The 144,179-nt window shown below is 35.8% G+C and overlaps 4 protein-coding genes across 5 annotated transcripts; 1 reads left to right on the forward strand and 3 right to left on the reverse strand.

The window, feature by feature from the left end:
- Positions 1 to 2,022: 2,022 nt before the first annotated feature.
- Positions 2,023 to 40,422, forward strand: LOC149806942 (RAB7A-interacting MON1-CCZ1 complex subunit 1-like). 2 transcript variants are annotated; one of them, XM_089959988.1, is made up of 7 exons: positions 2,023 to 2,230; positions 12,671 to 12,789; positions 16,725 to 16,818; positions 17,332 to 17,384; positions 21,038 to 21,169; positions 31,413 to 31,524; positions 34,650 to 40,422. In XM_089959988.1, exons 1-7 carry the CDS (start codon positions 2,131 to 2,133, stop codon positions 34,865 to 34,867), a joined length of 828 nt encoding a protein of 275 aa, XP_089816114.1. In that variant the 5' UTR covers positions 2,023 to 2,130; the 3' UTR covers positions 34,868 to 40,422. The 2 variants fall into 2 exon arrangements, with proteins under 2 accessions (XP_089816114.1, XP_089816124.1); XM_089959998.1 differs by lacking the exon at positions 2,023 to 2,230 and adding an exon at positions 2,257 to 2,411.
- A 3,067-nt stretch (positions 40,423 to 43,489) lies between these two features.
- On the reverse strand, positions 43,490 to 89,672 carry LOC149806943 (WD repeat-containing protein 18-like). Its single transcript, XM_089959976.1, has 11 exons — positions 89,632 to 89,672; positions 83,383 to 83,574; positions 72,826 to 72,936; positions 70,075 to 70,208; positions 62,596 to 62,743; positions 55,302 to 55,445; positions 49,375 to 49,439; positions 47,673 to 47,797; positions 46,186 to 46,358; positions 44,235 to 44,297; positions 43,490 to 43,640 (listed from the first exon to the last, which is right to left on the reverse strand). Exons 1-11 carry the CDS (start codon positions 89,647 to 89,649, stop codon positions 43,509 to 43,511), a joined length of 1,305 nt encoding a protein of 434 aa, XP_089816102.1. The 5' UTR covers positions 89,650 to 89,672; the 3' UTR covers positions 43,490 to 43,508.
- On the reverse strand, positions 78,273 to 80,203 carry LOC149806944 (uncharacterized). The gene is made up of 2 exons (XM_089932620.1): positions 79,768 to 80,203; positions 78,273 to 79,122 (listed from the first exon to the last, which is right to left on the reverse strand). Exons 1-2 carry the CDS (start codon positions 79,905 to 79,907, stop codon positions 78,330 to 78,332), a joined length of 933 nt encoding a protein of 310 aa, XP_089788746.1. The 5' UTR covers positions 79,908 to 80,203; the 3' UTR covers positions 78,273 to 78,329.
- Positions 89,673 to 107,020: 17,348 nt separating the features above from the next.
- Positions 107,021 to 124,612, reverse strand: LOC149806945 (cytochrome c oxidase subunit 5B, mitochondrial-like). Its single transcript, XM_089960014.1, has 4 exons — positions 124,448 to 124,612; positions 121,148 to 121,236; positions 114,616 to 114,718; positions 107,021 to 107,399 (listed from the first exon to the last, which is right to left on the reverse strand). Exons 1-4 carry the CDS (start codon positions 124,566 to 124,568, stop codon positions 107,278 to 107,280), a joined length of 435 nt encoding a protein of 144 aa, XP_089816140.1. The 5' UTR covers positions 124,569 to 124,612; the 3' UTR covers positions 107,021 to 107,277.
- Positions 124,613 to 144,179: the final 19,567 nt, after the last annotated feature.

Here is a 144,179-nt window from a genome sequence, read left to right on the forward strand (position 1 = left end):
GGTATCAGTCATTAATAAACCATCATCAACCACATGGATATAGGCATCAGTCATTAACAGTCTATCACCAACCACATGGATATAGGCATCAGTCATTAACAGTCTATCACCAACCACATGGATATAGGTATCAGTCATTAACAGTCTATCACCAACCACATGGATATAGGTATCAGGCATTAACAGTCTATCACCAACCACATGGATATAGGTATCAGTCATTAACAGCCCATCATCAGCCACATGGATATAGGTATCAGTCATTAACAGTCTAAAACCAACCACGTGGATATAGGTATCAGTCATTAACAGTCTATCACCAACCACATGGATATAGGTATCAGTCATTAACAGTCTATCACCAACCACATGGATATAGGTATCAGTCATTAACAGCCCATCATCAGCCACATGGATATAGGTATCAGTCATTAATAGTCTATCACTAACCACATGGATATAGGCATCAGTCATTAACAGTCTATCACCAACCACATGGATATAGGTATCAGGCATTAACAGTCTATCACCAACCACATGGATATAGGCATCAGTCATTAACAGCCCATCATCAGCCACATGGATATAGGTATCAGTCATTAACAGTCTATCACCAACCACATGGATATAGGTATCAGTCATTAACAGTCTATCACCAACCACATGGATATAGGTATCAGTCATTAACAGTCTATCACCAACCACATGGATATAGGTATCAGTCATTAACAGCCCATCATCAGCCACATGGATATAGGTATCAGTCATTAACAGTCTATCACCAACCAAATGGATAAACCCTACACTGTCAATCTAATGTACTTTGTTTGGGAAATATAAAAAGTATACTTTTATAGTTTATCAAACGAAATAGCACGTATTACTAATGATAGATCTTTCTTCTAATTGCGAATCATCGTAATATGCACACGTTTTCTACTGTTGCTTCGCTACTGAATAAATTGTTTGACCGCTTTACTGAATACTTTGTTAATCTTTGAATTTAGGCAGAATTTTCTGTTGTGGTTGTAGAAGTTCTCAATTTGAAATAACGTTTTATGCAGTCTGATATTGAAATGAGTAAAAACATATGAAAGTATTGAGAAAGAACATCGGCAATGAATTATACCTAAATAAAAATGTTATAGATTAAGAACAGTTTTTAAAGTGTTGAAAGCACATAGCAGGGACGTCATTTCAACGTTTTCGGAGGTGGGTGGTGGGTGGGCAAAACTTGATGGGGGGGGGGGGACTTGACAGGCTTGTTAGTTTTTTTTATATAGGCAACAGCAATTTTACATTTTACAGCACAGGCATATGCCAGCCCCCCTCCCGCCCCCCCCCCCCCCCCCCCGACGTCCGTGTAGTTGGACATCAGCAAAAGAGAACTGCTTGATAGTTTTAAAACAAAAAAACTGGAAACACTTGAAGACTGATTTAAATTAGTGTTGATTCGCAGCAAAAAGAATGATTAAATTAGTGTTGATTCTCAACAAAGACTAGTCAGTCTCGATTATCTTTGGAACATTTTCAGAACAGAACAAAGTAGATTGACAGACATTCAGATGCCGACTAGAGAAATGAAACATAGGACTAATCTCTCGCAGATAACTCCTGAGACTATTCGCTTGATCCAAGGCGGGATTGATTTGATAACAAAATGACATCTTTCAACAACTGTTAACAATTATATGCAGTAATAAAATTAAATGACTTAAAATAGGAATTAAGCAGAGGAAGAAATCGACCTTGATCCAAGAATCCATGCAACACTTTAACTCAGACTGCATTATCTATTTGTATTAAGATTATATTTTCATCTGTATCCCGACTTGCACGTCCTAGTATTATCACAAATTTTATTGTTATTATTATTATTATTATTATTATTATTATTTCAATCTTCTTCATTTTTTTAAATTATATATTCACCGACATCGCTTACTCGCTAATTGCAGTGTTGACTTCTACTTCGAGTAGACTATTATTATCTGTTTCATTTGAAATATCTCGGCATTTTCCCCTTATGGATCAGACACGGTTAACTTGACAAGAAAATATTCAAGTTATCGATAGTATTTGTAACCTTGAGATTAATCTAGTTCGGGCGAATGCAGTTTCATTCCTAAAATGACATGTCAAGATGAGATAAGCCTTGAAATATTGCACGAAGTTAAAGTTTTGCAGGAACAGAGTGATAACATTTTACAAGATTGCACGTCCCAAAGATGTAGGGTCCTATTACTTCGCCTCTCTCCAAACACTCTTGACTTGCTCTTTCCTTCCTAAATATGTACAGAGATCTCGCTAGGTTTTTAAAACTATGAGTCCAGGACTCCCATTTTTGGTAAAAATAGAAGTCCCACCATCAAAAGTTGCAGTCCCTTCTTGCCTACAGAATCAACACAGACGTGAGTGCATCTGTTTAAAGATGGAGAGGTTTTCGTAATGTAATCACTGACTTTAATATAGCTTCATTGCAACAGTCCCTTGACAGGATTGCACATTTATGGTTTATTTATTTGTCTACGTACTTGTAGTAATTTTAGGCAATGGATAAATAGTATGTGATTTGCTTTTTTTCTCAGTATTTTCGCAAATACGTTTCTTGTCAGAAAACAGCTTAGACCTTAAAGTGCATCTGGCGAATTCCACAACATGGCATTGTCCCATATGTTGCTGACCTACATAATTTACATTTTAAAGTTAAATCTTTAATACAATAAGACCAAGGCTTTGCTTTCAATGATTTGTATATTTTTCTGAATATATTTGCCCGATGATTTACGAAAACAGACAATCTAATAAATTGGTAAATCCCAGACTTAGCGAAGTCAGCCATTATTTCCCGTTAGGCCTACTGGTTCACTTACAGTTTCAAACTAATTTTGTGACGAAATAGTGTACAAGAGGCAGTTAATATATATCCAGATCACCGATTCTGATCTTAAAACACAAGTTTGTGTGTTATTATCATCAAAAGATATCATGCAGGAAATTGATAGTTGCTACCATACTCAGAAAAGGGTTAATGGTCAATCAGCTATCAAAACATATGCTTGTGAATAGGCAAGAGTTTGTTTTTCAATTTAATTGATATCAAAATTAGGCCTAGCTACTGATGTCTTCATGAATACATTTTGCTGCAACACTAGAACTAACTGTGCTAAGGCAAGGGGCATTTAAAAAAAGAGTATGGTCAGTCAAAGTACCTCTTAAATAATCACAGGGCGAAGTCGTTTTCGCTTTCCTAACAGAAGAAGGCGAAGTTTACATTTTTAGGTGACTTAGTCACCCACTTTGCCTGGTAGCATGACCCCTGGCCCTCCCCCAAAAACTAAAAAAATTAGAAGAACTATTGGTTGCCTTGAGTTTAATTTCTACATTTTTTATAACACAGACATAGCTTTTGTTCGTCCTTCAGAGTGAGACTGAATTTTGTCAATCATAGTAAGGACTTATTCCAAACACTAAGCTAGGCATCACATACTTTCTTACACTTAGCTACTTTCCCATCTGAACTATCAATACTAGTAGCTTTAGCACTCTTCTGAATCTCGTTACAATTTTCGTAAATTTGCCATTTAACCCGAAAATACATGTCCAAATTTACGAATGGCATTTTGTCTAAGTCTCAACATGTCTTGATGATGAGGTCATGTGCGCTGCTTATTCCGCTACATTCGGAAATGAACACAATAACGAAAGCTAAGGTTGTTTATTTGATGTACTTTTACAAATGACCACATGTACATCTCTGGGTCTTTCTGCCTCTGAATTCAATCACTGTAAATATCAGTACATTTTCCCACCCGGCCCACCAGTCAAAGCCTTTGAACTTGCCACCCAGCTATTGCATCATGTTCTTTTTGATGTACTCTTATAATGGCAACATGTATGTACATCAAGGGGTCTTTTCAGGGAGGGAAATATTCTGTTTACTCAAAGGACATCAGTAATCTTGTATTAAAATACATAATTAACGAAGTTCATAATCGTTTAAAAGAGGTGGAAAAGTTTAAATTATCAGAGCAGGTCACATTTTGTTTTCACCCACTTTTCCAGGACAAGTGGTTGTAAAAAAAAGTCTTGTGTCTTCTTGACAAGTGGTTGTAAAAAATTCTCTTCTCCCACCTAACTTTTCACTTATCCCAAAACTGTAGCCACTTGCCAAGATTTTATGAGATGCATGCACTTTAACTCATTCGGCCCCGATCCCGTCTGTAGGCGTGATCCGGTTTCTGCATTCATTGGCCGATCCCGCCTGTAGTCGTGAATTGTTTACTGCATTCAATGGCCGATCCCGTCTCCAGGCGTGATGAATGTGTGTTAGATACATTCTCCGATTGGTTAGAAATGGTTTATTCCAAGAACTAAACAACTATTAAACCAATCAGAAATGATTTTACTTCCATTTGTGGAAATTTGAATTGTTCTGAAGCAAAAGGCTTAAGTTTGAGAGCGGTTTAACTACACGTGTTCTGTTCATGAAAAATCGTAAATGATGGTGGACGGAAGAGTGATTTTTGATGAGAGCAAAAATGTGGAGTTTCTCGGGTTTGATCTCGAAAATATTGAGCAAGCTGAGGAAAGATATGTTCAGCAGTTGAATATTTTGTGAGGTTTAGATTTGGACGTAGAAGTTTCTGGGATTGAATCGTCCGAAAATGATGATGCTGACAACGATGATGACAGAGTTCTTGCGGATAAACGTTGCGCATAAGTTTGTAAATAATGGATAAATAAGTTGTGAAAAACTTCGACAAATAGGGAAAAATTACATCAATGTGTTGACAAATTCATTCGAAATAAATGGTGAAAAATTCGTGGATTTTGTTTGGATATAAGAAGAGAAATTAAGGTAAGAGTGAATGCATGTGCACGATGTTTTCAAATAGGTAAAAACTATGGGGCACAAGCAGCTAGACACGGCTTTGTGCTTCTGAGGCATATCAGCAGAGATACTGAAAACAGTGCTGGGGCCAAATGAGATAATCCATAGAAATAGCAAACAAAATTATTTTCAGTTTTCAAAAGTATTGGTTACTACTACACATTTGTCTACTTCAGGTATATGTTTGCTGAAATGTTTTATTAGAATTTGTAAAGTCTCTGGAATTAAAGAATTCCTTGATGAAATCTTGATTAAGTTCATTGAACCAAATCTGTCCACACTCAGCAGTGGATGGGTTTAGACTGTTTGCATAACAAAGAGAAGGTGGAACATTCACTAAGAGCGTTCCAAGTATTCCAACATGTGGATTTAGTGACTGCTTTTGATGCCCTCATCTTTGTTTTGAGCTTTAGTACTGCTCATGATTTTTGAAAGGTGATTGAGAAAAACCTGCAAATCTTCCTTTCATATTTCATCAGAACTGCCCTCTCATGAGGAAAGTGACACTAGTCACTGACAAATACTCTGGTTGAATTTCCAACTGGCGCCATTTTTGGATATTGTTTATAATAACAGCAGGACATTCTTCTAAGTCAATAAATTCAAGCCTTGCATAAAATCGGCCCATTGCAGCTGAACATTTCAGTTATAGTGATGTCATATTATTTTGACAATTTTTGCTGCCACAGATTCTGGTTTATGTCATTTTGGAGAAATAATTACCTGCCAGAGTTGCAGTCTTGCATATTATCCCATGACTTTTAAATGAAATTTTCTTTGAAGAATTTTCTTTATTACAATTATTGCGAAAATTATTTTACTAACTTATGATTTAGCAAACTCATTTAATCTACAGAGTAAATATCAAGCATGATTCATTAGTAGTTCTATAAACTACCTTGTGTTTACTCAAACCAGACACATCAGTGGATCATACTTTGATTTTAGTCCACTTGAGATAATGCAGTGAAATTACTGACAGGCACTTGACTGATGTGTTCATTTCCTTTATGAAATGAAGAAATGACAGTGATGAGTCTTTATTTTTTTAATTGATTGTACAGAGCAGTGCTGTCCAACCTTTTTGACACCATGGGTCACTGAAAAATGTTTTTCTTGAAGCCGAGGGCCATTGCAGAAAACTGAAAAGCAACAACTGTATAACTGCTCGGGCTCTGGCGGGCCATTTAAAATCAGGCCGTGAGCTGCCCCCAGGCTGCGGGTTAGACAGAGGATCAACTTCAGTGTGCAATATTATTTTTCAAGCCATGACGTTAATTAAGAAGGGGACTGTGTTTGCTTTTGAACAACATAATTATTATGATCACTTTATTTACGAAGTTGTCAAATAAGGAGATCTATTCCATTTTAGATAAAATGAGTTTTTTGAGTTATTTTCATAAAGATGGTCATAAAGAAAATAGATTGATAGTTAACGTAAAAGTAGAAGAATAAAACAAAAGGCTGCCACTTAGATTGAAGTAACTGTTTCTCCAAAGAGAACTGTGATAACAGATAATATAGAATATGACACAACTAAGGGACAAAAAAATTCTGGCACATTGGTTGATAAGCATCCATGGCTTAAAGTCACGGACTGAAGGAAATATGTTTTGCAGCTATAGCATACAATATCCCAAACTGGCATACGTTGGATATTCAACCAGTTATTTATAAATGTAACTAACAAATTCACGGCTTATTCAATCTACTCTTATGACAGTTTTGAATCTCATAAAGTTGTGCAACACAGTACAATGTGACCCCCACTATAACACGCTCCGTTATAACACGAATTAGGATATAAAACAGTTGTGGTGTGGCTCCCAAAATTTTATATACATGTATTTTTCTCGTACATGAAAAAAATAACTTTTTTAAAACTACGAAGAAGAACATGTAAAAAGTTTATTCTGGGATCACGTAGGGTTTTGCCAATGTCGCAAACTGCGATTTTATTTTCTTTATTGCTGGCAAAATATACCATCTGGCAATTGTTTTTATTGGCGACAGTGTTGCTGTTTAAACTTGTACATACAGCTATTGGTTTGGAATGGAGAAATTCAGAGGCACCATGAAAGGAGGCTGCAAACTTGATATAAAATGTACTGAAATTTATCTATTATTACATAAACAATTTCTTTGTCCATACTGACAAACCATCTTAACAGTGCATTGTTATATCATAATCTGCTTATGTTGACATCAAGCATGAGTACTGTATGTTGTTAGATATCTGCTTTTTCTGTTGTTGACATTTCTGGTAGCGGAGATCAACCGGGCGAGGCATTATCTCATAATCTATCTTTCATCGAATTTTCGGCCGCTCGCTGGTAATTAATATATTTACATAGACTGACATTTATATGTGGATGGTAAGTAAAATACCTCTTCTTTTCACTCAGAATTAAAACCTTCACATTTTCTGTACTAATCCTTTGATTCAGACTAGAACGTCTGCATCTCTATTGTCCCTAGACCCTTTGTTCAATTTCTGACACATGCATGGAAGGCAGCATCACTCCGCTACCACAAATGTAAAAAAACCCCAAAAACATCTTACTTGTTGGCCTATTCTAAGCAGGGAGGTACAGTAACTACAGTCAACCAAATGACAGCCAATTCCTTTTTTAAAAATGTACCCAAATAAAATAGTTTACTGAAATTTCAAAGAAAATAGATTACATTTGAAACATCGACTGTTATGAAAACATACTAAGCGAATGGAAAGAAAATCAGTCTCAATCATGCAATACAATTATTTGATATTGCTGCCACAATAAGAAATGGGCATTTGTTTGGTTCTCCAAGGCTTTCCTTTAGCGGTGACTTCAATAACGCATGCACCTTTCATCAAAGAAAGCCAACTATAATCTTCAAGAAAAACAAAGAACTTTTCTTCAAAGGAAGTCAATACCAAGCCTTTTAAAAGCAATGGAATCATGAATTTTTTCATTTTCCAACGTGACTGGAACACATTTTATGATTTAATGTGCTGTGAAATTTTCCTTTTTGAAGGGAAAAAGTTTATACTTATGAATGCTACCAATGGCAGCTTAAAACGCAAACTAACTTTTACAGACTTGGGACATACTGAAAAGTAAATGTGCTTCATCATTCATTACGTGATTGTGCTATGTTTATCCCCTGAATTCAGACCTATATGACCTGTGACAAAATTATTGAATATTTTAAATCTTTGTGTGCATATTTTTGATGGAATTACTTGTATTGTGGATTCAATGTATGTGATGAGATTCACGGGCGAGTACTTGGTGTAGATACTCTAATCATTCTATACATTAGACATGTATATATAAACAGTATACATGTATATGTACCAATCCGTGGTCTCTAAATAAACAAAATATTTTATATACCTTCTCTGTTTTCACTACAGGTGTATTTCAAATTTAATATGCATCAATTTAAGATGGTAACTGTGCCAATGAAGCATGTACTTTACCACCCGCATTTATTACCTAGCCCCCCCCCGCACACATTTTTTTTGGGTACATGCATCATTTTCTTCAGTTAACTCACCTGGCTGCTTATAACACTGTTTGGTCTATAACATGGTCGGATTCTGTGGCTTCCAGCTACCATGTTATATTAGGGTCACACTATATGCCAGCATGTGGAGAAAATTTTTGAAGTCCGTGTTGGTAACTTTCGAGCATGAATGGACATTTGAAATAAAATGAGATTAAATGTAAATAAGAGAGCTTTCTTTAGTACAGAATGCACCCTAGCCCAGTATGGCAAACTGGGAAATGCTGTACATTCTCCAGAAGAAGAACGGTGGTAAACTTGGTGCTAATTATCAGAGCAGACTCTGGGTAAGAGACTTTGCTCTCTCAATTTATAAAGTCTCGAGAGAAGAAGTTAGGATAGTCTCAGTTCCTGTAAATTAATTTCTATTCATGTAGTTGGAAGTACCAATCCCACTGTATTGCAGCAAAAAATAATGATAGTTAAAAGTTAAGAACTTTGAAGAAATAAATTTGGCATATACTACATGTATTTCTTTCTTTTTTCTGTGTATTAAAGTGTATATATCTCATAAAATCTTGGCAAAACAGTGAAATTTTGTGACAAGTGAAATGTTGTTGGGAATGGTGAATTTTCTCAAACCACTTGACCTTGACAAGAAGGAAGAAAAAAATTTATCAGCCCTGCAGATGAAGAAACTTACTGTAGGGGCCCTGTTCTTATTCAAGTTTTGGTAAGTTAGTAATTATGTCTCAGTAAAATAAGGAAATGAGCTGCTTGGAAAATATTTTTATATATATCTGTATAGAGATCTACATCATAATCTCATAACAACTTTGAACCGCAGAGTGTATCTGGGATATAATGAGAAATATAATATTTTTAGCAGATGTAATGTCACATTTATGTCTAATACAAAACCTGATATTTCACATGGTCTTTATCAGCCCATAGCAAGCCTTGTCTGAATCAGACAGCTCCCATCATATGTGGCCCCCGATAATATTATTTGAGTTTAAAAACCTTTTAATTCTAGTCAGAATTTTATGGATAGTAGGTTGCTAGACTTTATAAACTTCAGACTTACCCCTCCTGATCAATTAGGAAGGATGGAGGATATGTAATGGAACAGGAGAAAATTAATACCAAAGCTTCACATATAACAATCTGAACAAATCTACAGATTAAATTATGGCATCAGTGGTTTAATACAAGACTATATAATATGAATAGATAACTATTGTCAGCAGAGATTTCTCACAAAATAGTATTATTGACTAACAATAACATCTTCACATAAATTTTTTTATTATTTATTATATCAACACAAACAAGCATATGCCAGGCAACTAATTTTTGTAGGTTCAAAACATAACATCATCAGTAAGACAAAAAAGGAAAAGCTATTTCCATTACATCGGTGTATCTTTAGGAGAGCATATAAACCCTATTTCTACAAAGGAAAAAATAAACTACTAAATTATTAATAACCACCAAACGGTTCTGTTTATTTTCTGTGCAAGGAAGGAAGTTTTATGTGTATATTTGTGTGTGTGTGTATGTATGTATATATGACCCTTACCCATTAGTATCAGTAACCAGATTTGATGACAGATCAAGCATTAAATTTATGATTTATGTTTGGATCAGGACTTTTAAAAACACTGTACCCCGAAAGGAAATTTATGATTGTCATGGGAGGTAATCCAATATTAAGAGATTTAACTTGTCAAACTGTTGTTTACTGATGCCAATGAGAGAGAGAGATGGGAGAGAAGATAGGTTTCTTATAGAAGAGAAGAAAGAACACAAAGTTTCAGAAAAGATACATTCATCTAACTCAAATAAAATGTGCCTTTTTCATCAGCTTATACTACTTCTGTTGAATCATGATGACCCTTTGAATATGTTCTCTGATCGTATTAGCATTATGAAGGAAGCCTCACCACCTCTCGAATCCAGCAATTACATCCAGATGAAATGGGGTTGTCTTTCCCATTTAAATACCATTTAGACAAAGAGAAGAAACTCTTACATCCATTGTCTTTACTCCAGAATTTTCACTTAGTAGATATGGTCATTTATTCAGCTTTTGCTGAATATAGCATACATTGTATCCTGTGCCTTGTAAAATCCAAGTTGTACATTGTAGATTATTCCCATTTCTAGGATGCCCAGCAGGCATAAGATCCCCTGAATGTCTCTGAGCTTATCCCTCAGGCAGTTAAGTCCAGGCCTTGTGCTTGAGCCCTCAGGCCAGTAAGTCCAAGCCTTGTACATGAGCCCTCAGACCAATAAGTCCAGGCCTTGTGCATGAGGTATTTATCAGATGTTGAGGATCTGTTTTGCCACCATTGTGGCTGTCAACTAGTGGTCCATCTGGCTGTACTTGATAATCAGTGACTGGGAATCTGTCACTTCAGTGAGCCATGCTATATACTGGATGGTTGCACTGGTATGCAAAATTATACTTGGACTGGTTGGCTGACCTGTCCATTTTGCCACACATACCAAGCAGATGGCTACTGAGCCACCAATCTGGCCATTTGTTAATTCAATCAATCAGCTGACACTTGTGCTATCATACAGCCAATTTAGCTGAGCCAGTAAACCAGCACACTTACTAGCAGTTTATACTGGAAGGACAAACTGTGGCACCTGCCTTGAAATAATTCTGCTGGAAATAGACATGCTGCACATATACATTTTCAGTGATATATCACTTTTTTTTTCAATCATAAAATATACAAAACATGATCTGGATATTAATTAACCTAAGCTCATATGTTGCCAAGAGACCAAACTTTTCATATATAAAAAACACTCAGAGAAACTACAACTCAAATGGAATGCATCATTCATAGCTAGCTCTCTTGTTTATTTCTGATTACGGTGTACCTTACACCTTAAGGTCCACCCAGCTGTTGTTCTACAGTTGGTACTGTAATTCCTATAAAGATACAACCAGGCTTTGTAGCAAAGAACAGGTTGTTGGCATTCAATCTAGCAAAGAGTGGTCATCTCCATTGATCAATCTCGAGAGGTGGTGATGCAAGACAAATGCTACCAGATAATGCACCAAAAATTACAGTGGGGCTCATTGATGCATTTTTCTTTTGGGGAAGCAAAAGAAATAGGATATATCCATTCAAACCCAGGTGTTGTGGCAGAAGTGTGTAATATGCTTGGTGTGGTCCAAGGTCACAGAAGATCAATTATGCTTCAGAAAAATCTCAGTTCCTATGATCAGAACAAACTCGGCAGCTCTCATGTTCGAACAGAATGTGGTAGCCTGAGACAGGAGATGGTGTTGACTGGCATACACAGTCAACCTTCTCAAGCTTTTATCAACATGAACTAGCTTTGCGGAGGGAAGAGTTGAATAAAGTAGGTCCAGTGGATACAGCCTTGGCTGTCACCAGACCAATTTGAAGTTAGCAAAACTTTGCCATGGCGTTGAACAGTGGTTTGAATGGATTTACCTGGAAATTTTACATGGTACATAAAAGTTGTTTGGTTTCTTTTCTTATATCTGGGTACTGTAGTCATGGCTCACATGACTGACAGCTGTGTTAGGTGTATTGTGTATTCACATATAGCAAAAATGTCTTTATATCCTTGAAGAGTAAGCATGGTAGAGGTAACATACTCAGCAGTGCATTGTATTGTTTACCAATCCTCCATATGTTAATATCATCAGGGAACATGTAGAAAAGAGAACATTATGTTTTTGTAAATTATGTTTCTCTGAGAATACATATCCAGTTACATTACTGTTAAAGCCTTCCACACTTCCCTGCAAATACAGTCATCCTCAGTGAGGTATTGCTAAAGCTAAGACAGCAAACAACCGCAGCCATCTAGCATTGGTAAGGGGAGGTAATGGGAGGTTTGGTTGTTGTTGTGGGGTTTTAACGCCATTTTTCAGCACACGATTGGCTACACATGGAGGCCAGTATTAATGGTGGAGGAAGAACCTGGGAAAACCCTGGAAAGAACCACTGACCCACGAGAAACTACCGGCAAGCTTTCTCACATACCCACACTGGCTGAATTTGAGACTTGAATCGGCGAAGACAGAGGTGAGATGGCAGTGATCCGTAATGGAGAGCGCTTTAGACCACTCGGCCACTCAGGGCCCCCGGCTGGTTTGGAAAGAGCCATTCCCAATTGCATACATGGTAGAGATGACAGATATTTATTTCTATGTTTGCTGTATTTGAGAGGTAGCAGAGTTTATTTCCTAATTGAGTACCTCTACAACATTTTCTCCCATCTTTTCAGTTGACCCAACATTTGTAGAAAGAAGCAAGAAGACGTGTGATGGAATTTTGAACTCAGAAACAGTTGAAAGCCTTAGAGAAAGACAGAGATGCATTGATTGTCTCCAGGAATTAGCTCATGTAAATTTTGCAGCTTCTTTTGAAATTGTTTAATTTTTGTTAAAATGATATAACATAGATGTACATCAGGGTCTTGGTTAACTTAATCTCAGTTACATTAAATATTGGTTCATCCACATGAGTACTATATCCCAAAACATTTTTAACTCTGTACAATTTTGATAACTTGAACACCCAAGTTATGTAATAATTCACTTTGAAGGATCCATAGTTTTTGGTACTGAGGATTATTATGACAATACATTATTCTTTTGGATCTATACTCAAGTGATGTAACAAATCACTTTGAGGGATCCATAGCTTTAGGTACCAAGGATTATTATAAGAATAAAATATTCTGTTCTTTCTTTAAATAAGATCTGAGTAAAACAAGATGTTCAAGCCAACTCAGTCATCCATATTCTACTGTATGTAAAATGTTCACAGTTCTCCAAATTCATAGTTTCTGCTTTAAACAGAGTTTTCTCTTACTGCATAGAGAGAATCTCTGACTCCAAGAAATACATTAAAATTTGCTTGGGGCTATCCATTTACTTCAGAAGTACTATGATGGGACTCCCTGTTCTGAATTCCAGAAATAAGGGCATCAAGTTATATATCCTTGACTCACAGTGTTCAACATTTTCTTTACAGTTGTTCATGTATTAAACTGAAAATATTGGGAAATGTGGCACTGAACTTCCATTTTCACAATCATACAGTTCAGATTATTTTTGACCGCTCTGGTGGCCTAGTGGTTAGAGCGTCCGCCTCAGAAGTGGGAGGTCGTGGGTTTGAACCCTGACCAAGTCATACTAAAGACTTACAAAAATGGTACTAACAGCTGCCTTGCTAGGCGTTCAGCATTAAGAGGTTAGTGTTAGGACTGGTCGGCCTGATATGAAGATAATGTGACTGAGTGAGACATCATGCTACATGTCTGCGGCACGATGCCCAAGTGCTAGACATCACTATAAACTGCCACACTGCAGACATTGTAGCAATATGACTGCAAAATTGTTAAAGTTACGTTAAAAATCCTAATCACACAGAGATTATTTTCACTATTCTTATGTCATTCTAGCCAAAGATGCCATAGTGCTAAATATCAACATTTTACATTCTGTTTTTGTTTGTTCAGTGTTGGCCCTAAGGTCAGTGACATTACACAATTTCATAAGATTCCAAATAACACAGATCTGGAAAATTCCAGCAAGATAGAATTATTAAAATAAACTATAAATCCATGTTCTCAACCATATTTTAGTATATCTCTGGTATAAAGAGATGGTTGGGTAGAGTTATTGCCCTTGCAAAAATGTCGACACTACACAGAAATCTGAAAACAGAATTCATCGAGGTTAACAACCATGATAAACTTGTGGGTTTAATTGCTTAAAATAAAAATAAGTACAAAATCTTGATGTGCTTACACCATGGCATTTAAATGTACATGTAGTTGGAAAACAACACTGAAGTTCCTTGGAAGTGCATCTTCTGAATGATATGGAATCCTGTACAATTTGGTAATGTCGTGAACCACACTACTGTACAGTTTGGTAATGTCATGAACCACACTGCTGTACAATTTGGTAATGTCATGAACCACATGACTGTTGAGTGTCCAACAGCAAAAGGTGTTCTCAATTAATGCCATTTCACTCCCATATGAGATAGAATGATCAAGGCTCTGCTGTATTTCTTGACAGAAGTTGTGGTTTTATGATATTATTAAGGTTTATAAAATTGTAAAATTAAATTCTTATCTTGAAAATTTACTTTCTGGAGTGTAATAAATGATGAAAAATATTTCATAATTTTACAGTATTATTCAAAATTGATCTTCAAAAAAGAAGTCTGTGATGTATGCATGAGGCATTTAGCTTAAAATCATTGCTTTGTCAATTTTTTTACATTGCAGCAAGTACATATTATACTAAATTTTAAACAAAAGATGTGTTAAACCAAAATTAAATGGCTGTGTTATTTTAGTATTAGTCAAAGCTAATTTTCATGGAAATGTTTTTAAGAAATCATCTTTAGATGACACAAAAGAGAGCTTGAAAAATAATTTCTTTGTGCTTTGTTTAGCAATTTAACATTGTGAAAGTGATTATTCTAAACAATCAGAGAAACATTACTTTTAATTATGTTATAAATATAAAAGAGAAATTTAAGTTCGTTTGTGTACATCCTGTATTGGTCAAAGACCAGATGAGCTTATGCAATAGGTCTGTGTCCATTGGTCAATATTGCAATAGGTCTGTGTCCATTGGTCAATATTGCAATAGGTCTGTGTCCATTGGTCAATATTGCAATAGGTCTGTGTCCTTTGGTCAGTATTGCAAAAGGTCTGTGTCTATTGGTCAATATTGCAATTGGTCTGTGTCCATTGGTCAATATTGCAATAGGTCTGTGTCCATTGGTCAGTTATGTTATGTTATGTTATTGTGGGGTTTAACGCCATTTTTCAGCACACGATAGGCTATACATGGCGGCCAGTATTAATGGTGGAGGAAGAACTCGGGAAAACCCCGGAAAGAACCACCGACCCTCGAGAAGCTACTGGCAAGCTTTCTCACATACCCACATTGGCTGAATCTTAGACTCGAACCGCCGCAGACAGAGGTGAGATGGCAGTGATCCGTAACGAAGAGCGCTATAGACCACTCGGCCACTCGGGGCCCCTCCATTGGTCAGTATTGCAGTAGGTCTGTGTCCATTGGTCACTATTGCAATAGGTCTGTGTCCATTGGTCAGTATTGCAAATCTTAAACTACTTGGAAGAAAGTCATGAAATTTGGCAGTTTAATCCTAAGGATTTGTTGGTTCCAAAAGAAAAAGGGCCTCTCAAACAAAATGAAATTCATGTTACTACTCCTTCTGAATGGATGGTCATATTGACATGTGATTTCACTGAATGATTTCGATAAACATATAAATGATCCAAAAACAAAATGGTGCTGATCTGACATCTACCTCAAAATGGATGGTTGTATTGACATGAGCTTTTTACTAGAAGACTTTTATATTATGTAGCTTGTCCTAATTAAATATGGCGCAAATTTACCATAATCCCAATATGGCCGCAACATCATTTATCAAGAATATGTTGCTATGACTTCTCTCCCTTAACAGATGGTCATTGATTTGTGGGGTTTTCACTAAAACTTTGTGCTTTATGCAGATGGTCCTTTTTAATAATGATTTTATAACCTCCAGAAAGGATGCTTTAGCAACCATCTTCAAAATTGTCTTGTAGCTAATCTCCCGAATGTTTGTATTATGTTGTGTTGACATGGACTTGTAGAAAAATGGTACAGGTCTGACCAGCAACATGGCAAGCATCGTGGTCATATTGAAAGAATGGTGACATTGACATCAGAATTTCATAAACGTACCTGTTGCAATATATAATTGGTCCTGAATGAATATAATGCAGATTTGACCACCAGCATATCCATGGTATCATGAACAAGTTTGAAAATGAGACCTGCTTATGTTGGGGTAAAGTCAGTGGTCATTCTTTGCATTTTGTTTAGTATTTTTATCATTGCTGACTTTATGAACACTGCAACATTTACATTATATTCATTCAGGACCAATTATATATTGCAACAGGTACGTTGAAAAACAACAAAATATAAACTGTTTAAACAGTTTATATTTTGTTGTTTTTCAATTTGATAATCAGCACTTTGGCACTGATTTCAGAGTCAAAAGGTTTTCTTTACTCTGCATGTTATTGTTGATGACTTCTGCATATGAAAACAAAAACAGGCGTACATAAATTGTTATCAGTCCCAGTTTGTGAATATGCCCCAGTTCCCAATCTTTCCATGTGAAATTCTGTGCTGGAGCACTGTCTTGGATTCCTGGCAAATTTCAGTCAGTAGAGCGTCTCTCCCATCGAGTGACTTTTGTTTCAATCAAGAATAAGATATATTCCCCCTCAGGCTGTCCTTGATTACACGTACCATCATGAAACGGTGCTGGCAAGTGAAGACTTTCCTGAGTTGCATTCCAGAGAAATGATAGCCAAAATCTTACGTGAGTATTTCATATCACAGCAGGCCTCGGGATTGGAGTATTTCATATAATAGCAGGCCTCAGGATGTGACTATTTCATATAGCAGGCCTTGGGATGGGAGTATTTAATATAATAGAAGGCCTTGGGATGGCAGTATTTGATATCATATGCCTATGGATTATGCATTATCATTCATCTTGAATATTTACATATTTGTTTAGGCAAAATCTGCATCACACTAATGACGGAAGATTTTTAAAATTGCTTTCTGAGATATGATAAACTTTCAAATGAGAATTTAATTTGAGTTTTGTGGCCAAATTCACTTTTAGTAAACATTTTTGGGACGAATTTGCTGAAAAATATTTTTAACTTGAACGAAAATGACTTCTTAGATATGCTAGACATAAATAGAAGTTGAATTGGCCCCAGATATTTTGCTTGTTCGTATTGTGTAACTGTAGGCTGACTTACATTTTGAGTCTACACCCAGCTGTGAATTTAATTTGTTGAAACATGTTTTTACTTCACAGGTTATTTTGACAAGGTTGAGGAACTATGCAGAAAAGCCTTTACAGGAGTTGAGGTGAACAAACTTTATCTGACATTTATTCAAATAATACACCATTGTTCAGTACACGCTGCCCTGCATTTAAGTGTACCCTGATAATTATGGAATCTTCTTTGGCTTGAAGTCTGGCGTGGATCCTGTTTTATTTTCATATTGAAAGGGGGGAAGGCTATTTGCTTGAAATTTTAAACTTCATGATCAAAATTGGTAAATGGAAGCCCTTTATATTCTGCATTGTATTTTTTACACAGCGGTTAGTGTGCATTAATTTGGAATCAGCATCATGAATTCACACATTTTAATAAGAAATCATATATTGTGTAAAGTTATTTCAAACAATATACTTTATAAATCATACAATATATGATGAAAACTGGATCAGTAAAAATATTGGGAAAATGACTATTGAATAAATCTTATCAGGTGAAATTCATGTTTTCATTTTCTTGTCTAATTTGGTTTCACTGTAATGTTCATAAATCAGACATGCATAGTTTTATTAAAATGTGAAATGGGTCACTTATCCAGTTATCTGTCTATTAACCATAATTATTAAAATCCATTACATTCATATTTGACTAAGAGATTATAGTTCTATGGATCAACAAAACTTGTGGGCACCCAAGCGCACTTTTCACCCATCTGTTAACCTGTTTTTGAGCCTCCCTTGCCATCTCCAGCCATCATCTAAGCCATGGTTAATGCTTATTAACTCCATTATTTGCAAGTTATCAAGGACAAGGTCTATCAGGAGTAAATACTTATGTTGTACATCAGTCCATTCATCAACCACACGTTTGTCCCAAAAATGATTGAATTACACCAAAGTCAGTAGTACACATGACCACATAGTGAAAAGGTATAAATAGATATAATATTGTGTTCTTCAGGGATAATGTAAATCTGTACATCCTTGACTATAAAGCTCTTTAACTCCATTGAGATGTGTTCATGTCTCCAGTGAATACCAAAAAATGAATCTTTGACATCCTACAGCTCAAATAGAAGAACATTTGCATGTTTGTTGGCCTTCTGTTATAACTTTGATACAATGAAACCCTGCTATAACACGATGGTTGGAGTCAACAGTGTCATCATGCAATGTAACGTTATGTGCAGTAACTGGAGAAAATAACATATGTATCTCCTTCTCTCTACAAATTGGCATTGGGAGGTGGGTAGGGAAAATAGGCATGGGAACAAAGCCTGTGCTTCAGTTATCACAAACTTAAATAAGTGCATATTAAAGAAGAAATATTGAAATCAAAGTGATTGCATATTTAATGTTTGATTTTAAGTAGAGAACCATGTATTGGTACATACATGTATAGCACAAATGGTTCAGGTATCAATACATGTACACAGTGTCGAGTGTAATTGCATGCATAACAATAATTCAAACATTTGCACATTTAGTAATTTCAGCATTGATTATGATGTTCTTTAATTCAGTGCAAAAACTAAATCCCAGAATAACATTAATGAAAGATGAAGAACATTTAAAGTTCCATGTTTTTACACATGTCAAGGTCATCTAGGAATGTCTGGATACATTTAAAACTGCTTGAATTTTCTCTGCTTTATTTCTCTTGCATCTTGTACATAATTCCCTGACAATAGCATGAATAAATTATGCTTATGACTTATTGATTTGGGGAATGGTTGACATCTAGTTGATTGATTGTATGATGATTATCTGACAACATGGCTAAGTCACATGTGCATGGTGGTAGGTTTTTTATGATTATGTGAAGCAGTGTTCATTAATTTCAAAACCCATAAGCTGTTAGATTGCTGCTGCTGCTGAGCAATTACTATATTAAGTAGGTAAATTTACTGATAAATTCAGGTGAGTAACTTGGTATCACATTGTTGTTGCTTGGTTGTGAATGCCGGTTAACTGAGCAAACATCTGTTAGCTAATATTAATCATGATTAAGAAATATTTATACACAGCACACATTGAAGACTATAAAGAGGACTAAATGCCTTTATTGTTAATTATTAGATAATATTTAGATGCACAAGATATCAGCTTGTTAAAGATCTGACATTAAAATAAATTAGCTAAGATCGATGTGCAGTTGGTGACTATGATAAAGTTCAAAAGAAAATTTACACTTGGAAACTTAAAACATCTTTATTCATATAAAGAAAGAAACATTGCCAAGACAGATATTTCTTTAAGAATGCAGCTCATCTAACAAATTATTAAATTCTGCTGTTGTTTATTTTGGCACTAAAACTATAGAACTTTGAGAAAGTAGTGAAATTATTGTTCACTTTTATGAGTGACATTTCATGTTATAGTGAATCATGTTGTAGCAGGGTTTCATTGTAGTTGGATCAATTTAGAATACCTGTATGATGTATAGGAGAGGTAGTGTACTACCTCTGGTCTTGGCATGTGCACATAGAGAAGTATGTACATATGTACTGCCTTGCTACATTTGTTACTCTTTTTACCTTGGTCATAGGCAATGGTTTAGAGTGTGTATTGTGGCACCTGCTCCCTGGGGAGGAGCTAAAGTTGGCTAACTCAGTATGTGTATTCATCTTGTACATTTTTTTGTTCATTTTTTTGCCATTTTATTATTTTCTTCACATACATATTGTTATACCTGGAATCACGAAACTTGGTCACTGCAGAGTTTGTCTTACCATTCGAAATGGTCAGTGACAGAGTTTGTCCTACCATTCAAAATGGTCATTGACAGAGTTGAAATTGGCAAGGACATGTCATGGAAGATGCTGTAGGATAGTTTTGTCACTTACAGCAGTAACATGTTTAGAAAGCATCATCTATTTCACCTTTCTGACGCTTACATTCATTTGTTTTGACACTTAACATTCATTTGCTCTGATTCTTACTTCTGTTCAGAGACATTTTAACTGTGATTACAAGAAAACAAAAAGAATTAGCTGTTAATAGACAATGTTTCTTTCACTTACATATATTCATTTATACATTGATTATATCATTAAAAAAAAATATGCTAACTCTTACAGAGTTTTCACTGTTATTGGAATTGGCACACAGTTACATGTACCTTTCCATTATTCTGCACAGTCATGTGAAAAGAGTTTATATTCTTATATGTAATGCTGTATTGACACAAAAAATAGTTTATATTGTAATGCTGTATTAACACAGTTGCATTTAAAATCATTATTTTAAGATCTACATTCTCTTTTATTTCAATGTATGTATTTCATGAAAGAGTATCATCATCAGCATATCATCATATGATAATCATAGAATTACTATTTATAAAGGAGAAATGAAATTATTAATTAGTAAGCAGTAGAAGGAATCTATTGGTAATTAATTTTTTGTTGTAAATATTTTGGGGGATTTAGTCAAAAATAACGTTGCATTATGTGCCAAGCCGCATTATAGTATGTATCATATTGGGATATATTGGATATATTTAGAACATGCATTATGTAAATTACCTTGATATAAAGTGACTTCACCTGTAAGACTCCACTTGTATTGCTTCCTTAAAGAGCGTTTTTGTCCAGGATTGGTGTATCACGGGGGGAACAGTCATATATTTTTCACATCATTTCTGGGGGGAGGGGCACATAGGACTCTGGTTTTGCAAAAACCAAACAGTGAACAAAATTTAGCATTACACCACTAACACTATGGTATTTTCCTTCAGGTCACTGCAGTGCTTGGATTGGAGATAGTGGAATGCTTGTTATGGAGGCGAGGGGCCTTGTTGTACATGTTCTGTAGTACTGTTCAGGCAGATAAGGAGAGGCTAGCCAAAATTCCAGCAGCCCTTAAACAGGTAGTACATCAGGTTCCTTGGAAATGTCTATAGACCAGTTTTTATTCACATGCAAAATTGGCAATTGCCAAAGTCCTCAATCTTATGCCTATTCAAATTTTCGGAAGGTGATTCACTTCTTCAGATATGTTGTCTGATCATAATACTATATGAGTGTGACCAGTATCTTGCAAATCCAGCCCTTCTAGGTTCCCTTTAGCCAACAGTTGTCTGGCCACATAGGTGGGAGTCAGGTGAGAATGATCTCTTTATGGAGATATGGATTGGCACCAAATCCTGTCTATACTCAAGCTTCTGCTTGTACTCAGCTAGAAGACACTCTTTTAGAGACTTCACAAAGTCCTGTATCAAGTGGCATTTTCCACACTGCTTAATGATTTGAAGGAGAATCTTAGAAATAGAAAGTGTATTTATATTTCTAATTATTTATCACTGTTTTCTGTTGGAGACAAATTTACAAAGTTAATTAGAACACAGTTTAGTCCTGTAATACAGTGGAACCCTGCTATAACGCGCCCCGCCATAACGCGAATTCGGATATAACGCGGTCGTAGCATGGCTCCTGAAATTTCGTATATTCATTCACACATGGAGAAAAAAGATTTGGAGAAAAGTAAAAAAAACAAAAGAAGAAATTAACTTCATTTTGGGCATGAGATTAGTTGTGACTTTTAAAATAATATGATCGTGGCATGGTTCCTGAAATTTGAAATTCATTTACATGTATTTTTATCGGACCGTGAAAATATTTGTTTAACGTACGAGAAATAGTGTGTAAAACTTTTATTATAATTTGGTGGAAGAATTCGCGTATGACTTTTAATAATAAACGATCGGAACTTAACAATTTATCCAGGTTCTTTAAGTGATTTTGGAGAAGTGATCGTGTATGAATTCTAAAATAATACGATATATATAACGTACGAGAAATAGTGTGTACAACGCTTGGCTTCTGAAATTTATCAATTTGAACAGGTTGTGGTGAAGCTCCGTATTCTACTCTAGAAGAGAAAACTGGTTTCATTAGGTTTTTGAATTGTTAAGCCGAAGTAAACATTATCGGAAGTGTTACTTATTACGGATCCATGAGTAAAGCCAGTAAATCGTCTTTGTGATTGTCTTCCATGAATTCTGTATACAGTCGTTGCTCAAACAATAGCCGACATGGGCTTCTTATTTAACTGCAATCACAGCCAAGCAGCAGACAAAGCTGTGGTTGATATAAGAGTCGCACAATTTAATAAACATCAAAGGACGAAAGCCGCCAACATGTATGCTGTGCTTGGCGGTGTGATCAAACAACAAACAGTTGAAAGTAAATAATATCCACTTTATTATCTGTAAATTAAAAGGGTATGAAATTGTACATCCGTTCAGCTTAATTTTGTTTTATATAAAAAGTGATTCGTAACCATTGCAGGCCTTCATTACTTAGTTATCGAGCTTTATCTGTGTACGTTGTTTGCTTATATAAAAAAATATTTTACTGTTATGGAAAAGCAAGTTCAAAAATGCAAGTCATTTTCTGCTAAAGAGAAACTGTATGCCCTAGATCAACTAAAGAAGGGCAAACAACAAACTCAGCTTGCCAGAGATCTAGGAATCAGTGAGTCCACTTTGCGAGGGTGGAAAACAGATGAAGGAAAGCTCCGTAGTCTACCCAACATTCTTGAAGAGGAAACTGGTTTACAGCGTAAAAGGGTTAAGTTAGCTAATGACAATGTCCTAGATTCAGCTTTGTACCAATGGTTTGTACAAGCTCGCTGAGAAGGTGTTCCAATTTCTGGCCCAATTCTGAAAGCCCAAGCAGAGAAATTTGATCGCCGTATCAATGGAGATGATTCCAAATTTAAGGCGAGTAATGGCTGGCTAGACAGATTCAAGAAAAGGCACGCTATCAGCCAAGTTCTTGTGTCTGGGGAAATCCGCTCCGCTGACAAAGAGGCTGCCAATTCCTACCCGATTGGGCTTAAAAAGTTGCTGGAGGACGGTTGCTACACAGCCGACCAAGTTTACAGCTGCAATGAGACTGGTTTATGTTATAAAATGTTACCCGATCGCACCCTTGCAACCAAGACTGACAGTCACAAACGAGAAGGTTTCAAGAAGAGGAAGGACAGAGTGACTCTCTTATTTTGTGTTAACAAGTCTGGCAGCCACAAAGTCAGACCTCTGATGATTGGAAAATCGAAAGCTCCCAGATGTTTTCATCATGTAAATATGAAGGCACTTCCATTTCAGTACACTAACAGCAAGAATGCTTGGATGAATAGCTCCATATTTGACGACTGGTTTCACAAAACATTCGTTCCAGATGTTCGGGCTCATTTACAAAAACTCAAGCTGGAGGAAAAAGCTCTCCTCCTGCTGGATAATTGCCCTGCCCACCCCTCAGCGGAAAATCTTGTCAGCAGTGATGGCAAGATCAAAGTTTCATACCTCCCGAAAAACACTACGTCAGAAATCCAGCCACTTGACCAAGGCATAATTTCCGTATTTAAACAAAATTATCGCCGTGAAATGATAAAGGGAATGGTAGCAGATAATAACGCATCCGTCGACACATCATTGGCATTACTCAACTTAAAAGAAGTATGTCACCTTGGAGGTAAAGCCTGGGATGCTATCACTGCATGCTGCATTGAACGATGCTGGATAAAGGGTCTTGGGCCAGCTTTTACGCCCTCGACACAAAATGATAGTGACGATGAGCTTGAATTTACAGGATTCACTGAAGACGACGTACGTTTAGCAGAAGAAGCACTCAAAAAATACGAGCACAGTTATCATGATATCCTTAACTGGTATTCAGTAGATGACATCTGCCCTATATACGAACACATATCAGATGACGAAATTGTTACAGATGTCAGCAGGAAGAATGAAGCTGCACAATCAGAACCTGAAACCAGTGACGATAATGATAACGATGACGATGGCACCCCAACTCCCCCACCAAAAGTGTCTGAAGCAGTAGTACATTTAGAAGCAAGTTTAAGGTGGCTGGAAACACAAGATGTTGACAGCGTCAAAGTCCTTCAATTAAGAAACATTCTTGACTTTGCTAGAACCCAACAGTTCGCGGCAAAGAAGCAAATGTCATTGGATATATTTTTCAAGAAATGATGAAATTTAAATTTGGAACCACACTGACTTTGCACTTTGCGCAACGATTAATTTAGCAGTTTTCACATGTTTCTTTTGATGTTCACAAAATCTGAAATAAAAGTTATTTGCACGCTGAAATCATGCGTTGATTGTTAATTATTCTTGCAGTTGTCGCATATGATAAAATTTTAGCGGTATGAAATTTGTACAGACACCGTATGTAGACCCGGGAATAGCTGCATGCAATGACCGTACGATATCAGACGGCAAGTAAATGGTTTCAATATTTTGTTCATCCTATATTTTACACGACAAATTCAGACTATTACAAAATTATTGAATATTTTAAATCTGTACGATTTTCAATGAAATTACATCCATTATGGATGAACTGCATGCCACGACGGCACGGTAGCATACGGTGTTGATACACTTTTCATAATATAGCGATAGTCTGGTATTATCGGTCAATCTGTATTATCGTTCAAACAAATAAAAATTAGTAAATGTTTTTAATGCACAGTAATAACCTATAAATATATTAGCCATCGATTATTTTGAATATATCTTAATTAATGCATTCCAGTTAATATTCATCTGATGATAAGCCGACTTTTGATCATTGTACATGTATACACGTATATGTTCTTGGAAAAAAAAGTTAATTATTGTAAAACCCCGCATTAACGCGACCCCGCTTTTAATGCAATCCGATTTTATGGACCCCGATCATCGCGTTATAGCGGGGTTCCACTGTATACATTTATACACCATTTTGTTATACCTGTACTGGTTGTTGGTATGTTTATTTAATATTGTGTACTGGACCCGTTGTATACTCTGACTGTATTTGTTAAAGAACATAATGGTAATGTAGCTAATTTCTGTCAACAATTATATTGTTCATTAGAATCTGCTTCATTCTAAATTAATGCGATGCTTGATTAATTTCACCTGTATATTCAATCACGGGCATCAACACAGTGGCAGGATAAAGTGTGCATATTGCAAGTATTTTAGACTGGTGGAGGATTCACATGTGACATGCCTGGATTATGTGGGGTGTCATTATAACCATGTGAAAACTGCACATGCCGGATTGAAAGACTATGGGCTTCAGTCCAGGGTTCCCATGCTACCAGGAAATTGGAAAAAAAGTCAGGAGAAATAATAATTTTTTCCCAGCTCTGAGAAGTCCTCGAAGTTTGCAAATATTGATGAAAGTCTGGAAAAATCCGGGAATTTTCCGCCAACACTTAACGCCAGAAACAATTACGTAATTGTGTTGTAATGAACTGATCATGAGTTAGTTTTTTTAAGTTCTGACCAGAATATTCGGAGGCAGCAGTATGGATCATTTGGGTGCTTGCCTTCAACATATTTGTTGAGCCAATCCAACTGATCAGTGGATTAGATTCAGCTAGTTGACTTTTTTTTTCATAGTTCGATATTGACATCCTTTCTTATATAGAAGTTTGAAAACCAGTCTATCATCACTAGAAGCCAACATGGTGGCAGCAAAGTGTAGCCACTCACTAAATGTCCTAGGAAACTTAAATGCTGTTACATTGAGTCATACATGCATGAGATTGATATGGAAATTATTTATCGTCTCAGATTTTATAAGTTTTACATAGTTATGTCTTTAATCTGCTAAAGGACAAGATGAAACTATGAAGTTGATGATATTTTGCCTGAAACTCGTGAAAAAATAAAATTAGATGAAAGTTGTATACTGTTTATAATAAAAAGAACAAAACTGAAATAAGACAAAATTCTCTATATATTTATTTGGAGAACAACTACACAGTTTTGTTGTATCACGTGACTAACATGCTGACATGAGCTCTGTGCTTGATGAATCCGACTGTCTGTATGGCTGCTACAGTGACAGGTTTCTGGTTGATCTTCTCAAAATAAATATTTTGAGAATTATGTTCTTTCTGGTCTTTACAAACGGTATGTGACTTTCATTTAATATATTTTAATTTTTGTACAAGAACATTAGGAGTTTGCTGTCAATATCACTTGACTATTGGACTTCTGATGTTGTAGTATGAGATTTGTGTAGTCATGTGACTAGTAAGGCAAACAGTGAGTACTGGGTCAGGTTTCATCTATGAGCAAAGCACTGATTACACATAGGGATCACTTTTCTGACAGTCTTCTTGTTCTTGTCATTGTTGGTGCCAAGTTTAAATTTTTCATTTAACTAACTTAAATTTAATGCATATACAGTCATGAAACATGGTGGGAGTATTCAGTTTAGAGGACACTATTTACCAAGGGGAAAAGTAGATTACAGTAACTTAATTTTCAAGCTCCTGAGAATATGTTGGTTTTTTTTTAGCATTTAGCTCACTTAATCTGAAACTGGGTGTTTTTGTACACTCATGAAACTTAAGGGTGTATTCATCTTAGAGGCTATTGGCCACTGTAGCAAGTGTTAGGCACTGTAATCAGCTGTATTTTTTTAATTTAGCTCATTTTGTGAGTGTACTTCTAAAAACTGATGGATACATTTTTAGCTCTACTGGTCATCAACCAGAAGAGCTTGTGGTATGGTCTGTTGTCTGTTGTCCATCCGTTAGTACCCCTCCTAACTTACTTGGAGGATTGCTGAGAAACACTTCACACACATCAAAATGGAAACGGAAATGATACTGTACTTGCTTCCGAATTGGCCACAACAGTGGCCATCTTGAAAATCGTGTTATTGCTACTCCTTTTGAATCTAAAGTCATTTTTGCATGGGATTTCATCAGAAGACTTCTGGTGATGTTTAGTTGGTCCTTGATGAAAATGGTGCCAGTCTGATGTCCTGTATGGTCATCACATCAGCTGTCTTGAAAATCTTGTTGTCACTGCTGCTCCTGAACAAATGTAATATTGCCATGTGTAACAGGACAAACCTTCATGGATGCTTGGATCAAATGAGAACACAATACATTGTGATGAAAGATGGAAGTTTATGATATGAATTAATAAATACATATATATATATATACTACAAATACAGTGATTCTTGCATGCTCAAAACATACATCTTATTACTTTATCCAAACATTCACAAATAGGAAAACAAAAGATGATTCATATATTCCAATGTATGATGGTAAGATTCATATAATCTCACTTAATGATTATAAGATTAAAAAATAATCTTATGTAATCTCATGTAATGAAAGTGAGATTCAAATAATCTCATGGAATGAAAATAATATTCAAATAATCTCCTGGAATGTAAATAAGAATCAAATAATCTCATGTACCGTATTTTTGCGCATTTAAGACGCACCTAATTATAAGACGCACCCATATATAAGACGCGGGTTTTGACGATTTGTGTAAAAAATATTTTACATAAGACGCCCACAAATATAAGACGCATGCGGCCTAGCCATCTGCCGCACTGAGCAATTTATCTCCAGTGGTTTCCTTTCCTTTATCATAAATGAAAATTTGTCCAATGTTTCATCACCCGTCGGATGTAAACAAGGCTTCATTACCATTTTTAGTCGAGATCAAAGAATTGTCTGAGGCAGGACCGCAACAGTTATCATTTATTCTTATCTCCCGCTGGGCCAATAGCGGATGGGTTGAGTACCTGGTATCTAGATTCTAGAACAATAAACGCCAGATGTAAAGGCGGCTTCATTGATCTGCTAGGCCAAGTCTTCAGCGGGTGGGATTAGTACTGTACATAGACCAATAAATGCCCGATGTATATGGTTAGCATATATACTGGTAAACGTGGGAACAGTCTCTTATTACCGGTATATATAAATGAGTGATCAATTTGCTTAGCATTTTTAAAATTTATAAAATTGTCACGATGCCGAAGCGAAAATCATATACGGCCGACTTTAAATTAGACGTCATCAAGTTTGCCAAGGAGCGTGGCAACAGAGCTGCTGGAAGAGAATTTAGCTGCAGCGAGAAGAATGTACGTGATTGGAGGTTGGAGGAAGAGGAGATTAAGAAGATGAATCCAAGGAAACGAGCTCGTAGAGGTAGAAAGGCAAGATGGCCGAACTTGGAAGAAAATCTAGCCAACTGGGTGCGTTCGCAACGTGACAGTAACCGTGCTGTTTCAACGATAGCGATCAAACTGAAGGCTTGAATTATTGCTACAGAAATGAAGATCACAGACTTTCATGGTGGCAGTGTCAGCTGGGTGTACAAGTTCATGAAACGGAACAATCTTGCAGTACATGTGGTAATTACTGAACACTTACCCAATTGTTTTTACAACTAGGAATGAAAATCGTGAAACGTGAATATCGACCGCAATAATCGTCCTTCAGTATCACACACTGCACCGTTCGTTCGTGTTAAAAAATACTTAGATAAGACGCCCCCTGGGTGTGGGGTAAGTAAAATTTTGTATAAGACGCATCTTATATATGCGAAAATACGGTAATCAAAATGACCCAATTCTACTCAATTGAAACAACAGTCAACTGAAACAAACATGTGACTCTGTCATTTGTACTGCCATATGATTCATAAATATTTATAAAAACTGTGTCCACTGACAAACCACACAGTTCTCCCGAATTCTTGGATTGGCCCACACTTATGTCAGCCGCACATACCCTTCATGGATCCACCATGCACACAAGTTTACAAATTAGAGGTTTCGTCTTTGTATGGCCTTGATGGTTACATCATCTTACATATCCATATAAACAGCCTGATATACCCGCACACACATACTCCCCAACAGCACAGTTATCCTAATTTGGGTTGGCACACTTGTAATGGCCTTTCCCACCCTTCATGGATCCACCTTGTGCACAGACATACATACAGACAGGTACAATAAAACCAAACTGGTCATAATAACAGGTACAGAATTAAAATCTATAGATATGTGCTACTAAATTAAACTCCTAATAGCAATTTGTAACAATTCAAAAGTTCACAACGTTTCAAATCTGCGTAGGAGTAGAGGCATCATTTCATGATGCAACATTAAGAAATGAATATGCTTCACATATCATATAAAATACAAATGTAACATTTACCCCAATGGCTGGAGAACAGAAATGGAGAACATTAACTCCTTGACAAGATCCAAAGACCAGTGTGTCAGTTAGAAAACAAACTTGCCGTAAATCTACAGGAGAGTGAGTATTGGTAAGGGTAGAATACCCTTGCTTACCGGGCTTTTAATGTCTCTTGACGCAAGGGATATATTCTGAGATACACGCTAGTTCAGTTGCTTACCTAGAAAAACAGTTATCCACCCTAGGTAACATTGTATGTAGGTACGACAAAAATGGTCATATCATTCTAAGGCAAAACCAAGTTATTTCTTGCCTTATTCTGTGAAACCATGGTGTTTTACTTCTTATAGTGCTGATCTGATGCAAAATATGGCTGTGACAGTGATCATCTTGAAAATCTTGTTATTGCAAATCATGTCATTTTCACTAGCAGACTTCTTATGATGCATATCTGGTCCATAATGAAAATGAATTTGATCTGATGTCCATTGTGTCCCAGCAGTGGCCATCTTTAAAATATTGTTATCACTACTCCATCTGAATGGAAATGCTTTATTAACAAGAGTTTTACTAAGATAACTTCATATGATATCTAGTTGGTCCTAATGGTGTCTTTCAGATATTCAATATGCCTGCAGCTTAGGACATCTTGAAAATCTTATGACTATTTTTTCCTGAATGAATGATCGTATCTGCATGGGGTTTTCACTGAAATTTTTTAGGTTTAGGTTTTTTTGGGGTTCAACGCCATCGTTCAGTACAAGACAGGCTATACATGGCAGCCAGTATACTTTGTGGAAGAAGAACCACCAACCCATGGGAAGGTACTGGCAAGGTTTCTCACCTACCCACATTGGTCAAGAAGAGACTCAAGTTTGTGAAGACAGAGGTGAGATGTTTGAGTGCTCTGTAAGGGTGAGCACTTTAGACCACCAGCCATCCACGGCCTCTGTTAGTGAAAGGCTTATGATGTTGGTCATAAATGAAAATGGTGCCAATATTGCCTCTAGGATGATTGCTACAATGGCCATCTTAAAAATCATGTCACTACTTCTTCTAGGTGGCTGGTCATATTGACACAGAGCTTTCGCCAAAAGACTAATTATGATGTCTGATGGTACTAAATAGAAATAGTGCAATTTTAAAAATAAAATTAATATGGCCACCATAGCATCCATCTTGAAAATCTTGTTACGACTACTTATCCTAGACAGCTGGTTATATCAACATTGAGTTTTCATTGAAAATGTTGTCTGGATGGTACTAAATAGAAATGGTGCCAATCTGAAATTGAATATGGCCACCATAGCATCCATCTTGAAAATCTTGTTATTGTTGCTTGAACTGGAAAGTCATATCAATATGGGGGTTTCCACCATAAAACTTGTTATGATGTTTTGTGGTCTTAAATTAAATTGGTGCTATTTGATGTCAAATATGTTCACCAGAGAAGCTAATTTGACAATATTGATCTTGTATAAGAATATGAAAGATGGTTTTAACACACTCGGTTACAAATGTTTGATTATCTTGGTATTTCTGTATAACAAAATGCATACTACCATAGCAGCATGCACTTGGTAACAATTGGGTGTAATAATAAACTTTTGTCTCTCACATGATCCTCTACCCTATACCTTTCTTTGACTTTAAAAAGATAATGGAGTTCTTTATAATATCATTGTAATAATTTACTCTTTTCAATATTGGTATCATGATGGGCAAATTAATTTCCTTTATAGATACCTGTACTTTTATGGAGGACACAGTTGTAGACAATACGAGGAAAGAATCTGGATAATTGATATTTTACTCTATTCATCATGGAGGGTTCTGTTCATCACAGGCAAGCGGTCATCAAAGTGATCTATTTTTCAAGCTGCAATAATTATATTTAAATTTTGCATATAGCTTGGTTTCTTTGGCACAGTGGCATGAACAATTATGAAACTTGATGGATGCTTTTATTTTGTGGGATACTTCTCATTAAAGGCAGATCACAGTAACCGACCATGTACTTTTTGTGTGCTCTGATGACTGTGCAGGGTTTGTGGATGTTGCTATGGTGGAGCAATTGTGATTATTCCATGGAATTCTTTTCATTTATACCTTTTACTTTGCAGGACATCATATTGGGGGTTAACTACCTGCAGAACCTACTGAGGGTAAGGGATGGTCACCCTCATAAGGAAGAAGATGAGGAGGAGCTTGAGGACAACAAATTACATGCCATGGGTGAGTATTTATTGGAGATGGTTTTTTTTCCTAGAGTCTGGTTCACTTAGTCTATATTGGGAATTAAAACTGAACATTACTTGAGCAACTGGGCAAAATATTCAAATAAGTTGACTTTTTAAATCAAGTGCTTTGATTTTAAGTCCTTCACCTTTGATTGTTGGAATAGAAGTATTATTTCAGGGTACCCTTACACCTTTTATTGTTGTAATAGAAGCATTATTTAAGGATACCCTAACACCTTTGATTGTTGGAATAGAAGCATTATTTCAGGGTACCCTTACACCTTTGATTGTTGGAATAGAAGCATTATTTCAGGGTACCCTAACAATCTGCTTGCTCTCCAGTTTTCGTGTGATTAAATTTTATTACATGATAACCGTTGATTTTTTTAAGTTGATGGAATTTGATTATTTTTTCACAGCAAATGGAGGTAAAATGAACACCAAAAAGAATTTCTGTATTTTAATTTACTGAACTTTTATTTTGGCACTGATTTATTTTTACATTAAAAAATTTTCAGTTGAAAAAAAATGTATGACTTTCTACAGAATGGCTTGTTTCTTTATTGTGGTAGATTACTGAAACATTATTTAAAAACTTGTCCTGTGAAGCCAGAATGACCAACATCACTATATTCTCATGCTGATACAACAGTGACTGAAACAAATTCCGTTTCAATGCAGCTGTCTGACTGTATGAAATAGTTGAAAAATGTGGAAATTTTGTGTGTTATATTCATAAACAACAGTAGACACTGATCATTTCGGATTTTGAATCAGCATTCAGAGCATTAAGTTCACTTTATTATAGCATTGTGTGTAATTGCTTTCACCTGAAAAAAGATATAAACAATGTTCTTCTGCAAAACAGAATTTCATCTAAAAAATACTTATTGTTTCTAATGAGCATCACAATTTGTGTTGTTCAGTTACAGTACAAGGTAGTAATTGTCGTAGCTAATTACTGTTTGGTAATAGAATGACCACTGACTTTATTTCCACCCGAAATATTGTGTGCTTTATTTTTTCAGGTATATTCTGCTGGCAATGGCAAAATATAACTCAGGGTAATAAATAGTTAAACCATGAATATTATAAAATGTAAAATTGTACTAATATGGGGTATAAGTGACTCTATTGTTGGCAAGATAATGCATACCAACCACCCAAAAAATACAAGCCAGTGTGATATAAAACGAAATAGTAGTTGCTTTGTGAGTATTAATTATGCTAGGATTTCCAGTTGTGAATCACTATCACAATAAGACTATGAAGCTTAAGGCAGGAAAGAATGAGTATTTCTGGAAACATTCTTTTGTCAAAAGGCATACTACAGATGTCTCACTATAGTATTTACATGCATGTATTAGAGATGCTGATCATTCTGGATTTTGAGAAATTATTTTATATTTTCAATAAAATTCCACTTTCAAAATTTCGGTGATGAAATTCCGCGGAGTCATCCTTCTCGTGGATAAAACTGAGTTGGAGAGGTTCATGCATATGTACAAGAATATACAAGTACTGGAGAACCATGACTTAAAATGGAATTACCTCTGCCCTTATCATCCAAACTATTGAATTAAACTGATAAACTGGTACTCAGACTTCATTATAAAAGTAGGAAAAACAATGCAATATACAGTGAACCAAACTGAATAGGAAGTCTGCAGTCAAAGATTAAATATCATTCTGGTGTTTATATCACTTCTGTTTAGACATTATAGAAAACTGCATGCAAGATTTACTTACTCCATAGTTGAATAGCTTTGAAGTTGAAGATTGTCAGCTGAAGTGGTCCAGTAAGCATGAGCTATATTTTTTTGTTTCACTGTGTATTTTACGAAAAATTTAAAATTACAATGAAGATGCGTTAGATTGACCATAGCAGGTAATGAAAATAAGGAGTGTGTATGTGTGATTTGGATTTTTAATGCAGCTTTAACAATTGTTCAGTCATATCATATGTTTGTGATCATTTTGCATTTCTCCTAACGACACCTGGTGGTTCCAAGAGGTGGTAAGGGGCAAGAGTTACTGCCCTTTCCCTTTGGCTACTAGAAATAGAATAAGATGATTTTTATCTTTAGTAGGGCTGGATTTGTGAGGTAGCAGGCCAATATTCTTAACATATTATGATTGTGTAAGTATTCTTGGAGAAACATAATTGACTAAAAAATTTGCTTTTTAATTACATTGACTAAATTCTGAAAAATCAAAATTTAAATAATAGTTTTCTGTATGGCTGCAGGTAGGGACAAAAGTACTTAGCGCAGGCATGATAAAAAGGTTCATAAAATGTGGTTTCTTAATGTAAAAAACAGTATATCCTTAAAAAGAAATCAGTCGCTTAGTTTGTAATCTGGTAACTAATTGCAGCAGAGCTGAAGAGAAAAGAAAGATGTAGATAGTTCATGAAGACTAATGTTTATGGTTTAAGGAATTGAAGGTTCTGGAATTGGAGAAATGAATTTACTGTTTATTATTATTGGACCTTCATTGTTTCCAACTATGTAAAGGATTGTACAAGCTTTTATGAACATGTAATATGATTGTGTAAGTTTTTTACTTTAAGCAAGTTATGTTACTTTTAGCATGCCATCAGTTTTTGATGGGCTGCCTAGATTCTATATAAAATTGATGCCAAGCTTCCAGTAAGCATGTTCAGGTCATTATTTATATATATATATATATATATATATATATATATATATATATATATATATATATATATATAAAACAGAGGGGCGAATTGGTGCTTCAGTTTTATAAAGGTTAGGATGGTAGTAGTGCATCAATATTTTTTGTCTTGAATTTTTTATGTTCCGAGGCTTTTTCTTAACTATGTATTGCTGTAAATAAAATCATATGTAAAATCCATTTTACTTACGATTATAAATACTGATTCAACTTATGGAACTAATCCTTGCTTTTCTTTTGCCCTTGTTTTTGCCTGGTTAATAAGTGACCCTCTGCTGGTATATGAAGGGTACCCTTCGATGAGAGGCCAGTACCCCCTTATACACATGGTTGACTATTTTGAACAAATTAAAGATACATTGTTTAAATGTTTAACTCTTCTATATGTTATCTGTTTATCTAACTTCTTGATTAATATTGCAGGAATTTATAGTAGTACCCATCTTCTGTCTTTGGTTTATGGTGGAGAGATGTGTTATTGGTTCGTTCAGCTTAAGTACCAGGATGAAAACTTTAAAGCCAAAGAGATTGGCATAGAGATGTTGATCAAGTACCTAAAAGCAGTGCGGAATTCACAGGATTTGTATGGTTGGGACATCAAAAGACCTGAAGAATGTCTTCACTACTTACAGAGCCAATAAATGTGTCAGTAGTAATAGTAGATTATTTAACCTTGTATATTTTTGGCTGAGAACTAAAAATGTGTTGTTTCAAGAGTATTCTTATGTACAGATTTTGGTTATAAGTAAGCTCTTACATACAAAATTGCAGAATCATGATAATTATCAGATTTTTTTGAAATGATGATGTTGTACAACTTTTGGATACAAGAAATTTGTGTCACATAGTCAAGAATTTAGTCCGTTATTATGACATTATCTAGTAAATATATTTTGATGCATATGTTTGAACAGATCTCAAGAAGCTGATTAAAAATTATACCATACTCTTTCCAAATTGCTCCATGATAGGTATTTACATCATTTCATTGTCCATATTTTGGACTGCCTTCTCCAAAATTTCTCATTAAATATGCAGCAAATGTGTAACTACAAGACTATACATACAAAATAGAAATCAACCTTTATGTTAAATGGGAACCGATTACAATTTACTTACTTGATAGTTCAAATAATTGTTAAAGTGAAAACTTACTAATAGCCAACAAGAGAAAGCATAAAATGATGAGTATTGTCTCGTTGAAATGTGATGTACATTTTACTTTTTTTAAAGTCAATCTGTACAAGAATGCATATGATTAATATGACATGCATTGTTGAAAGTCATTGCCCCGATAAAATACACCATTCTCCTTCAGAGATCTGTAACTATTGGTCATGCACACAGAAAAGCATACAACTGGGTGGTGACAAATGTGATTACTGTAAAAATGGCAAATTTTCAGTAACCAGTAGTTACACTTATTGGACATAGTAATATACTGTGTCAGATATCATGCAGTTCAAGAAAAAAGATCTGATCAGCAGGTGTCTCATCTTGAAACCAGTTAAGAGTGGGGACCACTGATATCCTGTGTCATTGATGCAAAACTAGGGCAATTAATCTTTGATCATACTTCATGGTACAAAATGGAGAGAGATCCTTTGCTGAGTACTATAATTGAAGTACAGTGGATGAGCATTAATGGGAATGCAGAGGTTTTCATCGGTCAAACTATTTATGTATCCTATAAAAGCAGTTCCATATGTTTACACAGGCTGAAAGTGTTCAGTATTTATGCTTAGTGGATATCTAGTAATACTGGACTTGCATAGTGAAATGCACATGTTGCAATCAATAACAGTAAACTCTTGAAGAGGGCTATTGATTATCTGTTTCAGATTTCACAACAGATTATATTTGTATACATGGTACAGATTATACTAGTATACATGGTACAGATTATACTAGTAGACATGGTACAGATTTTATTAGTATACATGGTACAGATTATACTAGTATACATGGTACAGATTATACTAGTAGACATGGTACAGATTATACTAGTAGACATGGTACAGATTATACTAGTAGACATGGTACAGATTATACTAGTATACATGGTACAGATTATACTAGTAGACATGGTACAGATTTTATTAGTATACATGGTACAGATTTTATTAGTCTACATGGTACAGATTATACTAGTATACATGGTACAGATTTTATTAGTATACATGGTACAGATTATACTAGTATACATGGTACAGATTATACTAGTATACATGGTAGTGTTTGTTAAGCTTTGAATTTATGATACTCATGCAGTATAAAAATACTCCAATGCCTTTAAAGAAGATTTTCAGGGCCACAGTACGTCTATTATAAATATATTACAGTAGTATTAAAGGGTATGAACTATTTATTTTGACATGTAGCTTAAATGGTTTAACTAAGTGAATGGAAATGTATATCCACATTTTAAAGTTGTAAAAAGTATGGATAATTAATTTTATAATTCTTTGAGTTATTTAAAATTCATTCGAGTCACTTTCAGTTTGCTGTCCTCTTGTCATATAACAAACTAAACAGTGTCACAGTCATGGACAATTACAGTTTTCACAGGTAAAGTACTTACAGTTATTGCAACGTCCTGTGAATTAAGAAAATTGTGATTGCAGAAAGAAATTGAAAAATACTTTTTACAGAAGTGCAAAATTGCATCACCTTTACTATAAGTTTTACTTCAGTAAATGCCTAATCTACACATTTTACTTTATTAAAATTGGTTTGCTGCCTACAGCTTTTCTTATTAAAATTTACTGATCTCACACTTTTCCATTAAAATTTACTGATCTCACACATTTCCATTAAAATTTACTAATCTCACACTTTTCCATTAAAATTTAAAAGGATTACACACATATTCCAATGTGCTCATTTGTTTTAATGTTTGTTAAATCTTACATTTTAGAATGGTTTCTGAATAGGATTTTAACATTTTAAAAGTTCAAATACTGTGGTAAAGGTCAGTAGTTGTTTTTTACAGAAAAATATCTTTGTATTTGTTATTATTATGAAAGTACAGTGAAATGAGATGTGTATGTTTCAGTGTTGCACCCTGGATCAAGGGTCAGGGTACATTGTGTTCACCTGTCCTTCAAATCTGAGTGGCACCAAACACTTCAAATGGACAACTAAAATTTACTAGTATTGAATGCACTAGTAGTGGTAAAATAGGATAGCTTTATTTGCTTTGACAGTAGACTAATTTACTTTTACAGTTGTATCACCTTTTGTCATATGAACTGCGCTGTCATCATTTCCTTGGACACTTATGTTTTTATTGTTATAAATGTTTTATCAAGTTCTCAAGTAACCCAGAAAACCATTTGAATATTTGGTTTACCTGAAAAGAGCTGCACCATGGACTTTTCTGTCCTGAGATCTTGCTCTATTTAACCTAAGTGTTAATGCATTATCTACCAGCATTTATTAAAATATTTCTGTTGTTTTCCGAATTATTTTTTTATTTAACCGTGTTTTCTTCAAATATTTCACCCCAGAAATTTAGTCCCTTTCGTTATCAACTTGGCCTCAAAAATAAGTGACCCTTTGCATTGCACTGCAATTTGGCAAACTACTACATACCTTGAATTGTTAAAATTTGCAGTCACTGGCAGATATGTTGCTGTAAAATGGAACTGACTACCAGTCTTAAAAGTTTTTATTGTCTTTAGTGACTTGTCCATTGCTAGACCAACAAAGATGTGGACAGATGTATACTTAAGAAAAATAGGCAGATCTTTCATTTCTTCTGATGACAAAGCACACCAGTTAGATGTACAGGAGTACAGGAGACAAGATTTGGAATGCATAGAGCAACAAAAATGGGGGAAGGTTCAGAAGATTAGGAAAAAGGTATGAAGACGTGAAAGGAAAGTTTTTGTTCATAGAAAAGGGTTAAACTGAATTTGGGTTCAAATTTGTTAAAGGAAGCTTCCTCTGATGAGGTGCATATTATAAATTATGTTGCACACAATCTTTCCAAATGCACTGATACTTTTGGATTTTGCTTTTCAGAAGTTACAAGTATGATTGAAGAAGCGAGAATACACTTTCTCATCCCCATCACAAATGCATAGCTGCCAACCCTCACGAATTTGGTGTGAATTTCACGACTTTTTCAGCGATTCACTGATTCACGCCATAAGACAAAAATTCACAACTTTTCCGATCCTCAATTATTTTAAATCTTTAATAAAATAACCGATTTCCCGTTAAACGCTAGTCGTGATATTCGCAGTTGCCGAAACGGTCTGGTACCGCTGGTCACGATATTAGTAGATCTACAGCCGATTAGTACAGTTGGCCCGGTCACAAGCATTTAACCTATTTTAATCTATATGTATAAGAGTAGTTTTACAAGTGCTTTTGAAAGAAACTTGGGCCTAACCGGAAATTTGCTCCGTGCATGCATAAAAACACTGATTCGAGTTACCGTTCAGCATCGCATGTAAGATTTTGAAAATGTCTTCACCACCAACGAAAAAGAAATGTATTACTCAAAAAGTGAAGTTTAATTTGGAATATATCAAATATTGGCCATGCATTCTGCCATTAAACATTGATTTCATGCTTTTTGCACTCAGTGTGCCATCGCAGAGATGATGTGAGGAAGAATGTCGGTTGCAAAAAACAAGTAGAAGTTGGGAAAATTAAGAATTCGCAGATTTCAGCTCTGGAATATTTTAAACCATAGGCGGAAGACCCGCAGGCTACCAACACTTAAGCATTATTTGTGAGTTTTCTTGTGTCGAATGCAATCTACCTTTATCAGCTGGAGACCATGCTAAACAATTGTTCTGACATATGTTCCCGGACTCGAAAATCGCTTCCAAATTTTCCTGTGGAAGAACCAAAAATGCTGCAGCTCCTGTGCATTCCTCACAGCAACAGTGACAGCGAAAGAGTATTTTCTTTAGTGAGGAAAAAAAAGACAGAATTTTAGTCCCCAAGATCAACCAGCAGGCAAGAAGTCGGAACTGTTTAGAAAACAAATTTACGATCAAGCAGTTGAGGAAGTTCAAGTCTGCCACAGTATCATGTCTTGATAAATAAATATTTCTGCATATATGTAGTATTTTATTTTTATTTTGCAAACTTGATATAGTGTAGTAATGACGGTCGGAGTAGTCAGAGTGGATGGAGTTATTGTCATGGTATTTTTCACGAATTCATGGCCAAATTCACGACTTTTTATCCCTGTTTTCACTAATTGTGAGTCTGGAAGGTTGGCAGCTATGCATATGAGTGATGGAAGAAGTATGTAAATTATGTTTAGTGTTTCCTCAAAGTCCAGGTTTATTCCATTAAAATTAATAAAATTTCAGGCAACATCTTTAAAATGGAAAGCAACAGAAATTTGACAAGCATTTTGCCAGTTCTTTTAATTAAGATAATCTAAATAAGAATTTTAGAATTAAACATATACCTTGGTTACATTCAGATAAAATGCTTTTATTGCTGGCTTTTGTGTTTGTTAGTTTTATGAAACAGGTAAACTCCATTGAATGGGCCATTTTTGTGTTGTACATTAAGTATTGTTGGTCTACTGAGACACTGCATTGTTTATTTTATGGCATTTTTGTCCACTAAATGGCATAAATTGGTCTATTTTGGTAAACAGTAGCTTGTGATAAAACCACTGGACAAGGAATGTGCAATTTCCATGTAGAAATCCACACTAAGTGGTTCACTAGAACATTTGCATGATACAAGTCGAGTCCAACTGCAAACTGCACAGACCAGATCTGCTGTCGCATTATGCTTTGGCAGATCTGGGTATAGGCAGCTTGTAATCAGTACAACAAATAGCATAGATCCTGATATGCCAGTGCATTGTGTGATGGTAAACAAGGGTCAGTGTTGTTTGTGGTTGGTCTTGACTGACAAGCAACCATATATGGTAAACCATTTTAAATGTTGAAAAAAAAGCTTACTGAAGGTAATTTGTAATTCCTTGTGAACAAGCAAAATTTATCTGTTAGGATCAGCAATCCTTTCAGAAATCTTTTCCATTTTTGGCATGTACAAGTGATTTTGTTTTACATGTATCAATTTTGCTACACTTTTTTATTTGATTGATTGGGAAGTGTCAACATTGTTTCAGGAAGCATGTGTTATATACATTTTACACTTATGTATTGAGATAATTGAATATAACTTGTATTAAAAAAGTTTTATGATATAATGTTGCCTTCTATTTACCCTCTACCCCACCCCACCTCTCTGCAATTAAATGCTTGTTTGCTCCATCATGATGGTGGTATGGCATATAATATCACCAATGAATGTCTGACCATCTGTCATACCATGGCAAAGTTTAGAATTTAGGTCAGTTTTCAGGCAGTCTGGTAGGGCATCTAGTTCTCTGCTGCAATTTTCTGTAAATTAGTAGGTGTTTGCGTGTTTGTCTTGAGAATTACCTGAATTGCTAATGTTATCCACAAAACTTGTGTCCCACATTTAATGGCAATTCATGATTGAAGAATTTACAAGGAGTCTCAAATGTACATTCAGGTCTTTCTTGATATATATATAACTGATGGAACATTTCTCATACTTTCCTTTCTATTATTCTTGGACACTGTATTAATGATTTTGATGAATCTGTTGATTGATATGCATAAAGTAACCATCTGGATTGTATAATTAAGATCTTCTGAATTTGCGATTGAAGTCACTGAAAGCTTTCTACCCATTTGGTAATAGCTGTTTGGTTCTGGATGTAATAGCACTTTGAACAAAAGGGTTGTTTTGCTGCCATACAAACTCTGATGATGACCCTTACAAGTCAATTTTAGTGTATTGTATCATCAGCATACAAGTACTGACAGGGCACAGTGAGATGAATGCAGTTTGATGGCAACAGAGAGCATGATGGGATGGCTGCAGCTGGATGGGTGCTGGATAGAACTAACTCTTACCTTTAGTAGGATAAAGTTTATATTTGTATTGAACAACAAATTCATTTTATCAAACAGTTTATTCTGTGGAGACGGCTCTGCCTAAACTCATGCTTGTAAATTATGGAAGGATTCATTACTCTGTAAAGTACAAGTCTGCTGGCACTAAGTAAAGATAATCAATTCTTTATAATTATCATTGAATATTTTAACAATGGTTTTAGAAAACAAATTATTTTGAAATCTGCTAACATCTGATTTGGTAATATAATTTAATAGATGGTTACCACTAATGCCAAAGTCTTAAGCTGCCATATGAAATAATCCTAAAGAAAGGTTTATCATGTAGCCTGTCTGAGGAAAAAGATTTTGAGACATGGCAAACTATGTATGGATGGTATTATTGCCCACCAAATATCATGTATAAATAGTATTATTGCCCACCAAATATCGTGTATAGATTGTATTATTTCTCACCAAACATGTATAGATGTTATTATTGCCTAACAATATCATGTATAGATGGTATCATTGCCCACCAAATATCATGTATAGATGGTATTATTGCCCACCAAATATGTATAGATATTATTATTGCCTAACTGTATCATGTATAGATGGTATCATTGCCCACCAAATACAATGTACAGATGGTATTACTGCCCACCAAATATCATGTATAGATGGTATTATTGCCCACCAAATATCATGTATAGATGGTATTATTGCCCACCAGATATCATGTATAGATGGTATTAATGCATACCATATATAAAAGTAATCTGTTGTGCACACCAGATATAAACAAGATTTCATTACTGATCCAAGTTAAAAAAATTACTCGTTTTACCAAATGCAAAGTGAATATAATTTTGCAATGGTCTTGTCCAGTGACCTTTCCTTGGATGTAATGCAACCATGAAATTGATCATAACTAGGTGCTGATAACTTGTGGAAAGTAGAGAAGTAAAAAAATGACAACATTAGCTTGTGTGACCTTAACCTTTGACCTCTGGACATGAAAATCAAAGGAATGTGCCTCTACGCATGAAATCTGATGAAAAGTGGATCCAAGAAACAACACAGTGGAAACCTCAAATTTTTTACAAATCAGTAAAGACCCTGAACTTTGACCTCAGAAGCAATAGGGACCTGCCCCTTCCCAAGCGTAGACTATCTTTGAAGCTTGATTAAAATAAGGCCAAGGAAACTTGTCATGCAAAAAAGAAAACTACATTTTCAGCTCCCATTACTTTAACCTTGGACCAAACAGGACCAAAATTGTTAGGCTTCTGCCTCTAATGATGTGTAATCCACAAATTGAGGGGGAAAAGACCAAAACAGCACACTATTATTGCAGAAACTATCTTGTCGATGGACAGACGGACATAACTATTGGCAGACCACTCAATATTCAGTTGAGGTGATAAGGAAACAGAACCTCACTGTGGAATTGTATGCCCATCATGTAAAGGCTTAAACCCATTTCAAACATGTAAAAGAATATTCTGTAATCTGCTCACAGAAGATATAATACACTGCATTACTGTTCTGTTGCATTAGCATTCTAGGTCTAAAAATGGGACATAATTTTCATACAAATCAGGGCCTCAGTGGTGAATAACACTGCATCCTCATGAAACTGGAAACAAACCTACCAGATATCAAACTGATACACCAAAAACTATGAGACTAGTTGCCATCACCAAAGTCCAGTACTGTGCTTAGTAAATAAAGGGATGCAACTCCTGCTAAAACCATCAGACTGATGCTATGATTTAGATGTGATGGTTATAAGCCAACAAAATGAAAAGAAAAATTATTTGCCAGAAACTGATAACCTGACCATGGGACTGAATGACACATCAAAGTTTATAAGGCAACTGGAGCACAGTGCCTCATTCAGAGACCCCACTGTGGTTTGAACTGAATTTGAACCTGCACTCTTCTGGTCACAAGTTCAGCACACTAACCTCTGAGCCAATGTGGCATCCAAAAACTGAACTGAGAGTGAGGAATGGATCAAAGTGTATTGTAGGCCATGCTACCAAGTCAGAAGAAAAACTATTTCACACTTCATATAAACTTAAATTATGGCATAAATATTTTGAAAGTTAAACTTTAAACAGTGAACTAGTCAAACCTGTCTAAAACAGATAAATCTGGGAAATAAGAAAATGGTCTCCTAAGGTAGGCAGCTGATAAAAAGATGTTAATTTCTGCAAATAATTTGGTGCAAAGGACCTTAAACAATTAAACAAATGGCTGTTTAAGATAAGTGACGGGTTAATACTGTATCCTTTAAAGCATGTTAGATTATAAGAATTAACAAAAATTGAAAAAAAGTAAGCATATTGTTAACATTTTATTCCTAAGAAATTTTATCAGAACCCTGTAATATTTCATTTACTGCAAACTGATACAATTCCCTGTTGACAGATTTAAGTTTCATCACCTCCTGTTTTGTTTGTGCCAATTCTGATCCAATATTAAGCTGTGGTTCCTGAAACAAAGGGATAAAATTCTTCAGTCCATGTAGAATACTTTAACTATCAAGTCAAAAAAAGAATGATTAAAAAAAGTTGAAACCACATTCTCTCAAAGAAAAATCACAGTCTTATGGATTTATAATGATATGATTTCATTCCATGGTTCTATTTACATTTCAAAATTGTACTATTTGAGAACAATATTAAAAATGCATGAAATAACAATTCTTTTTATACATGTGTTTGTAATTTACAAGTATATTCAGTCATGTGCCTGTAAGTGACAAAAGCATAATAAACTAGGCCCATGCCATCACATGAAAATTATCACAACAACAACTAATACTGTGAGTTTGCTAGTTTTGTTGGCTACCCATTTTACCAGAAAGAAGTGGGATAAGAGTTTTTCTTTAATAAACTATGATTTTTACATAAGAAAAGACAATGAAAGTAAAACAATTAAATGTTTATAAATAAGAAAGTCTTTTCCATTTTGTTTTATAACTGAGACACTTTGTGTCACATTACAATGTTTTGGAAATGTATTGAAAGTGAAAACTATAGTAAATATAGATGAATTATGTGACCGCCAAGGATATAATTAGTACCTCAACATCTTCACGTAACATTTCTATTGCACTGCTGTCTGGACAATTACAAATGTTCTCCATCTGTAAGAAATAAAGCCTTTACTTAAATAAATGCCTTCAAAAGTACAAGAAATCTAGCAATCATAAACAAGATGCCCAAGTGGGCCTGATATCACTTACCTGGCTGACACCTGCCTAATATCCCTCTTCAAGAGTAGATGGTCAAGAAATCTGGTTCAATAGGTGGTTTTCTTATAATTTGCTTACAATGCTGTTGATTACATATGCTATGAAAACAATTGTTTCAAGGTTTCTCTATTTTCTGTATTTAATCTGTATTTGATAGCACATTTCAAAATTTTTCCTTTATTGAAAGGTCTTTATACCCAGATGACTTCTGTCAAAGTTGGTCCAATTCTGTTTAGTGGACTTGTGAGATAAAGTCTTTTAAATGCTTTCTATTTCTCATGATTTTTTTTGGGATTTAGTTTGCCAGAGGAATTTCTGAACATTTGTTTTTTTTGGAGTGGTTTTTAAAGAGAAATTGCTTAAAGGATTTTTTGTTTTTACTATTGGTGGCCATATATGCTGATGAATGTTAAGTATTTTCTGAGAACTCATTTAACGGTTTTTCATATTTTTTTTTTATGGGAACCAAACTGAATCAGCATAACCTGCAGTAACTTCAAGCACATCATGTCACAATTCTTTCTGTCAAACTTTCTTCAAATCATGTTTGGAAGTATTTAGAAAAAGTTAATATAGGTTATATTTTTAATAAGAATGGCCTTATTTCATTGCTGATTTGCATCATTTGTTATAAATTTAAAAAAAAACAATCATGCCAAACTGTTATGTGGTTTTTGAAAAGAAGTTGTGGGTTTTCTATTTTTAATAACATTGGTAAAATCAGTCAGTTTGCACCATTTGTACAAAATTGAGATATTTTCTGACAATTTGGGCAAATTATGTTGAAAACCCATTGAAAGAATTTTCTGTTTTTAGTGATGGTTGCCATACTTGATTAGGGTCAGGTGAGCTGAAAATCTTATGAGACGTTTAAAAGACACAGTAGCTGTGTTTGTAAAATATATACAACAAAATTACTTGTATGATCTACGGGATGGAGGGTACAATCAATGTACCATGCATTTATCTGTTTTTGTTGTCAAGGGAAGATTTTGCTGAGTACACATTAAAATATCAACAAGTTCACAAAGAAATGCATACAGATAAGATTAATTACAGTTGCTACAAAAAAAAATAATTAAAAAATAGTATTCCTTCTATAAGCACAGTATAGTCATAGTAAAAGCTATCATAAGACCCAATAATGGTGAGGGTCAATGGTCATTTTTGAATAATGGTGAGGGTCAATGGTCATTTTAGAAATGGACCACTGAATAAAAGAAGTAATTTAAATTTGTCAAAAGTAGAAATCATTTTAATCCTTATAGTTTGCTCATACTGGGTTAGATTTTTAATATTCAGCAATAAACATACTACATCCAGTATATTATAATCTTGGACATCTCAACAAAGTATGTGTCTTTATGTATTATTCAAGTGAAGGGAATATGAATAAATGAGTAAAATATTCAAGCCTTTCTTTTGTAAGATATGAAGATAGCAAAATTGCACAAGCAAACTGATTAATCAATATGCAGAACTTCAGGCCATGACCATAATATTTACCAAGTTTAATGGCAATCCATGAAAAAACTGGAGGACTAGATGCATTCGCAACATTTTGTGATGGATGGATGGACAGAAAAAGATAAATAAATGGACAGATGGACACAAGGATTCCATAAACACCTGCCTTTACAAGGTAGGGGTATAAAAGATGTTTAAAAAACAAGCATTTCTCCTATTATCTGAATTTCCTTATTATAAGAAATGCATTATACAAGTGACATCTATTTCTCTAAGTCCGTCAATAAATTTGGGCTATGGTATAGTCTCTTACCAATGAAGTGTTCTTTATTCTCCATTCTAGCATGTCCCCCTCAGAATTATTTCCCCTATCCTCTTGGGTCGAGTGCAGATGGCGTTGAAAAGGCTTAACTGAAATTGTTGGCTTTTGGTCAGGATTGGCAATACTTGGTGGAGTTGGAACTAGAAGAATGTTGCTAACTGCACCTGTAGAATGTTTTAAATATATATGCATAATGATGTAGTCATTAACTTTAAATGAAGATGGTGAAAGAAATTTTGCTGACCCAAAGTGGGTTTCAATTATGTCAATTTGATTCCTCACCATGATATTTAGCCCTACATTGTTCATTCAAGAAATAAATATATACAGTGTAAATAATATGCTTAATATCAATATAATAATTTGACATCTACACTATGTGCAAAAGATGCTTCAGGTTTTATTTGGATTTTAGTCCTGAAAATCCCATCAAGAGTTCCTATATTAAGAATACAGCACTTTCCTGATGCTACAAGTCCAAAACAGTTTTTCATATATATGTCTGATAGTCACAGACTCTCCAAGTGGGATCGAAGGACATCTGAATGCATTCAATGAAACACCCATATTCTGAATGGACAAGGTCCTAATCAGTGTTCCACTTTCAGGTAATTTGTTCCACAAATAGAAACGGTCAACAAATTATTAATGAATTTATGAATAATCAACAGACATATAGCTGCAAGACAGTAGACACTAACACTCTGAGAAACTGCTTGTACTCAACTGAAGATTGCCTACTGAAACAGGGAAGAATTTAGGACTAATTTCAAATAGGTCTTTTCTGTGTGTGAACAAAATAAATGACTATGTCCCTTTCTAAACCAACATAACTGAAAAAGGCTGTTTTGACATTGTAAAACACTGAAAAATGATGGTATTGTTGTTGTCGTTGTTGGGTTTAACACCATTTTTCAGCACACGATAGGCTATACATGGCGGCCAGTATTAACGGTGGAGGAAGAACCTGGAAAACCCCGGAAAGAACCACTGACCCACGAGAGGCTACTGACAAGCTTTCTCACATACCCACATTGGTCAAATTCGAGATTCCAACCCACGCAGACAGAATGATGGTATTAAGTATTTCCATGTCTTCCAAATAGATAAATGCAAGACACCATGTTTTTAGGCTTTCTTTGTTCAACTCTTCCAAATTAACTAAAGTTTAATAACAACTAAATAAATTTTAAAATTTAACTGAATTTTAAATCAATAAACCAAATTTAAGATTGAACAACAATGTGAAGACTAAAAAATTCTCCTGAACACGTAAGTCAAGTCAAACTGCAAATTGCACAGACCCAGATCTGCTGTAACATAATGTGCCAGCAGATCTGAGTCTGTACAGTTCGTTAGCCATAATCAATATAAAACACAACATAGACCCAGATCTGCTGTCACATTATGCAATGTCAGATCAGGATCTATACAGTTTGCAGTTGGACTTGAGTATATATGGTATTCAGTGTTTTTACCTTTGTGGTTGAGAGTTCTAATACACTGTCCACTAAAGACATCCCAGATTTTAACACTGCAGTCATGTGATCCAGATGCCAATCTTGTGCCATCCAATGATACTGACAGGCAGCATACCTGTTTGCTGCAAGGAGTTAATAAAAATGAAATAAAATTATATCATAACACTTTAAACTCGTCAAATGTTTCTGCATTGGGTAAATAATGTATATTCTTAACATAAAAAGCATTTTTGGTTAGTAAATTAATGAAAAAATATTATAGTGTTAAAGATATGTTCAAATATTAAGTTTCTTTATTAATTTTGCATGAAGATTATGGTTGTGAAAATTGTATAACTGCCAGAGCTTTCAGAAAAGTTCACATTTCAAATCTATATGATTATGTTACAGATTTAATTACGAAAAGAAGACATGGAACAGCCTCCCCTAAAAATGTCTCCAAAGTCGGACAGATTTGGCAAATATGTCTCCTTCAACTGTTCACTTTGTACATCACAACCAAAATTTAACAAGAATCAAGAGCAGTACATTTTACGACTTCCCTGTGTTTTCTAGTCCTCTTTGTTGGTACATATTTGACTTTGGAGATTACTGACAAATGATTTTCAAGAAACTTGACCATTGCATGTTTAATTACACATTAACTCAGCTTTATGACTTCCAACATTTATATCCCAAAAACCTAAGGGTTTCTTAAATTTGACTTAAATTTTAATAATGAATTTAATCCAGAACAAATGTTATTACAGAAAACAATATTTTTCTTATGTCACAATGACCTTTTACCTTTTGACCCCAAAACCAATAGGCCTCTTACTATTTTGTGTGTGAAACCTCCAAAATCTTTTCCATGGTACTTGGTCTAGAATTAATTATTATGCATAACCCATTTTTCTTCTTTATTCAGTCACCTTGACCTCTGGCCTTCTGATGCAAAAATTAACAGATCTCATTCTTACCTAAAATTTAAGCAATCCACAAACTTTCATGAAGTGTACAAGGTCAAGAATTAACATTTTTCTGCAGAAACCATTTTTAATTTTTCAGTTACACCAACCTTGACATGTGACCCATAAATAAATAGGTTTCTTCTTTACACAAAATGCAAGCCTTCCATAAAGTTTAGTCAAAGTGTGTGATGAGAACTAAAATTATAATCCATATTTTATCTCTCAGTTGCAATGACTCTGACTTTAACTGTTTGAATAAAAAATATACAGGCTTTCCACTTTCCCATATGCAAACCATACATTAAGTTTGGTCCAGATCTGTGATGTAGAACTAAGTAACTGCATAAAACTATCTTTTTTCTCTCACAATGACCTTGTCCTGTGACCTTTAAGCCATCAGATCAAAATGGTTTTCCTTACCCCAAGAGTACACCATCTACAAAGTTTGGTAAAGGTAGATGATTCTGCAATACTAAAGTTATTGTGCAGACATGAAGAAAACTTGCTCTTCTGTTCAGACACTCCAACATAAACTTATGTATGAATTAACACTATTTTTTATATTCCTAAGAACTTTACAATGAATTATAAAAACAAAGCTGGACACAGAAATATAAATTTCATGATCTAAGTAAAATAGATGTTCTAACCAAATGAAGCGATTCTATGTCCTTGTACAACAATGTAACAAACCTTATTCAACATTCAGTTGTAAATTTTCAATGTTAACAGTTCAAATGTTTTCTAACCTGTGGCCTTTGAAGCATGTAACACTAGTGTCTGTGCCTTGAATATGTCTTTCTCTTTGTAGTGGCTGTAAAAGAACAAATTCACACAAACACATCAAATCATATTAACTAAAACATAATACGAGAATGATAAGAAATATGTGCATCATACATGACTTATTTCAGGTATCATAACATTATCACTATTCCCTACTGTCTCAACTAATCACCATTCATTGCTGATTTACCTCAAAATTTTTATGTAAATGGGGCTTGTAATTTAAGTTGTTCATACATTTTATTGCACTTAAACTTTACCTTATGTGCAATTTCATAATCTTCAGTTGTCATGTTTGTGGCATGTAATGAGAGACTGTTGTTACAGCTTTCCAAGTACAAAATTCAAGAACTTTCAAAGACTCATTAATTTTCAAGGGCCTTTTTAATGACAAGTCAAGTAGTGATAACAAGATTTTCAAAAATGACTGCTGCGGTGGTCATATTTATCAACAGATTAGCACCATTTTCATTTTGGACCAACAAGACATTATAAGAAGTCTTTAGGTGAAGCCCCATGTTGACATGACCATTCAGAAGTAATAATAACAGGATTTTAAATATGGCTGCTGTGGTGGCCATATTAGACACTCAATTGAAAACAAGCAATACAAAGACATTTTTTTCATACACCCCTATTGATATAACCATCCAATCAGAAGGAGTAGCAATAACAAGATTTTCAACATGACTGATGTAGTGGCCATACTGAATGTCCAAGCAGCACCATTTTGATTTGGGTGCAACTACATGTGTGTGTGTGTGTATGCATGTGTGTGAAATTTCAGGGCTACCCTCCAAGCTGTTTAAGAGGAGTAGCAATAACAAACCTGGTCACACTAACTGATCCCATACTGAACATATTTACTATATCCCATCCATTAGATTACAAACAAATTATTTTATACTTTTTGTTTGTGATACAAGGGGAATTTCATACTCAGTACACAAAAGTTATCAATTTACCATCCACCAATACTCCTACCATTACATCAAAACTCAGTGCATACTTGACATTTAATGAATTAGATATAACAAAGACCTTCACCACTGGATCTGTCAATGTGATGATTGTTCTTGGTAAAATTGTCATATTTTCTGACAGAAACCTGTACCTATTTTCTTAAATGTATCGAGTGGTATATTGACCCTCACTTGCAAGTTTGGATACTGTTAAAACAGCATCAGAGATAGGCTACAATGTGAACATCTATATCTTTCTTCACGTCTACCATGAGAGGTCCCTTACTCATCTCTCCACAGTCATTCTGACAAACAAGTACCAATGTCCCCATGCTGACCCCTTCCCCAAGAAGTTCACCAAGTACAAAGGCTGTATATGGAAGACGACTTAGAGAAAGTTTGATGATCTGCTGTGTCTATAGCTGGTGTATTGATTGAGCAGATGGATGGAGACATTACTGTGTCTATAGCTGGTGTATTGATTGAGCAGATGGATGGAGACATTATTGTGTCGATAGTTGGTGAATTGATTGAGCAGATGGACATTATGGCAAATTCACAGAAACATAGCATGGCATCATACAAATTCATGTTTCTTCTGCTCTACCTTCATGTCATCTTTGTAAGACTTAACACCATAAGCAAGTGTTTTCAGAAAAGAGATTTAAGGTACCTTACCATGATGCAACATCTTGACAGATTTGTTTACAATGATATTGGGTGACTACCTCTTAGACACATCTTATTCTGGTCCCTTCAAATTTTTCTCAAAGCCATGTGTAACAGTAGCCACTTCACAGAGATAAAACTGTGAAGTGTTCTTATAATAATAATAATAATAATAATAATAATAATAATAATAATAATATTAATGTAGAATTAGTACAGTGCCTAATCTTTAGAAGCTCTAAGTGCTTTTACAATATTAGACAACACATAAAAACATATACAATGAAACACCTCAGAACTGAAAACCCTTGGGACCCACAATTTTTGTTCAGTTTTGAAAGGTTTTTGGATTAATGAGGTTTTTGCAGATTTGAAAAAAGTCTCCAATCACTTATGTGACAAGAGAAAAAGAATGCAGTTATAACAGCATTGATAACAGTGTGACTGTATGACAGCACTGGTAATAGTGTGACTTTATGACAGCATTGGTAACACTGACTGTATGACAGTACTGGTAACACTGTGACTGTATGACAGCATTGGTAACACTGTGACTGTAAACATTTTTGGGTTTAATGCCATTTATCAGCACAAGATAGGCCACATATGGTGGCCAGTATAACTGGTCGAGGAAGAACCCATAAAAACATTGAGATGAACCACTAACCCATGGGAAGCTAATGACAAGCTTCCTCATGTGCCCACAATGGCCAAGCCCAAGAATTAAATCCACACATTGGCCAGACAGAAGTCAGATGGCAGTGATCCATAATGATAAGTGCTTTAGACAACCCAGGGCCTCTTTGTGTAAAAGTGCACAAAATTATTTTATTTTAAATACATGCATTTAATGAAGAATTATCTGAACAATACACATTCCTGCTGAAAATCATTTTCTGTCACACGAATAAATACAGTTGCTCCACATAGAAATACTGTCCTTGTCACAAAAAACATCAGAAAAATGAGATATGGTACCCTTATACCTTTACTGTAAGTCCACTGGAATTATGAATGACAATCCACAATGTTTAAATACTCTGTATAATTCATAATTCATAATGTTTACAGTTCAAGAGCCTAGGTTGAATAAGGCAAGGAGCATTGTCTATTTTTCTTACATCATTCTTTAACTAATGTGGCTTTTGTTAATGACTCCATTTCTTGTACCATAGCTAAATAGCGGTCAGCTGTATCAATCACAAGGTCTTAAATCTTTTATACCCTCTAAAATTACAGGGTATGTCAGACAGGTCGCTCAGAACATACATTTTCATCATCATATTTATCACTTTCATCATCAGCCTGATTGCTTTCACAAAACTGTGATAGAAGTACAAAGTCACATGACTTGAATGTAGATCACATCTGTGTGATGATTTATTTATTTGTTTACATTACTTAACCATTTTATCAATATATGTGTAGTCATCCACGATTTCCTGTTAACTGTTGCCGATTACAAGTGGTTGCAATTTCTCACCTATAGTACATCATACAAAACATCACCGTTGTGAGTGAAGACTAACGACAGTCATGGCTACTTAAATACAGGTATGTTACAATTTTTCTTCATTTGGAAATCATTTGAGAAAAAATCTGACTTTTAGAATACTGCTTTGTCAGTCTCCATCGGCAAAGCATCCAAAGCAAGGCCACATGCCTGGTTAATATAACCCTGATATTTAATTTAAAAAGCAGCAAACAATGTTCTATTAGTCATGTATGAAAAGCATCAATCACAATTAGATAATCAGCAGTTATTAATACATGTAATTAACCTTGTCAGCTGGCTCATTTGTAGGATGCAAAGTCTTCAGATTAGCCTACTGTCAGCTCTAATCTTTGTCGGCGCACCTGTGAAGTGTTGCTCCAGATATGCAGCCTAGCGTATGTTTATCTCATATTGGTGTAATGAGGAAGGAGGATGATTGGACCATGTGATATTTGTTAGCCATTCATTGTGTATGAGATGTTGTTAGACATTCAGCATGTCTGAGCTTAACAGTTTTCCTAAAAACGTAAGTGACATGCCACAGTTTTGCAGAGATCAAAATGACACAATGACATCTCGTCAGAGTAACCAAAAGAGAATGATGCTGTGGTCATCAGTGCCAACAAAGTAAAGAAGGAGTTTGGCATTCTCAGGTATGTGTACCAGTACAACCCTGCTATAACATGATGGTCAGGGTTCACAAAGTGCAATCATTTATGCAACATGTCATGCATTATAGAGACAAGTTGAGCAAGAAACTTTGCATGTGTATCCTCTTAGCTATGCAAGAAAGCAGTGGGGATGCGGGGTGCAAAACTATGAACTTCAGTGGCACATTAACCAACATTAAAATAACACATATTAAAAGACAAGGACTCAAAACAGTTCTTACACATTTGATATTGAATTTTTTGCAAAGAACCATGCATTGATACATGCATATGTGAGAACCTGACAAATGTATCGTGTAAATAAAGTACATGTGAACTCAACAAACAATCTCATTGTATTCTTAAAAGTAATTCCATTGCAAATGTACACCTAGAAGCATAACTTTACTCGAATTTGAATACTTAATTTTTTCTTGCAAAATAAACTCACCCTGACTTTAACTGAAACACTATATAGTCTATTTTCATAAATATTTGGATATGCTGGACAATAGACATGTCTGACAAAGCTGATTATTCACCAATAAAAAGTCTACATTGGTTCTTTTAAATAAGAAACCTGAAATTGGACATTGGGAGGTTTAATAGGAAACTTGACACTGGACATTGGGAGCTTTTAATGAGAAACTTGTATTTGGGAGTGAAATTTACTTAAACTGAAACTCATATATGAGTATTAACCTCATAATATACTTAGGATGAATAAACAGATATGAAACTGCCTGTGGGATTCTTTGTAGATAGTACACTGTGACTTCTGCATCCAAGTCTCAAACAAGTTTGGAAGTAAACCAATTGATTTCAAGGGTAAAGATCCAGTCTCTCAAAGTACATAGGGTTACAAGTGACATAAAACGTGATCAAGTCCCTCCCGAGTACATAGGGTTACAAGTGACATAGACTTTTGATCCAGTCTATCCAGAGTTCATAGGGTTACAAGTGACACAGACTTTGATCCATTTTCTCCAGAGTGCATAGGGTTAAATGTAACATAGACTTTGATACAGTTTCTCCAGAGTTCATAGGCTTACAAGTGACACAGACTTTGATCCAGTCTCTCCAGAGGTCATAGGGTTACAATTGACTTGGTTGATACAGTCTGTATTGGCTTTAAAGGAATACATGTGATATGGACATTGATCCAGTCTCTATTGACTTCAAGGGATTACAAGTGAGATGGATTCTGCTCCAGTCTCTTCAGAACTTTTAAGATTATAAGTTACATAGACTTTTAACCAGTCTCTCTAGACTTCAAAAGATAACAAGTGTCATATATACTGATTCAGTCTCTATGGACTTCAAAGAATTACAAGTGATATGGGCATTGATTCAGTCTCTACATACATCAAGGGATAACAAGTGAACTGGACTCTAATCCAGTCTCTCCAGTGTTCACAGGACTACATGTGACCTAGACTTTGATCCAGTCTCTCCAGTGTTCATAGGACTACATGTGACCAGTCTCTACAGAGTCTGAAGGATTACAAGTGACACTGACTTTAATGAAGTTTCTACCAACTTCAAAGAAATACAAGTGACACTGACTTTAATCTATTATCTCCAGAGTTCATAGGGTAGTGTTATAAGTAATGTAGACTTTAATTCAGTCTCTCCGGAGTTCATAGGGTAGTGTTACAAGTAACATGGACTTTAATCCAGTCTCTCCAGAGTTCATAGGGTTACAAGTAACATGAGCTTTAATCCAGTCTCTCCATAGTTCATAGGGTAGTGTTACAAGTAACATGGACTTTAATCCAGTCTCTCCAGAGTTCATAGGGTAACAAGTAACATTGACTTCATAGGGTAGTGTTACAAGTAACATCGACTTTAATCCTGTCTCTCCAGAGTTCATGGGATTAGAAGTGACACTATGGCAATGCATAGTAATTTAATGGTAATGCCATTTTGAGCAGTATAATTAAAAATGCTAATTTGTCACTTGCAACACATTTGTAAATAAATACTGATAACAAAATTTACCACTGAAGCCTCAAACATTTATACCAGTGTTTTTAGTTTTCAGTCCAAAAACTATGATGAATCACTGCAGCACTAGTTGTAGGTAATATTATGTTAATGTGTGTATAACTTACCACACCATACAGGTTAACCAAATATATGTTGCCATCATTGCCTCCAGCAAACAGCCTGAATTCTGTGGGATCCATGGAGATGGACATGATGCTGACATCAAAGACAAAGGAACACAACAACTGCCCTGATACAAGGTCAAAAACCTGAAATAAGTGAAGCATTAGTTTAGGTAATATATTCACTGGGCATATCTCAAGTATTATAATGCTACGGTCTTAACTAAGTAAAATAAAAGAGCAAAACCCAACAAGTTTTGAAAAAATAAACAAATATTTATTTCCTTAGAAAACAAGGTGAAAATTTTAAAACAAATTTCATAATGTCAATTTAACCCCACAGTCCTAAAAGATTTATCACAAGTCCCAATGTACAAAGTTCCTACTGAATTCCAGCAGTAATCCAAATGAATTCAAATACTGAATGTGTCAACATGCCTGTAGTCTTGAATATGCTAATATACCAGTAGCCTGTAGGGTGGAGATGTGCTAAGTTTTTGATATATCACAATAACATAATCCCAGAAATTTCTTGTCTGAATTCACCATAATTCCAAAGTAATGTTCCAGTCCAAGAATATTATAGACGGGCACTTTGCATATTATCCAGTTAATAAAACCCTGATAACATAATTTCACCCAAATTAAATGCTGAACATAACAATAAGACTGATTCTGCCTCAGATGTTAAATGTTAGAATGAGTAATTTCTCAAGTAGACAACATTATATAAAAAGCTAAGACACAATAGTAGAACCTGGATGACGGTCAAAGGTCCATTTCTAGAATATTCTACGTTGTCAACAAAATAAAATCTGTTCTTAAATTATAATAAAGTTAATGGGATACTTTGGTACAACAGGTTCTTCATGGAGAAATTCCAATGTCCTAAACCCCAGACGAAAATAAACATATTTACCTCCACTGATAATGATCCTAATAATTAACCCATAATCATAAAAAAAAATATTAACTATGTATTATTTGTTTACAAAAACACACAAAAATTATATTTGTTTTGTAAACCATTTTATAAGGCAACAACTGGTAAAATAAAATATTTCAGTGATACAAATATTGTGAAGATAAACAGATTAAACTTACTTGGCTAAGTTGTTGTTGTTGTTGTTGTTGTAGGGTTTAATGCCATTTTTCAGGCCAAGATAGGCTATACATGGCGGCTGATATAAATGGTGGAAGAAGAACGCAGAAAAACCCTGAAAAGTAACCCACGAGAAGCTACTGGGATGCTTTCTCACATACTCACATTGGCCGAGCCTGAGACTCGAACCCACACAGAAGTGAGATGGTAGTGATCTGTAACGGTGAGTGCTTTAGACCACTCAGCCACTCAAGGCCCCACTTGGCTAAGTCAAGTGGTTACTCTATCATTATTCTACATCGCAACAAGGTTTCTACCAAATACAGTCCTGCCCAAAGTTTAATTGTTTTGGAAAAGAAGATTTTATTGTATGCATGAAGCCATATTTCGTGTGTCCAATTTTATTGATTTTTGCAGTGACACTAATAAAGTTTTCAGAAAGAAGTCTTAATCCAAAAAGTGACAAAGGTAAAAATAAATTTAAAAATAATTTTAAATAGCATTAAATGTTAACAAGATCATCTTCACATGATGGAAACAGCCTTTCAAATGTTACTTGTTTGTTTCAAGTGTTTCTGCTTAATTGTGCTACCAAACTTCCAGCAAGAGCATAAAGATGTGAATAATAAACAACTGTGACTGACACTCTACTGGCCAAAGAGAATTGTCAGGAATCCAGCATAAAAGACCATTTCTTTCTATTAACTGCTCAGTGTCAAAACCCATCTCTCATATTCTTAAGTGTTATCAAGATTTTCAAGATGTGGCCATACTGAATGTAAAGCTAGAACCATTTTTATTTAGGGCCAAGTAGACATCAAAATAAGTCTTTTGGTGACAATTCTGTCAATATGACCATCTATTCAGGAAAAGCGGAGATAAGATTTTCAAGATGGTTGTCATGGTGACCATATTGGTTGTCAGATTGGCACCAATTTCATACAGAACCAACCAGACATATAAAAGTCTCTTGGTGAAAAACCCATGTTTATTTGACCATGAATCAAGAACAAGCAATAACAAAATATTCAATGGTGACCAAACAGAATGTAAAACCAGAGCCATTTTCATCTAGGAAAAGCTAGAGATCATAAGAAGTCTTTTAGTGAAAACCCATGTTTGAGTGGCACCTTTTCATTTAGATCTAAAACGACTTGGGATTAATGTGCATGTATAGTTTCATGGCATTCTTCTCAGTGGTTTTGGAGTAACAATAACAAATGTTTGGTAACAGATGGACAGATGATGGATGACAGGCAACAGGTGAACAATAGATAACTTACTACTCGATAAGCTCTTCTGGTCAATGACCACTAGATTCTGGTCAATGACCACTAGAGGTAGTAGTAATAATAAATATACCAGCCTGCAAAATCATTTGAATTGATGTTTATTTACATAATAAGAATACTATTGAAGATTATGCAGAAAGAAATGGGATGCAAATCAAGACTTGATTCTCACAGGTGAAGTTTAACATTTACATGAACAAAATCAAGAAACAAGTAACCAAAGAATGCCGTTCAGACAATAGTGATAACAAACCACCATATTCAAGGATATACAATGTAATGGAATCAAGTTACCAGGCATTATTAAGGAACATTAAATAGTTTAATTTACATGAATATATAATTTTCTCAGATGTTTTGGGATTGTTAGCAAAATATCATTCAATGACATTATTAAAATCAACATGCAAACATGTAATTTTTTAATGATGCATTAGTATTGCATATATTTCTATGTACACAAGAAGCGCACTAAACTTACTAATTAAGTAGATATTGCTTTAGAGTTTCATGAAAAACTCTAACCTGGCATATTTTGTATTGCATGCTCTACAACAGATGGCACATGCAATGGTTCTATTCAACAGCTGGCACATGCAATGGTTCTATTCAACAGCTGGCACATGAAATGGTTCTATTCAGTAGATGTCAATGAAATGGTCATATTCAGTAGATGGCAATGAAATGGTTCTATTCAGCTGAGGGCACATTAAATAGTTATATTCAGCAGATGGCAATGAAATTGTTCTATTCAGTAGATGGCAATGAAATGGTTCTATTCAGCAGAAGACACATTAAATAGTTCTATTCAGTAGATGGCAATGAAATGGTTCTATTCAGCAGATGACACATGAAATGGTTCTATTCGGTAGATGGCAATGAAATGGTTCTATTCAGTAGATGGCAATGAAATGGTTCTATTCAGCAGAAGACACATTAAATAGTTCTATTCAGTAGATGGCAATGAATGGTTCTATTCAGTAGATGGCACATGAAATAGTTCTATTCAGCAGAAGGCACATTAAATAGTTCTATTCTATTCTATGGACTGTTTATTTGAACCCAGGGAAGGCAGTTTTAAATAAAATATTTGCCAGAGTACTTTGATTTCACAGAGTTCATATTAATATGATAAGAAATTTCTAAATTGCATTTATGGGTGAGTACCCCACTTTGAAAGTGCCTTCCTGGGTCCCATGTATGTTTTACTGTAATAGCCCTAAGGAGGATAAAGCATTAAAATTATCAAATTTATTGAAATCCAAAATTTATCTATGAACTATTCCTCTGTATATTACTTAAAACATATAAAAAATATATTTTTCTTGTCAGAAATACCTAACAATCTGTAATGAACTGCTTTTTCTGTCTTAGGTGCATTATTGGAACTACTGGTTACTTCAGGTAATAATGTGTGTCAAAAATTTCAGACCTTTAAATATCTTGGCTTTTTTATACAGCTAGAAAACAACATAGCATCATGTTGCCTGAAGTTTTGGTGTGGCATCACTCAAATTCATTTCAGGTAGAGTGTCTCCACAAAAGCAGTATTACACATAAAGACTGGATTATTTTGACCTTGATGGTAACCATTTTGGATATTAACCTTGCATCACCTTTCCTATAACTCAAAGAAACAGTGGGATTTTACAAATTACCAATCTACAGCTGATAACAAATGTCCATCATCTGAAAACACTATAGTTGCTAATTATCACTAAAAATAAACTGGTGGTTCCTTTTATTATGGCTGACAAGAGTGACAAACAGTTTACTATCAGTAGAATACAAATCAGAATGTAAGCTGAAATATCTAGACTGAAAACACAAGTCTTGACAGTGTTCTAAAAATAAATGTCACACTAGGGTCTGAATATCAGTTGAAGTTCTATGGATCAAAATCAAATACCAACAAATTCACAGATAGTACAGTACCACAAGCTGTAACAAAATCATTCTTCCTGACAACTAAGAACAAAATATGTACTATGTAGGTTTGTCTTCTTAATTAAACATGTACTTTCAAGGACATACGTGTACATGCGGCTTGGATAAAAGACGTTTAAGTAAACAAAGACTGACTGTAGCAGTTTGTTATAGCTTATTATGAATGTTCACTATCTAATATTTACTACTGATATGTTCAAGCACAAAACAAGTTTTGTATTAATGTGCAATTCATTCAGCGATTTTTTTTAACAGAAAAAGCTGTTTAAAGATTTTTCTAAGTTTAGTAACAAGGACTATATCTGGTGGCTGGTTTACATCACTGAATAAATCTTTCAACCTTGATACATTCTGGCACATCTGGTCTAATAAGTTTTCTAATTTTAGTAACAGAAGCCATATTCAAAGGTGAATTTACATCATCTGTGAAAACTTGAGAGCCCTTAATACAACCTTGCTTTATGTAAAATAGTCAAATTTTCTTTTGTGTCTTACGAGAAGGATTTTTTTCTTTGTTTTTTTAGTAATGGGAGTCATATTTCATGGTAGATCAATGTCATTTGTACAAATTTGAAAGATTTCAATGTGAGGATTTTTCATGTTAAGTGATTTTAGGAAATTCATGCAAAGGTTTCTCTATATTTGGAAAATGTGGCCATATTGGCAAGCAGATCAGCACCAATTCCACAAACTTGAAAGCCTTTTATGCCATGATGTTCTCTACCAAATTTGGCTGAAATTGGTCCCGTCATTTTTGAGAAGTTGAAAATACAAATCACCAGATGCAGTGTCATACCATAAGTTCAACTGGTCTTTTGGCCAGGCAAGCTAAAATGTAAGTGGTTTATTAAGAAATGTGTCAGTTTAAATTCCTGTATTTCTTTATTTTTTCTTGAACATCATACTAGAGAACAAACTCCCCCAAAATATAGCTGTTCTGCCTGAACTGGCTTCCTATAAACCAGCAATTTGTGCAGTTTATTGTATTATGTCATAAAAGCATCATTAGTTTCTTATCTCTAATCATCTGACACTATTGTGCTTTTCATCTAGTTTCACTCTTCCTTCTCTAATTAGTATGTACAAATGCCCAGCTGCACAAAATCCTTGTGAGAGTTAGCTGCATTTTCAAATGACAGATTACTAGCCAGAATTTGCAATTAAAAATTGTGTCAAAGTCTAATTTATAGATTTTATATAACATGTATGACTCAGTTTGTTATTTATCCTTTGTAGACATGTATGAAAATTTTAAAGAAAACTATCTAATCATTTTTTATGAGAATGACTTTGGAGACAATCTGCTATTATTATGTAATGTTACAAATTAGAACAAACTGAAGTCAACAAACTAAAGACATTTAGTAAATGGTAACCTACTTCTCAACTTGCAAAAACACTGCTTCTTAAGAAGATAAGCTATTACCAATGAATGCATCACAATTGATCTGCTCAGTACAATATGCTCTGTAAGGCCTGAAACAGAAGAACTTCTGTATGTGTGTGTGTGTGTGCATGCATATGCATGCATGTGTATGCAATTTTGCCAAGTGAGATTCAAATCAGCTTAGCTCTGCCTGTTTCTTGTTAAACTGGCCAACAGATGAGCTGGAAACAGGTTTAAATAAAATTTCAAAGATGAATTATGTTGTGTGAACGTTCTTTGATCTTGTTTTTCTTGTCACTGTCAATTTTTTCAATAATATATTTCTTTATCATGACAAAGATTTCTTTAAATTTGTAATTGTTTGGACAGCCAGAGAGGCTATTAAACTACCATATCTTCTTATTTCCCCTGAAAGAAGAGCCCAAACGCAAACAGCCTTGCCCAAGACTGCAGCTTGTTCATAGAGTTTTCATTTCACATATTTGGACAAGCATGTAGAACATGCCAATTTATATAATATAATTAGACACAATAAGGAATCTTCCATTAAGAAACTGGTAACTTCTGAGAAGCTTTGCCTACCGTATCTGCTCTTTTATTTCCCTTAATGTGAAATGAATGTGACATGACCGGCCAATAGTAAAGTATGGGCAAATCATGCTCCTGTAAAGTATTGGAAATTAAAGGATTGTTAGAATGACAAGAAAAATTGGGCATTCAAGGGCTATAACTCCTCTAAATGAGGAAGCAGAATGCCTGAAATCCATTTCCTACAAATACTCCTCAAGACAAGCAATGTCCCATGTATAATGATCTTGTTCAAATCCAAGTATATGATACAAACCTATAAATGGCACATCAGGTCTATGAAACAATGTTCCTATCAAACTGGATTAGAATATGCTGCGTGGTTTTACAGCTATGCTTAAGATAATTGAAGATGCAAAGTTAATTGTCAAGGGCCATAACTTTATCCAAAATAAAACTGACAAGACAAAAGCCACTATACGCACATCTATGACTGAAAGACAATGTATACACCAAACTGCATTAGAATAGGTTTACCGATTTCTGAGCTATGCTGGTTACAAGGGTCTGCTTTTACAGTAGCTGACATATAATCAAAAGGAAAAAGGGGCAATAACTCCATGAAAATTGGACCCAACAAGATAAAACCAATAAAGGGCACACTGCTAGAAATCTGCATGGTCAGATGGACTGAACAATGGTCAGAAAAGATGACTGCTACAGAGCTCAAATATCTATATGTGGACTCCTAATAATGAATAAATAGATGTAATATGCATAAGTTCCCCCCAAAACTCAAATCTTCATGAAAATATGTGAAAAGATATTTTGCTGATTTAATTAATATTTTTAACTTTTGCATATAGCATTTCTTTGTAACAAACTGACTGTAAAAAATGTCAGTCTAATCATCCATGATAAAATACATTTACAAACGAGTGACAACATTTTATGCATATAATTATGCATAAAAACTTTGAAGAGAGATTTTTAAAAAAAAATTCAGTATAAGAAATCATGACTTTTAAAATGATTCCTCACCTTACATGTCTGGTCCAGTGAAGATGAGACAACTCTTGCTCTAGGCCCGCCATATCCCACATACAGATCTGTTATGGGCAAGGAGTGTTGTGACCATATGTATTCTGGTTCTGGACGCTGGGAAGCACCTTCTGTATCACTCAATACTCTAAAATAAAAGATAAATGAATAAGAAGCTAAGAAATGGTGATTCTATATATTTTTATATTCAAAAAGAAATTAATAGAATTTTTCTTATGTCAACACGTTTTGATGTTTTCAAATTCACATGATGGCTTTCACAAACATTTTAAAAAGATCAATGAAATTGTATCTTATTAAGTAGTGGTTCTAGTGCAATAGCCACCACAACGTTTGGAAACAAAATATTTGAGGACTCAAGTAACCACCCTTCTGCTTTCATCACCGCTAATAAAAGAAAATGTGTTCAATGTCTTTCGATTTAATAGTAGAATGAACACAACAGAGAAAACAAGATCTGTTTTACCAACACAGAGTTCTGGAAGTGTAACAATTCTACTTGGTAATGTGGTTAACACTTTATGACCAATTCATATTTATTGTGGATAATGTGGTTAATGCTTTTTGACCAATTGATATTTATTGTTGATAATACAAAAATGATTTGTGTCCTCTGAAAGCAAGTAAAAATGTTGACCTTAGGTTGACAAGAAAGAGGATTATAAAACTCAAACTTGATAAAGCAAACAATTAAGCAAAACTGTAATCTCATACTTTCACTTTAAATTATAAATAAAAAGCAAAAATTGTATAAAAACACACATAAAGCTCAGAAAGATGCTCATCAATACAAAATAGTAAAACATTGAATTGCATCTGTTCCTGCATATACGTATAACCAAAATCATAACGTGCTCTTTACAGATATATTAACCTTAAAAATGAACTTGAAACTCAACCTTTCCTCATACCTGTAACAGAAATCAGTAATACAGTATTAAGGTCAGGCAGGCATATTCTAATTAACACAACAAGTCAAATTTAAATCCATCATTCCATTCTATCACCAATAAACAAATCCTTAAACAGAAACTTTAACATGATGTGCACAAACAGGGTAAACCAATATGCCAAATTGTAAACCAAATTGCCTATACCCAGATCAAACCTTAAACACAAACTTTAACCAGCTTTCTATAAACAAAGAGAACCTTAAATGCAAACTTCAGCTGGTTTTCTATAGATAGAAAAAACCTTAAACACAAGCTTTATCCTGCTCTATATAAACAAAGAAAACCTTAAACGCAAACTTTAACCTGCTGTCAATATATAAAGAAGACCTTAAAAACACAATTTTGCTTGTTATCTTTACATAGAACACACCTCAAATACAAACTTTAATCTCTAACTTTTCACCAAAAGTTGGAAGAAAGACAAGTAATAATACTGGGTACAAGTGTATAAATTAAGGTACAGCACATCATAGACTTAGATGCATGTAACACATGTAATAACACATCAAGTTATCAATACTTCCATCAAAGTAAAAGAATAACTACCAAGGCCTCTGAATGTATTTCAAAGTCATTTCACTGCCATATTATTCTCAGTTTGGTCATATAAAATCAGTATTCAATTTTTTAATGAGATAAACAGAATCTTCCATTTGAACCCATTGCCAAGGTTACATCTAGGATTTACTATATTTTGCAACTGTCACATCTTAATATTGAGAAAGCAAATTTTTCATTTAATTAAGTTTCTCTGAGAATACTTACCCAATGACATTAAAGTAGGAATATTATCCTGTTACCTTGTGAATCCAGTCCTACCAGAAGACCAAAATAGTATTCTCCTGTATATTTCCAATAGACAAAGGGAAATAAATCTTGCCCATTACCTCCACTTGACATCACAAAGTGTAGCTAGATTTTAGCTGAGAGAGATGCTAATGAGGATGCTCACATGGTGGAGTGGCTGGGAGGATTTTAAGTAATGTAATTGGGTACGTATTCTTGGAAAAACATAATCTACTTAAAAATTTGTTTTCTCCTTTAAATATGTTCCCCATTCACATTAACTTAGGAGAATAAGTAATAAGAGGAGGGGATATTGAGTATCCAACCTCTACCTCAGGTATCATTCTAAGGAAAAATAGCTGGATTCCCCATGTGAACAATTACCTGTTCTCCTAATTACATAAGCAACAAAGACTGGTGTCACTTGATCTGTGACCCTTATCTATGGTTAAAAAGATGAAGACTGAAATATTTTTACTTACAAAATTTCAATGGCAAATCCAGCAAAGCTAACAGGCTGTGTTGACTGATTTAGATTGGTCTGGTGGCCATCTGTGCTGGTGCCACAATATCTACTTGAATCAAGGTTTGCATCTGTGATGCTAAATCTCTGAGATCAAAGCTCGATAAGGTTGACTCTGCATGCCAGCCAACAGATTCATTATATCTCGGATTGACACATTATGTTCCAACGTGAGGCTCACAGAGATGGCTTGAAGCTTCTGAGCAGTAACTTTCATGAGGCAAGTCTTATCTAGTGAGATGTCAGAGTATGGTGAGTGTACAACCCAAACACCAGAATGAAGAGGTGTTTGTACCTGACACAACTTGTCTATGTGCATTTCAAGAAGTGCTTGAGAGCATGAACAGGATCTTGAATGGCTGCTGTTCTTGACTTGTCTATCAAAGACAGCAAGTGAGTGACGATTTTTGTTACTGACAGATGGTAACTTATTTTGGGCTACAAAGCCTGGTTGTGTCCAAAAACCACTGAACCCTCCAATAGGAAGAGAGTTCAGGTTGACATAAATGGCATGTAGCTCACTCACCCTGCAAGTAGAAGCTAAAGCTATCAGGAAACATGACTTGTATAATAGTGACCTAAGTGAAGTGTGGGCTAGAGGTCTGAATTGAGTCATGTTAAAACCCAGAATTGATTCCATTTGGAAACAGAGTGAGGGATTTGGCTTGATTGAAACCAAAAAAGGGCTAAAATATCAGGTTGATGTCATGTCAAAATCATTTATGCCATGATACAAGAATGTGTCCAATATCATAGGACAGTAACCTTTGATAGAGATTGGGGCCAACTGTTTCTCCTCAATGAACTAGAAAGATAAAACCACCAGATGAGGGATTAAGGCACACTGAGGGATGATGTTGTTGGTATGGTACCAGTCCTGAAAACATGCCACTTTCCCTCATAAGACTTCAGAGTGAAGGGCCTTCTTGCTCTCAAAATTCTCTCCACAATCGAAGGTTTGAATTGTTTGTCTCACAAGAATATCCTGATAAGAGCCGAGTGTGTAGAAGAAGAGGACTGTCTGAGCAGGGAAGGACCAACCATGGCTGCTGGAGAAGATTTGGGTTGGCCAGAATCTTCCTGGCAGATCTATCACTAAATTGAGAAGATCAATGACCCAGGATTTGTCCGATTTGAGAGGGGCTATCAGAATCATTTTCGTATTCTTACCCTGTAACGTCTGGATTATTTTCAGTATCAGCACCGTTGGGGGGAAGCAAATGCCCACAACCCCCCTCAAATGATTGACAGTGCATTAACAATCCAAACTTTTGGGTCTGGAACTGGAGAGACAAAGGTGTTTAAGTTGCGATTCCACCAATCATAGGAAACCCCCAAAAGTGTACAAATCCGAGTGAAGACTGATTGAAAGAGAGATCATTCCAAGTGAAGGACTCAGCTTCTCCTGAATAGAGTGTCAGCCAAGACATCGACTCTGCTGAGAATGTCTGATTTGTACTTTGATATGGAGACTGTCGCATCCACGTAGAAACTGCCAAATCAGAAAAAACAGGTCAAGTAATGTGGTGCCTCACTTTTTCTGGAAATAGGTCACCTTCACAAAGTTGTCAGCTGTGAAAGGTACTGATGACAGCCTTCATTTATAGGATGTTGATGTCTAAAGGTTGTTCCCCTGACTCTCATGTACTGCTGATAGTAATGAAGGCTGGCAACAGGTAGGCACCCCAACTGTGCACACTGGCATCAGAACATACTGTTATTTCCACTTGGGGGTTCTCCAGCAGGATTCCCATGATCAGCCAACCTGGGCTGCACCACTGATGCAGGAATGACTGAATCTTGGGTGTGACTATGACTATCTGATTGAGGGGACTTGAAAAGGGGCATGATTGTGCTTGCAATGTCCACATAAAAAAGATGGCTGAGCAGGATAAGTCCTCTGCCACACTGAATAAACCAAGGAGTTCCAAAAACTCTCTCTCTGAAATTTAAGTCCTGTTGGAAATAAACTCGATTATTCATTTTATGTGAACAGAAAGAACTTGCACCAGATTCCAGTTGGTTAAAAATTCCATATGCAGCTGGACAAAATTCTGGGATGGACAGAGGTCCGACTTTCACCAGTTCACTAGAAAGGCTGGATGATCTAAACGAGAGGAAATTGTTTCTGCCTTGGGACAGAATAGAATTTACCATATGTTTCTGGAGGATAACATCCAGGTACACTGCCATTGCTGAAGATGATGCTGATCGGAATAGGATAATAAGGTAATCTATAAACTAGGTAAAAGCCCAAGGGCTGATGTTGAGGCCCAAGGGAGAATCTGAACTGATAAAATGTGTCTCAGTAAGCACAACAGAGAAAATAATTGTGACACAGGGTGAATAGGGATGTGAAAATATGCATTGGTCGGATCAAGATTGACAGATACTTGTGCATCAAATTGAGCGGGGGATTATTGAACTTGCCGTCTCCATACAAAGGCCATGCTTGGATATGCAGGGAGAATTACGCATACTGAGTGCCTAAAATTGGGGAATACCCTAAATTAATCGGTGTCACCAACAATAAACCATAGATCGTCTTCCTTGACTTATTCCATCTTTGCACCTGTTCAATACCGCATGGACTATTACTTTGAATGTGCTTTTCATGCATTTAGTTAAAAAAAATTCCTGAAACATCACAAGAGAAAACAAAGCAAATCAGTAAGTGCCTAATTAGCTAATAGCTCAGTTTAGCAAATCAGCATGTGACTAATTAGTCAATGTGGTAGCCCAGACTTCCTCTGACCCTGTATTACAAACATTGCATATCACAGATGGTGTAAACTTAGTAATAATAAAACAAGAGTCATAGTGGACTTCCATACTCTGAAGTTGCATATATAGCATTTAAATGACATTCTGCTGAAATGACACAAAAAGAGAAAGCATAAATTATTAATTCATCAACTTGCTAAATCTCTAACATAAATACATTCCCCGTTACTAATGAAGGAATTGAAAAAAAGCCAGTGTCTTATTCTAAACTTATAGACTATGCTTTGCACTTACGCATTTCAAGTATTTAGTTCTACTGAAACTATACAAGGGTAAAACAAAGCATACATTAGCAATGCAGCATGTTAATAACTTGCTAAAACCAACTATGTTACAAATGGAGCAAGTAAAACATGTCAAAGTCATGCTAACTCAGGAAAAAGACAATTTTCGTCTTTTAGCAGGGTTAGATTCATAAGGTAGCAGGCTAATATTCCTAACATAATGTGATTGGAGAACTTATTCAAAGGAGAAAAGGGGAAGCCAATCTGGTCCTAGGTGGGGACTTAAAAGAGTAACTAAAAATGAAATCTGAATAAGAGTAATGTTATAATGTATTCCTTTTGTATCTCCTATCTTAACTCGTGTTTTGGTTTAATGAAGAAACTGTGCATCAAAATACTGCTGAACTGTTGCACCAGTATTGTTATCATTAGTGTCAACCATTCAAATTCATCAACAGAATCAAACTGCGTGGATCAAGATCTGCTGGGGAATGATATGATGAGAGTCTTACAATGCAAGGTGACCCCGATATGTATAACTGGGAAATCTGTCTTAAAGCCATTACAATGTAAGAAGGTGACCCTGATATGTATAACTGGGAAATTTGTCTTAGAGCTATTACAATGCAAGAAGGTGACCCTGATATGTATAACTGGGAAATCTGTCGTAGAGCTATTACAATGTAAGAAGCTGATCCTGACATGTATGATAGTGGAATATATGCCTTACGGCCCTTACAGTGTAAGGAGCTGACCTTGATATATATGATAAAAAGGTCTATGCCTTACGGCCTTTACAATGTAAGAAGCTGACCTTGAATAGTATGATAGTGGAATATATGCCTTACGGCCTTTACAATGTAAGAATCTGACCTTGAATAGCATGATAGTGGAATCTATGCCTTACAGTCATTACAATGTAAGAATCTGACCTTGATATGCATAATAGGAGAGTCTATGTCTTATGGCCTTAACAATATGTGTTGTATAACTCTGTTCTGACAACATTAACGGGGGCAAGAATATCTTACATAACTGGCAGCCAATTAGTTGCATAGTTTAGAATCTGACTGTCTTACTTACTCTGGTTGCATTTTTCAAACTGTTGATTGCCATTTCAGTTGTTAAAGAGCCATTGTTGTAGCCACTGAATGTCAATATCAGCTGAACTAGGGGTACATTGTATTTAATGAAATGAATGCATCTAATCACATTCAGTCAAATTTGATGAGACCTTCATTTCATTCAAGAAACTTAAGCATTCATTAGCTTCACCACTCCTCATCCAACTGAACTGGTGGTTGACAATAGCATGTCTGTACAGTACCAAAACAGGTCATTTCTACATTTACTGGAAATAAAGTGCAAATGATTCATGAAAATTTGCACCCATCTCATATTATTTGTAAGATTAAACCTACACATATGAAAAAATTCTATGTATGTGGGTGTGTTATTAGGATTTTTAACATAGCTTTAAAAACATTTCAGTCATATCGCTATGATGTCTGCAGTGTGACAGTTTTTTTTATGTCAAGAACTGGGGCATCATGTCGTTGACATGTAGCATCATGTCCCATCCTAGCCATATTATACTGACACCAGGACAACCAGTCCTTGCACTAACCTGTTAATGCTTAGCATCAATCAAGGCAGCTGCTAGTACCATTTTTATAAGTCTTTGGCATGACTTGGCCAGTGTTCGAACCCATGACCTTCCATATCCGAGGCAGACACTCTAACAACTAGGCCACCGCAGCAGTAAGAAATACATTTTGTGCAAAATGTCAGCCAAGGCTCATAAATTATTTAACTCAATTAATAAATTTCAGTGCAATGAGCACTAATGTAAGATCAAAAAAAAATCTGTAACGAGTCAAAAGCCACAGCAGTGAGATAAATATTAGTAAGTGTTATTCAGTATGAATATTAATAAGTGTAATTTGGTATATCCATAATAACATGCCATATTTCATCAGCTGAGGTATCAACAAGCAGATTAGGTCGACAAAGAAGTGGGGTGCATTTTAGACAAGTCTGTAGGGCAACTCATACAGAAAACTGAAGGACCACAATCTAAATTTGAATGGGGTTTGCTTTGTCAGGACATCAAATATTTGGAGTACTGACCATCTTCTAGTATGAAGGGAGTTTTATTTTTCAGTTTTGAATAGAACTAAACTAGTACCTTATAAGTGACCAAGCAATGACCAGGTTGTCATCACCACCTGTCACAAAATGGCTACCATTATCTGTGAACTTGATCGTGCTGATATTTTGATAGTGTCTTGACAGAACAGCCAGAAGTCTCCCAGAACAAACCTAATAAACGAATTTTATATACATATATATATATATATATATATATATGAAAAAATGAATAGGTCATTGATGTGCCACTTCATATGTAGAAATAAATTTGTAAATTCAACATCATATATAATTTATATTCATCATTTATTATTTCAAACACTTTTATATCATCATCATGATCATAGATGCTCTTCAGGTAGATACAATATACTTTCAATATATATATATATATAGCGTGATTTGAAGAGATGTAAACAGAACTTCATTTTGCTTGTGCTAAAACTTGTTGAAAACTGCAACCTGTCTGTGATTTGCATTAGAAAAAATGACCTGTAACAATGTTTTACATGTGTTTGTTCAGAAAAACTTTTTTTAAACATACACAAGAGACCTACATCATTATGCTGCAATTTGAGTTTGTCTAAACTCTTGAGGTTTAATTCAGTACTGTATAAAATGCATAACTCAGTACTGTATTAAAAGCCTAATGCAGTACTGTATTAAAAGCATAACTCAGTACCGTATTAAAAGCATAACTCAGTACCGTATTAAATGCATAACTCAGTACTGTATTAAATGCATAACTCAGTACTGTATTAAATGCATAACGCTGTACTATATTAAATACATAACTCAGTACTGTATTAAATGTATAACTCAGTACTGTATTAAATGCATAACTCAGTATTGTATTAAATGCATAATTCAGTACTGTATTAAATGCATAACTCAGTACAGTATTAAATGCATAACTAAGTACTGTATTAAATGCATAACTAAGTACTGTATTAAAAGCCTAACGCAGTACTGTATTAAAAGCCTAATGCAGTACTGTATTAAATGCATACCTCAGTACTGTATTAAATGTATAACTCAGTACTGTATTAAATGCATAACTCAGTACTGTATTAAATGCATAATTCAGTACTGTATTAAATGCATAACTCAGTACTGTATTAAATGCATACCTCAGTACTGTATTAAATGTATAACTCAGTACTGTATTAAATGCATAACTCAGTACTGTATTAAATGCATAACTCAGTACTGTATTAAATGCATAACTCAGTACAGTATTAAATGCATAACTAAGTACTGTATTAAAAGCCTAATGCAGTACTGTATTAAATGCATAACTCTGTACTGTATTATATGCTTAACTCAGTACTGTATTAAAAGTCTAACTCAGTACTGTATTAAATGCATAACTCAGTACTGTATTAAATGCATAACTCAGTACTGTATTAAATACATAATTCAGTGCTATATTAAATGCATAACTCAGTAGAGTATTAAATGCATAACTCAGTACAGTATCAAAAGCCTAACTCAGTACTGTATTAAATGCATAACTCAGTACTGTGTTATATGCATAACTCAGTACTGTATTAAATGCATAACTCAGTACTGTATTAAAAGCCTAATGCAGTACTGTATTAAATGCATAACTCAGTACTGCATTAAATGCATAACTCAGTACTGTATTAAATGCATAACTCAGTACTGTATTAAAATCATAACTCATTGATTTTGTTTTGCAGAAGTGTTACTGTGATTATTAGAATTGTACAAGACTTCATTTTTCATTATTTCCAAAGAGAAAGAAATTACGATCAGATCATCGTAAATCCAAATGCTCCAAAAATTCATAGCAATATAATTCACCAAAGTAAAAAGGTATGTAATACTGATGACATCATACTGATAATAATCTTATCTTTTCATGCACCAAAGTAAGCATTGATTTATATTAAAAAGCAGACTGCATTAAATTACAAACATATCCATCAGAGCATTACCTACTGCTTAGATTAAATGAACAAAGATGAAGCTGAGCTTTTGCGTAAAAGATGAGCTGTATGTACCTCTGACAAATAAAAGACAATTCCTGAATAACTATAAACCTTAATTATACTCAAATTAATAGCAAAGCTTGAAATAAAATTATCCTATAAGCAAACAAATATCAAACATAATAATTTGTCTTTATTACAGCTGCTAATTTTGACCTTCACTATTTTTAAAATGGATACCTAGATATTTTTAAAACCAACGGAGTGCTTTCTTACAAAGTCTAACGACAATCATATTACAATATATATAAACACTTATCAGTCAAATCCAACTTCAAAATGCACAGACCTAGATTTCAGTAATGCTTGATCCAATCAAGTCGCCTGCTCATGACCATGATAAATCATGTAATATTTCATGGCTCCAAGTTTAACAGTTTTCAGTGATTTCCACTTTAGGACAGATGTATAGGTGGATAACAGCAAAAGAACATTCCTCCTTTCTACTATCCCAGGAACAAAAAAATTCTAAGTGGTAAGTTTGTATCTATTTTAAAAAGCCTTTCTGTAAAGATTACTCAATGTAGTACAAAGGCTATACATATGTGGATAAAAAGTACCATATGACATACTAAATATTTATATTTCAGTGAAAATGAACATGGGGACATCTGCATCACAAGGTTATAATACACTTTAACAAGTTTATACCTTTACTTTTGTCATTAGAGACTAAAATTAAATGCTCATTAATCCCATTCCTCTTCAATAACATAGTATTGTTTACCTAAACTTGCCATATTTTTTGAGAGTTCTTTCCATACTGACATTACCTGCCAAACATGAATCTTCTCTGCAACTGCGGCAACACAATACAATCCATCTGGAGAAACAGCAAGGCTGGTAACCTTTCCTGGGCATACCAATTTAATTTGTTGCTGATCCTGAAATATATTTAAGTAAATACATAAATAAGAGTAAAGCAATACCAAACACATCAATAAAAGTTTTTTTCAGAATCATAAATTTGAAAAGATTCAACTTTTGCATAAGGTATACAAAGTTTATCTCAAATTTTCTTGAATGCAAAAAAGATGCCAGCTGCACTGATAAGCATGAAAAGATACACAATCAAAATATCTAAAGAAAAGATTTGGGGTGAAAGTTTACAGTGGTTCATCAATGCAACACAGTGAAGCTATAATATGAAGATGGTGTAGTTACATCATACTGTGGAAGATTATATGCAAAAACATAATTCAACCAGTATGATGGAATCCATGATCATACCTATGTTACACTTGAGAGCTGTACAGCAAGAACCACAATCATACCCAAGTCATATCAGGGACCATGCTATACTGAAATGCTATATAGCAAGTTCAATGATCATACCCATGCTATATCAGTGACCATGTTATACTGAGGTGCTATACACCAAGATCCATGATCATACCTATGTTACACTTGAGAGCTGTACAGCAAGAACCACAATCATACCCAAGTCATAACTGGGACCATGCTATACTTAAGTGCTATATTGTTCTTGTTGTTGTTCTAGGGTTTAATGCCATTTTTCAGCTCAAGATAGGCTATACATGGCGGCCAGAATAACTGGTGGAGGAAGAACACTGGAATACCCAGGAAAGAACCACCAACCCACGAGAGGCTACTGGCAGGCTTTCCCACGTACCCATGCTAGCCAAAGTGCTATATAGCAAGTTCAATGATCATACCCATGTATTATCAGGGACCATTGTTACAAGTCTATGCTCATAAAATAAATAACAGAAAAGAGTGAAAAAGCATCAAGCTTTGTAAACTTCAAAAATAATTTATTTCCCTTGAATACGAAAATGAAAATGAGAAAAAAGAACTTACAATATTGCAAAAATGATCCAAGAATTACAGGCACAAATCCTAATAATTTATTGTTCTGAATAAAATTCAGCAGAAATTCTGAATAAATTCAAAAAACTGAAGGTGATGATGTGTCTGTGGTAGCTTATAGAGTGTTGATGTGTCAACAGTCTTTTGTTGAATCATGGTAATATAATTCTCGGCTTGAATTCACTATAAATTCCAGTGAATGTCTCTGTCCAATAATTTTATCAGAGTACTTTTGTATTTCCAGCAAAAGCAATCACTTGAATTCAATAATTAAAAGAAATACAATTTCCAGCCCAAACATGAAATACTGGACACAACATATAATACAACATAAAAGTGCTAGGCCTTAAAGCACAACTGAAAAAATCCTCTCAGTTCTCTACTTGACCTCAGGTCACAATTAGCATTTTCTAAAAAAGAAACTACCTTATTGAACATAACCTTCTAGAATGATCCTGTTGCTAACAAAATAAAAACAATAACCTGGATTATGTAAAATACACTAAGGAAATTCCAAAACCTAGACCAAGACCCAAATAAACATATTTACTTCTATTAATAATACCAGTAATACTGATTGGAATCTCATATACAAAAAGAATAATTCAGCTATGTATTCGTTGTTCACACAGAATAAAATTAAAAAAATCAGTTCAGGTCAAACAGAAATTAACTCAATTTTGGACAATGTCAAAAATAATATACAATGTTACTTTATAATAACATGTAATGACGTTTTTAAAAATTAAAAATTGACATAAAACTAACAAACAAAGCAAATTAAATATAAATAACGCCTTGTCATACTGAATTGCTTTATGGTGAATTGCTTTATGGTGAAATCCATTATGATATCTATGTTGCAAACCTGCAAACCCTAGAAAGACATTCCCAGTAAGGATACAATTTTTTTCTCTCCATAAGTTAGAGAAATTTTCTGTAAGGAGTAATTGAATCTCATGTATTGATAATTGTTGGTTTGGAAAAATTAAATTTAAAATGCTCACTAGTGTGATCAGCGAATGATGCAGCAATGGCAAACATCATGTTCAAGTAAAAGTTTGTCAAAGATACCTCAACCTAAATAACCTCCAGTACATTTTAATAACAGTTAATGCAGTTCCAAATATCATGGGGCTCCAAGACTTCTTGTTGGATCTCTCATCCTGATGCTTTTTATTTCTTCACAAATTTATCTCTCGCACCAAGACACATTTCCCATGCAACACATGCTGCCTATAATTTTTGTCTTTTCTACTTTTCTGATGCAGATTGTTTAAATTTTCATACTGGCTTATCAAACCCTTTTATCTTCAAGTGTTTCTGCTTGCTGGATGCCATTTCAATAAAATGATAAACAACAGCTTGATTATTCAGGTGTTTGCATGAAAAAAGTATATGGGCAGTCTGACGTATCTGAGTTACTCTTGTAAAATTAGACTGGTTCCTTGACCATCTCTACTGAATCTAATGTGAATCCCAGAAAGAAAACTCAGTATCTGAGTAAGTAGATCTTACAAAAACAATTGTATTTTCATATTTCCAAGTGGACAAAAAGAGTACTCCAAGCAGAAAAAGAGTAATCCACACATATAACATGATAAAATTTAAATGAGCATATGCACAAAATGATTTATTTATCCCTCTGGACTTTTAACATCAATTACTGCTTCGAGTTTTCGTATATAATACTTTGAGCTTTAAAAAGCAATAGACTCTCCTATTGCATTTCAAAACACTTTGTACCAGCTGAGACTATTAATGTTTTGCACACCAGTAGAGCACTAAGTATTGGGTTACAGAGCCTGGATCTGAATTCAGTTTTATTTTTGTTAACAATACTGAACAATCTATCACAGTCAGCATTAGAATGGTAAAGAACCAATATTCCTTTCATAACCTGACAAAGAGGAGGAAATTTATATCTCACAGTTTTGGGGTCCTTTAGCTGGGAAAAAAGATGAAAAAATCAACTCTGTCCATATGAAGTACATTGTCAGGTAGAGTGCCAACTTGATACTTCAGGAGTTCTCCTAATTTATCAGCAGCCTTTCCTGCAGCATGAAGCATCATATGACAGTTGTTGTTGTTGTTGTTGTTGTTGTGGGGTTTAACGCCATTTTTCAGCACAAGATAGGCTATACATGGCGGCCAGTATTAATGGTGGAGGAAGAACCCGGAAAAACCCCGGAAAGAACCACCAACCCACGAGAAGCTACTGGCAAGCTTTCTCACATACCCACATTGGCTGAATCCTAGACTCGAACCCACGCAGACAGAGGTGAGATGGCAGTGATCTGTAACGGAGAGCGCTTTAGACCACTCGGCGCCCCATCATATGACAGAGACAACCTGATATGTACATTGACAGAGACATTTTTCAAATACTGAATGCAACTCCTTTATGAATTCCAATCACTGATGCAGTATCAGATAAAAACCCCATACAGTTCTGCTAACTTATGTTTATTGAAAGCACTGTCAAGCAAATGTTTTCTCCAGTGGAATCTACTGTTAATTCTGGTAATGAAAGAAGAGCACTCTAACTTTGCCCTTTTCATTGTCAAAGTCTCTTACACAAACTGTGTACAATTTTTTTACATAATCATTACTCCTGTCTGTTGCAATACTAAACGGCCCAATTTTCATGGCTTCTGCAATTTTAAATAAAGTATCTTCTGCTAAACACCTAACAATATTTCATGATTTTGTTCTTGCACATGCATATTTTCTGCAATTTTGGAATCAGGAAACATCCATTTGAACAAAGGACCGATGTAGTCTTCTACTGCTAGGGGTAGTCCGTGTTCTATTAAGAACTCGGTGGTTAATGCTTCTGCATTTATTAAATTCGTATCCCCAATTTAGTTCTGTTGTAAAAAAGAAATTACCTTAGAATTGGAGTTAGTAAAACGACCTAATTCAAGGTTTCTTTGTTTTACCACCATGACCAATATTAAAATACTTTCCAAGCAGCCTGCAAGGGGCATGAAGCTGCCCTAGAATGGAACACTGTACAGTGTAATTCATGTATTTATCTCTGAATTGGTTTTTCGTCTTTTCCTAATCCATCTGTGAAATTATTTGAAAAATAGTTTTGCTCTATCACATGTATTGACTAGAATAAATCTGACTTGACTTTTAGTACCAAATACCTACAGACTGGTTCTGAACCAGATACGAATTAGAACAAAGAATCTGCACGCAAAGAGGAAGTTAGAAAACCAGTCTGTTCTCTCCTAACTCAGCAATACATTTGCTATAAACAGAAACTGAGGTCACAAGTTGAAAGTAGAAACCAGCATGTTTCTTGGAATAGGGCAAATGCTATAAATAGAACATAATACTGTTAGCAAAGTGCATGCAAGTCTTCAGACAAGCGTACTCTTATGTCATAGTTACGTGTTTTCTAGAATACGGTCTGTGGGATTAATGGGATGTTAATCAAAATGAGAAAAATTATTAATTTTTTTGGAGGGGATATACTGAAAACGCGTAATCCAAGATCTATTATCATACCCATGTTATATCATGGACCATGTTATATTAAGTGCTTCATAGTGAAATCGAATATCATACTCATTTTATCAGGGATCGTGTTATACTGAGGTGATTTACAATGAGATCCATGATCCTACCCCAAAAGTGTCAGGCCCCTGCCCAGAACACTGAATTGTTGATCCCTGATATAATCACTGTATATTCATAAATATCATGGTACAAATTTTTTCATGGTACCTAATTCTAACTGCTATGTACAAGTTGATAAAGACTAAATTCCCATTCAAATAGCTAATTGGAGACAAAACTGTTTTTACATCGTATCTAAAATACTCAATATACTCACAGCAGTTCTGGCTCTATGCTGTTTGTTGGGAGCAATCAGTAGAACAAACAACACAGACCCTTATCTGACAGCACATTATATAACGGCAGAACAGGGTCTATGATGTCTGCAGTTTGACTCCACGTATAAGCAGGTATATATGGTATATACAGTGTCCTTTGATGTATTTTCATACACTAAGCAACCCATACACATGTAGCGTAAAGTTTAATTGGCTGGGTGGTTTTAATGGCATTCTGAAAATATTATTTGCTGTATCATGCCAAGGAAGCTAAGTGTCTTTACCAAGACCACACCAAGGCAACCAGTCTGGGCTGGCCTAGACTAGACTGTATCATGCCAAGGAAGCTAAGTGCCTTTACCAAGGCCACACCAAAGCAACCAGCCTGGGCAGGCCTAGCCTAGACAGGGTTCATACTGAACTATGAATGATAAATTCAAAGACTTTTCCCAAACTTTCAAAGACCACAAATAGAGATTTCCAAGACCTATTTTTGCTAACATTGTGTATACAGGTTATATGAGAAAACAACGAATGCCAAATACTACAATATTGTTTACTGATTAAAGTCAAACTATAATTAATTTCCTAAAATAGCATTATAATGATCTGGAAGATAGGTTAACATTTGTTATTTTTTCAGAAATATGTAACATATGTGTCAGATTTAATACAAAATAAATTGTTCTCTTAACAGACACCAGCACTGCTTTAAATGCATTATTATATTTGCTTTTTTTCTCTTCAATCATTTTGGAAAGAGATGCCACCACTGTCATCTTTTCCTCTGCTCTTCTCCTAAGAGCATTTGACTCTGTGACAAGCACAATGAGTCCTTTTAACTCTGCCTCTTCTGCTTTCTGTACAGAGGAAGCATGTAGGCTGGCAATGTCAGCTTCAAGACACAGCTTTTTGGCTTTAAGTTCTTCTACTTCATCCAAGGCTAACTCCCGTTTCTTTCCTTTTTGGTTTTTCTTCTCATCCTTCTCCTCTGCTTTCTTCTTATCCAGATAGACATGGTACTTATGTCTTGCAGAGGAGGCATATGTCATCATTTCATTGCTAATGACGATTTCCAAAGGTCCACCTGCTTTTCTCATTGTGTCAATGATTAGCCTGTGAGCTCTGAGGCTTTCTCTGCCGAGGTTCTCAACACATACCTGTTTGTTGACAGAAAATCCTCTCTCCAATGTTGCCTGCCCATGTGACAACAACAACATTTTCTGGAGAACATTCCAAAGTTCAACATATTCCTTTCTTTTAGAAATGACAGAATAAAACACTTCATCAAGGCTGTCATCTGTTCTATTGAAGCATTTCAAGGGATGATTGTCCGATTGGATAACTTCATCCACGCTATTTAGACACAAATTACCATTTAAAAAATGGCTTCTGAAAAAGTGAAATAAAATATAGGGGTACAAACAAATGGGGATGTACAGTCAGACTATAGATACACAAATCAATTTCGGCACTGTGATTTTAAAATTATTTTTTTTTATACCACTGGGGAAAAAGGTCGAGGGTCGGCAATGAGAAACGGGGACATTCCGTCAACTGGAAACACATTTTTTCATTCTTTTTTTTTATTTGCCTAATCAAATGACTTGACTTCCTACAGTTAAAGCTTCACAGCACACGTTATTGCCCTTTTTTTTTTTACTCGCAATTCAAGAACAACAACTCTTGCTTAACTATACTATAGTGTACGCATGCGCACTTTCAAACTGTTTATCCGTGAATTGAATTTATTACAATGGATGTTTCTATATTAAACCAAGGAACATTATTATGTAGAACAAAATTTTCGAAAATGATTTTTGTCCCTCAAACATGTTAAATAAACCGACGGTATAAGTAAAATTTAAACGGGCCCTCTTTTGCCATTACTCCCAAATCATCAAACTAAACAATATGTTATTTTATACCTGAAAAGTAATGAGTTACCATTATTTTGCCCAAAACTACCAATAGCTTATACTTCTGCATCTTTGTTCCACTAAATGAACAGTATGTAGTTACTAATTTGCAACTTACCTTTGGCATGACTTGTAGGACTCCTCCCATTGAAGCCAAGTTGATCGTCTTTTTACACAATGTACAAAACACCTTTCGTTTACATAATTTATCCTTTTGCAGCCATTCCTTTTATTTCTCTTGTTCAAGCCAGATATCATTGAAAGAGCAAAGACCTGTCATTTTTAAACACTGAAGATGTAAATTGACTGAACAAATTTTGAATCCTCGAGCGTAATACTTTCGCGCACTTTCTACGTAGAGTGAATTAGTGTAATGAACATTTTGATTGGCCAAAGCTGATGGACTCGTCCAATCAAATTGAATGATTCGTCAAAAGAACGAAGCCAGGAAAACCAGCTACATCCGAAGCTAAAGACCTCAGGCAATTTTATTTGTGACTTCCTTTGACGAAGTGTGGAGCCGTCTTGCTTTGATGAAGAGTGCATGTGTTATTGAAGTCACCGCCGAGGCCAACTTTGGATGGCCAAACAAAGCCTCGTTTGTTATTGCGGCGGCAATGAAACTGAACGGGTCGTCAAAAGAACGAAACCAGGATAACTAGATTACATCCGAATCTAACAACCTCGGATAATTTTATTTGTGATTCTGGAAAGAAATTACAATTGTTTTTGGTTTATTTCAATTTTCAAAGACTTTTAAAGACCTCAGGGTAATATACTCGATTTTCCCAAACTTTCAAGGCCTTGAAAATGCTACCTCATTTTTCCCAAACTCTCAAAGACCTTCAAAGACCGTACAAACCCTGCTAGACTGTATCATGCCAAGGAAGCAAAGTGCCTTACCAAGGCCACACCAAAGCAACCATCCTGGGCAGGCCTAGCCTAGACTGTACCATGCCAAGGAAGCAAAGTGCCTTACCAAGGCCACACCAAGGCAACCAGCCTGGGCCAGCCTAGACAGTTACCACATCCATGACCCTTGGATTTGGAGTCTTAATCCAACTGAGCTATTGCACTCCATTTGTAGATGATACATCCAAGACTGACTTCTTCCAAGTCATGTATCCATTTCATCATTGTACCTAATCAAACCATTGTTACTCAAAAGACCATGTGAATCTAGTTTTCACCACTGAATAGAAAAAGTAATGATAATTCTCTTCCAAGAAGGGCACGTTAGACATGTGATCTTGTGATCAAAACAGTACTTTTCACTGTCATGCCTTTTCCCCATGATGTAAGGGAGCTCTCCACATATATTACTGAGTTCGAAGAGTGGCTGGTATGAGGTGAAGTTGTTTGCATTTGCAATATGCACAATGGAAAAAATGTTCACATGCCTCTGTCCTACTTTCATTTACAGTGCCTGTAATTTCTTTACATATTGTACTTGTACAAATCATACATCACCGAAACAGACAGCTAATCAAAATGGCTGTTATAATATGTTAATAAAATCATCCTGAATTAGTATAAAATACACAAACTTTAGTAGTTATTAAAATAGGGAAAGTGAATTTTGCCAGAATAGGCAATACTACTGTCTGAAAGTGCAATGAATGAATAACAATAAAAAAAAGTAAATACATCTATTGGTGAAAACCTACTATAAAATATGTCCCATAGTACATCTATAGTACATCTATTGGGGAAATATCGGTAATTATATAAAACAGGTCACAAGCAAATGGATCCAATGAGTATAAATTAAATACCTTACAAAGTGGTTGCTGACTATCATTTTACTTTAATTTTCAACAATGTTTAATTGATTAAAATGATGATGTCATAGCCTATATCGTCCTTTAGCCCATTACATCTTGAATCCGATAGTCCAGGTGCATTTCTTGGGACAACTCATGATGACGATACAAACTTTGAATTACTTTAGTATATATCATTCAAGATGGTTGTGTTCCAGCTGAAAAGTTTTTTCTGGGTGAAAAGGATCATCTGGCATCTATAGTGACAGAAGAACTTTGTTGCAGGATTGAGCACAGGGACTATTTTTTTTCCAATAAAAGTGGGTGGGGACTATTTTGGTGAAAAAAATCTTTGATGTCCAAGGTGAAATTTAGAGTTTCATCTTTTTGGAACTAAAAACAGACAAAATCACATTTATATATGTATCCTGCATTAAATAAAAGTACAATATCGGGAATAAATACAAAATAACATGATTTCAACTGGGTGTTTCAATGATCTTAACCAAGGCTCAGGGAAGGGTTCTAGAAGCGAGAGAGGACAGTCACATGGTGGGAAATAGCTCATTAACAGTAAATGGACTATGACATATTTTATTTTCAATAATGTCGACAGCAACAAAAAAAAAATTATTTTCCAAAAACATAAACATCACTGGAAAAATCGATTACCCAGACACCTCAGAAATTTGAAAACCCTGCTGGGCATGTACACTTCACCATAGCACTCCAAACTGGACAAGCTTTTACAAGGTTAAAATATTTGTAAGTACTTTTTAAAGACACATGTCACCATAAGTATTCAGACCTTTCATATGATCAATTATTACAATCAGCAAGACTGTGTTCATTACACAAGTACAAGTTGAAAGAAAGTAGGTGTACAAACAATTTCATTTGGTGTCATGCTAATAACACTGAGAAGAAAAGAAAAAAATATATATATTTGTTTAAAGTACAATGGGCAGTCTGGGAGAACATTCATAGCCCTAGTGATGATCTATACTTGACACTGAATGAGACACTGAATGAATATTAAAAAAATGGATGGTTGAATGAGCATTCAATTAAAGCTGAGATTATTCTTTGCATTAGTTTTCATAGTCAATAAAATAGGTATTCTGATAATAATTTAGGTCAACAGAGACATCTTTCCAATATGTTTTTAACTGTTTTAGGAACAAAAACAAAATGCATAGTATTGCTTACACTAATTAGAATAGAATTTACTTACACTAATTAGAGGAAAATGTTCAGTCCATTTTTTTTATTACTCAGACAATCAGACTTTTTTAATATTTTACATCAAAGCCATGAGTTATTACTTTCTCAAACTTAAACCTTGAACAATTTACTGTATAAAAATGTTCTAAATCTGTGACTGATTTATCAGAAAATGGATGCAATATAAATATAATTACACATGTGTGGTAAAGGAAAGTTCTCATAAGCAATGAGACATTTTTGGCTTGATCTTATTGCTGGTGATTTAAAATTATTACATGTAAACTGGGCAAGTGATAAAAATAAAAAATTGTCCAGCCCTGAAAAAACTGCTTTTTACACAAATTGTACTGAACATTTAATCAAGTGAATAAAGGCCCACCCTTCTCTGAAGTGTCCAGTCCTTACATACGGAAAAAAACCGTCTCTACACAAACTGTACTGAATATGTAATCAAGTGAATAAATGCCTACCCTTCTCTGAAGTGTCCAGTTCTTATATATGGAAAAAACCTTCTCTACACTAATTGTACTGAATATGTAATCAAGTGAATAAAGGCTTACCCTTCTATGAAGTGCCCAGTCCTTACATATGGAAAAAAAACTTCTCTACACAAATTGTATTTAACATTTAATTAAGTGAATAAAGGCTTACCCTTCTCTGAAGTGTCCAGCCATTACATATGGGAAAAAACTGTACTCTACACAAATTGTACTGAATATTCAATCAAGTGAATATAAGCCTACCCTTCTCTGAAGTGCCCAGACATGAATGAGAGGTTTTCCATTAACAGCTCCAATTAAGTACTGGTTACCAAGGAGACAGAGTCCCCGAGGACTTGTGCTACCACCTTTGTAGTTAATGAGACTGGTTCCTGACTCTAAGTCCCATACACAGGAGTTCCACATCTGACCTGAAGCATCACTGCTTATTACAACCTGCAGTAAAAACAAAACATATTACAAATAATACATCCAAAAAGTAAACCTCTGCAGCATCTCCAGGTTATCAATTTTTTAAAATAAGTTTCATAAAATATCTCCAAACACTTTTGACTTGCACACTTGTAATGATCTTTCTTTGCTCACTGTGCATCTTCTTTCCATAGCAACACAAAAAAATATTACAATTATTAAAATCAATGCATCTTCATTTCATACAAAAGGCAACTCTCATTACTAGTTTGATATGTGTACTGTGTATAATATCAGTCTTTTAGTTATACTCCAGAAACAATCACACTATTTTCTCAAGTGCCTCTTGCATTAAATAATAAAGATATTATGCTGCATGATCTACAATACAATCTTGTTTGGTTTGGTGCTATACATCAAAACAAGTGGAGTTATTTAGTGTCTAAGCAAACGGAATCATGCATCTTGCCCAATGACAGAGTGTGCTAGATGACCCTGGCTGGTCCAAAAAGTAGGATTCAAACCTGCACCCTTTAGGTTGTGAGTTTCCCCATCCCATCAGGCATTTTCTTGTTACATATCATTTTCTTTGCCACTATATATACTATCATACCATTTTCTCTTCTTTAACAAATTTCTGCAGACATTAAGGGAACAGGAGGGGCAATTATTTAAATATCTTCTTTTTGAATGTAAAAATCCATAAATGTTTGATAGGAAATAAGAATTTTTAAAATGTTACAAACAAACTGGATTCACAAATATACTGGATTCACCATTTACATACTGGCAGAACTTTCTAAAAGTTCTAAGATTATTAACAATCTTCATTAATTTATAAATTCATAATATTTAATAAATATGAAAATATACAGATTTATTGAGAAATAAAACTATCTCTTTTTCTTCATATATAAACAAACTATTAAGAAAGTAAAGGAGTTATTAATTCCTTTTCTTTACAATTTACCAGTGAAGTCCAGGAAGTAAAAATGATCCTGCAGAGCTAGCAGTTGTGCACATCTGAAGTAAGGCCCATCAATATACTTTATAAACTCAAATTACACCCATAAATTATTTTAAAAAAATTAAGGGAATAAAATGTTCTTGAACAAATACCCAAGTTAAACAAGCTCTTTCTTATATACCCAGGATAACCAGTGAGAAAACCTGTGAATTGTTTTTCTTTAACAATCCAACAGTGCATGAGACAATAATGGTCACTTTTTCTTATAAATGGTATTACCATATTTATTTATGAAATTGTTTGACAAAGTACACGAGATTAAAAAGAAAATTATCTTCTTCTACCTTTTCATATAAACTGTTCAGTAAAAAAATTATTAAGAGAGCAATATTGATTCAAATCAGCACTGTTTTTAACAAAATATGGTCTTATGTTACGTGTTTAGGCTCAAATAAAAAGTAACACAAGAAAGAATGAAAACAACAAGCTTTGAAAAATACAAAAATATATTTCCCTGGAAAAATTCTGCAAAAATGAAAAAATATGAACTAATGGGTTTTAAGAATCAAATCCAAAAATAATCCAAGAATATTCCACAAATAAAATTTGAGTAGTCTAATAATAAAATGTTCTAATGATATCAAGTTGGAGTCCAAACAAAGAATCCAAGAAGGAAGATGATGACGTATGCTGTAACCTGTAGTGTTGAAGTCTACAGTTCCTTGTAGAAACAAGAAATATCACTTGTTTTGGAAATCTGAATAAATTTTTATAAAAGCTGTCTCAACTACTGAGAATCTCTTTCCAAAACAAAGGTTATATCGTATTCTAAAATGTAAAAAAGGGACACATGATCATGTTCCAGAACCTCGTTGAAATTATTTACTTGTTAAAGATGACATACACCCAGTGTGGCCCTGATGAAAACCAATCATTTTACTTTAAGAAATAAAATTAAAAAAATTATTTACATCTTAAATCAGTAGTCCCATCATGACCTTGACAAAAACCAATCATTTTAAAATAAAAATAAAACTTATTAATATGGTTGTTACTAATTTTGAATCAAGGTCAGGATCTAGGTCAACACCTGGTGTTTACTAAAATGAACAGTCAAGGTAAAACTATTTTCTGTAAAAATTATCATCCCTAGTGGATAAATTTACATTACAATAGCATGTAATGAAAAATTTTTTTTAAAACTGACAAACAAACAATTAAATTGAAATAAATATATATTAAATCAGATATACATAACAATGGAATCACACTCAACAGTACCCAATCATGTGAGTACAGGTCAAGGTGCATACTTGAGGATTATCTCAAAAATAGCTAATTTAGCTAGAGTCAGTGGGTCAAGTTTTATGGCATACCAGCATGATAATGGCTGTATGGCATCACACAGGACACAAAATTGTTGGTTTCAGTCACATCTCATTTTCATCCAAAATTGGAAGTAAAGCAAAACAATGAAAAATAACATCTTTATATTTAATAATACAACCTGAGAAAATATTTTCACAGCTGTTCAAATGACTGTTTATTCACCTCCCTTTTTACCATAGATTACATTTTTGCACATGTTCTTACTAGAAAAATAGATATGACAATGGTTTTAGTGAAGATTTCATCAACAATCATGGACTATGTGCTCTCAATTCATGACCAAATGAATCAAAATCATTAAGACATTTATGTCAGCCAATGAAACTTATCATCTTGTGCTTCTTTGGTAATGAGCATAGTCTATTCAGTAAACTTTGGATGCACTCAGTTCGATGTAAAATCAACTGTAACAATCTTTGATCTTTATTTTCTTGCGAATTTTTATGCACCATATGGGTGCCATTGAGGGAACTTTCTTGTACCAAATATGAAAATTAAGGGTGCAGCCTAGAATGAACCCTGGCAATGCCAAAAATTGCAGTCATGCCTTCAAAAAAATCTAAATAGGTCCTAAAGCATGATGTATGTTAGATTAATGATGTTGATGTTGTATGTTGTACATTAATAATGTATGTTAGATTAATGAGGTTGATATTGCATGTTGTACATTAATAATGTATGTTAGATTAACGAGGTTGATATTACATGTTGTACATTAATGATGTATGTTAGATTAATGAGGTTGATGTTGTACATTATTAATGTATGTTAGATTAATGAGGTTGATATTACATATTGTACATTAATGATGTTAGATTAATGAGGTTGATGTTGTACATTATTAATGTATGTTAGATTAATGAGGTTGATATTTCTGCAAGAATATATGTTGTACATAGTGCTGACCATCTCAAATTGCCATTGTAATGCATTACGACAGGTACAACACATTATTCTTTCATCTTTCTCACACATACGTAACACATTCATTCATAATAATAAAAATCTTTTCAAGTTCATTAATATTTTACTGTAAATATATTCATAAGGTTAATAATGCTGTCAAAATATGATTTGCAAAGTCACTCTGGCCATCAAATGTTGTTAAGCAGAGGATGTACCCATCTGCAACATAAGGGTTTCTTAGCAATCATTAATAATTCAAGCTTTATTTTGTATTAATCTAAAACATGTTCTCAAAACAGCATTTGTACCTTTTTAACTTGCGTACAGTTAGGTCAGCAAGTATTGCAGGTCATGTTTACATTTGTTAGGTCTGATCCATTTATTCCATGTCATTTGCAAAGTGATTTTCATGAAAACGTTTATATTTCTCTTCATTTGATTGTTAATCTAACATCAGGCACCAACTGTGCAATAACATCCATGCTTGGAAGTCAGCTAGCTACCACAAGTAACTTCCCTTGAGTCAAGAATGATCAGTCATGAAGCACACACAATGATGACTGGAAACTTTTAAACAGAGCTTCAGTGTTATTTAAAGCACCAATGTTTCAAAATAATGAATTTCCACTTGTAATGGGAGTGGGGGGCCTGTCTTTGCACATTTAATATTAGTCTTAAATTACTTACATTACAATATCCAAGCATGTCATGGGATTATTAGGGAAATATAAAGATCATCTGTCTAACAAAGCCATTAAAGCTTTGATAACGTATGACAGAGCCTATAATGTTCTGATACTCTACTTCACACAGAACAAATAAAACAATTAGACTGAAAATCAAATATGGCAATATTGCTCCAATATTTAAAATGAGCACGAAGACAATATTTGTGATATCCCTATAATGAATCCCAAAGGTTCACAATAAAAAGAGAAAACCAGTCTGGAATGAATAATAAACTACTAGCAGTGATGCCTCTTTAAAGCCATCAAACATATAAAGATACATATTTACTTCAATTAATGTAAATACAATTGTATAGCCTAATGGCAAACACGTGGCATAGTGATTTGTGGTGACATACAAGTCACTAATGACTGAAATGATGTGATAAGTGTTACATGGAAAAAACTATTATAAACCAATATTTCACTTTTAAACTAAACCCGACATTAAAAAAACTAGAGACTCTTTATTTTACAGTAAATATAATATATACTGCTGAAGTTACTTCAAAACTTAGTTTACATAACACATATGAATTTCTGCTGAATTTCAAAAGATGATTTTGGTTTAAATCATCATCAATGTCATCATCTTTATTATCATCATTCTGGTATTTGCAACAATTTTTGAGCTTATTATAACAAATCAATTTAATGTCACATAACAGTGTTTCAGCTCTTTCACATCACATAAAATAAAACTCAAGTAAAAAAGATAACTGGGTCTAGAGGTTGGATATCAGTACATGGATTGTACGTGAACAAGTTAATCAAAAATGGCTGACAGAAAACACATAAGAGCTCATCATATGTGTCTCAAATTATTGCAAAATTTCATAATGTAAAATCTTGGGTATGAATTGTTTTGGGTAAAATGGATGTGGTGCCATAATGTCATGATTAAAATTAGAAGAATACAAAATGTTTTGCATAACAAAAGTCTAGAAATCCAACATTTGCTGATCTGAATAACTCTAAATAGCTTTACGAAAATAACATTGCACCATACCCTGCACTCACATAATTGCTTCTTGCATCAAAATATGGGTATTTATACAAAGTAAAAGACCCAAATCTTGTGTATCTGGCATTATTAGAACTTTTAGCGTGCTTTTTGAAGTGAGTAAACGAACCACATGATGTCCAAACTGTAATCTGATCCTCTTAATAAGTCAAACACACAATTAATATGAACATTGTTGTTAGGTACAACAAGATTTAAAACCTTTTTTTAAAGATAATTTTGAAAATTTTACTTAATGTACCTTGCCTGACTTTTGAATTAAGCGGGTCATGATTATCATCCAAACCAGAAGATACATTACTAATATGGCAGAAGCATTTGGTGATGTCATTTTTCCAGGCTCCAAGATATGTTACACTGCAAAAGTGTCACAATATTTGGACCAAAAATTGGCATACAGTATAATTATTTCACACCTTTCCAGTCATTAGATATATGATTTTAATAGAACTGATAGCCAAGTTAAGACTTATAAACTTATGGGCTTCTCCTTTGGCAACTGCTAGTGCCAACCTTAGTCCTAGTGCCAACCTATAAAGTTTCAAAGATGTGTTTACCCCTTTGCTGTGTTCTTAAGTGTTTTATTGACTTTTGATTTATAACTCTCTTTTCTGTACAAGAGCATGTAATTATAACCTACATTTAGATGCTTTAATTTTGGAGGAAATCAAAGAATGTGAACTCCAATGTACAATTTTAATGTACTTATCGGTAATATAAATGAGCGAAACCTCTGACAACATGAAATCACCTTATCGGTAATATAAATGAACATTTATATTACCGATAAGATGATTTCATGTTGTCACAGATTTCGCCGTACTTTATTGATAAAACGTCAGACTCCTGTGATGAAACTAAGCATATGATGAAACTGTAAGCGACAATACGCGCCTCTTTTGTCGGGATAGTGAATCATGCTTTTGCTTTTTTTAAATCATCAAACGAATTACACCAAAATATACTGTATATCTGACTTAATTAGCTGAATTAAATCACGCTTTAGTTTTGACAGGAGATTGGAATTTTATAATAAAACCACACTTGTTCCGATCTCTCGTGTGTACCTCTATGGGCGCAGACATCTTGAATCTATCCACCTATCAACCGACCGAAAACATGGTCATTAGATGGAAAACGGAATTTTTAGTAAAACGCGGAACACACTCATCTATTGAGAATTTCTGTCATTTCTTTTTTCAGGTTGATACATCTTTCATCGAACGTTAATTTCCAATATACAATTCGTATCATATGTGGAAATGTAACTATAAATCCGTTCCAAAGTTAGAGAGTCTACCTGCAACACAAGCAGTACATAAGACATAAAATTGACACGCTGAAAGAAAGATGCATGTAAGCCCAACTAATTCTTTTTTCAATTAAATATTTCACAACCTGTTTTTAAGAACATACATCAGCATGTACTAGCTAAATTTTACAACAGAACTATATAGTACCATGCCTTGTTGCTTAATAGTCAAGTGTGACTGTGTCAACGTATTTATAGATAGATAGTTATCCATACTGTTTTGATTATAGGTCTAAAACTGAGCAACAGAATGAAGTGAAGTTTAGTAAAATCCAAAAATAATTAACTTCTCTAAGTTACAGAGCGAGAATTTAAGAGACACTTACAGTATTATGAATTAAATGCCACCAAATATCCTAACTGCCCCATCATAAAGCCAAAACTGTAGAATGTTACAAATTAATTTAAATGGCCTTGAATATCCTGATGTACCAATACTCTTGAATGTCTTTATGTACCATAAGGATACAATCCATAATATCTTTGACTTAGTTCTGAATAATACTAATGCATTGTTTTAGTCCAAAATGTCAATGAACACTTTGCAATTCCAGTGAATCATCTAAATAAATAATTCCCCCTAAAGTATGTCTGAACTCAACCGTAAATGATTCCACATACTAATCGTAAAACAATAAAGAATAATTTTTTACCAAACTTCCATTTAAACATATTTTACGTGAGTTATGTCACAAAAGAATGATTTGGAAAACTATCAATATTCATGGAAAATTCAAATAACCCTTTGACTCATATTCTAGTAAACATCTTGTTTGCTACTTGAAAAATTATGACAAAAGTCAGGTAGGCAAAAAGCCGATTCATAACCCTTAATCACGGACAAAATTCAAGCACACAATAAAAATAAAACATACATAATACATCCTTTCACAAATAAAAGAAAAGATTTACACAATTAAGATGTCTTTGACATATTAGTCAAATATACAGAGGAAGATGTGTTACTGACAAAAAATGGTTACAAAATAGAGCCATACAGTACTTCTATACACGTTAGAATGCAACTGCAATCACATTATCTTTTCCTTTGATGTGTCTAATGTCAATGTTGTATTCCAGCAGCATCAAACTGCATCGTAACAAGATCTAATTTTTGTTTTCATTTATCTAATGGCAGTTAGGGGGTTGTGACCTTTCAATAAAATAATTGGAGAAATAGCTGAACTAATATATACTTCAAAATGTTGCAAAACCAGTATCAAAACCAAACATTCCTCCTTGATTGTGGGATAATTTTTCTGATGCATATTTAGTTTGTTTGGGAGTTTTTTTGTATAAAAAAATAACACTGAATAATCCACACCATTTGTATCTTCTTAAATCAATACTCCACAAAGCCCTACATCAATATATATTTTAAATCACTGACTGAAAATTGGAGCTGAAAGAACTGGTGCACTTTGTCAAAATATTCCTGGCACTTGATGGACCAGTAGAATCTGGATTTCTTTCTCAACAAATTTGTCACAGCCTCTGCAATTATACAAAATTACAGATAATATCCATTTTTGATAATATTAATATGTCTCAATTCCAAAGATTGGTTAAACCAGAATCACTACAGTCAAATTGCATTTGATCATTTACACCTTTGCTGTGTGGGACAGATACAACTAAATTGATTGAAATAACTAGGATACCCCACCAAAATACTCCCTCAACATAGCTATATGACAAAGTTGTTTCTGTTTTTGCCTCCCAGGAGAGTTAATGATCTAATTTAAGTCATCTACTTTCTTTCTAATTGCATGAGGACCACAAATATAACCTGATGAGGATTTTTAGACATGGGCAAAAGAGCCAGAACCTTACCACCAGGCTGAAAACTCCTTTCCTTTGTATTTTTGTCATACCTTAATTTCATATTTTGAATGAGTAGAATGACGGTTAGTTCTTTTACTTCACAAGCATTTAACAACTTATATGTGAAATCTGAGATGTATTCAATAAGGTTAATATTTGAATCTTCATTTGAATGAAGTTTTGCCTTTCACTTAAATGGTCCACAGACAGTATGCCCAAACACTAGTTCAAAATGGCTTACTTATTTCCTTGGAGCAAAAACAGCAAATGAGCTCCCTCCCAATCCTTTCTGTTATCAACGCAATATGAATGAATCATAAGTCTTCAAAGTCTGATGAAATCATTCCAAATGCCCTGAAATCATTCCAAATGCTCTTGACATTAATGCCCTTCCAAATGTCCTTGACATTAATGCCCTTCCAAATGCCCTTGACATTAATGGTGATAGTCAGAGGACTTAAACTACTGGATGCTTAATTCATGCCTAACATTCTGGATAAATTCCAGACATGAAATTTTATCATGGATCAGACAGCCTGAGGACAGATTTGGAAAGGCCACAACGTAACATAATAATGTACAAAATAACTTTATCTGCAGGAATAGGTTGAACATGAGCTTTAGGCATCTACTGAGTGGGTTTTCCTACCATGTGACAATTGTGACAAGCTCTACAGTAATTAGAAACATCACATTTAATCTTTGGACAATAAAAATGGTTTAAATTCTAGTTATAAGTTTTACTAACTCATAAATGATCAGACAACCGAGTTTCAAGGGATACACAAAGAATGGCCTGTCTATAACCTTGGAGAGACAACTTGAAAGTTCACTGACCACTTTTCACCAACGGTTACCTCAGGTGGTCTCCATTTCTCATAAGGATCCTTTTGTTCACAAAATAATAAATTGGGATATTTGTCGCTTCAGTTTTGCTAATAGCCCTCTGAAACAAACAGGAAATCTCAGGATCTTTTTCCTGCTCAACAATGAGTGTTGTTGTTGTTGTTGTTGTGGGGTTTAACGCCATTTTTCAGCACGATGGGCTATACATGGCGGCCAGTATTAATGGTGGAGGAAGAACCCGGAAAACCCCGGAAAGAACCACCGACCCACGAGAAGCTACTGGCAAGCTTTCTCACATGCCCACATTGGCTGAATCTTAGACTCGAACCGCCGCAGACAGAGGTGAGATGGCAGTGATCCGTAACGAAGAGCGCTTTAGACCACTCGGCCACTCGGGGCCCCTCTCAACAATGAGTGATTGTCTTAAGTCACCCTGAGTAGAATAGAGAGACTGAAAAATAAAAAGATGACCATTACGGTCAATACCTCTTGATAGACCAATGCCATGGACAAAGGTGACACCTCAAAAGGCTGAGCAGTAAATATGTCACATAAAGGAATAATTTCCTGTTCAACAACATTCTCTAGAGCTCCTTTAGCCATGGTTCTGGAAACTGCACAAACAGGATACAAATCTGGTATTTCACTCTGAATAGGCTCAATGTTTTGATCCAAACAAGGCTTGCCAGTTAACATGTGGATTAACAAAACCTTATCACCAGCTAGGTCATTGCCTAGTAAAAAATCAATGCCTTCAATCAGTAAAGAATTCATTGTTCCAATTGTCAGGGGTCCTGAGACTAAGTCTGATGACACATTTACACAACAAAGAGGAACATTAATAAAGCCTCACTCTACTCCCTGAATAAGAATACTTTCATTAGAAGACTTCTCAGACAAAGGCAAAGTACCAAACAACAAAAAACTCTAAGAAGCTCACGATTCCCTTAATATTTTCATTGGGATAGATGTGGAAAAAATCACCAATAAGTGATATAGAATCATCTGACATGAACAGTTCATAATTCTCAAAAACAAAATCAAACTGGGGCTTGTTAGACCCAACTGATGTATCGCTTCCTATACAAGACCACAATGTTGACCTCTTTGAAAACATTTGGAATAGCTCAATAGTATTCTGCTTATTTATTTAACCTGTAGGAACCAGAAATAGCAATGTGTCCTTTCTTTTAACAGTAAGTGCATTTAGGAAGAGATAATCATTTCTGATCTGCCTTAACATATGTTTGATTTTAAGAAGTTGTGCCAGATTGAGATTTGCAAGTACATATAACTGACTGAGATGATTTTTGTTTTACCAAACAACTGCTGAGAAGAAGACTTATTGACAAAAAAACTGTGCAAGTCAGTGAATACTCATTAGCTGTGCAAGAAGAATTTTCCAAAGCTTCCACTCTTGTGCTCATCAAGGTAAGTTTTGGCATCGCTATGGATGCAACTCTTTAAATGATAGGAAACATGAGGTTATCAAAATAATTTAGTATCAACCTTCTTGGCTGATCACCACCTATCAAATAGACATTCTATATCCCTTGCAAATCTGACATGCATTTGTCCAGTTTCTTTTGTACAAATCATAAGCTTTTATTGATATGCCTCAGACACCATCTCATAACCCCATCAAGATACTTCTTTAAACACATCATAAACATCACTTTGTTTTATCAACATTGTAGTGTAGCTCTTGAAGTCTACACTTCAATGTCGATAAAATGGTGCCAATAAGTACATTTTGCAATATTAAAGTCCAATGCTTTCTTAGTCATTTGAATTTTTCAGTGATTTATCAAAGTGAAGAAAGTATTTATCTAATTCTTTTTCTCGAAAAGGGCCTATTAAAATAATATTTCTGGTTACATCATAACCTTATGTGTCAAGGGAGGGAGTGTGTGTTCTGCCAGTTCTAATTCTTTTAATCTTTATCACTATTTCCTTTCTTCTCTCAGCATCTGCATTGGTATTTCCCTCTCCTCCCCCTCTCTGCATCTATCTCTCTTTTACCTCTTGCTGAATTTATATTTCTTTCTCTTCTCTCACTCTGCATTAACCCTCTCTTGCTGCATTTGCCTCTCCTTTTCTCTTTCTCCTTTTGTATCTCTCTCTCTCTCTCTCTGCATTTGCATCACCTTTGCCACTTTTTGAATTTGCAGTTCTATCATATCTTTTTGAAGATGAAGCTTTGTAAATTCAACTCCATCTGGTTATTTTAAAAAAAAAAGAATTAAATAGAAACACTTTAGTTAATTTCCTACTAAAGCCAGAGACATATGGTAGATACTAATCAACCCCAAAGCAATATCATCCAAAATGTCCTTTCCCACTAAATACTGGACCAAAATATTCTTTATTCTTTATATCTTGTTTTGTTAAAGATCTTTTTGCTTCAGAAAGATCATAATTTTACAATTTCTATGATCTTAAACTAAGTAATAGTAAAGAGCAAAAACACATTAGTACAATTTGGTAAATAACTTATTTTCCTAGAATATAAAGTAAAAATTTAAAAAGAACTAAGTGTTCTGTATTAAATCCCAAATAGTCCTAAAGCAAGAAAGAGTATTTTGAATAAATTCCAGGGATGTACTTAATGAATTCCAATCTTGAAAGTGCTGATGTACCAATAGCCTGAAACAGTGATGATGTGCTAACAGTCTTGATGTATTGCAGCGATATAACCTAAACTGTCTCAAAATGAATTCACAATAATCCCAAAACAGGGATTTAATCCCAAAGTATTACTGAACACTTTGTAATTCCAGTAAGTTATTTAAATAAACAAATACTCTAAAATTAAAACTGATCACAAGTGAAATATTGATTCCACTAGTCAGATGTTAAAGCAGGAATACACAATTTTGTTTGCTTCTCTGTCATATAAAAACAGAAGTCACAATATGAGGACCAAGAGGGGAGTCAAATGTTAATTTCTAGAACATTCTAAGTTGTCAACAATATAATGTCTATTACTAAAGCTTTTATTAAAAAAAGCATGGCAAACAGCAGGTACCTCAGGAATTCCCAAAGGGAAAACCACTGTCCTGAACTCAAACCAAGTAAACATGTTTACCTTCAAATAATAATAATCTTAATATATAATTACATTATAATCTCTTGACAAAAAATCAGCCGTGTAATATGTTATTTACAAAAAAAGACATTAGTCAGTCAGGCCCAAACTCCTATGCTCAATTATGGACAAAGGTCAGCAACAATAAATATACATAACATTAATGTATGGTAGGCTCAACCCATCCTTTTTCACAGACTATAACCCTCACAGAGTAGGATTTGAAGTTCACTACATTTGATGATAAATGATCTTTGGTTATACTAGATTTCTCATATGTCTAAAATTAAAACCTTTACCACGAACAATGAAAACTTTGAAAGAGAGTAAATTTAAAGGCAATTGATTTTAAATATCTCTGAAAAGTTTTAAAGAAATTCAGTTCCCAGATAAGCCTCTCTAGTTAACAGCAAGAAACAAAACCAACAAGTTTAAATCAACAAATAATTTATTTTTGAAAATGTAAGAGACATTTATAGTATTGATAATTAAATCGCACACCCCATCCTAAATATCCTATCACAAGTTCAAAAATATAGACTATTCTGAATGAATTTTAAATCTTGAATGTCCTGTTGTACCAGTACTCTTGAATATCCTGATGTGACACAATGATATAATCCAGTATATCTTTAAATGAGTTCTCAATAATTCCAAAGTAGCATTTTAGTCCAAAGTTAATGAACACTTTGTAAATAATTCCTCTCAAATTATATCTGAACACAACTGTAAATTATTTCAAACTGATCATATAACAGGAATAAAGTCAGGTAGACACAATTCAATTCACAACCCTGCCTCACAATCACAACAAAAGTCAGGTATGCAAATACTCCATTTACAACCTCAATCAGGGGCAAAAGTCAAGAACATAATATAAATTAAATATATATAACACATACAAACATATCAGAATCTAAATATTCCTTGAAACACTCCTCCATCCTTTCACATGTATGAACTGAAACCTACTTCCTGGTCATGTTTGTGGTTTCTCTTTCTGATCAATTAAAAAACAGACGACTCCAGCTGCTCTAAGCACTTTTAAGAAGGGCAAATACTTTCTCCATTTTAAGCTGGAGATTACAGTTTTCAGTTATCTGCTTAATGTGATCATTTTTGCATGTGTGGACAGGTCTAGTGTTCCTGCCATCAATGAATACCATACTTTTAAATAATCCAAACTATGTAAGTTATTTTAATTTTGTATGCAAACATTGTTTTGTGGTGTTTTTATACTATTTTACATTGTTCTTAACTTGTCCTTCACATGCACAGTACCAAAGTAATGGCAGCATTTAACAGAGCAGTAAGTCGGTGAAGCTTCGCTGAAGGTGGACTTATGGGTGATCTTAAAAATAATTAAAACTTACTAAATCACTCATACTGTTGCAGATCACCATTAAACGTCAAACAATCACTAATGTAATAATTGTGTGGTACATTAGCAGATACTAATTTAAATTTGTCTCCAGTCATTAACAAAGACACAAAGTTACAGTGCATTTAATTAAAGAGTTTTCCAACAGGTGATATAAATTGCTTATAAATTTAATATAAAAGCATCAAAATTGGCAATTAAAGAGTTTTCCAACAGGTGATATAAATTGCTTATAAATTTAATATAAAAGCATCAAAATTGGCATCTAGAGCTAGTATCAATTTGTTTTTACAACTTGGACATGGTACAAGTACACAAAAAGCTAAATGGGTTATGCAATAGCATACAAGAGGATAAAAATTTTGATTGCTGATTTTAAACAAAAAAGATTGCATGGATTGCTGTATAAAGGTGCAGATTTGCAGATCACTTTACTGACAATAAATTGAAATAAGCAACATCAGTCACGAGATCAAAGTGGTTCAAAAAGTTCATATGAAGGAATGGATTATTTGATGCAAGTATAAACACAAATTGTATTCTCCTAAATTAAAAGTACATCTTGATGATCTCATAAATGTTACACAGTCAATGATGATTCTACAAAAATAAAGGCAGATTTTTTGAAAACAAGTTCGATTTAAAACCATACATAGTCACTCCATATATGAAACTGCCATATTTTATCAACCACCGAATATTATATTTAGCACAAAACTGAAATCATTCATAAGTTTTAAAGGATTGAAGAAATGTTGCGAATTCCTTAAAATAAAATCTGTTGTAAATGGATGTTTTGTTGACAATTTTTTAAAAATTATATCAGTCACCAAGTATTCTCTTCATGTTTTATATCATTTAAATGATAGATAAAAAGCAATATTTAGGATATCTTTGCTGTAACCCTGAAAGTTCAGCTTCCTGCTTACACAAACACTATTCATCTGTGAGAAGAAAAGAAAAAATGAAACAATGAATGGTGGACTGAACAATCTACTTACATGCTACAGAAGCAAAAAAATAAGATTTCCCATCAAAGGTGCTTATATCGCTCACCCAGATGACTGGTTGCAGGTTGATTTTATTGACATACATGTGTATGAAAAAAACAACAAGCTATATAAAACATTTTGACAATAACATATATTTTTTTAATGGTCAAGATAGCGGCTGGTGCTTACAAGCAAGGTGATGGGTGCCATAACCTGTGGCCCCGGGTTTAAATCTGTAGAGAGTGAATTAAAATTCTCTAACCTGTATGATAATATTTGTTCATGTTTAACAATCCTGTTAACATTGTCAAGTATTCTCCAGTGATAGAACTTTACGCTCTGCTTGTAAATATGTACATATATATATATATATATATATATATATATATATATATATATATATATATATATATATATACACACACACACACACACATGAAATTCAGTGGAAATCCATCTGGATCTTGCAGACAAATGCTTTTTCATGAATGCAGATGGTCAATTGTTTTTCTGCTGAGAATTTATTATAGATATTTGTTATATTGTTAAACTCAAGGCAAAAGATTTTACTCTGCAATGAAGCACCCATCAGTCTTTCATTGTGTACCTTTCAATCGTAAATATATACCCTGCTGATGACTGACCAGTAAGTTGTATGCCTCACTGTCCAGTGTACATTCCATTGTATACTTTCCCAAATCCAATCTTTTTTTGGTCACTGACAGCTGGTAAAATTTGTATGACAGCTTAAAATGTAAATTTTAAGTTATTTCATTGACTTAAAAATGCCTTTGATATTTCCTGTTCACTAAGGCATGCCAATTATTATTATGGTATCTGAAGATAATTTGCATTGGTATCCGGAGTCAATGCAATTCTTTAATATGCTATTTTAAACTGATTAATAACTATGAATGAATGAATGAGTGAGTGAGTGAGTGAGTGAGTGAGTGAGTGAGAGAGAGAGAGAGAGAGAGAGAGAAAATACTGACTGTAACAACAAAATTTCTCCTTCAGGATTCTTCATTGCAATGGTATTATAGCCTTCAATTTAAGCAACATTCCCATTTAACAACAGCAATATATGTATACAAATAAACTGACCATGAATTTAATATTTCCTATTCAAAGAACTAGTAAACATCCAACAGTGATCATGTCTATTTAGGATGAGATTCTAAGTATGAAACTTAGACACTCCATTGCCCATGTAAGGATGAGATTCCAAGTATGAGACAAACACTACATTGCCTATGTTAGGATCAGATTCCAAGTATGAGACACAGACACTGCATTGCCAGGATTCAAAGCATGAGACACAGACACTGCATTGCCCATGTTAGGATGAGATTCCAAGTATGAGACACAGACACTGCATTGCCAGGATTCCAAGCATGAGACACAGACACTGCATTGCCCATGTTAGGATGAGATTCCAAGTAACAGATGCAGACACTGCACTGCCTATGTTAGGATGAGATTCCAAGTAACATGCAGACACTGCACTGCCTATGTTAGGACGAGATTCCAAGTAACATGCAGACACTGCACTGCCTATGTGAGGATGAGATCCCAAGTAACATGCAGACACTGCACTGCCTATGTTAGGATGATATTCCAAGTAACATGCAGACACTGCACTGCCTATGTCAGGATGAGATTCCAAGTAACATGCAGACACTACACTGCCTATGTTAGGATGATATTCCAAGTAACATGCAGACACTGCACTGCCTATGTTAGGATGAGATTCCAAGTAAGATGCAGACACTACACTGCCTATGTTAGGATGATATTCCAAGTAACATGCAGACAATGCACTGCCTATATTAGGATGAGATCCCAAGTAACAGATGCAGACAATGCACTGCCTATGTTAGGATCATATTCCAAGTAACATGCAGACAATGCACTGCCTATGTTAGGATGATATTCCAAGTAACATGCAGACAATGCACTGCCTATGTTAGGATGAGATTCCAAGTAACATGCAGACACTACACTGCCTATGTGAGGATGAGATCCCAAGTAACAGATGCAGACAATGCACTGCCTATGTTAGGATGATATTCCAAGTAACATGCAGACAATGCACTGCCTATGTTAGTTTGAGATTCCATGAACCAGACAAAGATACTGCAATGCCCATGTGCAACTTTTAGGGAGCTGTGACAAATTGTAGAAACACATCACAAACCATATATATAACTCTTCATGTATGCATTAAAATTTATCCATTATCTCATAGATATGAACCTATGGCTCAGTATCCTAAATACTAAAACAAATTAGAAACACACTAAGATTTCTTATATGCATTACAAGATATCTTGTATACAACTTTAATTAGGATATTTTATATGTGTTACAAGATATACTGTATACAGTTAGGATATCTTGTATGCATTACATGATATCTTGTATACAAAATTAGGATATTTTATATGCATTACAAGATATATTGTATACAGTTTGGATATCTTGTATACAATATTAATTAGGATATTTTATATGCGTTACAAGATATATTGTATACAGTTAGGATATCTTGTATGCATTACATGATATCTTGCATACAACTTTAGGATAACTTATGATGCTAATAAAATATCCTGTATACAACGTTAATGAGGATAACTTATTAAAATATCTTTTATACAACTTTAATTAGGATAACCTATGATGCTAATAAAATAATGTGTATACAACTTTAATTAGGATAACTTATGTTATTAAAATATCTTGTACACAACTTTAATTTAGGATATCCTATAACGTTAACGAGATCTTTTGTAAGATTATAATACATTCTAATAAGTCTATCCAATGTCTTATCAACTATAAGACAATCTTTACAACTGGTTAATAAGATATCTTACATAGTCTATATATTTTATAGTCTATATATCACAAAATTTATTCTTTTTTATAAATTAATAAAGATACCTTATAAACATTACATCTTACAATTCCACAACATGTCTAAGTTTATAAGATATCAAAAATATCCAATAAAATATCTTACAATCTTTGTAAGACATCTCAAGTTTTTTTATCTTATAAACTTAACCTACCTTTTTTAAATGATATATCCTATACAGGTAGAACATTTATAAGTTATTAAGTTTGTACTATCTCTTATATAAGGAAGAAATTTATAGGTTATGTTCCAAAATGTATTAGATCTTATGAAGCGTGTTAGATGACTTTTTTTAATTGAACATGAATAAATTAGCAGGGATTTGTCTCTCCTTTTCCACCTGACTCCATTTACAATCTTTTTATAAATATAAAGTTATGACATATCAATGAATTTGAAACAGTGCAACTTGCTCAGCCTTATAAGCAATTTAATCCATAAATTAGTTTTCATAAAATCTTCTCATACCTGGAGGTATACCTTTCTCTATTAACAGTTACCAAGCCAATGAAACATCACACCAACAAACATTTTTGTCTTGTTGGATAATGCCATCATATTTTTATCTCCTAAAAGGAACAGGTTATTAATTTCAGATTCAAAAAATAAACAATTTTTTTTTGTATCAGAAGAGCTCTTGGCCTGAGTGGTCTAAAGCGCTCTCTGTTACGGATCACTGCCATCTCACCTCTGTCTGTGTGGGTTCGAGTCTCAGATTCGACCAATGTGGTTATGTGAGAAAGCTTGCCAGCAGCTTCTTGTGGGTCGGTGGTTCTTTCCGATGTTCATTCCCGAGTTCTTCATCCACCATCAATACTGGCCGCCATGTATAGCCTATCATGTGCTGAAAAATGGCATTAAACCCTACAACAACAACAAATCATTTTGTAGGGGTATACACCCATGTAATTTTCAAAGATAACGTTTTTTTTTTGCTGTATCAGTACATTGTTAGTTTCCAGCTGAATTTGAATACTACAAATACAGTTAAATCTTATCTTTTAATCACGTTTGACACTTGTTATGTATGCAGATGTGGTGGCCAAATGGACAACTGTGTATGATATTTGAGCCAAATACAACTTTCAGTCAAATTTCAGATATAATTTTTTTTCTTCCATTTTTTAGCTATTTATTATAGCATAATAATATTGTAATGTGTTACTTTGTAAGACTGTGAATCACCCTAAACTGTTCTGGAGATCAGTTTTCTGTTTGAATTTTACATAATTTTTTTAAGTCAACTCAATATGTTCTTGTTTGTCAAGTGTTTTGTATTTATTGGCCTCCTCTTATAAATATTTTGCCTGTTTGTTGGCATCCCACTAAAAATTTCTGTGCCGAAAAAACATCAATAAATTGTAAGCTTCAGTATAAACCTTCTGTTTTCATCAAAAAGCACTCTAATGGCAGCATAATGTCTTTCATAGAATGTCAACTCTAGTGTAAGCTTAATCATCTCACTTTAGTTTTTACATTATAACTTGTAGAATAATTAACATACAAAGCAAATTCATTTACTATAAGGTACTGACCACTTAATTTGAGGGGTGCTGTGACTTTAAGTAGAGATAATTTCAAGATAATTAATTTTTTTTCAAATAATATGTAGTATGGTGTTATTCTGCTAGCTACTGGCAGACATAAATTAAAATGAAAGTGTCAGACCCGTCCCAGAACATCAAATTGTTAGTCTCTAACATAATTGCAGTACACCGTGACACATATTGCATCATGTCCAGAAATGCTATAGTATACTGCAGTACAAATAGATTTTTCATGGTATACAGCTATAATATTTAGTAACTGGGGACGTTTATTTGTAATTGCAGAAAAGGTATTCATGAAATCTAGTAAAGTTTTGTTTAGTGGTTTGTGAACAGTTGCGTAAAAGTTCATCTACTTCTTGTAATGTTGGCCATATTTAATGCCCAATATGTATCAACTGTATTAAAGGGAGTTGACTTGATGAAGGAATATTGCGTTGTTCTTGAGAATACTGTAACAGTTTCAAGATTTATAGTTTCATTGAAGGCAGTCATATTTAAAGCACTAATTCTATCTACACATTATAAATCCAAGTATAAGTACAATGGGTATTTTAGACCACGTTGGGGTGGTCTATGTCCTTTGGCCAGTGGCACCCCATTCCTGCATATTTCACACAACACATCAAAAGTTGGCATGTTCTCAGGGCCTGCCAAACAACTGCATAGACCCAGAGAACAAGAAAACTTGACCAAGTAATTGTATGCCACATTTGTATTTCCTAATATAACGGAAAAAAATGTAGATAACAACTTGCTGGTCTAGATAAACATACTTCTTGTGACCCCCAAAAAGTCTACATTGTTTTGAAAAGTTGTTTTTGTCAGTTTGACACCATTTTTCGGCACAAGATAGACTATACATGGTCGCTAGTTGAACTGGTGAGGATGTACATGGGAAAAAACTATGAGAACATCCACAGACCGATGGTTAGCTATTGGCAAGCTTTCTCACATACCCACATTGTCAAGCCTGAACGCAAACCCATGTGGACAGGTGAGATGGGAGTGAATGGTAAAGGTGAGCACTTTAAATCCAGGGCCATGATTGAGAATTAAAGAAATTTAAATTATGAACTGAAAGCCTCTTCCCCAATGCTAAGATATTTAATGAAATCTAACATAATTGCAGTACACCGTGATACATATTGCATCATGTCCAGAAATACTATAGTATACTGCAGTACAAATAGATTTTTCATGGTATACAGCTATAATATTTAGTTGTTTAGTTCTTGGAAAAAACAACATTTGTAACCAATCATAGATGTTGTATCTAACATACATTCATCACGACTGGAGACGGGATCAGCCACTGAATGCAGTAAACAAACCACGACTACAGGTGGGATCGGCCATTGAATGCAGAAACCGGATCACGCCTACAAATGGGATCAGAGCCGAATGAGTTAAAATTTAAAGGTTTTTCTTGAACAACGTGCAAATCACCACAAGTTATAGACAAGGTATGTGGTTTAGAACTTAACTTGCTGTGCAGAAACCATTATTTTCTTATTACACACCATGACCTTTTCTTTAAAATCTTGGGTGCATCAATTTTGCTTTTCTACATGTGAAGGTCAATACCAAAGTATGATCAAAATTTTATTTTGCAGAAATCACAATTTGACCCCAAAAACAAGACTTCTTCAATTCATTCATAAACTCTGGTCAAGGAACAAGCCAGTTTCTCTGTGACAAAAGCCTTTCACCTTTTGATCCCTAAATCAAAAAGACTCCTTTTATAACCAAACTTTTGCAAAAACCATTGTTCATCTTTCAGTGGCCTTGACATTTTGACTTTTTGATACTACAACATTTATGTGCTTTTTCCTTGCCCCCAAGTCCAAGCCATCCACACAGTTTGGCCAAGATTCATTATGTAGAGATAAAGTAATTATGCAGAAACCGAGAAAAGATGCACAAATACCTGAACATAGTCTTATGGAAGGCTTATAAAAAGCAATCTCTTTCTTGTCGTCAGTACAAATCTTCCACTATGTTTGGTCAAGGAAGTTGTTGTAAAACCAAACTTGTTGTGAGGAATCCATTTTTATCTCTACAGTGACCTTGACTTAACTGTATAGCGGTCTTTTTTGCATCACGTGCATGCCATATACCAATTTCGGTAAATTATATGATGTGAAAGTTATTATGTAGAAACCTTTCTTTCTATTTTCAGACATTGTGACCCTTAATTTTGAACTTCAAATCTATAGGAAATTATCTTTTAGCAGCCAATGAAGCTGTTGACTATTTGTTTTTTAAGGGCACATTCATAACTTATTTGGCTATATCTGGTCATGGAAACTGGAGCCAAGTATATTTCCCACAGATGCCAAGGCAACCAACCTTGACAGGTACTAAATTTGTTAACCTTTGGACTACATGTCAAATACTCTTAAAAATGAGCTAAAATTGCTATTAAACTCAAAAGTATTGTGCAGGGACAATTGCTCTATTGCCTCAACTTGGGACCTAATGTAAAATCAATAGGTGTTTTATTGCCTGGAGTTCAATTTACGGTGTCAGATAAAAAATATTGATAAAAAATGTACTGATGTTTACATGTTGTAAGAACAAAATTTTTAATTTACCTTTAGTTCTGGTAAAAATAAAATTTGAAAAAAAGAACATCTGTGTGTTTAATTCTCCACCTACCAGGGCAAGGTCACAAAATCTTTGAGTACAAGACAGAGCTGTAAAGTGATGGAAACCAATGAAATTTCATTACCAAATCTCTAAGTGTATTAGAGTAAATGTGCAGAAAATGGGTTTAAAAAATTGACAAGTGACCTTCTCCTTGAAGGTAAATCACCAGTGTTGATGCATAATATACCATTAAATTGAGAAGCACAAATATACCATGGTCGATTTCTATACCTCAGTTTGTATAGCGTGAAGCAGATTTTCACACGGAGGGTGAGGATTTCGACATCTTCATACATGGAGAGATTCAGTTTTAAGGGGGTCATATAAGTATCGACAATTAGACTTCCTAAAATATGCTTCAACAAATGTGTGATAAATAGCATTTAATAAAAATAAAACTTGGTTGCTTATGTTCAGCATCTGCACAGCACCAGCAATTGTGTGATATAACAACTGCACTCCATCATATGCATTAGAAATGGATGTAACAGCAGGGACAATAACCAAACACTGAAATCTGCTATCATAAAACCTAACAAGTGCATTTAGTAAAACATTTTTAATATGTAGATAATTAATTAAAGTGTCCCATTGCTTAATTGCAAAATATAAAACGATTGTAACAGTTGAACTTAATATTGATAAGCGTTACAGGTTTCATGATCTCACAGCAAATCGATTGCTGGTGGGTGGGTTTCAAGCAATCATGTCCCAATGAAAAAAAGATGTGCAAACCTAAAAGTACTGGCCTGCAATCCTAAGGATAACCACAAATGTACAATACACATTTTCTAATGACAATACAAGTATACCAAGCTTCATCCATTTACCTGAAGCTGCTCTTAAGTTATTAAACAGAAGAGTAAATGGAATCTATAATATTAAATGGTGACTTTAACCCAGAAGATAGGCTACCCCCCCATGTGGTTCACACCATATTTTAATCTCTTAATCTCTAAAAGGCAAGACAAAAATAAATTGGAAGGGAAAGATGGAAGACATACAATTCTGAACCACAACCTAGACCTTCAATGTAGCACCCAAATGTGTGTGCGTGTGCATGATTTGGATTTTTAATGTAGCTTGAAAAAAAAATTCAGTCAAATCACTAAAAAGGTCTGCAGTGCAACAGTTTATAGTGATGTCTAGCACTGGGACATCATGCTGCAGACATGTGGCATGATGTTCCACCCAGTCACATTATCCTGACACAAGGCCAACCAGTCCTAACACTAAACTCTTAAAAGCTGAGCGCCAAGCAAGGCGGATGGTCTAACCACTAGGCCACCGGAGCAGTGCACCCAAATATGGTGCTGTGCATATCTGCAAATAATGATGTATAAGTATATAAAGCTACAGACCTAGTTACTAAGCCAAAAGGAAAATTAAAACACTGAAACATGATCGTGAACCAAAAGAGGTTAACTCTACTGAGGCACATGACATACCTTGTACCAGTATTTAATTTCATATATTCATCTCAAATGGTTTTAAAGTTAAAGAGCAAAATTGCAAGTTAGATGGAAACTAAATTTAAAAAAAAACAACACAACAAATTGTTATGACCTTGACCTTGAAGATAGGACCACACACTGTCAATTGATGATTGTATAAGTTTCTTGCTTACTCTCAAACGACTTTCAAGTTGTAGAGGAGAATGAAAAGTGTGATGGAAAGCAAAAAATAATGCCATGACCTTGATGATAATACCCTACCCCTCCTTCCATGTGGTACATGATGCAGTATCTAGTGATGTATTAGTGATATCAGGTTTCATTCCAAAATCACCAATGGTTTTAAAGTTAGCAGTAACAAAAGTGTAATTGATGGAAGGATGGATGGACAATGAGGACGACTTTTCTTTGAAAGAATGGAGGAGAAAAAGATTATGCTATACAATTCCACTTCAGCTTTATTGCCTCAATTTTATACAAGCACTCTTTTTTGTTTTAAAGTATTTTATGTATGTGAAAGAAACACTGCATAACAACTTGCATAAGTTTTCTTTGTTTCAGTTCTTATGGTCCTATGAAATAAACATGCCTTCATTTTCTGTTATAAAATTGGCAATGTAATAAACAGTAATCAAATACTAAAAGTTCAATTAACATAAACACATGTGACATTTTCTTGGACTAGGTCATATATGTGTTAATGGTGACTGGAACCACCCTCATCATAGGCCACACCTTGGAACCAGTAACCACACTCGCATCTTCTCTTTTCGCCTCTGTGAATAATCATCCAGTTGATATACAAAGCATCTTCTTCACCTACAAACAAAAAATAGAATAAATAAAATACTGCAAAAGGTTATCTGCTCTTGCAATTTGTCTGGATTACTTGCATTCATAATTGTTTCAAAAAAAGGAAATAAACTGGGGTGTCACATACCAACATTGAAAGCAGATCTTGTCAAGGATACAAAAGCCTTAGCATACTGGTGACCACAGGTTATAAAGTAGGTGTCTGACAATTATAACATTTAAGGCACATAAAAAAATCATGCCAACATTCTCAAGCTGATACAATGTAGTGTGCACAAATTAAAGCAACAGAAACAGGCGGTGAACTTATGCAGTGAATTGCATGACCTCTTTATGTGTCAACAGAGTCTTGATGTTTTGACGCAGTTTATTTCATAATACTTGAGATATTTAAATTTTCACAACATTACATTTTAATCTGGTTAAATCAAATTTTCATACGTGATATAATATACATCATCATTTGCATCATAAATGAACTTCTCTTGCAAACTTAATATAACTTTTTGTAAACATGACGTGATTAATGTCAATTAGCGAACATGTGGGTTATCCAAATTTTGTCTTACCACATACTTTTCTTGCAGGGTATTTATTTCAGTGTGTTTTACAATTTGATTTTTACTGGTATTATCACACTTTAGTAATATTTTACAGATTCATTTCCAATTTCAAATAATACACTAAGTTTGAAATAGAAAACGAGTCTAATGTTGGTTATATAATGTTTCACAGTTCAGCTACATTTTTCATTTTTGAAGTTTAAAGACAATATAATAACAAGACAAAAGCAATGTAATAAAACAGAGCTTCACATAATATCTTACTAATTTATGAAGAGTGACAATGTTGTGGTGTTTATAAAATCTTAAACTGCCACAGATGGGTCTGATTCGCTGTTGTTTTCAGAGCAACTGTTGACAAGTTGACTTTTGGAAAAATTTCACATTTCCAGAATCAATAGTGATCAGTATCTGGTGTTATTAAGGTTTGTTGTAAAATTGGAAGGTGTATAGTTCATACCACCTGGCAATTTTTTACGGGTAGGTGACTATTATTGGATTCTTAATTAATGGTAATGGATATTTCTTACATTGAGCAAAGAAAGCATATGTCATCACTGTAGAATGTTTGAGTTGGCTCAAGGTAAGGAAGCTAAATATGAATTGATGCAGGTTGGTTGAAATGGCTCTGCTGTGGCTCAGTGGTAAAGGATGATTCACCATACCCTATGTAATTCATACTATATTTATAACAAAACAGACAACACAAATTTTGGTCTTTTGTTATTCTTTATGAAAATCTGTGGTTTATATATGTCAACTGGTAATATATTTTTATGCACAATAGAAAAACTGCTGGTAATACTCGAGTGTGTGTTATACTTGGATGCATTTTTATTCGCTAATTTACTGTATTTGCATCTTATTTTGAAATTATTTGGATGTCCATGTGACAATCTATTTAATATCAGCCAAGAGAATGCCACTGGCCAGGCTATATTTGCACAGGTACATATAGTTCACACTATCCTAGTATCCTCAATATGCACACGTAACAGCATTATTTCTATTTTTATTGAAAATCATAATTCAAAGTGGGAAACAAATTGTAGAAAACTTGAATTTATGTGTTCTTTTTTATGATGCAGTTCATTGTTTTTCTTCTTTCTCTCTGCAAAATTATTAGGGTGTATGAAAACTTTTCCATGCATTCTGGCACCAAAAAGGCAATAAACACAGTATTTCCAATTGTAGGGGTTGTCCCAGTAGGTGACAGAAACAAGAGCACATAACAGTGTATGCTGCAACCCTAACATTCTGTGCAATCCAACATGGATTCAATGTCATCAGTTTCCGCCCCCCCCCACACACACTGTAGTCCTATCAAGCCTATTAAGTTTTGCAAGATATGTGTATCCTGCCTTAGCTGACATTCCATATTGCAAATACCTCATCATAAGACACTTTCTTTTCGTGTATGATGAAAACATTTTTAATAATTATCCCTTATGATTCATTGGCGCAGCAATATCAAATTGAAGATAAAAAGTGCATCCTGTTTCTTTCATTTGTGCTACCTTTGGCACACTGAATTTTTTTTGGCAGGACATGGCATCTATTTTGTGCGAATGATGACCTCTTGTTCACAAAATGTGGTGGTATTTGAACCTCAACACTTGTACTTGCAGGGAGCCATTTAGAAGACATCGATGGTGGTACAGGATGACATCTCCCTTGAATGTGGAAACTCCACACACCAAAGGGTTGTACAGGAACAAGCAGACATTGGTCTGGTCTCCTTTCCTGGCAGTGTTCAATCTAATCAAGGTGTCTGGCTGTTCAAAAAGCCAAGCACAGTGGCTGGTGCACAAAGCCTGGCAGAACCAGTCAAGTGAAGATAATCTGTAGGAACAATCTCTGGAGAACAAGTCATTATCAAATCTGTTATTGTGAGGGTGCTGCTCTTGGCTACCAGTGGAAAGATGTGACTAGCTTTTATCATGCACTGTCACTTTACCGCCATTGGGTCTAAAACTAATGCCATCTGCTACTTTTTGGGAGACATCCATCAGTTTCAATGCCAGCGATCCAAGGCCTGAACTAGAGCTAGTGTTCCAGATCCCTTCATCACTTAAGTGTCATTTTCCCTAAAACATTAAGTGGCCTAGACTCCTGGAAATGGATGGGGTAATCCTGAAACAAGAGTTAAGTGAAAGCCTTCTTCCTTCCTCTGTAACTGCGGCAACGTTGAGCCAAGTCCCACACTGTGTCTTGCCACTGACGATAAATAGGACAACTACTGCTTTACAATGCACTTAGTGCATGATCAACAAGTGTGGTTATTGCCTTATGGGGTCTTCATATGCCCGTATCATCTTTTGTGACATAATTATAACCTGAAGAAAAGAAACAACAACAACAAAAATAAAATGAACTGCATCCTGGAAAAAGAGTCCAAATGCAACAGTAGTAGCTGGTAATGTATTACTGACATTAAAATGCCAGTATTGTGTTATTTACCACTAACTAGAAGAATCTGGTCAACGACTATAGATCTGATGGGTTCTATCACATATTCTATTGACAGATGTACATATTCACAGAGTTTCAATTCATGGTGATAATCTGAAGGAAACATATAAGGAATGCTGCACATAAGTATCTACACATCATTATAATTTGAATTTATAACTTCCTTTCTCTTATTTATCAAAGATATTAGCTGATAAAAATGACTAGAAGTAAGCCTATCCCCATCTTCGCTAGCCAAGGTTCTGATACGATAATCATATCTACACCATGGCGTATTGAGTCAATATTTCTTTGCTTTGGGTCTGTGAATTAAAATGGATGTGGCAGCAAGCCACCATATCAGATCAAAATTAACTTGTTCAAATCTGTTTCTACATGATCGAGTCAAGCAGAGCACACAACCTGATAAATAAGCAATTTCCCAGGGCCAGTCCATATCTGCCCGAATACGTTTCACTCAAATACACCTGTAATAGCTTCTCTCTGGTACAAAGACATACTTTGTATGTTAAACTTCCAAAGTATCCTTTTAAGATTAATTGTCCCCAACATTTTCGTCCATTGTAAAATAAATGCACCCGCTATTGGTTAGCTGCCATTACATACTAAGGGAGGTAATTATGAAATCCAATAGATGCAGATATGATTTTGGTATTCCACAAAAAGCTGACAATTTGAAAGTGGAGTTTGGGGCCAAAAATGCATTTTAAAATCATAATAAAATGTCCTTGTGCAACTTATGATCATAATATATGGCAAAATAATCATTTGAAAAACTAACAAACTTACCAAAAAGTTTCAACTTGACTTGAATAATTTCACTATTGTCACATGAATTTGTTCTCCAATACTATTGGAGCTTAAGTTATTTCATGTGCATGTCAGTGTTCACATCGTAATTAAGTCACAATAATTTCTCAATTTTTGCAGCAAATATATTACACTTCTCTCTTTTCACAACAAATCTGTAAAATAAACACCCAAGTACATCAACTATATACAAATAATCACATACATTCACTTGTCTTTTTCTCCAATGGACACAACCTATTGATATGCCAGTCAAGCTCTTTGTCATGGTTCCCACGCTTTTCTAAATATAAATTTCCACGTCTTTTCCAGGTTTTTTCCAGAATGAAATTAATTTTTTCAAGGTTAACATATCACCATTACTGAATGAAATTAAAGAATATTTTGGATTATAAAACATGTATTTTCCAAATCTAAAGACGTTTCTCTTTCAAGACTCTCCAAAACATATATGTCAGAAACGATGATCATGTACAAAACCACAAAATGAGTGACACGAAACAAATTTGACTATATTCCCATAAGTTGGTATTTAAAGCCATTTCAATGTACAGAATACAAATTCTAACTTTACTGTACTGACCTGCATTATGTTGCTACATGGAAACAACATAATGAGCATACATTATTTTGTTTCCTTTCAAACCTTTAATTCCAAAGAATTCTAGAACAGTATGTGTGCATGTTAAACAAAGTTAACATTTCCTATCACAGAATGAAAAAAACCCAATAAATGCAAAGTTTTAGAATCTTGTCTTGTTACAAAAAAAGTTTCACCCTGAAATTATGCGTGTCAATAAAATCTCGAACAAGATTTTTCAACCAACCTAAACTTCTTAAGACGATTTGGTTCAAAATTCCATCATTTAAAGACATTTACAAAAGTGCTGATTTAAATTTTGACAACACATCTTCAAAATTATATACTGTTGTATAAGCAAGGACCAAATTTTCTGTAAAATCAACTCATCTTCTTGTAGTTCAATAAACAAGTCCCCAAACCTGTATTGATAAATGGGCTATTATCATTTCTTAATATATAATAAAAGGGACGACAACTTCCCATTTTTCCTGCATTCCATTTAAGATCTGAAACCAATGCTTCAAGCTACATGTTGCTGTGTAATAGTTTCACAGCAAAGTTCAGCATAGAGATTCAAAATTTTTATAATCCGGGTTTCCGCCTAATATTTCGACATTTTTCACATTTGGTCATGTTGGATGGAGTGTGGATTCATAGTAATTACATATCAAATTTGGAATCTGCCGCCACCATAAGATAGCTTACCAGCGGGCCAAGCAAATTTTAACTAGGTTATATCGACTTATACCTGCATGAAATCGATAGGAAAATTATTTTTTTCTCAAACATGGCAAGTATTATAATTGTTATGTCTTTAATCCACTGACAGACTAGATCAAACTCAGCATTGATGAAACCTGACCCAGTACTCGCCATTTGCGTTAATAGTCACATTACTTCACAAATCTCAAACAACGATATCGGAAGTCAAATAGGCATGTGATATCAACAAACTCCTTTTTAATGTTGTTGTATACAATTTCAATTATATTAAATGAAAGTCTGATACCTTTTGTAAAAACCTGAAAGAACATATAATTCTCAACATATTTATGTTGAGAACAATTACAAGCAACTGGGCCAGTCTGATTCGTCAAGCAGAGTAGTCTAGTTACCTGCTTTGTATGCTCCATACGTGAGAGAGCACATGTCAACATAGTAATCACGCGATACAACAAAACTCCAAAGTTGGTCTCAGAATAAATATAGAGAAAATTTTGTGCTCTTTCGTCTTTGTGTTTTTGTTACAACCAGTATACGGCTTTCATTTAATATCTTTTTCTAAATGACGGTTGTGAGATTTTGTGTGCTCGTGTGACATGCTATTGAAATCGCTAGTACCAACTCAAGTTTCATCAACGCATTAGTTTCATCGTCTTTCAGCAGATTAACGACATAAAGATTTTAATACACTCTCAATTTCTGAGAAAATAAATAATTTTCATATCGATTTCATGCAGGTATAACTCGATTTAACGTTTAAGTTTGCTAACCCATCTGCTAAGGGGATATGCTTTAACGCCACCATTTTGGCCGCTTGTGATGCTAGACTGGTTTTCATACCTTCCATAACTATATTAAAAAAATATGGATATCGAGCTGTCTGTGAAACAAAAAGTCTACTAGATGAATCTAATCCACTGAGTGTTTGGATTGTCTCTACAAATGTATTTATGGCAAGCACCTAAATGATCCATACTGCAACCTCCTAATATTCTGGCAAGAAATCAATAAATTAAACTCACGATCAGTTCAGTTATGACTCAATTACATAACTGTTTCGTGCATCACGTTGTGGAGGATAATTCCTAGGGTTTTCCCGACTTTTGTCAATATTGCAAAATTCAAGGACTTTTCACGGTTGGGGAAAAAATTATAATTTCTCCAGACTTTTTCCTGATAGCGTGGGAACCATCTTTTTTGCGGCTTTGACAAAGATTTCTTTAGCCTTCCTTTTTTTGCTCAATGTGCAATCATTTCTTTTCCTTCTCAATGAGAACCTTTTTCCTTTCACGCTGGAGCTTGTATTGGCAACATGCAGTGCGCATATTCTGACAGAGAGCTACATCTGTTCTCTCATGCAAGAAATCTTTCTTCTTATAGTAATTAATTGCACTTTTTTCCAGATGCCTTCTGAGCTTCAAATTTTCCGTATGCACTTCTTTTATAGGTACTGTTCCAAACGCTTCCAACCATGATTACCGTAGAACAGAGGTCACAAAATGCCAGTCCTCTAGTGTTCAGTTTTCTTATAAACTGACCAACTAAATTTCCGTCGACTTTTCGCTCCAGCCATTCCCATTTCCAGACGTTTTTTTAAACCTTTCTCTAAACTTCTCGTGTCAAGGTCTCTCAACAACTCGGGACGTCATTTTTTGCAAGCATGCTTCTTTTTGTTGCCATCAGTTTCCATTACATGAAGATTCATTGGATGAATTTAAACTTTTGACCAATCAGAATACTCTTTACGAGAGTCATGGGCTAGATAATATAAGGAACAAATACGTTATAGGGGTCATTGTGGAATGGGACCGAACAGATGGGAGATGATAAAAAAATGGACTATATCAAGAAAAATTGGATTCAAGTCAGGAGAAAAGCGGAATTCAGCTTTAAAACGGAGAAACATCATGTCTGTAGATGTCGCTGGCACAAAGCACCAATATAACTGTTCGATCAACCAAGGTGTAGATAGGGTCATCACATCAGAACCTTGGCTAGCGAAGATGGCCTATCCCTAAGTGGCACCACTGAGAAAGAGAGAGAAGAGCAAGTGAGGGAGAGAGAGACTTACAAACACAACCAACCATCCTGGATGGTTCCATACAATGAACAGTTACAGGATTGGCTCTCTTGTTATCTGCTGGTATTTTAGTTACTTTCATTTCAAATGGATCCTGTAAAATGGAACAAAGAATAATTAGTGGTGCAAACATTGGTGAAGCTGAGCAGTTTATCAGTATAGTGATTTCTGCATTCAGGAAAGAATTTTTATTTTTGACTGCTCCAACACTTATCTTAAGAATGCAATCTATTCAAACATGTGGGCTATAGGCCAGTTCAAGTCTGACAAAACTATCAATGAAAACAGGAACTAGTAGTGTAAAGATATGTTGACATGTAATGGCACACTACAATTTTGCAATCCATATTAATACAAATTCTAGCATATGTGTACTTAATGCTATCTTTTACACTGGTATTATGAAGCAGCTTTGTAGTCAGTGGAACATGGAGTTTAAATGCCTGATGGCTAACTGCTGCTCAAACCCTGAACCATAGATTTTGTACTCCGTAAACATAAAAAGAATGCTGTTCAGACTCACTCTAACTTTAATGCATGGAACGTGATGAAATTAATAATTCTTTATCAATATGATACGGCTACATTCTAAATACATCATGAGCTATTCTGGAGTCCACTAGTAGTCTCAACACGTGTATTGATATCATCCATCTGTGAAAGTGATAGCAAAACCAACAACATGTGACTGTGTGTTGTTTGTTGTAATTATAAGAGCATCAAAAGAACTCGACGCAACAGCTGCCTGACAAGTTAAAAGACTTCTACTGGCTGCTGAGAGATGGGAAAATGTGCTGATATTTACAGTGACTGAATTCAGAGGCAGAAAGACCCAGAGATGTACATGTGGTCATTATAAGAGTATATCAAATGATCAACTTCAGCTTTCATTAATTGTGTTCATTTCCAAGTATTGCATGTAACGTCGAAATCAAAGATACATCGAAACTTAGACAAATGCTGTTTGCAAATTTGGATAAGTATTTTGGGGTTAAAAGGCAAATTGTTGATGACAGTAATGAGATTCAGAAGAGTGCTATAAGTTGCTAGAACTGACAGTAATGATGGAACAATAGGCAAGTGTAAGAAAGTGTACAATGCCAAGCTTAAGTGTTTGGACTTTGCTTTCCTTGGACTGACATAATTCAGTCTCAGCATGGTGGACAAACAAGTGCTGTATGTCAGTTGTGTAAAGAATTTAGAAAATTAAACAACTGGTTCTTCTTATCCGAACATTTATCCACTTCAGGTATGCTCAACATGCTTCTGGGAAAGGACTGCACCTTTTGCTGGTGGGCCTCCTATATTTCACAAAATAGGAGTCCTGGACTCGAAAGTTTTAAAGTCCTAGCGAGATCTCTGGTATAATATTTTCTCTGCTTGACTGTTTAAGTTTAATCTCCTTTGCCAAATTCCTAACTACTACACATTCCAAAGGTTCTGTTATAACATAAGTTAATTCCTTTGTTACAATGATTAATTGATTTTATTGTCTGATTTGTGTGGTATATCAGAGAAACTTAGCTCAATTATATTTGTATCACCTTAATAGCGCAAAGCCAGGTAAACAACAGTATTCAGAATGACAGTTGCAAGTTCAATGCAAATGAAATACGAGAAGAAATGTGAATTTTTTTGTTTAAAAAGTGGAAACTGTTGAAAACTTTTGTTTTAAGGCTGGGTTTATTGAGCAAACAGATGTCTTTACCAGTGACAGCAATGATAATGATCCAATTGCTAGTGTATGACACAGTATGCATACTTCGATCTGGTAACAAGCATGTTGATTAATCTCATTGTGCTAATTCTAATAGTGACAGTCACATCTATGACACAAACAACTGTGAACAGAAGGTACTGTTTGTGAAATTAGTCATTTACAGGAAGCAACCAATGATTTTGCTACTGGAAATGACAAAAGTCTGTACAAAATGATGTACACTGAGACCGCTAGGTTCTGGATAGCATAGAGTACATTAAACTGTGCCCACAAGCTCTGAGTGATACACCTGTTATTCTTTATTTCCATGTCATTGAAAAACATAGCAACAAAAGAACTCAAATTAACAAAAACCAAATGACTAATGACAACTTTCCATCCATATAACAAATGGACTAGTTATCCAGTCAACAAGTTCTTGAAGAGTGGCATTTCATATCAAGAGATATGTATGATTCACAAGCAAAATCAAAATTCAGTTAAATAGTTTATTGCTTATTTAATATTATTCTACTACCTTTGACAATATGCAATGTTCAAATCACATGAACATGCCTTTATTGGTGGATTCTCTCTGAATCTCAGTACTGTAATTGACTAAAACTTCAAGTCTAAAATTGCTCGATATCAGACAAAAATTTAAAAGACCCAAATAAAATAGAACACATTGGCCATTCAAAGATCATTCAGTGCATCATAAGAGATTGTCAGAGTTTCCTCTGAACTTTCCCGCTCTAATTTTTGACATTTTTTGGACATTAATGCGACCAATGCAGACTACTGGGCAGATTGCTCAACCTCAGACGAACTTTGCCTTGGCCCTCAAAGTGTATGTGGCAAGTGCCCTCTTTCTCAGAAGAAAGCTGTTCGTGTACAATGCTCTCAGGACAGAAATGAACTCTTTCTGGTCCATCTAACATGGCAAATAACTGGTTGTACATTCAGCTTTGTAAATGCGCAGGCAATTAGGGTATTTGTTTTTTTACTAACAATAACCCATCTGGTACAAGTAATATGCATGTTTCATGTGCTAATAATGGGTCAGTTATATAACTGGACATGCCTTTGAATAGGGCATTTGAACAACTGGCTGACTGGTTATGCTGTATATGCTTAAGAGAGTATAAACAATTGCTTTTTATCATACTCCACCAGTGGCCAAGTCTTTTCTGGTGATCCTGGAAAGTCTGAACATGTTTAATGTATCATGATTTTCATCCATTTTCATTCCGTGGACATTTGAATGCCTTCAGTACAACACATCTTGGAGCAGAAAAATTCGCACTGGTTGATTGTTGCCTTCCATAGTTTATTAATACTGAAATTAATTTGCAGAATCTAGAATATACAGTAAGCCAGTACTACTGATGCTGAGTTTGAACCATGGTTCAGAACATACAAATGTTTGAGTCATGAAGATCAAGCTTAAATTGGTGATCAGAGTATTGCATGCTAAATTTGCAAATATTTGGTAATGTTTTAAACTATTAGCCTCCCACTACTGGTACACATTTATGACTCTTTTCAGATGTTTTATGGATTAAATGCGAATTTTGTCTTCAAAATTAAGATGAACAATTAAGAAAAAAAAAGTTTAATGTGCCAGTGCTGCTAAAAAGAATCTGTCCCAGAACTCAGACTGCCAGAAATTTTAGTCCCTGGTATGTCAAATATCATCAAAATAAATAAATAAGGATGTGTTTCTCTTTTATAATGTTATAAAAATCCCAAGCGCTGTGAAATGCTGTAAACAAATTTTATCGTATTCATTAAGCAAACAGTAAATTTTACTCTTCTAAAATTACAGGCACAAAGTTCTTATAAAGCTTTGTAAATATTCCCAATGCTAATCCTGAAAAACATAAACTGATACTTACAATTAGGTACTTTCTTCCAAATTTTAATGGGATAAGATGTTGGATAAATTTATAATTAAAACTATCAGTATCAAACCGCTTGGACTACAAAAAGCAAGCAAATTCTTAACTCCCTTCTCATTTGGAATTTTTCAGTGCACTGGAGAGAAATTACAAGGCCTAGGGTGACTACTTGACCTGAATTTCTCCAAAGCGTTAAGTCATGAATCCATTTATTTGGAAACTAAACCCTTTGTTTTGTATTTGTTCACCAAGACGTGACGATATGTCACTTTAAAGTCAGTATGCATAATGGGTAGGGGTGAAACAAAACACATAAGCCACATACAGATACGATTCACAATATGCAGCCTGCGATATGATATATATTGATACACATTTGAACTTGATGGTCTTTCCATCTTTGTTGTTGTTGTTGTTGTTGTTGTGGGGTTTAACACCATTTTTCAGCACACGATAGGCCATATATGGCGGCCAGTATTAATGGTGGAGGAAGAACCCGGGAAAACCCCGGAAAGAACCACCGACCCACGAGAAGCTACTGGCATGCTTTCTCACATATCTACATTGGCTGAATCTGTTCCATCTTTGAAGGTATGTGGTGCCCTTTCTTGTATGTTGACATTTTAATCCTAGTTCCAGTATGCAGACTACAGATAGGCATATAGTTACCATATATTTATATGCAAGTCTCATTTATGAGAAGATAACAATACTTTCAAACAGACTACCTGTTGGATGCAGTGAGTTTTATCCAACGTTTTAGGTCATTTAATGGTGGCTCCATTTAACTCCCTTTCTTTTGTACAACATGAAAGATTTGAAAACATATTATTACCAATCTCATGTCTAAGTTACACCTGGAAGACATGATGTTATATTCAAAACAGAAGAAAGAATGCAACTTCCTCGTGCAAAGAAAATCTCGTCTAGAACAAATCTGGGCCCGAGAATAAGGTTGAATACCAACAAAATCTATCCCATTTTATTTCCTGCAGATGCAAAAGACTGCTGCAGCCACAGATACTTATATTTGTTAGTGAAGAAGGAATACTACTGACAACACCCAGTCCTATTCTACAATTTTCTTTCAACTTTGACATGGTGATAAACTTGAGCAGTTTGAAATCTGCCCCATTGCTCATTCTATGCTAATTTCATTTATTCATCAGCACCTTCATTGACTGGTTAAGTACCTCTGCATAAAAAAGAGAAATTCCAAATATGTTTCCCATGTACAATTTAAGGAAAGACGATGACAGGATTCTTCTTAATGGAGACATCATTCTTTATCAAAGAAAAAAGGAAAGAAGGAAGAAATGATCAAAGGTTAATATTTATCTAAATTTCAATATCTGACTCTTTTTCTTCTTGCACCACTTTCTTATAGCTCTAGTGAAATCAACATCTGTGACAGATGTCACCTCTAGCTGAATAAGCATTAATCTGTTAATTAATTCAGAGCATACCCTGCTCCTTTTCTTTGTATCAATATTGTTATGTGCTTCTTTCTGAAGAGGCATATACATAGCTAGCTCTGTCAGCTTGAATATGTTGGGAAACTGATCTTTGTGACTGTTATGTACAATTTTCCAGGAATCACAGGTATTATCTTTTGGATACATCTGTTCCAAAATAGGAGTTTTCACCAAAGTAAACTTTCTTTGTTAAATCAGATGTGGAACAGCTGCTACCTGAAAAACAGATATTGTGACAAGAAGTTACATAAAAATTTTATAATTCGCAGAGCACATTTTGATGTGGACTTGGAACAAATTTTCCGGAGTTCTCGCGTTTCTCTGTTCTCCAAGCATGTGAATTTTGCATGATTCAGGCAATGGCACACTATCACAACATCTCCGCTTAAGTATCTGACATATCTAATGACTTTCCAGCAAAGTATCTGTTACTATGAGAATACTTCCCATTTGTCACACAGAGAATATGTGTGTGTGTGTGTATTTTTAACGAAGCTTTAACAATTTTTCAGCCGTATCACTACTATGTCTGCAGTGTGTCAAACCCACGACCTCCCGCAAATGAGGCAGACACTCTAACCACTAGGCCATAAGACTGGTTCATGCAGAGAATAAGCAATACTGATTTTTGATTGGTGGTTATTGTTTATTAAACAATAACCACAAATCAAAAATCAACGTTACCTGGAGCGAAGCAAGCATTAACCACAAAAGAGTATTCAATGTAATTTATTTCAACGTGCAACACACCGGTGGTGTACATGTCAAACTGGCCAAAGGAGTCAAGATACAATTCAAAGTAGAAACTTCGTGTGAAAGTGGTTATTAAATGATGAGTAAAATATTTCATTAAACACGTTGAACTAGACTGGAATGTATAGTATATGCTGAATATACTTCTGGGTTAAGATAATTAGCATGGAATGGGGTGGGGGCAGATTACGAACCAGGTCACTTTGTGATAACTTGTAGGCTGCGAGTAGGTATTCTCAAATAATCTTGTTCGTTTTTACTAATAAACATGAGTACCTTTGACTGCAAATGCTGTTTCAGATGCATTATAATTTTACAGAACAACAAGGCAACTAATAACAACTATTCATGACGGATATAGACTAAAATAGCATGCATATGGTAAGCATCGTGTTGTATCGATTCTCCATCTCTTGTAGCGATATGTGTATCATTTTAGCAAAAGTATTGATATATTGATGAATCGTTTCACCCCTAATAATAGGTCATCACTTTTCATCCCTTTATTGGTTACGGGAAAGAGTCTATTTAATGTGGGACCTCTCAATTAAAAAGAAGGGCATATCTGACACAAACTTCCACATTACTGCAAGCACTGTGTATGCCTAAGTAAATCTAATATATTGTGAATATGACTGATGCACATATATCAAAATTCTTCTATAATATCTTGGCTTTAAACTAAGATCGTTCACCTCATTTCCAGATAGTTTCAGTAGTAACTCCTGTCTCTCCAGTCCAACTGCATGACCTAGACCATCTGGCATGCTGGCCATTTCAACACCTGCATGAATCAAAAGTGACATGATGAAGATACAATAAAAATGTACATCCATAAAAGCTAGAAAGTTGCTCTGCCAACTGGTACCTGCGTCAGACTACACAAATTGTAAAAGTTTCATTGAACTGTTTGTTGAATGTATTGAAATACAAGATTTTATATGGTTTTCTCTCTGTATTTCACAAAGTTCTTGGCAGAGTAGTATGAATTTTTCATCTTTACCAGAAACATCTTGTATTTACCATGAGCAGCATATCTTCTCAAAAGGTCTTATATGAATAGCAATACAGCATTTTTATTTAAAAAAATCATATGCTCACGGTAATGGACAAGAGAGTTTAATTTAAAAAAAAAAAAGAAATGTGCCCATTGACTCCCAGTTTCAGAATTCTGTACAGAATTAAAATCCCACTAATACTACATATTTAATGTACACACAAGTCTCCGATAAATATGATAACAGCAAGAACTCACTTGCCTAAGTTGTAAGGTAAGCAATGCTAAGTTGAGAATTGAATATTGTTTGTCAACCAGGCTTATTCCAAAGCCCAGGACAACTAAGCACAAAATAATTAGTAACACTACTGAAGAAAAAGGATATATAGAAAAAGAGAAAAAGGATATATCAGAAGAAAAAAGACCAATATTAATTCTGATAACAGTGCTCAGAGACTATTTTTTCAGACACTGGCAGTGGGCAAGTGCTTCAAATCACAAGCCCCAAATCAAATTCAATTAGCACCAACCCCAATTCTACATCCCCAAGAGGGTCTGGTTTATTTGCTATTATGATAAAATGTTGAAATTGCTGTACTTTAATGGTTGGTCCCTCATACATGTGATATTGGTCAAGGATTTGTTGTTGTTTTTAGGGTTTAACGCCATTTTTCAGCACATGATAGGCTATACATGTCGGCAAGTATTAATGGTGGAGGAAGAACCCGGGAAAACACCGGAAAGAACCACCAACCCATGAGAAGCTACTGGCAAGCTTTCTTACATACCCACATTAGCCGAATCCGAGACTCGAACCTACACAGACAGAGGTGAGATGGCAGTGATCCGTAACGGAGAGCGCTTTAGACCACTTGGGGCCCCTATTGGTCAAGGAACCCATGTTCACATTCTGCTGAAAATGGGCATACAACAAACAAGGTTTCCAATGATTTATAATTTCTGCATTCTCAGATGGCAAATTCGGAATAACTGGGGTTTGTACCTTTGCTTGTGCAATTTCTGACTGTAGGCCTTATGGTTGATATACAATATTTCATTACAATCGATAAGCAGGAAAGAGTATTCTGGAGCCTTGAGCAATTCTGTCGTCTTAACACTGCAAACATCTCTGCTTTCAAAGTTGAGAAAAGAAACGATTCAAAAAGGCTTTGATCTTTTTTCTTAAAATATCAGTCAATAAACACAATGACTTCAAGTTCGTAATTAGTTTGTGTGATAGTATTGTGGATGTGTCATGATTACAGAAAACAATGTCCTTCTATGGTAGACCAAAATATGAGGTGAAGGTAGTTCCTAGATGAACTAATATGGCAAACAATCCCCCAAAATATCATACAAAGAATATAATATTATTTTTCCCTTGTTTCTCTGATGAAATTTCACAACAGTGGTATTAAATAAAGAGACTATTCAATCTGGTTCATGCCTGTACCTAAAAAGAAACTTCAAAAGTTTTAAAACAACGCTGCTTTGATTGTCCTGATAGTAATAAGAACAGGGAATGCCTTACCCTGCTGTAACTTTCACTGGTTACCTGTTCGATCCAGAATTTAAAAAAACTTTGTTCACTATGCTACAATTTGTTGTCTCTGTATATGCAACGTCATCTAGCTTTCTGACAATATGTTGAAAAAGTGTGAATAGCTACTAATTTTATATATTTATAAATGTTTTACTACCACGTCCATGAAGTAGGATACTAATATTAGTACTACTGGCTCTCGTGAGCGGGAGTTGAACTGTTCCGAAAACAGGTTAGTCCTACAATGTAAGACATATCACATGATTTTGTTTTAGTGCTATGTCTTACTACCCAAATAATGGCCTCGTATAGCATGTTCCAATGTCGGTTGACATCGGAATGAGCACTCAAAGTTTCTGGAATATCTCACACTTGGCAGCATATATCGACACTCTTACACTAATTTATGAGAATTAATATACTTACTGTGCTGACTTTATCCTGGCAGAATGAAAATATGACACTAGCAAAGTGATGCATTTTCATGTTCTACTGACATACATTTGAATTTGTTGCAATGTGATGGTAGTCGAGAAATGCCGAGTATGTTTAAATAGGTTCATGTGGGGAATATGTTTCCTGAATGAAACGAAACGTTGCTTACAGTTCTAATAGGTATAATATATTTTTATTCATTTTGTTAAAGAATAATAATTCAACTTAATCCGATTTCAGTATTCCTGGCTTTCATCTCTTTCCAGCCAACTGAAATGTAGGCCAACAAAACTTGAAAACAAGTCTATTTCTTTTGTGAGAATTTGAATTTATTACAGAAAAGACATCAGGGTAAGTAAAGTCTGACAAAAAAGTTAAAACTACTTTGTAGAAAAGCGTCGTTATTGGTTGCCAGTTGTGTGTGATGTTCCTGAAAATAATGGCTTGATGGATAGAAAAATATCTCAGGAGTAAAACAAGCCATATAGTATGGATGTGTGCGTTTAAAGACGGAAATAGTAGAAGGAAATCGAGGGTCATGGGTGGAACTAAGTATTTGGATGTTCGGTACCTTCTCTCTTATATATTACGATAGAGAGGGTCCTATGTCAGAACGGGTCATGGGGGTAATCTAAGGTATTTTTGTCACTCTGTGTGATTTTTTTCCTTTAAATTATTGTTTTCTTTCTCAACATCAAGCGCGCGAGTTGAGAACCCGTGTTAAAAACAGGTGTATTCGAAAACCTGTACAGTATATATGAAACCCAGTTATGTTAAATTTATACTTACGTCGAACATATTAAGTTTAGCATTAAATAAGGATTTGCAACGATTGGAAAATATGAATGATCATCTTACACTGCAATACAGGGTTTTAAAAGCAGTTAAAAAGACGTTATTTTGTTAATTAACTTGACGGGCTTCATGCAACCATTATTATTATGGTGTTACAAGGTCATCAATCGGTCAAGCAATATATTCTTAACTTACAGGTTATCGCAAGCAATACTAACTAAATACCTATTTTTCCTTCATGCTGATTGACGGGAGGTCCGTGGGCTGCAGATGAAGCTCTAACATGAGACAAAAGCATAGGGCGTCTGATTAATCTTGCGCTCAACTGACACAATCTAGAAGCCATTTTATCAGAGGCAGCGGCGCTCTCGTGGATTCTGGACTGCTATTCGATCTCTGCTTGATTAATGCTTTCTACCACTATAGACAACGACGGAGTAACCCGTCTACAGTGTTGTCATGTGTGATCGGACACAATGACAGCCTGCACGTTTACCTTGCTAGCGTTGTGCTTCCTGCTTCCAGGGATCAGATTGTAATCAGACTGAACTTGTTTCTTAATATAATAATTTCATAGCTGAAGTATTTAGTTCATATTTGTTTTCTTCTTTGTAATTTTGTATTGATTAAATACAGATCAATTGTGATTTAAATTGTTTATATATATATGTGTGTGTATATATATATATATATATATATATATATATATATATATATATATATGTATGTGCTGTTGTTGTTATAGGATTTAACGCCATTTTTCAACACAACATAGGCTATACATGGCGGCCAGTATTAATGGTGGAGGAAGAACCCGGGAAAACCCCGGAAACAACCACCGACCCACGAGAAGCTACCGGCAAGCTTTCTCACATATCCAAACTGGCCGAGCCCAAGACTCGAACCCACGCAGGTAGAGGTGAGATGGCAGTGATCGGATGTATGTAATGATGTATGTATGTATGTATGTGTGTGTGTGTGTGTGTGTGTGTGTGTGTGTGTGTGAGCAGCAGGGAGGGCGAACAGACCACTTTGTAGGAACGTCCAAATGTCGAAAATAAGCCTTCCTACGAATGATCGAAATATAAAAAAGCGTCGACAGATTTAAAAAAAGGCGTCGACACTTTACTTAGAAAATCTCTATGGAATTTCCAATTAATATTACTCCATTGTAGTTGGTGATTTTTTCTAGTTTATTATGCAACGTGCTTTACGCAATTACGTCTTCGCGAGGTCCCCACCCTCCCTGCTGCTATTAATTTATCCAAATAATTTATCAAGTCCAATACGATATTTTGTTCTAGGATCGTGCAAATTTATTGTTATAAATCCATGCGGAGTAGCTTGCGCTCGTGAAAAGAAGTTTTTAAATTTAATTATATCCATGTCACCGCTACACCAAGTTTGATGAATATTTCGCAACGTGTGTGTATCAACTCCATTAAACACATCTAAAATATTACAGTTATCTCTGATCACTTTTGGTATTTGTGTGTATCGTTGAGTAACATAAATAACATCGGTGTTTTTATGTCTACCTCGAGAAAAAATCCTGGCTGGATTTGATTGTTTGTCCAGCATCACATCATCATATACAACTAAATTATTAATAAATCCGTCTATGGAATCTGCTGATGGTGCTTCATCAATATCGGTTATAAACTCGATAGCATCGTTATCTTTATCTATTCGCGCGTTTTCATTAAAATCCTTAAGTACATCATAACATCGTTGATCATCAACTGACGGGGCTACCAAATACAATTTATCCCACTTTAACCATCTCATTATAAGATTAAGTAACAACTGCGTCTTCCCACTTCCAGATGGTCCTACTATTATCATTCTGATGGAATTTGGTAACGCAGGATGGTGCTTGACAGGTTCTCGTTTTTTTTTTGTCGCTGAGAAATCAATTATATCCATGCTGTATAAAATATCCATGGATTTATATTGTGTGAAGTGCAGGACGCGTACCCCGACGGATACACTAACAACTATTACCACAAAAATAACAGATCAGCGGTTACGGGCAAGTGTACGCGGTGTGGTACAAAGAAATTTAAATTTATTCCCGGTGATAATTCAGGGGCAAAGTCAGCGTTAAAAAAAAGCAACGAGGAGGTGATATTGCAGCAAAATTAACAAAGTTACCGGGAACTCCGTGGGCTAAATACCCAGGAGAAAAACATCTACCAGGATATAATTATTGCTGTCCTGGTACTCGACTCGATATCAGGCTTGATAATCAAGATCAACCAAAACCAGGCGAGGAACCAATAAATGCTATTGATAAAGCATGTCATGCTCATGATGTTGCGTATAAAAGTAATGATCTACAACATAGGCATATTGCAGATGTGAAATTAATTCATGCGCTAAATTCTATAAAAAATAAAAATATCAAAGAAAAATTAGCTAATTGGTTAGTAAGATCCGCGATGAAAGGTAAATTAGCACTAGGGGCTGGTAATATATAAAATGGAATCGATTTATTATTCACCAATTGGATACTGGAAAGGTAAAGCAGCAATTAGTAAACTTGCTGATGCAGCAGCGGTTTAACATTCTACTGCTAAAGCGTGGTTATCCAAACAAGCAATATGGCAAATGTATCTACCACCACCTAAGCAAATTCGATTTGCACATTTTGATGTTAGTGTTCCTAATGAAGTTCATCAAGCTGATATATTATTTCTACCACATGATACCGTTAAAAATGGTCGTCGTCGAACATACAAATACGCGTTAACTGTCATTGACGTTGCAAGTAGATACAAAGATGCAGAACCGCTATCAACGAAAACAGCATCTGAGGTAGCTGATGCTTTTAAACGAATTTATCAACGAGGTGGTTTACGATGCTAAACCACAGCTGCTACAGGTTGATCCTGGTAAGGAATTTCTTGGTCCAGTATCATCGTTGATGAAGCAACATAATACCAAAATACGACGATGACATACTGCGATTCATCGTGATCAGGTAAGTGTTGAACAATTTAATCGAACACTCGCTGAGCGGTTATTTGGATATCAATACGCGAAGGAATTTATTCAGGATACGAGATCTCGTTAATGGGTTGCAAGATTACCAAGTGTGATAGCCGCGTTAAATAATGAAGTAACTCGAACGACCAACATGAAACCTATTAGCGCAGTCACAAAAGATGTATAACTACACAACGACGTGATCTTTCAGCGCAACCAGTATTAGGTAATACCAGTGTCAGGTATTTATATGAGCCCGGTGAACTCGAAGGTGGTAAAAAAAGAGCGACTGATCCTATTTGGAGTGTTACCACACACAAGATATCCACCATGACAAGATCCTCAGGTAGACCCGCAATCTACAGACTGGATTCAACTGCTCCTCAACGTGGATTGTACGTGAACAATTACAAGTAATTCCCGAGGGCACACAATTACCACCCAAATCACTTAACTAACACTGGTGCCAGCGCCGCGACGTCGGTTACATTCAAGACAGGTCAACATGTTATTTTCTCGTGTATGACCAAGATTGTTATTTTTTCTATCTACGGTAATTGTCTTGGATTATTTTTTAAATACCGCCATAACATTATCCAATTACAACTTGCACAATTATTATTCTGTTGTTGTTTCAGCGCGTTGAAAAATTCAACATCAAAATCAAATTCTCGATTATTTTTTTATCGCATTGTTTATAACCAGCTAATTTTTTTCTTATTATGTCACCGTCAATATCATCACTAGTCACTGACTCGTCCAGGACAATTCGTCTCAGCTGAGATATTTTTCTGACTCTAGACACTGCGAGATAAACTAAGTTTGACCACTCGATACGATCATCTATAATCCAAACAACTGTATCGGTAATAGTTATTCCCTGAGATGAATGTATTGTCATTGCATATCCTACTGTCCACGGAGATTTGTTCAACGATAATGCATCTTCAACAACATCAACATCAACTGTAATAATATCATTTAATACTAAATTCTGTTTCCTTGACTCGGTGTGTCCTGGTATATCAACGTCAATATTTTGCCGCCGTGTATCAGCTGGTCGATAACACAACGGCACCGGCAGCGTCGGAAACTTTTCTCGTTGTAACTGAAACAACTTCCGTTGAAGTGTATCACGAACTATCTTTCTACTTACAACTATCAGATCATTTGGTCGCCACGTTTGTAGAAAGTCGTTCATGGGTGTTTCTGGAATTATTCCACGCATTACTTCACACTGAATTTTATTCGGTTGTAGTCTGATTAATTTTTTAAATTCCTTCAACGTTGCATCAAGCGCTCTATGATCATCAGTTATTTCTTCATAGTAATCGACAAAATTCTTTAGCCAATCATGTGGAGATAGTCCAACAAACGGTGGTAGTTGACCGTGATCGCCGCACAGTATTACAGCAGTATTTCTTGTTAACAACCAATCTAGAAACGTTTTTAATGTTTCTAACGGCACCGTGCATATTTCATCCCATATTATAATCCTCGGAACATATTTTTCCCCTATCCTTAAAGATGTCCATGCATCACCCTTCCATCGGAAGAAGCTATGATAAGTACATGATTGTACTCCTCGTTGTTTCATCTCTCTCGCGAGTCTGTGTGAAGGTGTCAGCACGATCATATCCGAGTTCTGAAATAGTTCGATCGCTCGAGTGGTTTTACCACAACTCCAGGTCCGTTTAGATAAACCGTTTTATTTCTGGTTATTGGATCGTATACCGATGGTGCAGAAGATATCTGATTATTTCTGCCTGATTTTATCAGGTAAATATCTTTAACCGCAACATCAGCAGTAGTAAATGGGGTGAGATTAGCGTCAATGGGAATTAGCATTACAGAGACCCCTGGGTCAGATTAGCGTCAAGGGAAATTTAACATGGAGAAAAATCGTGGGTCAGATTAGCGTCAAGGGAAATTAACATGGAGAAAAATCGTGGGACGGTTTAGCGTCAAAGGAATTTAAACAGGGTGGGACTTTATAGCGTCAAGGGAAATTGAACATGGGATTTTTTTTTTTTTAAATTTTTTTAAAAAAGGGGTAGGCAATGGAAAGGCTATCTCTTTTCGAGAAATATGGCTGGCCCTGAAAAGGGCCTTTGGGTTTATGTTAATATTAATATTAACATAGATGGCATCTGTCACATCTTCTTCTTCTTCTTCTTAAACTCCTTCTAACTGCCGGTCCATACACAAGTACCCTCTTGAGACATCCTTGTCTTTCTATGTAAACTCTCCTCATCCATTGACTAGTATCTGTCCTATCAACAACAGTCCACTTGGACCTGACATACATGAGCATGTCCGTCCTAAACATCATGGAAGACACAAGGGTGGATGACTCAACTGTGGTCCACATCTTGAAGCGACGAGAATAGGTGAATCAATGCAGTGAACTGCGCTTATTTATAGGTACAGGAAGGATTGAAACGGATTGAATTCATTCACCAATCCGAACACGCGTTACAAAATTCAGTCAGCTCGCATCCAATCCGAAGAGAGCAGTCTGTGACGTCACGTGGTCTATATAGATTCGTTAGCGCTTGTGTGCAGTCAATCTATGCGACAGTGATTCAACATGACGAAACTCAGAAAACGATCCATTGGGGTGCACCAGAAGGGGAGACTGTCCAAGGGAACCCGGACTTACTTTCAGAAGAGGTACATTGGGATTTTGTGGATTTTCTTACCTCGCAAGAATTTGTTCCGGAACCTTCGTTACCTTCTTCATTACCGCAAGTGGAGAATTTTAGACAGAGACAGAAAGAAGAATTGGAGAAATTTATGCAACGACAAAAGGAAGCGGAACAAGCTTTTCTCCTACAGCAACAGCAACAGCAACAAGAAGAGGTAAGAAAAAACAACAGCAACAACAGCAAGAAGAAGTAGCAGCAAAGAAACAAGAGGGTAAAAATCAAACGGCTACGGTACTGTTGGGCATTTTAGCGGAGTTAAGAAGTCTGAAACAAATGTATCAGACGTCTTTATCACGACCGAAGAGAATACGACCTTCCCGAGCTAAACACGCCAACCCTGTGACTAAGCCTGTCGTACCACCCTTAGTGATTTCAACCCAATCATCAGAAGTAGGCCTTGGCCGTGGCAAAGGCTTAAGGCAGTTAAAGTTGATTGGTTAAACTCACTCCTACACCATAAAGAAAAAAGGCCCTTTTCAGGGCCACCCACATTTTTCGAAAAGAAATACAATTTCAATTTGCCAATAACTCAAAAATAAACCCCACCCATTTTACCCTTATAGTACGTGTCTGTGTATGAGTGCTTGAGTTTAGCTTCTTATTTTAAAATCAAAACTCAAAGACACTTACCTTATATCATTCATGTATTCTTTTATCCATTTTTTACAATCCAATTCACAATTCACCACAGAACACTTTAAAAAGTTCGTACACTTCTTCTTTCTCCTTATTTAGTCTCTCTGTTTTTTGAATTTCTTCACCGTTTTTTCCTCATTTTCTTCCCTTCTTCTTTTCTTCTCCTGTTTCTTTGCCTCTTTTAAATAGAATTGTCTTCTTTCTTCCTCTTCTTCCTCTGAAGAATCCCTCTCTTCTTTCGAAGAATCCCTCTCTTCTTCCGAAGAATCCCTCTCTTCTTCTGAAGAATCCTTCTTTTCTTCTGACTCCTCTTGTTTCTTTCTTGGGCAATCTGGAGACCAATGTCCTTTTTCTTTACAATAATAACAGGTATCTTGACTTTTGTCTTTTTTAGCCCCTGTTTTTTTTCTTTTTTGACGGTCTGGACACTCTGAAGACCAATGCCCTTTCTTCTGACAGATATAGCAAGTATCTTGACTTTTATCTCGAAAGGAAGGAGAGTAGTCCGTCGGCTGGTCTGAAGAGAATTTTCTAATGACCCCTCGCAAAGCTCTGACGAAACGTTCCATCTGGGTAGTCTCTTCCATCGTTGTGCTCGGCTTGAGAGTGAAATGAATAGTGAAAGGACAAGACACACACCCTTTTTATATACGCTGGTTTGCCAAGACTATAAATTAGTCTATGGTGTTTGAACTTGAGTCATTTGACGTTTTGCACTCAAGATGAAACGATCCCATTCATTCGAGAAGAAAGAAGAAGAAGAAGAAAGTAAGAGGCAGAAACGTGATCTATCGCCTCGTACCAGGGCTGAAATCTTGGCACAAATTCATGCCAGTGATTTTGAAGAGGACATGAGTGAACCAGAATCCGAACCCTCTAAACCAAGTTCACCACCCTTAGTCAACCCTGAAAAGTACTATTCCATTCGAGAAACGGAAAAGCGCTCCTCTAGAAAATTTAGAACCACGGCTTACACCTACACGGTGAAGTTTAAAGATTTCAAGGCCGACGTACCCTTGGAGAAAGCAGAAGGGTTTATCACCGAGATGTGGGATTCTTTGCTCACCGCACTCAAGCGACAATGTCAAGCCAAAGAAGTCGATCGCTTGACACTATCCATAGATCACGACGGTTTGAAATCCCCTGTTTGGATCGAGTTTAGCAGACCCGCAGAACTGACCCCTTCCAAAGTCATGGACAAGATACAACAGGTGCAACAATCTAATGACCAGTTTGACATCACCGATGGTAAAGCCACACTGAAAATGGCCCACGTCTCTCCTCCTCAAGGAACTGGATGCAAAAAGATGTTATTGGTGGACGACCTTCGCAACACCAAAAAGAGTCTCGTCCGAATTAACAACCCTCAAGACCAGATGTGTTTAACCCGTGCCATCGTGGTGGGACGAACCTATGCCAACAAGAATGACACGGTAGAATGGAAAAGAACCTGGAAAACTATTCAACAATCCGACCAAGCCAAACAACGAAATGAAGCAGAACTCCTGTTACAACAAGCCGGACTGTCCAAAGACACACCCTGTGGCATTCCTGAGATGCAAAAATTGCAAGATGCCCTAGCTCCACGCTACACCTTGAAAGTGCACCCTCAAGAAATGCGTGGAACTCTGTTGTTTCGAGGCCAAGATTTTAAGGATGGAAAATACATTCATGTCTATCATCACGATGACCATTTCGATACCATTACCAGTATCACTGGATTCCTGGGATACAGTTATTATTGTGAGAAATGTGACTATGGTTATAACAATCGAGAGCAACACAAGCATTGTGGAATGAAATGCCCAGGATGTTTGGCCTGTCCACCCTGTCTGAGCGAAGGACCAGTGCCTTGTTCGACTTGTTTGCGCACGTTTGTCAGTCCTACCTGTTACCAACAACACCTGAAGACGCAAGGTTCACAGCAGAAATGTGCTTGTCAACTCTTGAGATTGTGCCCTACGTGTAGACAAGGCATACGTACCAATAGTACCAAGGCACACGTATGTTCAGGAGAAAAAAAATGTCACATTTGTCACCGTATCGTGGACTTGGAACACCAATGCTACGTGCAAAAATACCTACCCCCACCAGAGAAAGAGGACGGTCACAAGAAGAAAGGCAATTTCATCTTTTTCGATTTCGAATGCATGCAAGAGACCGGCATTCACATTCCTAATTTCTGCGTGGCTCATCGAGCGTGCGAGAAGTGCATTCAAGAACCTATCTTCAGTCATTGCCCTCACTGCAGCAAGATTCCCGGAGGGCGTGAAAAAATCTTTCGGGGACCGAACACGTTAGCCGATTTTGCCCGATGGGTCTTAGACCCCATCGACAAGACGTGGAGCCAAGAGGACATCGAACGTTACGGAGATTGTCATCGTCATGCCACGGTGATGGCTCACAATTTCTCCGGATACGATGGACAGTTTCTTCTCAGATACTATACGGAACAAGGCACCAAACGTCCTAAAGTCACTTTGAACGGAGCCAAAATCATTTTCATGCAAGTGGGACAAGTACAGTTTAAAGATTCGATGAGTTACTTAGCCATGCCTTTGAGTCGAATGCCTAAAACGTTTGGAATGACAGAAATGGCTAAAGGGTACTTTCCACACTTTTTCAATACGGAAGCCAATCAACATGCCGTTCTACCCCATTTACCTGAGGCTCACTATTACGACCCCGACAACATGCGTACCGAACAACGAGAAGCTTTCTACGCTTGGTACCAGGCTCATACCTCTGACCCCTTCGACTTTCAGGAAGAAATGTTAAAGTATTGTCGTTCCGACGTGGACATTTTACGTCGTTGCTGTGGAAAATTTAGAGAACTGTTCATGGAACACGGAGGGGTCGATCCTTTGAAAGAAGCTTGCACCATTGCCAAAGCATGTTCCTTAGTGTACCGCCAACGATTCATGCCTGAAAACACCGTGGCTGTCATCAGTCCTCAAACGACCCACTATGTCAAGCGTCAATACTCGGTCAAATGGTCAATGTAACTCGGTTGGTTACATTACTTGTGCGACAAGGAAGACAAATGGATTCAGCATGCCCGCAACGGAGGGGGCGAAAAGACCATCGGAACGTATTCGGTCGATGGCTGGGACTTAGAAAACCCCAAGATCGTGTACGAGTTTAACGGTTGCTTATTTCACGGATGTCCCGTCTGTTACCCTGACCGTGACACTAAAAATCAGTTTTTGCAACGAACCATAGAAGACTTGTACCAGGACACTTGTCAGCGACGCCTAAAGTTAGAACAGCAAGGATACCAAGTGGTGGAAATGTGGGAACACGAGTACGATCACCGTTTGAAAACCGATCCCGAGTTTAAACGCCTCGTGGAAAGTTACCAGTTCATGGACCCCCTGAACCCGAGGGATAGTTTGTACGGAGGAAGGACCAATGCCACCTGTTTGCTGTACCAAGCCGACGAAGAGAAAGGAGAAGAAATCAAATACTTGGACGTGTGTTCGCTGTATCCCTACGTGTGCAAATATTGTCGCTTTCCTGTAGGGCACCCGCAATTGTTGACGGAACACATCGACCTGAAAAACATTCGACAATACAAAGGCTTGATCAAGTGTAAAGTTTTGCCTCCCACGAACCTATACCATCCCGTCTTACCTCACCATTGTCAAGGCAAACTGATGTTTCCCTTGTGCCGTACTTGTGCCGAAACGTGCAACCAGGACCAACCTTGCCATCACAGCCAGGAAGAACGTGCCTTGACGGGAACCTGGGTCAGCGTGGAATTGTTCAAAGCTCTGGACAACTGTTAGAAGTGTACGAAATTTGCCACTTTCCCAAGACACAACAGTACCACAAGGGTGACCCTACTCAGAAAGGCATTTTCGCAGACTACGTGGATGCCTTTTTGAAACTGAAACAAGAAGCCAGCGGCTATCCCTCCTGGTGTCACACTCCCGAAGACCAAATACAATTCAAAGAGAAATACTATGCACAAGAAGGCATCTCTTTAGACCACATCGAAAAAAACGAAGGCAGGCGATCGTTTGCCAAAGTGATGTTAAATTGCTTGTGGGGTAAAATGGCACAACGACCGTGTTTACCCAAGACGGAATATTTGACAGAACCTTCCCGCTACTTCCAGATGATTCACGACAAAACCAAATACATGAAACACGTGGACGTCGTTCGAGAGGATTTGATCTTGGTCAATTACGAAGAAGATCTGGACTTTGTACAAGACGACCCTTTTGGAAATGTCATCATTGCGGCTTACGTGACAGCTCATGCTCGCTTAAAATTGTATGAAGCTTTAGAACTGTTAGAAGAACGCGTCCTGTACTTTGACACGGACAGTTGCATTTACATCCATCACCCGATTCAACAGCACCCTGACATCGAAGGAGACCGTTTAGGAGCCTGGACAGACGAGCATCCCGACGACAAGATTCTAAGTTTCGTTAGTGGTGGTCCCAAAAATTACGGCTACGAATACCGGGACAAACAAGGAGAAGTGCACACGACGTGCAAAGTGAAAGGACTGACTCTGAATCATCGTACCAGTCGAGTGGTCAACTTTGGGGTATTGAAAGAAGCCTTGCAATCGGGAGAGGATGGAAACTTTAAAGTGACCACCTATCAACCGAACAAGATTGTACGTTTACCCACTCACCACATCGTCAGTCGACCCTTGGAAAAAGTCTATCAAATTGTATACCAGAAGCGAGTGCGACTTCCCAATCACTTCACCTTACCGTACGGTCACGTCGGTATTGGTCTGTATATAAAAAGGAAACCCTAGGCAAGATCGATAGTTCATTGTTCATTGAAGTAACTTACCATGTCGTTGACGAAGAAGAAACCAGATTGGTTAGGAGTCAAATGTTGGACATCACCGAGACCAGGGTTTTGAGGCTTGGACACAAGAGGTGGCCCAGTATGCACGAGAGTTATTCAAGGAAAAAAGTTACTTTTCAACCTGTGTTAGTGACGGTGCCAGAAGAACCCGTCACCCAGGACAGGACTGTCGTGGACAGGCCTGAAAGACCCTTTCGGGAGGACACTTGTGTGACCTTACCCCCTACTATAGAACTGGTTAGAACTTTACCCAAAACATGTTGTACAGACACTTGTGTTTATTCCACGTTCATGGTTATCATGTGCCTTTTATTCTTGTACTTAAGCCTTTGGCTTTTATGTATTTTTGTCTTTCGTATTCATGTTTGAAAAAAAACATTCAATAAACGTGTTCTGAAAAAGTATATAAACTCTTGTCTTGTTTGTTTTTCGTGTCACAAGTGACATTTCTCACACCATGGCTACCTCTGCTGTCTCTACTCCCTCTTCCTCTACTGTCAAAGTCATCGACGAACACTTAGATCGTGCCAGTTGGGAGGCTTTGTATCTTCGCCATCCCTTTAACATGCTCATTGCTGGACCTAGCGGTTCAGGCAAAACCGAATTCGTCAAACGTTTGATCGAACATAAACATCATTTGATCGATCGACCCCCTCAACGAATCGTGTGGTGTTACAAAGAGTGGCAATCGGCGTACAGCCTCTTGCGAGAAAGTCAAGGCGATTCCATCGTGTTTGTGGAAGGCATTCCTAAAGAAGACGATGGCATCGTCTCTGACTCCCGTCTAACCCATTTGGTCATTTTCGACGACATGTTAGGAGAAGACGAAGAAGAAATTAAACTGTGGTTCACGCGCAAAGGGCATCACCGTAATGCCAGTGTCGTTTACATCACCCAAAATTTGTTTCAACAAAGTAAAGCCCATCGCACCATCAGTCTCAATGCGCATTACGTGGTCTTGTTTAAAAGCCCTCGAGATAAATCGCAAGTGCAAGTGTTAGCCAAACAGTTAGGAACGCCTTGGCTGACTCAGGCGTACGACGATGCCACTCAAACTCCACACGCCTATTTACTCGTCGATTTGAAACCTACGACCCCCGAGGATTTGCGATTTCGTACCCACTTGTTTCACCACTGGTGCCAAGACGGAGGGCCTGTCCTGTACACGTCTCCGTCCTCGACTTCATTTCACTCCCCATAAAAAATCTATAAAAACCTCAGACCCTTTTTCGTCTGTCTCACTCTCAGTGCGAACATGAAGTCCCTTCAGTCGCATCTTCCCGTCAAATTGATTCGTGCCTTGTATGGCATCAGTCGAGAAAAAGATCCACAAACACGAGCTCGTGTCTTAGAAGCTAGTCTCAAAGAAGTCTTACGATGGTTCACGGTGACGGCACGTCAATTACTCCAAGGAATCATTCAGATTCCTCATCAAACCAAACGCTTTTTCGATCGAAACAAAGTAGCTTTGGTCCAACTGGCCGATCCCCGCATCGACACTCAAACCAAAAAACAAATCATTTTGAAACCTGGAGGGAGCGGTACTCTAGGAGGGGTCATCATTCGCTCACTCTTAAGATGGGATCCTAATGCCCCCAAAGTTATAACCAAGACAAAAGTCCAACGAAGCCCCAAGAAGAAAAAGACCAGGTCCCCAAGGAGAACTTCTCCAGTGGCAGGACCCTCCTCTGACCAGACACCACCACCCTGGAAAAAGAAGCCCCCAGAAAAAGAAAAGTCCACAGAAAACTAGTCGCAAGAGAGGCACTTCGGCCAGGACGCAACCTTACACTCGCAAACCACGACCTGCCACGGCGGTGACTGCGTCTCCGGCAGCTTCACGTTTGTCCACTTCTCCGTTAATGACACCCAGAACTGAAGAGTACTTGGAGACGTTGATCACACCAAGAACTTCTCCGTTGATGACCCCCAAAAGAACTTCCCCTGTGGCAGGACCTTCCAATTTAGTGGCAGTGGCTGCTGCTCACAAAGTACCTTCTCCCAAAATCAAAGTTCAAGAAAGATCGGGCATGTTACAAAGTTTACTGGATTTGTCCAAGCAAGAACTGGCTCGATTTAGTCCGTTACGTACCCCTGCACGACGTGTCATGCCTGTCCTCAAACTAATACGACGTAAAGACAATCAGTGGCGACGCGTTCCAGTATAAAAAAGGCCTGTGACCAAGTAGGGTATCAGTGTTTTTTGGTGCTCCTGAAGACTCAAAGATGTCACCCTCCAGAAAACCCCAAGGAAAGAAAAGGAAAGGACTGCCACCACGTTTAGCCAAACATGGGGACATGTTATCTGTCCTGTCCAAAGCTTCTCCACCCCTACGAAAAAACTCATTCAAACAACCTCCAAAGAGGTCATCGATACCGTGTGCGAATGTTGTCTGAACGTTTTGAAAGGCACGATCCCTTTGTCCAAACACCAGAAACAATGCTTAGGCAAACATCGTCACGTTCTTCGCCAAATGGTTCAAAAGAAAATTCCCATTCGTCAAAAAAAGAAGATGTTAGTGCAACGTGGAGGTATTTTACCTCTCTTGTTAGGCCCCATACTGAAAGGAGTCTTGGGAACCATGTTGGGAGGACTGGTGGGAGCAAGATAAAAAGGCCTCGGAAGTTCCAAGATCTCAGAATCGACCCCTGACAACCCCATGGAAGGACGAAAACTAGCTTTAGTGCCTTACAAACGATGGATGGAATACCATCGGTGGCAAGAACAACACACCCCGCATTTACCTCCCAATCCCAATTTGAGCGAGATGTCCCAGTTACAACACGAATTGCAGTCCTTGATGGATCGCCAAGATTTGTCCGAAACAGAAAAATCGCAAAAGTACGGTCAACTCTTGCAACGACTGCAACTCTTTCACCAGAAAGCTTTAGACGAAACAGCTCTACCCACTCTGAAAGATTTTAAGACCTTGATGAAAGGTCCAGCACCATCACCAGTACCAGTACCAGTACCAGTACCACCAGTATCCGTGACCAAGACAGAAAAAGGAGAAGAAGAGGAAGGGTTTCAAACTCCACCAGAAAAAGTACGCAAGTTAACAACACCACCTACCTTCAGAATTGGATGGATTAAAAAGATGATGGCCACCCCTTCTTCCTCACAAGAGAAAAAGAAAGTGAAGACAGAAGTGAAGACAGAAGTGAAACAAGAACCGATATCCCCCGCTCAGACATCCTTCTCCTCTTCGACACCTATTGCTGGCCGCACACGCAAAGCATTGCAATCCAATAAAATACCCCAAGAGAAAAAGAGTAGCATCCTCCAAGAGTGGGTGTCTTATTGACACACCAACCAACACAAAAAAATGGAAAAAGTCTTAGCCAGCATTTACTACGATCCCTCCCATCCTGCAGGTTACGCAGGAGTTCAAAAATTGTATCGTGCTGCCAAAACTCGACTGAAAAGTCTCCGTTTACCTCAAGTGCAACGATGGTTACAAGAACAAGCTACCTACACTTTACACAAACCCATTCGACGCAAGTTTGCCAGAAGTCGCACCCGAGTGGAAGGCATCGATCATCAATGGCAAGCCGATTTAGCCGATGTCTCTCATTTGGCCAGCTACAATCGTGGCTACAAATATTTGTTTTGTGTCATCGACGTCTTTTCCAAATTTGCCTGGGTCGTGCCCTTGACTTCCAAATCGAGCAGCGAGTTAGTGCGAGCCCTGCAACGGGTGTTGAAACAAAGCGGTCGTCACCCTCTTCGATGGCAAACGGACAAAGGCACCGAATTTCTGAACCAAGCTTTCCAAAAAGAATTAAAGAAACGTGACATTCATTTTTTTACCACCGAGAATCCCGAAACCAAAGCCAGCATCGTGGAACGTTTTCAACGCACTTTGAAAGAACGCATGTGGAAATATTTTACGCATCACCACACTCTGAAGTACATCGACATCTTACCGCACCTGGTGCAAGCGTACAACCAATCTTACCATCGAAGCATCGGACGTGCCCCGCAAGACGTGACTCCCGACAACGAAGTGCTGGTGTTTGAGCGTCTGTTTGGTACGTCCCCGACGAGGGCTGTCCCCAAGAAAAGTGGAGAGTTGGCCGTAGGAGATTGGGTGCGCATTGGCAAAACCAAACGCACTTTCGACAAAGGTTACTTACCTAACTGGACGACCGAATTGTTTCGCGTCACTGGACGAGTGCATGGCCGTCATCCTGCCGTCTATAAATTGGAAGACATGAACGGAGAAGTGCTCAAAGGAACGTTTTATTTGCCCGAGTTACAACGTGTCACCAAAAAAGAAGACGACGTGTACGACATCGAAAGCATTCTCGAACGCAGAACCCGTAAAGTAGGCAAACGACGTGTCAAAGAAGTCAAAGTACGTTGGAAAGGATATCCACCCAGTTTTGATTCTTGGATCGACGCTTCGCAAGTCATCGACTATAAAAAGAAGTGACCATCATGCCCTTTCACACAGCAGACGCAGCTACGTCGACCACTCCTCCTTCACCTAGTTCTTCTGTGCAAGATTTACAAAAACAACTCTTGTGGGTGTGGTGTGGAGAACGTGTGCCTAAAACGCAAATCGTCTTTTTCTGCCAAATCTTCGTGGTGTATTGTGTCATCGGGGCAGCCGTTGCCAATTTGAGTTTGCAACAAGGAGACAAACAATTGTGGACCATTTTATTGAGCAGTTGCATCGGTTACCTGCTTCCTAATCCCTCCCTGAAATTCTCCTCGAACGGGAACCCCGGGAACCTTGTGTCCAGTGCCAGTGCCAGTCACCACTTCAACCACAATCAGAACACCATTTTAGACGGAGACACGCCTCTGACGTCCAGTAATATCCCCTCGGACAGCCACAGAACTCTGGAATTATGAGTCACCAAAACCAATTTTACTTAACTTTACCCAGTGACAGTTCCATGGAGGTGTTTCCCAAGAACACGTTGTGCTGTTACACGGCCAAATTACCTCAAGCCATCCAGTTAGATCACGAAGCCCATTGGGAAGTGGCTTTAGTAGAAATGATTCACCCGACCCAAGTCCTCAATGTCCTTCCCAATCAAAATTTTTTTGATGTGGAAGTTCATGACGAGCAAATGCAACAGTGGATGGATAGCAATGTCAAATATGACAAGAAAACCCGTACACAAAAGTACACCACCTATCACTTGTTCATTCCCCCAGGCTATTATTTTAGTGGTCAACATTTGGTCAGCACCATAGCCTCCAGGTTTAATGTCGTGTTTCTGAAAGCTTTGGAGCATGTCAACAAAAGTGTCACCATGGAGTACCACAAAGCAGCTCGTCGCTTCTTGATGAAATTTGAACGAAGTAAAATCGTGTCCATTTTATTTTGTCCTGAATTGTTTGACATGTTGGGCCGAGACATGGACATGAGAAAGGCCATGCTCAAGAAAAACGAATTACCCATCGTTTACGACAACGAGTCTTTTAGCAAGTTATTTCGTGCCCCGGTAGAACTGAACCAAGGACTGAATTTGATGTTCGTGTATTCCGATGTGGTGGAGTACAACGTGGTGGGACACACCTCCGTACCGTCACTGCGTGTCATTCCTTTCAAAGTAGATTCTGCCACGAACGCTGACGAGGAAGGTGGAAACACTTACCACGTTCACAGCGAATTTGTACATCCTCACTATTTGCCTGTCAGTAAGTCGTATTTGGACACGGTCAACATTGCTATAAAAGGAGATCTGGGACAAAATATTCCATTCACCAAAGGAAAAGTCACGGTGAAACTCCATTTTCGAAAAAGGTTCTCTCACGACTCGTAAGTAAGTCATGTATCCAGTGTACCGAGGGGTTGCTCGACAGCGAGGACACGGCTTAGGAGATATGTTAAAATCGGCCTTTCGTTCGGTGGCCCCGGTGTTGAAACCGATGGTGACACGCGGATTGCACGACTTGAAAGATGCGGCACTGACGCAAGGCAAAGAATTTCTCCAAAATGTCATCATCGACAAATAAAACCCTAAAGAAGCCTTCATGAGGGCAGGCAAAAATGTCTTGCTGCAAACGGGCAAAGACATTTTAGGCCAACGAGAAACACCTATAAATGCCCTGCACGCTACCGAGTCAGGCATTCAGCAAGGACAAGGCAGAAAGAGACGACGAAGAAAACACCCTTTCACCAGACTTCAAGCTAGAAAGGCCAAGAAAAGAAGAACCGTTCGAGACTTAGACGTTTTCGATTATTGAGAAAAGAGACAAAAAAAAATGATGCACCGAGAATCTTGCGCTTGTTCCAAGACGGAACTGGATCTGTTTGCCATGCCCCCCACGATGATGACGATGGAAGAATCCCAGTGGGTGGAATTTCACCCCGTCTCCTCACTGACCGATTCCGCTCCCATCGAGTTTGAAATCAAAGGACAGCCCGAAGATTACATCGATCTGAATAGCAGTTACTTGTACCTGAAAGTCAAAACTCTAGATAAGACTGGAGGTGCTATAGACGATGAAGCAGTAGCTCCCGTCAACAATTTCATGCATTCCTTGTTCAGTGGAGTGGACTTGTACTTGAATAACAAACTGGTCAGTAGCAGCATGGATACTTACCGTTATCGTGCCTACCTGGAAAATCTCTTGACGTGTACGGAATAGATGCCAAGAACACTCATCTCAATGCCTGTGTGGTATGGGAAGCTGACGAACCTACCAAGTTTGAAATATTGGAAACTGATGAAAAGAAAGACAACAATGATGGATTTGTAGAACGAAGAAAGAGAATCACGGGAGCCGACACAAGTTTAGAACTGATGGATCGTTTGCATTTGGACATGTGGTTGCAAGAAAAGTATTTGCTGAACGGGGTGGATGTCCGCCTGAGACTGAATCGTAGCAATGCCGCTTTCCATTTGATGGCTGATAGTGACGGTTACAAAACCAAAATTCTAGAAGCCAGACTCTACGTACGCCGTGTGGAAGTGTTACCTAAAGTGGGAAACGACATCAGTCAGACGTTGAGCAGAACGACCGCCAAGTATTCCATACGACGCGTGGAAGTGAAAACCTTCACCATTCCCAAGGGACAGCGATCCATGATCGAAGATCATCTGTTCCAAGGACAGTTACCCAAACGTTTGATCGTTGGTATCGTCGAGAATACAGCCTTCAACGGAGCTGCCAAAAAAAATCCTTTCTACTTTCAACACTTTGGCGTGTCCAAAATCGAAGTCAGTCGCGATGGCAAGACCTTGTGTACCCGACCTTTCGAACCTGACTTTAAAAAGAAGAATTACTTGAGATCGTACTTGTCCTTGTACGAAGCCACCGGACAGTTAGGAACCAATACCAGTCACGGTATTACGTACGAGGATTATGCAGGAGGCTACGCTTTGTGGGCTTTCGATTTCACTCCAGACCAAGGCAGCGACGAGGGACATTTCCACCCTATAAAATCCGGCCAGATTCGTGTGGAAATTCAGTTTAAAGACCGAGACCCTGATGAAACGGTGAACGTCATCCTGTATGCAGAATTCGATAATACGATAGAAATCAACAGTTTGAGAGAAGTCATCCTAGATTACTAGAAACCATGGAAGACTGTTATCCCTCTTTACCTAGTGGAGAAACTTTTAGTGTTGGATTATTGTTAAAAAATGTTAGAGTTGTTGTTGTTTAGTGTTAAGTGATTTTTGAATAAAAAATGTTGGGTTTTGAAAAAAATGCCTTTGTCTTTTGTTTAGCTATAAGAATGTTGGATTGATGCTCTTTCATTTCTTACTATCCCTCTCATGACACTCACTAAACGTTGCGACTCAAAAACCGTGTGGGGGATGTTTTCCTTCACGTCCGCGCTTTGACTTCAAGAACCGGGGTTGTTTCCAGTCTAACCATCCATTGTCGACTCATCCTCCTACGAAGATGTGCTCCAAACTAGCTAAGCTCAACGAAGCCTACGTGAATTTGCATAGGGTCAGACACAGTCTGATACCGAAGCCAGAAGAAATAGAGAATGTGAGAATGTTAAAAATCACTGAAGACCTGATAGAAGAGCTCTTCAGAGAAGAAATGAACAAGGAAAAAGAAGAATGGACAGAGAAGTACAGACTTCAGAGACAGCAGCAACAGCAGCAACAACAACAACAGCAGCAGCAACCTGAAGCTGACAGAGGCTTTGTCGATTGTCGTATCGACACCAAAGAGTTCTTCTTCTCTTTTCGAAGAAGCAGACCTATCGCCAGAAAGTCTATCCTCAGAGGACATCGAATTCTTAGAAACTAAAAAAGAATGCCATAGCAAACAAAAAAAAAACAGCCCTTTTCAGGGCTACCCAAATACTCTAGAAAAGAAATAACGATCGATTTGCCAATGTGTGTAGGTAGAGTAGTGTGAAAATAAACACTAACTCTTTTTAAAAAATGTGAGGGTATGTGTTTGTGAGTTTGTGTGTTTGTAAGTGATCAAGTACGTTGGTGTGGATAGTAGATTAAAATGATGTCTTTATTTGGTGTTTGAGGTGTAGATTTAGGGGTTAGATTGGATTGCTTTGAGTATGTGGATAGTCAATTGAAGTGATTTATAAAAATTTTAAAATAGTGATGGGTAGAATAAAAAAGTGAGTGAGTGTTTCTTTTATGTCCGCGCGTTGTTGTTATTTTTTTTGGTCATGATCTAGGTAAGATCAATTTTATGTTTTTAGGGGGATGTTTTCCTTCACGTACGCGCTTTCACTATAAATTGAAACTCGTTCGGCAGTCCAACTACCCTTGTTGATTGATCAACAACAAAAATGAACACGAGACTGGAGAAACTGTTGGAACTTCATGTGCATCTGGAATAT

This window comes from Sinohyriopsis cumingii, chromosome 1, assembly GCF_028554795.1.
Source record: "Sinohyriopsis cumingii isolate HCF-2022 chromosome 1, ASM2855479v2, whole genome shotgun sequence".
In the NCBI taxonomy this organism is placed as follows: Eukaryota; Metazoa; Mollusca; class Bivalvia; order Unionida; family Unionidae; genus Sinohyriopsis; species Sinohyriopsis cumingii.

Bases quoted from the DNA above. Each gene is read 5' to 3' on its own strand.
- LOC149806944 (XM_089932620.1), bottom strand. From the start codon at position 79,907: ATGATATCTGGCTTGAACAAGAGAAATAAAAGGAATGGCTGCAAAAGG. The intron at 79,123-79,767 runs GTAAGTTGCAAA...TCACTTTTTCAG, and splicing joins TCCTACAAGTCATGCCAAAG to AAGCCATTTTTTAAATGGTA.
- LOC149806943 (XM_089959976.1), bottom strand. The intron at 62,744-70,074 runs GTACTAGTTTAG...CTTTTATTTTAG, and splicing joins ATTGCTTGGTCACTTATAAG to AGTATTGAGTGATACAGAAG. The intron at 47,798-49,374 runs GTTAGAAAACAT...AACTCCTTGCAG, and splicing joins ACATGCTTCAAAGGCCACAG to CAAACAGGTATGCTGCCTGT.
- LOC149806942 (XM_089959988.1), top strand. From the start codon at position 2,131: ATGACATGTCAAGATGAGATAAGCCTTGAAATATTGCACGAAGTTAAA. The intron at 21,170-31,412 runs GTAGTACATCAG...TTTACTTTGCAG, and splicing joins TTCCAGCAGCCCTTAAACAG to GACATCATATTGGGGGTTAA. The intron at 31,525-34,649 runs GTGAGTATTTAT...TTAATATTGCAG, and splicing joins CAACAAATTACATGCCATGG to GAATTTATAGTAGTACCCAT.
- LOC149806945 (XM_089960014.1), bottom strand. From the start codon at position 124,568: ATGGCTTCTAGATTGTGTCAGTTGAGCGCAAGATTAATCAGACGCCCT. The intron at 121,237-124,447 runs GTATTTAGTTAG...TGATTCATGCAG, and splicing joins TCAGCATGAAGGAAAAATAG to GTGTTGAAATGGCCAGCATG. The intron at 114,719-121,147 runs GTGAACGATCTT...TCCATTTTACAG, and splicing joins TGAAACTATCTGGAAATGAG to GATCCATTTGAAATGAAAGT.